The sequence below is a fragment of the Haliaeetus leucocephalus genome, unplaced genomic scaffold (assembly GCF_000737465.1).
Source record: "Haliaeetus leucocephalus isolate CR32 unplaced genomic scaffold, Haliaeetus_leucocephalus-4.0 Scaffold184, whole genome shotgun sequence".
Lineage (NCBI taxonomy): Eukaryota > Metazoa > Chordata > Aves > Accipitriformes > Accipitridae > Haliaeetus > Haliaeetus leucocephalus.
In genome coordinates, this window is record NW_010972620.1 from 157,479 (window position 1) to 301,657 (window position 144,179).

A 144,179-nucleotide genomic window follows, 5' to 3' on the forward strand; every position below is an offset into this window, starting at 1 on the left:
TCTGGAACTGTACATTCCTATCGCTTCCTCTGAAAGAATAACTTTGGCATAAGTAAATAGCAGCCTTCAAAGGGAGATTCCACTGCAGTGCCGTTCAAGCTGGCTTGCCACAGCTCTGGAAGTCCCCGAGCGCTCAGTGCCACTGAAGCATCTCACCATTTTTTTCCCTACAGATCCCCATGCAGCCGTGCTTCCAGTGAAGGGGGACGTGGGGAACCCTGGCCAGGGCTAGTTTCCCCCTGTGCCCACTTTTTTGGCACCCCTGGGCTGCAGGACCCTTTAGGAGTACAAGTTCCCTGCGGGGGCTCCCCAGCAGCACAGGTAGCAGGCTTACCAGCAAAAAAACCCCCTCATTATACAAGTGCTGAGGGTCCTTTTCCTCTCACATCACCTCCACAGCAGTTATAAGAAGCGATGGTATAGCCTTGTTAAACAAAAAAAGCCCCACCACGCTCCCAACTTTCAGGGCATTTTTAGAATCCTTTCCAGTGTACCTCATCCTTCATGTTTGCTTAAACAACTGTTTAAACAGTTTGTGTTTGCTTAAGCAACTAGATTTATATACTTCATCAGTAAATAAACCTGTAACTATATGCTTTCCTACAGTTGCTTCTACCCTGATTATTGCAAAATAAAACAAGTATGAAAAAATTACATGTATACAAAGAAAAATGGTGTCTTTAATGAAAAAGATCAGAAATTATAGATCTGGTTTGATGTATGCAAACAGACACACAGCCAGTCATGGCTGCTTAGCTCCAGGATTTAGGTTTAGAAGCGTCTCTCTAAGCAAAGTGATGTCCAAGCAAAAGTGTTAGGGTAGGTGATAAAATATGAATCCAGAAAGTCTGTGAGTTAGGTTTTACTGAGCTTTGGCTGGAGTTGCTGGATTAAGGAGCTCTGTCTCCTCTGGCTTAGACATTACATAGCAGAGCTCATAATTTTCATCTGTTCTGGAATGTAATTTTGCAATAAATACCGATTCTAACCACTAGGTGCAAAGGAATTTTTTTTAAATAAACTTTTATATTATCCACCTGTGCTCAGAGTAGGTAAGAGTTTGGAAGGAAGGTGCCCCCCTGCCCAGGAAGGAGGTACTGATAGGAGCTGGGCTGCACACAGACCTGGTACTGGCACTTCAAATCTTTCCATCTGAAAATAGGAGCCGGTAAGGTTTAAATCACAAACACACTGTAAAACGTACTTGAAGCGAGTCCATGTAAACGAAGGGATTGAAAAACAGCTATGTATCTCTGTCCTATTTCCCTTTCCAGGAAGGAACATCTCTTGGGTAATCTAAAAACAAAACAAAGTAGCAGAAAACTTTACTTAACCTCAAGCTAATTTCCTATCTGGACTAAATTTAGCTGTTGAGATTTTGTTTGGTGTATGTGCCTCCCAACGTACTGACTTTCAGAGGGATGTTTGCCATTTGCCTAGAGCAGCTGCTGTAGCACCCTAGTTAAAACTGGCTGATTTAATTTCACATCTTAGCATTAATTTTTAATGAGAAATATCACTTTATGTTTGGAGACGGCAGTGCTGGACTAGCAGAGGAGTGTGGCAGAGCTGATCACTGAATTTTGCTCACTGGAAAAGCCCAACCACCCACATAGTGAACAGCTGCTGTGAACTGACTTCCAGTGACCTCCGCCTCTCAAAGACCAGGCGAGAGAGAGCAAGAGGATAAAAACATTATCATAAAAGCTTCTCCATGCTTATTTTGAAACAGACAGTCATTAATTCAAGGAAGATCAAGTCAGGGACCAGCCCAAAACACTTAGATTATTTTTCCATGAGTCAAGAGTTATACTCAAAACAAAAAATTAGCCTACAAATATCAAGGCCACGCTGGTGCACTAAGCATTTCCCAGCACAGGTCACTGCTGCCAGCCTCCTGCTACAGAAAAAAAATGATCTGACAAATGGTTTGGAAAGTTTTTAAAACTTTATTCATTCCATCTGTCTCTGTCTTTCTACAACCTTTAATTTTAAGGCCAGAAATTATTTGTACTGCTGTCAGCTCAAGGTGTATACATTCTGGAAGGAGCATAAAAGAGTGACAAGTACCTTTAGAAACTCCCTAAAATTGAGAGCAAGTAGTTCTTCTCGATGTAAGGATTTGGGGAAGTTGGAGACCACAACACAGTGCTGCTTCTCATACCTAACTGAGAATCGCATCGTCTTCATGATGCGAGTCTTTTTAGGGTAAGAAGATACCAGGTTACCAAACTATCACTGAAACTATGACTGAGTAGTGTCTGCTGTTCACCTCAGTCCAGTGATAACTGGAGGAAGAAGAGGAAGGGAAGGAAAGAAATGATTTTTAAGCAAGTGAATTATGAAAAAAAAATCACAACCACTTGTCCAAGCAGAAAATAACGCCTCTATTAAAGTACTGCTTGAAGTTAATGTTAGAACAAACACTGCCTTTGATCCCATGCAAATAAAGTAATTGAGAAGGAATGACAAATGCCTGGACAGACTGGCTAGAAAAGGTGATTTCAGGCTACATTCCTGCATCATGTACCCCCTGCAAGACCCACCGGCCCCCCCGCCGCAGCCCCCTGCCCGGGCTCAGCCCTGCTGCACCTGGGGGTTGCTGCGGCTTGTTACAAAACCAGAATTTGAATGCTTGAAATGAAATTAAAAGCTTTCTGTGCTTATAAATCCAGTGGCACCAGCTGCAGCCGTCTTTTTCTGTTGTGCTAAAAGGAGCAGCACCTGGCACAGGCACACGCACCGGGATACTGGGCGTCCAGCTCTTGCCAGATCAGTCTTTTTTTCTTGGTTTTTTCCTTGTCTGTAGGCAGAAAAAAACCCCCAAACTAAAATTAAATTGCATAAACCACCCTTGTTAAATTGGACCTCTATTTGCTTCATGAACTGAAAGGTATATTTAAGATTTTGCTATTTATACTAATGAATTGTAGCAGCCTGGGATGTAAATGAAAAGAAAGCTGTACTACATGTAATGCCAGCAATTTAGCCTTCTGTAATCATTAACGCTCTTTCCTAAGTCCATAGTTGATTTACTTCGATTTTTTTGTTGGTGCAAGAATGTAGGGCCCTGTCTGATTTACAGACCCATATAGGCTGTGTTAGATGAATGAGACTGTGCCAGATGCAGGCCAGGACTGAAGATGATTTAAGATTGTTTCCACTCTTACAGCAGCAGCTTCTCTTTCTGTCTCTGGCATTAACAAATAAACACATTTACAGGCAGGGCAAGAAGAAGCAGCTGGTTACTAGTAGGAAACAAAGTGATAAATAATTAAAACAATTAGCTCTAGGAAGGAAAAAAGTAAAAAAATTGGTTTACTGTAATAATTATGTTTTTCATCTGGTGACACCCAAATCTGGCAGAGATCTGTAAAAGCTGATTTAGGACTGCTTTTCAGAGTTAAGTGCAGGTGGTATCAACGACTTCAAAAAAAGCTATGAATAATACATAACTGAACTTTTGTTGAGTAATTATTAATAGGCAACATGCGATTCAAGCTAAATAAGGCTCTCAGCTGGCAGAACGTGGCAGAGATCACAGTAATGCTGAAATTGTCAATCCACAGGGCTTAGACAGCACTAGGCAGAAAAGGAAATGTATTTTCCCTGCTATTTCCCCGAATAGTTGTGAGTGGAGCAAATCAACATCCGCAAAAGGCAAGAGAAAAAAGTCTCTGCTTCTGATGCAACTTCCCATATGTTTTCAATCAGAATTTTCCATATGCTGCCTTTTGCTGATGCACTTTAAAGCCATGTAAATGCTCTGATTGCAAAGAAAAAAAAAAATTATGTACTTATGGGTTGGCTGAACACTGCCACTGCCACAGCTTCTGAAGGACATAAAAGAGAAAGATTAATCATTTGCTTCTCCAAGTAGCTGTGCATTCGTGGGTCCTGGAAACACAGGTACTATTTTGCAAAGGGATCATCAGAAATGAGAAACGAGCTGTAACTCCATCATATCTCCTCCCCCACATTGTGAAAGGTCACGGTTGGCTGGGCCCCATTGTAGCTCAGCTCAGAAAGTGGTAAAGGATCTCAGAAGTTGTTTTTCCCACAAAAAAAAAAAAAAAGAAAAAAGAACAATTGTACGCCACTTCCATTTTCTGCAGAGGAAATGGTGATTTGTCTCAGCCATGCTATTGCCTGGGAATTCAGCAGCTTTTGGTAATAAAGGAGTTAAACAGCAAGTTCATCTTAACTCTGGAAGAAAACATCTTGTTTGAACTGCTTCTTTCCAGGGTAAATAAGCATTAATGCTTCATAGCACCTTTTCTCTTTGAGGTGCATGTTGTCTCTGGCTTGACTGGCTTTTATTGAATCCCACCTCAGGTCTCACACAAACAATGTGCCACACCTGAAAGATGCAGCCACACTGGAAGAGCTCAGCCAAAGAAGAACAAGTAAGAAATGCACTGAAATGCTCTGAAATTCAGTCTCCTGAGCAGATGTGAATTCCAGGGTGCAAATTAATTACGTTATGTGGGCTTGCTCATCCAGTGAGTCGTGGTGGAAACCCAGATGAGTATCCAGCAAATGGATTTTTCACTATGACCTTTTAAAATATTGCAACAGCAAGGGTGTCACTGGAAAAAGCCCCAGATCCTCTTTCTCTTTTGTTCTGAACCAGCCCCTGCAAGCCATACTGCTGAATTTCACTCCAGGTCTCGTGTCCAAATACAAATCCGTTCTGTCTCCTCACCATGAAATTCTATGTAACAGCTGTGCTTTTGATGAGCCTTTCCCATATTTACTCTTTTCAACCCAGAACGTGCACTCTCGTACCTCTGACAGTGGGTAATGGTACACGTGCAAAAGATGACCCAGTCCCTCTGGGTAGCATCACCTCTCCTCGTGTGGTTATCACAACTAGACGTAAGGGAAGTCATACACAAAGGCACATTAAAATATGAAAATGAGTTAAGAATACCCCAAAAGGGAACTTGTTCAGCTTTACATCAGCCTCACATAAATCAGCCCAATGAACGGCAGTTCTGTGATACTACTTTTTCTTTTTCCTACATGACAGCTGCCTATTTCCCTGCAGAGGACGGACCTGTTCCGAGCATGAATCAGGCTTGTTTAGGAAAAGAGGCTGGGTTGCCTCTAACACTTGGTCCCTTAATCAATTCCCCACATAGTCACCAGTTATTCATGGTTTAATTTCTGGAGACCTCTGATTTAGAGCTCCAGAGCTGTCAATAACTCGTTGTAACTGCGGTCAGCTAAAGTTGCATGTCCAATAAATGAAATGCTACATACATCTAAATTCTCTGAAAGAACCCCAAGCTGGAGGCAGCAGCTAAGCAGAGAAGGTGGACACTTCTGATGTTCATTTCCCTCTGCCCTTGTTCCCCCAAGGGGGGGAATTCAGAGGAGTTGAATCTTCACACCTCAAATTGGTATGAAAGTACATTATTAATAAACATCTGCAGTGTTCACTGGGCAAGACCAAGATGAGAACCATCATAAACCTGATGGTGACATTAAGTATCATGATTTCAAGAAAGTGTTTAAACAGCATATTGCAAGATGCAACAGGCAACGAGAAGACAGAACGTGCAGACACCTCATTTTTGGAATGCTTTTCCACTCTGCAACAGGGATGTGGTGACAAAAATGGTTCTTTAATTATTTATTATAAGGCTTTATTATAAGGCTTATGCAAAAGGGCCCTGAATTGAGATTGCACAGGAAGTTTTAATCATGTCATTTCACTGGTTTTGCGGACCTGACTTGGCCAGTCCAGTAGCATTCTTCCCTGTAATGTGCATCCGGTCCTTACAGAGCATTTGCTTGTAGCCAACTGTTGGCTTTACAAAGAAAACTGTGTGAAAAGTCTGTATTTTTCATGGCATTAACAATGAACAAAACCCCAGCTCGCAGTAGCAATATATATTCTATTCTACACATTGTTTGTGTTCTGAGAAGGAAGAGGAACGGGGCCGGGCTCCTTCAGAAATGAGACAGAAATGCCATTGAGATCTCGTTTCCTCCGCAGGAGCTTGCAAGAGCCTCAGTTGCTGCAGTCCTACGTTGGGTTTGAGTAGTGTCATGGTTTGTAAGATCTGCTACATCTTCCCCAAATCACTCATTCGAGATGAAAAAGACTAAAAATGGGCCTGCTTTGAATTAGTGAAAGAGCCCTAACACCTCGAGCGGATTGAGCTGAGGACAGTCCCTTCGAACGGGGAGCAGAGATCCCCTCACCTCTACTCCCGATGAAGAGTGGGAGGGAAGCCTCAGGACAGCTCTTGCAGCTAGAACAGCCTCAACGGGTCCGGTAATTAAGAGATCATCCCTGACGTGTCCACTGATGGTCAACAGGGCCCTGGTCTCCTCACCACAAGCAGCACAGCATATGCCCAGTTGGACGTCAAATCCTTCTGAAGTAATTGTTTAAAGTAGTCGCAGCCAAGCAGAAATAGGAAAATGTTAGATGCTGTTTGTGTGCTGGTTGTACACACTGACATTCAGACTCCAAAAATGGTGGGATGGCTTAAAATGTTGTTATTGTTTGTAAATTATAGTTTAGGGGCTCTGCTTGTTTAACTCTGGCTTACTGCGATGTGAGATATTTTAGGGTGGTACATGCTGATTTAGCTGCTTCCAGGGTGTGGGGCTTTTAAACTCATTCTTCCTCCCAACTAAAAATCATGAGACTTGTGAAAACATTGCAGCTTGGCAACACTGTGCATATATTGGGTGGCTTTTGTGGGAGAAGAGGTCACTGATAGCTTCTACTTTCCTCTATCTGCTTGCATGGAGCATAGAAAGGCAATCTCATTTCCACACAATCGTATCTCAACATGGTTGCAAGAATATTAGTTAAATCAGAAATAATAGCTGCACTGTAAAAACCCATCTTCAAATCCAGAAGCCATCCTGGGAGAACAAAACGGATAATGTTCACTTCAACCAAGAGAAATCATTCTGAACAATATTTTGGTTTATATATTTTTTTAAATATATTGTGGCCTTTTCTGGGAAATTAATTTCCTCCTCCCCTCTTCCTCCTGCTCCCCTCCCACCTGAAGTGATGGCCACCATAAAAGAGACTTCTTGATCCCAGATGTGTTCCATTTCCTGCAGTAAAAATTAAAATCATTGCCTTTTTCATGAGTATCTGCCAAGGATAGAGACGCAGTACTTAAGAACTTTCTGCAACTGCTTTAGTTTGAAATGAATAAATCAGTAGGATTTGATGAGCTAGCCAGCATTTTCTAATTTGTTTCTACTGGCAAAAGTGCCGCAGTGAGTTTTACATCCAAACAAATTTGGTGGCAGCATCTGCTTTATAATGACCTAAATGTCTAAATCTAATTTTAGAAAGTGACTTGCAAAGGGTTCAAGCAAGGCTTTCAGAGCTTGGTCCGGATTTTATTTTCACTCCTTGAAGTGAAGAGCTGATTCATGGCATTCACGTAGTCGCGGTTGATTTACAGACCCATGGTGGGGTCCTAAGCCAAGCAGAGCTGTGACCCATACACAACCTCCACGTGTCCAGAGAAGGACATCGGTGCTCTTTGTGATGAAGATGGAGGAGGGTCAACCCTTCCGAGACACAAATGGTTTGACATACTGAGATGCGAGCCTGTAGGGAAGAGAAGATACGTTTCAATACCACAGCTGGCAGTGTTGAAGAAAAATGGGCAAACCTTGGTGTTTAGCAAACCTTCAGCAGTTGTATGATTCAAGAAATCCTGTCTCCGGGCGGTCTGTGATTGCCTTTGATCCCAGGAGTGACCTTTCCAGGTAGATTGCAAATATCCCTACTACAGGCAGCAGTGGTTAGGTTCCACCTTCTTGGCTTCCAGGAAAATTTTGGTGGCTTGGGCTGGGCTGGGCTGCCTTCGGGGTCTGCCCGTTGGGCTGGAGCTCAGGCAAATAGCAATGCTGGAATTGTCTGGCAACTGGAAACGGTTATAATCCACCTGGAGTTAATACTAAATACCCTTAAAAATCCTGCTAATGAGAAGGCCTCTGTCTGTTCCTCCAATTCTTAACCTTTTTGCTGGGGCCCTTCTAACTGTCCCCGATGGAATTGGCTTCTGGCGCTCTGCCTCTGGCTATTACATCGCATTTCGGTCTCTGGGTTTTGGTCTGATTTGCTCTTTTATCATCTGGAATTCTGTTTTATTCCAAATTTGGGGTTCTGAGCTTAGATGGGCTTTAGTGCCCAGGACCGATCTGTTTATATATATCTGTACGATTTTTTACATCCGGGCTATATAGGTGTTTAAAAAGTGCCTTATTATGTTGTATCATACACTCAGAAAAGAATATAAATGCATAAGCAATACCATGTTTCTGAGCCATATGAGAAAATATACTCTTGAATGGTATTTTAAATAACTAAGATACCATTCTGCAATAAAATTAATCACATGAATAATCCTCATAAAATGTAAAATCAGCATCAAATGTTATAAGGGATTATTACTGTATATGATGTAAAGAAACCATTAAAGAGTATATTTAGTGTCTTGAGTCACATGTAGCTTTGGCCTTGTGTTTTAGGGATTTTATTGTATGATTTTCTTTTCTTTTAAAGCTAGTGGTAAAAACACATCTCAGGTCAAAATAGTAAATAATGAATCACCCACAAATTCAGCTCATTTCCTATCTCTCACTGAAAAAAATGTTGATTCCAGGCATGGGAGCAGAACTTTGAGCCAAACAGTAATTTCTTTATGGTGTGTATGACTCATAGGAAAGAATGCCTCATGGGGATAGCAGGAGAAAAAACTAAATAAAAAAAAAAAAGGTAAGTAAATTCACTTTAAAGAAACAGGCAATCAAGTAAAGAGCAAAAGGTCAGAAGAGGCCCTCAACCGTTTTTGCGTTGTTCCTGTGGTCTTCACCGTGTCCTCTGGCTCCTCTGCCCCGAAATGCCGGAGCTTTTCCCGAGGAGCTCCCCAGGCAGCAGCAGCGGAGGGTATCGGAGGGGCCAGCACCCCAGAGAGGAAAGGTGTGTGGCTCCGTGGGACAGCCTGAGCCCATCAGCTGGTTAAAGAAGCCAAAATCAGAATTGTGGATTACAAGAGACTGGGAACAGATGTTTTCTTTCCAATGCAAGCCCATAGGTTGCCCCTGGCATGAAATCCCACGAGCTGATGCTGCGAGTTACGCGGCAGTGATCTGTGGTGGGAGGTACGGCGCAGAGTCAGCAGAAACCCTCTGTTCTTTTGGGTTTTTCATGTCCAATACCTTTTTAGTAACTTTACTTAAGTGTCTTTTTTGCATTACCCTTTCCTTATTTACAAATGTGAATAAAAGCAGTTTATCTCCTCCATAAGTTGCTTTGGGATCTCTCAGTGGGCCTTTAATTATTACAAATATTACTTGCCCTCTCTGGGAAGTGTCTCCTCCCTCAGGCAGATTCATTCAGCAGGATAAATCGATATTCATCAAGCATATTTCATGAACGCTGATTGTGAAACGAAACAGAATTTCAACTCAGCTTTCAGCAGTAATATCTCATCTGATTTCCATTTCTTTTTTTTTCCAAAGTGCTAATGGATGATTAATTTCAACAAGCATTGCTATGTATATTTACATAATTATTTATGAGTAATTAAAACATCTTGCCTCCTGTTCCAGAGTCAGTATCATGTGGCCAGGAATACAAAATGAGGCAACGATGCAACATTAAAATGTAGGGTAGCTTATTCCTGTAGGGTAACTACGTGCTTCTTTAATGTCACATATTTAAAGCCGTGCTCAGGACCAATTAATTTCAGTCTGTGAAGACTAAGAAAATTATTTGTATTATCTCAGTACAGATCATTACTGTCTCCCACGCATTTTAGGAGCTTTCAGAAAAATGCAATTCAGGTTCCAGCAAGATATAATTTGGGGCCTGAGGGTAATTTCCTGTTCAGCACCTTTCCTTCACAGGGATGCTACAGCAAATGGACTATACATTTATATACTATGATTGCCATAAGAAATAAAATGGATTGCTCTGGTTCTCCCTGAACACTTAAAAGGTGACATAAAAATGTGCACTTTGGAACACTTATTTAAGCATTAATTCTTGATGATGGAGGAAAATGCATTACAAAATTAAAATTTGTATTTCAAAAAAAGCTTGAATTGGAATGGAATTAATTTCTTTCCACTCAAATTCACTTCCTTACCTGCTAAAATACAGTAGAACTGTGTCACGAGCTGGAATTATCTCAACAGTTGCATTTATCCCTAGGAAGATCCACCAGAGAGTTGTTTTCCATAGGTGAAATTCACGGAGTGTAAATAACCTGCAGGAAGAAAAGATTTGTTAATAACAGATTGGCATTAATTATTTATTCCCTATTACCATGCCAGGGAGAGATCAGCCCTAAGCCACCGTTTCCAACCATGCTACATTTGGAAGCGCTAGGAGGGCACTCATGGGTTGCACTTCTACAGATATTTGGGAAATCATAAGACTGTATATCCAGAGTGACTTTTGCTCTGGAAGATGTAATACAGATGAAAGGACTGATCTCTCACCGCATGCCTGCTGGTGAGGGTTCCAGGGTAAGGGCTAAACCACCTAAAATTCATTTGCTGTTGGACACAAAGCTCTCCAGCCCCACGTAGCTTCTCGCAGACCCCGGGTGAGAGCCAAGTACTTTCCTGGTTTTGGGTTGTCTTGTTTTTAGTTTGCTTCAGGGGTGAAAATGCCTGCTAGAAGACACTGAAAAAGCAAGGATAACAAACCTTTCATTTCAGAAAGCACAGCAGCAGTGTCACTCGTACCACCCCCTTGGTGCCCATGGCAGCACTGGCAACTCATCGACCACTCTCCTGCATTAGAGCTCATAGAGGGATAAAATACTTGAGTCTTGAGTCCAGAAGCTTATTCCATCAAATGTCCTTATCAAAATGATAAATATAATGGATTTCTACCATGCCTTCGTAACTACTAGAGACACACCGGCCTTCCTCACTTATTGTGTTTTCCTTCAACATAAGAAATAATTTCTATTTTATATAGTGGCCACCTGATTAATAGGGAGAAAAAAAGTGGCAGATGATTTACGTGTTAGGGCATGAGGATTTCAGATCAACCAGGGAGCACCGACAGCCTGGAGGAAGAGTGCAGGCTACGGGTGATGCTTTTTGGCATCACAGGGATACAGAGAACTGCAGAAAAGAGGTTCTGAAACAAGCTCAGGCTGCAGGAGATGAAATGCTAGGAGCCCTGTAGTCCATATGCAGCTCTAACTCGAGAGGCAGAGACCAGGGAAATCATCTGAGCCTGAGCAAGCAGATTTTCTGGGCAAGCAGTTTGAAGCCAGAAGACAGAAAGTATCCCTGGCTGGCCATAGAGAAACCAAGCCTTGCCAGAGAAAACGTACGTGTCAAGAACACTGCTCGAAAGGTGAGTGCGTGTGTGGAGGAATCCAGTGGCCACGGGTGTTTGTGATGACAGCTGGTGTAAAGGAAAAAGTACTGATTTTCCAGTGGAAAAGGCGACGTCAGGATGAGTTACATCAGAAGTCAGAAAAGCACACTTTGTAGTGGAGGAGCCTAACAGGAACAGCCATGTATTTCTGGTTTTGCTTAACACTTGACATTAAAATCAGAAAATTTGGTTCGGGAGGGAAAAGACAATTACTATAACTGGTAACCAACACCTTAAAAGTCGGAAAGAAATGGTACCATCTGCAAAGGAAGGATCAGGTGGTGCACAGCAAGTTACAGATAGCAATACAGATGTTGGGTCCTTCCGAATTAAACATCTGTACTGTATTTGCCTGCGATCACAGTAACCCATGCTTGATGCCTCCAGTGAACGCAGGACTGCAGGAGACCCACACCCCTAATTACAGCAAAGAAACGCAGCGGCTGGTAAATGACAAACGTGAATGAGTAAAGGAGCTAACTTTGCTTTAGCATCAGTCTTTGGGTATCACCGAGAGATCAGCGAGGATGCTGTATTACATTTTTAGATAAAGTTTTACAGCCTACTCTTCATTTCAAGTTAATTAACATTAATGAGAATATTAGATGGATTAGGGGGTAGCTCCCATTTTCCAGAGCGTTGGCTATGTTTATCTATCAAGACTATTCTCATTTTACCGACTTTCAGATCCTCTTTAGATATTAAAACCAGGAACCTGGAGGGAAAAAGCTCTTGATCACATTTATCCTAAGTCAGTGTTTGTGATGAGTAGGTTATGGCACTCTCTAATCATTGTTAACTTTCATTAAATTTGAGTTTCTTATTAGAACAGAATTAACCAGATGGGATTTTGTTAGAGAGAAACTACACTTAATATTAAAAAATTACACTGCAGCTGAAGGTGGAAGAGCTTAGACTGTCAATATTTTGAACCTTCTCTCAAAACTACAGACTGTTTCATTTTAAAAGGGCAGCAACAACAAATCTTCCAGAAAATTTGCTTTCATGTTTTCATGCCCATCGTCATTTCTTTGCTGTTTGTTTGTTTTAAAATGCTCCACTCCACTGGTGGCCATGGTATGCTATGTTACAACACAACGTTTCCAGACATGGAAGAATGTTTATAAATCTGTGGGGAAAGATTTAGCTATCTTTTAAAAATAAGCTATTTATGTATCTGGGTGTAAAAGACTGATGTTCAGTTCAGAGCCTCGTCCCATCAGCCTTCCGACTGCTCTGGGTCACTGTGGTCATGTTTACTGGGTAGAGCTGGAACTATTTTTTTTATGGTTGCCCTTGTAGCTGGAAGACATGACCATGAACTTCAGAGCCTTCGTAACAAGTAAATTCTTAACGATGCCAATATCACGTAAAAGAGTTACAGGAGTTTGAAATAGATCTGGATAAAATAGCTAAACAGAAAGAGGTTTTTAATTTTTATTTTTTTTTTTTTAGGTAAGATATTACAATCAGTGCAGTGTAAGAGTTCTTACTTTGAGCACAATCTCACCTGTCTTACATACCGATGGGGTTTTTTGGCCGTTCAACAGTGTATTTGCCTGATTCTACTTTATTGCACTGGCATAAAGACAAAGTAAGTCATTCTGTGTAAGCAAAAAACTAGAGCATAACTGGTGCAGACACCAGCCTGGTGTCTCTGCAGAAGGCAGACATTCTCAGAAGGAGCAGGACAAAGCTCACAAGGCAGTACTCACCCCACGGGGAAGGGCTGGTGTACGTTCACAGCACTGCTCCAGTGCTCCCCAGCTGCATCCCCGGAGAAATGCCATCCTTTCTGTCCCAGGGGCAGGGAGTGGGAGTGGGAATGAATGTCTAGCAGATCTAGTATTTGGACACAAGGAGATCTGGCAAGGGACATGTAACAAAAACAAACCTGTAGGCACCTGGTTTGGGAAACAGGTTGTCTTCTGATTTAATTTTTGCGAGAGTGCTTGCAAGGTTGCCCAAATTGGTCGATTTGTGATGTAGCATATTATTATCATCCTCCTAAAAAAAAACACGGGCACCTACAAATGTATTTTAGGATTTTTGTGTAGAAATGCAACTCGAGTGGGGAATCAGCTCCCGAATTCAGCCTGGGTCCTTGACATTTGTACAGCGCTGAGCACATCCAGGCTTGGCTGGGCCTGGCTCGTTTCATGCTCGCGATGGCTACGGTCATCGTAGGGGTGAGATGTGTGTCCAGCAGATGATGGCTTTTGCAGGACGCAGTAGAAACGGCCAGAAGCGTTACTTTTGAGGACAGTAAAATACTATCACACCTAAAGAAGGGGGGGACCTGCGAGCCAGTCTGACCCGAGGGATGGAGCACGCAAGGCACTAAGGTTGGGGGCAGGATCCCTAGTGGGCTCTGGCAGGCGAGCTGAGCAACGAATATCCCTTCCAGCCGCTTTTTTGAGGTCGATTTCGTGGTTGAATGCGGCGGGGGGAGCCGAGGGAGATCATTTGTACAGCCCGGGTACCATCTGGTGGCGGGTACGGGCAGAGCCCAACCCCGGGCGGTCAACAGAGGGTTAACCCGTAAGGTTTTTTCTCTTTTTAACGTCGAGTTGATTTCATCACGTCATTCGTTCTCATAAAATTCCGAGTCCACAGCAAAGGAAGTCATTGACTGAAAAGACCTCAACCCCAGATAGACGTAAACTGATGGGTGAATTATTCAGCACCTTAAATTTGGGTGGATCCCACGTTTAACAGAGTTCAAGCCCCATTTTTGTCAAGTAACGAACGTAACACAAAGACGCGTACGGCGATGTTATATGCAAGTCAATGCATGTGAAAGGATTTCCCTAAGAGCTTCGAGGTGTTTAACAGCAGTTTGGAGGTCCCCGAGCTGGTCCTCAGTTTTGTCACCTTGAGACCTCCCGCCCCAAGGAGTTTTCCCAGACCTCAGCGGTGTCTCTCTCTCTCTTACCTGGCCAGCAGCGACAGATGTAGCTGAGCAAACTCCACCCTTCACGATGGGCTGACACCTGCGATACAGAGGGAAAAAAGATTTCTAAAGCATATAAAAAGAAATGTTTCTATTTTGTAATCAAAAGTCAAGAGATGTGAGTTAAAAAGGTAATTTTAATAGTTGGAATGGGGTGAGGACTCTGGTTACTAACAGCTGTTTGCCAGTAAAACACTCTCTGGCATTTTCTTTGAGGAAACCTCAAAAGATCTTTTCACATTAACCGTCTCCAGAATGGGTGTTAAGTTTCCTATTATTGTAAGCAAAGCATGGGAAGTTTGATACCCTGCGTGGGAGCCAGATGCCAGGCCCAGCACGGGCAGCAGCTGAGGAACAGTTGAGAAGTGACCAAGCACTGTTGCCAGTTGGAAGAAAGAAGGAATTCCTGAGAAAAAGGAGTTTTCAGAAGGAATCTGAAGATGAGTTGGGGTGACAGGAGCATGAATAAGTGATGGCTCTGTTGTTTTAGTATATGGAAGAAAAAGAAAAGGGGGAAAAAATGTTTTAGTGATTCTGAAGAGACCAGACTGACCAGAGGTGACAAAAGAGGAGCTGAGGAGAGGCAAGAGATGCAGCAAGAGAACAGAATGGCTGCTAATGCCCTCCATAATTCTAGGGAAAATGGAGAAAGAGGGAAGAAAGGGTGTTTGAGAATGTCTGAGCTGGAAGTAAGGTGCTTGTCTGAAGGGTTTCCAAATCCTCAGATGAAAGGTGCTTTAACTGTTGTATAACCTTGTTTCTAAAAAATAATATTACATTCCCAGGATCAAATACATGACCCTTTGTAAAAAAATCTGTCTGATGTTGATATCATCAGAATTTACTTCCTCAATTTTATTTTCATCAGTATGAAAAGGTAACACATATACTCCAGTTCTTCAGCCTGTTGGGTGGTATCTGTGGGCATCTATGTTTGTACACATATTTTTTGCATTTATATACGTTCCTTCAGGACTGACTTCTTTTTCCTTGACTTGAGCATGAAAGTTCCTCTATTACTCCTCCTGTTTGGAGAACATCAGGCAGCTGTGAAGTAATTTAATGAACTGAAAAGAAGTGATTGCTGATGATCCTAATCAGTCAGTTCTCTATTGCTGTTTGATATCTTGCTCCATCAAAGGAACAAATCATGAATGCGCAAATTAAGTGCGATTTAAGGACACTTAAATATTAACAGAATGGGACTGCAGATGAAATTGTAGTGGCTTTGATTCTTAACTTTCGAAATTCCTGTCAATCATTGTCATTGCTGTTATTATTTTGGATGTGCAAAAATGAGGTTTCGAAACCAGACAGCTGAATAAATCAAATAAGGCAAATACAGATATATGACAGAGAGACATTAATAATTGTCTGTAAAAGAAGTTTATCTGCTTCCTGCTTGCCAAGAGGTTTTTCTACTCTGATAATTCAAGAAAAATACTAAAAGTTTAAATGTTTATGCGTTAATTCTAGCTTAAATGCCAAAACAAAAGGGCTTGTTTCATGCCTGTGATCCATATTTGTTTTCTTGTGCTGCAGCCAGGCAATAGAGACAATAATTTTCTGCTGTTCTCTCACTCTGGAGATGCTGTGGGTGAGGCTCTCCTGCCGAGACACACAGAAAATAAACCCCTGAAAAGGAAAGGAAAGTAAAATCTGGGCTGCGGGTCAAAATGCCGTTCAGTCATCAAGGTCACTACTGCAAGTAAACAGGAGTACGGAGGTGCTAGCACAATTCAAGTGGCAGCAGCCTAGTGTGCATCTTAGGGATAGCAATCTCTAAAAAGTATCATGTGCGTGATGGTGGCCAAAGTTGCAGCCTCCTGGCTGCGTTGCAGTTGGAAGAACCGCGTCGACTCAAATATTATATAAATACCGTTCATACGCACTTGGATTTTGCATGGTTGTGTTGAAGAGCTCCCAGGAAGAAGGATGTGATTGGCACCTTGTTCCTCGACAGTAGTGCTGTAAAACGGCCTAACTGTTCTTCAGCCCAGCAAGAAATTTTGCAGATACTCTAATGATAAGCTATGCAAAAATAGGCTTATTCCCAAACTAATTCAGGCATTACAATAAGCTGAAAGTCTGAAGCTTTATCTGAATCTGATCACTGGATTCAGAGTGCACGGGAGTGTTTCCACTGATACCTTCACACTATAGATCAGGTCATCTCCTTCCTTGTAATGAGATAATTACTGTAGATCGAGAGAGTATGACAACATGCAGATTTTCCTTGTGCTGCTGCTGCTTTTTTTTTTTTTTTTAATTCAAAAATTTTTTAATTTGAAAGATCCCCAGCTTTCAGAAACAAGACGTTGCATCCCTACTATTCGGGGCATGAGATGCTGAGAGGAACACACCCCGTGGCTTTTCCTGCCTGGGATATAGCTTTGTAGCCTGCTTTCATTCCTGGGCTAGCTTTACCAACGTAACAAAGCTATACTGTATCATCACATATATGGAATGCTATGCTTCAGCTATCTTGAGGGAACAGCTTGGCTGCAGAATCGGAGGTATTGCTAGGGAATCGGTCCAGCAAAAGTGTTTCACGGATGCTGAGCAGCAAATGAATGGCTAGCACAGCTCCCGCTGCCTGCCAGCCCCGTCACAGTGATGGGTAAGTGAAAACTGGTTATTGCTGCCATAAATGTCCCTCTGTGGCATTTTTGTGTGTGTGCGTGTGCTGTTCCCTTGCCGTCAGTGAGATCATTTGACTTTTTCATGGGCTAACACATTGCTTTGTGTATACTGCTATTTTAAAAAGCAATTAAAAAGCTGAGTGATACTGCACAGCACACTCCTGTCAGTCTCTGCTAATCAAGGTGGTTACCTTCAGCTAACTGTAGCATTTTTGATTCCACTGAGATATGCAATTCTAGTTCAAGTAAGCGTATTTGAACTATATTTTACAGTAAAAAAATACTACAAAGCAAATAGCTTTTCCTGAGAACTACCTCAATTCACCAGAGCTAGCATGGCTGAAAGCAGTTTTCATTTTCTCCTGTCTTGAAGCCCTGATCATGATCTGTAAGGACTACAGCTTTTGCACCACCCCTCTCCTTCCCAGCCCTATTTCTCCTGGTTTTTATCACCGCCCAGTGTTGAGGATTAGCAAATCAAACACGCAGCTAACACCTCTGGAGGGTTTTTAATATATTCTGTGTCCTGTAGGTGTGAGGAGCAGGGCTGCTCCCATTTCTCTTGAAGATAATACAGTAGGGTGGGCAACAGTGGGTCTTTGACATGACTTGCAGCCAATATTCCAGGAAAAGATGCATCACGACCCGCTACAGCCAAACCTCCACCAAACCCGCGCTTGAACGGGCCTTCCCAGACCACGGTGAACTTTGTTAGACAAAACACATGGTGATTCCTCCATATGGACATCTGTGTTCATAGTGCAAATAAAATAGCATAGGAAAGCCTATGGAAGTATGGGTTTTATGGGTGGTCCTCCTCTCCCTGTCTTGTCTAGGGCCAGCCGTTAGGTCACTTGGTCTGTAGGGTCCCATGGTCCCCATCCACCCCCGTCGCTGCCCCAAGAAGCTGAGACTGAGATCAACCTTTCAGGAACACGTCTACAAGCAATGCAAAAAGCTCTGACAGTTTCTGGATTTGAATAAATAGATCTGGTAAGGATCCCGCAGGAAGCCCAACACTTCAAGAACACTTATAAGGAAAAAGGAGAAACTTGCCTTAAAGTGCTGCTACTTGGGTCAGGGAAAATAAAGTGCAATTTCCAAGGAACATCTCTCAGGTCACTGACTTGGACTTCTTCTGTGTGGGGGCAAAAAGAGTTCCTTTGTCTTCTGTGATCTTCTGTGTGGGGGCAAAAAGAGTTCCTTTGGATGGGGTTTCTGAGTATATAACCTTAGAGAAGAAAAAACAAGGAGGAAAACTTAAATATTAAGAGTTTTCAGATCTGCAGAAGGACTTATGTGCCTGTTTCTTTTTCCAGTTTTCTTAGCTGGCCTCAGTAAAGACTCCCCTCAAACCTTCCCTCACCTCTGCCTTTAGTCCATCACCGCTGCAAGAACATTTCCCAAAGCAAAACATATTTGTACCTTTTTTTTCTATTGTAAATTTCTACTGGTTTTATGCAATTTTTCTATTTTTACACAAATAGCAAACCCATAAACAAGCCCCTGATTTGGCACTGCAGCCTCTTTAGACTTTTCATGCAGAACTAGCAGAGTCTAATCTGATTTAAAATGCATCCAAATTCCCAGCAGCAACCGGCAGGAGAGCGGGACAAAGCTGACATCCAGACGGCCAGCCCTGAGAGGGGACCTGGAGCTGAGACAGGGCTGAGATACCTGAGGGCTGGTGTCTGTCTGCAGGCACCGCGCTTCAACCAGGGCAAAATTCCAATGGCAGCAACATCGCTAAACCTTGTCCTAATTTCAGCCATCGGCTCCAATCCCATTTCCTTTGCCTGACTGGGGTTTGTGGCCACCTTGACCTTCGTTTCCCAGTTATCAAAATAACATGAATGAAAATGCTTCTGTAGTTGCTGGGCAAATCTAGAGCAAAATTGTTTAAGAAAAAAAAAAAAAAGAAAAAAAAAAGAAGAAAAGAGAGGGAGAACTATTTTAAGAACTAAGTGCTGCAGCTGACTCTGTATTTCTGGAGACCAAAGCAGCCCGCAGGCCATCTGTCTCCTGGAGAACTGGTCTCCGAGACTGGGCACAGAAAGATCCTCAAGCACACATGACTGACTTAGGAATCAGCTCCAAGTCGGGGAGGACTGTTTTATTTGCTGGCTTGGGACACCCCATCCATGGGCTAGTAATCCTCTCTTCATCCTCCTGAAGAGAGCAAGCTGAAAGAGAGGTCACCAGGATTTGCCCCAAATAGCTCGGGTTCGCAGCGCGGTCCGGAGCCAAAGTTTGGATAAGCATAAAAAGCTTTGGATAAGCCACATTAAAGTAAAGGTCGGATGAGATCACTAGACTGCTGATCATTCATGAGCAAAGTATTATTTTCGGTTTCCACATGGGATCCTGATATTTGAGCAGGCAGAAAATGGCTTTTTCAAGGACTGCTTCTCTCTAACGTTAACAGGAGGCATCAAATCAAAGTTTTCTTTTTCTTCCCCTACCTGTCATCATCCTCAGAAGAGTCTCATCGAGGCCAGCTGCGAAAGCCTTATTGGCTTGCACAGTTCCTAAAATATCACAGCTGAAATTGCCAGCACTTGGTGAAACCCACTTGACTGCAACACCGCCTGCATTTCAAGATGACTGCACCCTGAACACGCACAGCTTTTTTTCATGCACACATCCGCCTCGGGGCCAGGGTTTTGACCCCGCGGCTGTGCTGGGATTCAGAAGGAAGATCTACTAAATCTAGAAAAAATCGACAGAGCAGAGCTGTGTCGGGAAGATGCTTCAGCAGAAGATCCTCCCCATCCTAAACCTTGGGGAGAGCTAAATGAACCAACGCAGGGACAAACCATTTGTTTTCTTCTGCGGCACAAACCTCACCAAATGCAAAACAGCCTGATAGGGCTTTCCACGAGCTGCTCCTACGCTTGATTACAGGAATGCTAATAACCCCGCTGCCAATGCCCCACGGGCACAGCCCTGCTCGGATGACTTCCCAATGAACATTTTTCCTGGCTCAGTTAACTGCCCCACTCATGGATTTGCTTCATCCTGGTGACTGACTTGCTCTTTCCAGAGTCATATTCATTGAAACTGAATATTTAACAAAACCAGACATGTTTATCCAATATGAGGAATCATAGCTGGCTGGAAGAGTATGGAAACTGAAGTGATGGAGACTGCCAAATACTCATAAGCACTGTTAACGGTACAGTGCAAAAGCAATGTCCAAAAAGGCAGCTCCCAAAAGTAAAGCTTAACCCTCAGAAGGACTAAAGGAAGGGAGAGGTGAAGACAGGGCTTGTCACTAACTGCTCTTACCTGCCCACGTACAGCTGGAGTGGCAGCTTTCGCAGATGCAGTGAAACACAGAGGTGAGACCGAAAAAAGCACCGAGGCCGTTTGATACTGCAAAGGTGCTTATTTCTCTTCTGTGACAGCAGATTGCTTTAAAAGTGTGTCTTAACCCCCCGCTCTGCAGCCCCAGCAAGGCTCGATGCTCACAGCTGACTGTGATTTAAATGGATCCTGCTTTAAACACAGCTTCTGGGTTTCTGGCACGCCTGCCGGTGGGGCAGCAGTTTTGATCCGGAGCTGGCTTGTACAGGCCTTAGCCATTAAGTCTTCATCCACTCAGCATAAAATAAAATAGAGTGAAACTTATCATACCAATAAAGACTGACATTAGTAATCATCGTAGAGTTGGGAGATGCAATTTAGAGATTATTATGCTATTAGAAATTTAATTCTATTGACACACATATATGAGAACTTGAAATTAATAAACACACAATTTTGGATGTCTTCTTTTCATTCGATAAAAATCCTCCAAAATCTGCAAAGGGGGATAAGAACAAGTTGTTAAAGGGAGACAAAGAACATCCTCAAGATCACAAAAGCTCTGTGAAGGTTGGGAGAGCAGAGGAACAAAACCATGCATCAAAAATTTGTCTTTGAGCAAAAGCAGGCTCTGACCTGGCTGAAGAGGTGCCAACCTGTCCGTCTGAGCTCCAGGCCATTTCTGCAGACAGTGACCTTTCTGCACTGAAAATCAGAAACTGAGGGTGACCGGCATTGCTTAAAATAAGATGACAGACGTCTCAAATGAAGGCGGTAGCAATCAGTGACTGCATTTGAATTCCAGACTTTATTTTTTGGCCAAGTCTCTGCCGGTGTTCAAACACCTCCCCCCTTGAGCGTTTAAAGCAAAAAATGAAAAACATTTTGGTGAGGATGAAGGGCAGGAAGTCTTCAGAAAAGGGAAACGACTTCGAGTGAGAAATTCCCCTTCACCTTTCAAACAGTATCTCATATTTACAAGCCTTTTCAGCTAGCAGCTAAAAGGGTAGTTTTTGAAAGAAATATTGCCTGCTGGGCTAAATTGCCTGCTAGAAAAGGCGTAAGCAATTTTAGTAGTGGTATATTCCTTCACAGACTACTGGTGCTAAGTGTGGAGCAGAAGAGGGTTGGGTAGCTACAAAATGCTCAGCCCCATCCTCCCACTCTCCTTTCTCTGCTTTAGTTTTGTTCCAGAAAAGTGCACTACCTGTCTCCATGGGAAACCTGTCCCTATGGCAACATACAGGGCAACATATAGGACTGTCTTGATGCAGACATGCTAGTACTTTGACAGCCCCTTCTTTTTGTGGCACTTCTTATGGTAACATCCTGAGATCGTCAGAGAGATGATGTGAGATCGCCTGTGTCCACACATTTGGATGATTTTCTGCCGAGAACTTGGTTTTGCAGCCCTTCACTTTTCCAGCTCTTGAACTCTCCGCCTTTATATCACCACTGCAATTTTGTCTGAAATGTGTTGCAAAATCTATGTATTTGCCTCTATCAGCAAAAATCTGTAACCTCAAAAGAGATGTTTTTTGACAAGACCTACTTTCCATAAAGCCACGCTGCCAAGTATCACATGCTGCTTCTGTGGTTCTTTCTGAACTGAATCCCACATTGGCTCTTCCCTTGTTTTGTTCAGTTGCTAACAAAGTTTACTTGTACCTACGCCACCACCGTGATGAATTTCTAGCTACACTCTTTATATACACTGTTACTTGGATTAACACCGTTATAATTTTTTTCCACTCTGTTGTGAGTAAATATGCTACATCTAAGCACATCATAAATTTACCAATTAAAAATATCCCGTGCACTGCTGGCTTTGGATGATAAGAGGGAATGTATGTGTATGCAGGGTGATAACCTTGAGCTCCATGAATTGCAGTCAGGACTTCTGATTTCAAAAGCATAAAGCTCCTCCCCAAGGGCAGTCACCAGCCACAGCCAAGAGCTCTGGGCTACGTCCTAAACATCTACAGGGTCCAGACAGGTTGAGACCCTTTGGAGTGATGCTCACAGTGAAACCTGTCACAGTGGTGCTTTCGTTGCACACAAAGACATGATAGCACAAAGTATGAGGGTGTTCTTTGTTTTAATCAGAGCCACATGACTAACATTTCACATAAAAAAAGGTTAAAAAAGAAACTGGTCTGTGACACCCAGATGTACTTAAAACTTCTTTCATTACATAGCACAGCCAGTATTGAGGTAATCTTCTCTGATCTAGATTTTAAAGCTCACGAGCCCCCAGAGTTGCTTATTCCTCACCAAGAAGAAAGGCAGCTTGGAACCTTGCTCTCACTGTGGGAAAATTCAGGCATGGATGAATATTGACACAAATCAAGTCATCCATTTGCATGTATGCTCTTTGAGAAAGTGCAGGGGCACTTTGCTCCGATGTGCCCTCCTGGTAGGTCAACAAAAAAGAAGTCCTATCATTTTTTAGTTGCCGCAGAAGGTATTTCATTATCAGTTTCTGCTCCTTTTGTCCCAACTGTCTGTCACCATTAAGGAAGACAGAAAGAGTACGCTACTGCGCCAGGAATGCTTAGACTTCAGAACAACCAAACTAAAGACAATTACTTTCTGTTTTACAGATGATTGGGCGTAGCTCTGCACAGTCACAGCAATTTTCTGTGTTTTTAACGGGGTTTAAAAAAGATTCCTTCTAGTTTGTTCCAATTTTTCTGTGCTTGTCTTCCCGTTAATGTTTATGCCCAGAACCATTGTGAAACCCCCATAAATACGGTTTATCATTTCTAGACGTATACATGCATGCACACTTCAGGTTCATAGTTAGGCAGGAAAAATGTCAGACCTGTAAAAAGCAAAACACAGCCCGTTACGTGCTGGGTGGCAGAATCAAACGGAGGCGGTGGGAGGCTGTGAGCCGCCTGAAGATCTGAGTCCTGGCTGTAGTCAGGAGCGACAGATGGTGTTTGTCAAGAGGATAGAGCCTTACCTTCTTATTTTATCATGGAAATATCACAGTAGAGAAAACTATCAACATTCCCTATTTTATCTAACAGATTTAAGAAATATATCCCACAGAAAAAAAGCCAGAATTCCTGCTGGAAAAGAGACCACCAGATGCAACTGGAAATCCCAGTTAAAAGATGCAGTTTTGTTTATCAAGAGACGTTGTTAGCCATTGCATGTATTTTATTTTCTCATTAAGGAAATGCACTGAGCATATACAGAGATTACATTCAATACTGATTTATCCTTACAGAACAATCAGAAAATAAAGATACAATCAATGCACATTTCCTGTGGCAGAACAGATTGAAGGAACTGATTCAAGCTGAGAATGAAATGAAAAATACTTAAACCAACTTAAGTGATTTTTACACAGATGAGATATTTAAGTCTAAATTAACATTCTCAGCCAAGACCTGTTGCATTGTTGCAATCTTTATATCCAACAGCTTTATCAGACTTGTGCCTAGCAACTAAGCATAGACCAGAACTGCCTTGTCCGAGAGCCCATTCGAACAAAACCCCAGCAGAACAGTCCCAGTCTGAAGCCGCAATCTACATGAGATATGAAAGGATCCATATGGAGGAAAGAGTACAATAAGACAAGGAGACAGTTTGGTCCATGTGACAGGCAACAGCTACAAGGCAGGCTTGGGTTATACTCTACGTGGAGATTTCACTGGTTTCACCTGAAGAAGCTCTCTAGAGTTTGCAACCTTAATAAAATTTTTGTGAATGTGCAGAATTCTATGACGCACTGCCTGGAACTGATTTTTCAAAGAATTATACTGAAAAAAAGTCACAACACAAAGCTAGTGGAAAAACTACTTTGCCACATATTTTGTGAGTTCCATAAACTTGACGACCAAATCTCTTTCCAAATGGGGAACTAAAACTAGAACTCAAAAGATGACCTCTACTTCAATTACACCAGCTGAACCTTAAGCCAGTCCTATGCATGTTGTGTGCCAGAAATTAGATCAGATCATCACAGTTGGACATTAAAATCTACAAATATCACTCATCTGCTTGTCTGTCCCTCTCAGTTTTGAATCAAAGGAGGTACCACCCTGCTCTCCAATATTATAGACCTAAGACCCTGCTTAGTGCTATCACATCGTGCGTTATGTCACTTCTCGTCTTGCCTAGTTTCACAATATAACCATGGTTCGAAGGACCCTCTGCCTACTAGCTAGTGATGCACAATGCCTTCCATGATGGGGCCCATTCTGGATCATTTAAGACTGCAACAAATGGGATTATTAAAAATGTTGATTTAGTTCCTTACATCTCTAAAGATCTCCAAGTCATTTCGTTCACTTTGCAAAATGAAAAGGATACATAAACCACCACCAATCAACTCAATCACATCATCGAAGAGGGAGACACATACTGTTACTCTCTAAGAATAAAGTTTAGGACAGTGAAGAATTAATTACGTAGTTGAAACCGCATGAAGAATTTGGATAAACAAAAATGTTATTACTCGAGTCATAATTTGCCTACAAGACAGGAATGAACCACTTGTTCTCAAAACCAGCAGTAAAGATAGAACGAGCTTATCTTTGGAGGGAGCCTCCTAGTTCAAAACAACTTCCAAGCTCTTTTTTTTCTTCTTTTTCTCAAAGGATCAGAAAAGAGAAGACTGGAAGGGTGGTTTTTTTCAGGAAATATACATAATACAGCATACCTCCATGGATTGTTCTCTTAATGACCTTCTTTTAGCAGTTTGCATTAATACTAAATCATCTTTATTTCAAGTTTTCTGGCTTTGTCCAGTTTGCAAATGTTCTCTGAAAGACTAATTTGCTTGCTAGAATTTTCAATCACTTTGTGCTTGAAAATGTTAGCTTGCTTTTGAATGTCTGCCAACAGTAAACAGCATTTGGAAGATATTGGTCCTTTACCCTACTACAAGGCTATCTGCAGCTCTATGTACTATCCTCTAAAATGTAGGAAAATGTTACGTATTTGCACGATCAACCCCTTACGATAAACAAGAAGAGGGCAGCGTTTCTTACATATAGGTCAAGACATATTTAGCAGATGGAACAATTTTTACCTGAACATCTGTCAGGCCTGCCTACTGCTTTTTGCCTACCGAGGAATATGGTACATGGAGTAACGTGATTAGGAAATACAATGATCCCTTTCTAAGAAGGCGGACTTGTTGCTTCAGGATACTCTTTTTTCCCCCCCTCATGTCAGCTTCAACAATGGGTGCCACAGCAACGTGAAGACGAGGAGAGAGAAGTAGCTCGTGGAGGTGGTGACTCTTGAAGCCAGGCTTTTTACATTGCAGTTGTTTGAGTAGCAGCAGTGAACGCTCACGCCAGGCGCCCTGGACCCGTCCCTCCTTGCCCGCTCGCAGAAGGACCTGAACGAACAGGACTTCATAACGCCACCTACGACAGAGCCACGTTGAGCCCAAACGGACCTGCAGGTTCGCGGTCACCCGCTCCTGTCTGCAGCATCCCCTCAGCATGAACCTGACCGTCCAATATTGAGCAACAACCCTAGGTTTGGCCATTCCGTACAAGTAAATGAATACAATTGCATCAGATTACAGCCCACTAACATGCTCCCACTTAAATTAAATAATTGTAATTCATCTTAGATGCAACTGATGCAGCTTAAGTATCTCGGAATGTGCTCAAGTGCAGTGCCTCATTAGCTTCTTTTCCTTCCTAATTTCCAGGTAAGTCATTTCACTTAAATTTAGTTTAAGTAGGATTTAAGTAAGAAGTAGGCAATACTTAAAATGCTTTTTTACAGTTTTCACATAGTATGGATACAGCTCATTATGGCATACTGACAAATCATACTCACTGGGATTTTGTATCGGATTGCTGCTAAACCAATAAAATAAGGAATTGAGATTTATTAATAGGGTTTATTTTGAGAGGAAACACCTACCTTTGTTTTTCTCCTTAGCTTACTAAATATTCTTCTCTTTCCAACACTGATTATTTCTGTTATGGAAAATTTAATGAGTCTGAAGTGTTTATGACTACTTACTTGCTTGTCCTCTAATGACCGCACACGCATCTGAATGCCCTGGACATTGCTGAGTTCCTTGTCTGTTACAGTCTTCATCACTAGAACCTACACAGGTGTAACACTGTAGAGCTTCGCCTGGCATTAAAGAAAAAAAGACCACTTATAACAGTAGTGTTTAGAGTTTACAAAAAATATTTTACAGTATCAGCTACACAGTCTTTATAATTATGTTTGAAGCACATGCAAAAAACTGCAAAAAGGTTTAAAAAACCCCTAAGGATTCTGCAAATCCTATAAATTTTTCTTTTTTAGAAGTGGTCCAGATACCGATTTTAAAGATTAAAAAAATCAGCCACGTATTATTTAGTTGTTACAATTTGCACTTAAAATAATCCAAGAACATCTGATGTTCTGTAACTGCATCCACACCTTCTTGCAACATTTTCAGAGTAAGGTCCACTGGAACAAGTTGGAGCATCATGGTTTTTCCCCCCTCCGTCATGATCTTTGGTCCACAGTACCAGGAAAAAGGACATTGTAAACACAGAAAATCTTACTATGATCCGTATTTCATCTTCTCCTAAAGTATCAATTCAGCTGGAAGGCACAACAGTATATCTTAAAGAGTTTTGCTTTTGTTTAAACGTTACAAATGTAACTCAATCCTCTTTCTTTTCCTTGGTTCAAACGACATGGTATTTTCAAGGGCAAGCATGAATTTGGAATATATTTAAAATACAATACTTCAAACTGCAGAGCAGAAGGCACACTTGCTGTCCACAGGGACACGTGCATTGAAATTTGTTAGCATACATATTTATGTTTACATTACATGGCAGAGGTGAAATTCTGTGCTGCTAACCACATACACAAAATAATCTGAAAACAAACCAACCCAGGAGAGAAGCCCAGAACATCAAAGAGGCTCAGCCATGCTTGAAATAGGAAATGAAAAAGAAGTTAAAAAAGGAAAGAAAAGGGAGTTGACTTACTTTTGAGTACAAAAAGGGAGCTGACAAGAACCAGGCTGACGACTGTCCACATCATGGAGATACAAGAGATGTACCATTAGTCAAAGAAAGCAGTTTGTTTGCTATTAAAGCCTTAATGCTTATCTTACATACCTAATCCTCTGCAGAGGATAACTTACAGGATAAAGAGGTGTGCGAAAACGCTACTTATCTAGCTTATTCTGGTTGTACTTCTAATCACACGTATTTCATCTCCACAAACCTTGTAGGCAAATTCTTCCAGTAGCAGAAAAAAGAAAATGTATTCACCTTTCAGTGATAGATATGCTTAAAAACCACCATCCCATCATCACATGTCACAGCCTCCAACTCATGCAAACAGTCTCATTACATTTGCCTATGGGATTTGCTGGATCAGGGTCAGAGTATTAAACATTTTGAAGGGTTAAGCCTATGCTTGAGACCTGAGTGGTCCAAATCTAGCATATATATATATTTATAGAGAGCAAGATATAGACAGAGGTACGTGCACATAAGTAGTATGTTCTTGTGAGCCACGAAGTACTCCAAGCAGTGACCCATGAAGTGCTTTCTGTGAAGGAATTCATTAACGAGAGCTGCTATATCTCGCGCTCCACATGAAGTAAGCAAGTGAAGTACATAAAATAGAGCCATACTTATCTTCAACTTTCAACGAAAAAATTTATTTACAATAGAGAATTTCATTTAAGTGACATGCATTTTCATTTTTTTTTCATTTTTGATTTTATTTTACAAATCAGCAAATGCAGATAAAGTTTACACTCCTTAAGGCAAGAGTCCCCATGCAAGTAATACATGTTTATATTAAATCCAAAAGACATCCAACATGGGAACTCATGTACAAAGGGAAGGCTAGGATCAGCAATTTGTAATTTCTTAGAGAACTTGACAATCTCCCTGATACAGGAACTTTGAGATCAACTTGCTATGAATTATACTATGAAAATGCAAACAATAGCAAGAAATTCTGATAGTCATCTTAGTACTGCATACAATTAAATCAACTTTATTTAGAAAGAAAATACAGTAGTGCATACGAAAAAGTGAAAATATAACCCGTCCACATAAATGTATGGACATCAGTGTGCCAATGGTCATATTGCACTCAATATCGAAGTCCAGAAATTTGGTTAAAAGTTAGCTTTTCCCCATTTTGGCAATCAGTTCATCACAAATCTTTGTTAATTCTTCTATCTCCTTATTCTGGAAAATAAAAGGCAATATTAAGTATTATGAAAAATATTGTTGCATTATGATGAGTGGGTTTTTTTTAAATTATCCAACCTTTGGGAGAAGTGTGGGACAATTAAGCTTTCTCCGATACTGAGAACAGAATATCTATACATATAAAGAGAGATATATAGGTATATATATACATACATAGTACAGCTACATACAGTGCATTCTAACAATATGCTTACTTATTTCACATACAGATCCTCCAGCTTCAATAAATACAATTTAGCACTAAAGCAGACAGCTTTATAGCAGTCGTTCCTAGCACACAATAATAATACATAGTGTAAATTTGTTTCTAGGCTGCACTTTTATAGCATTATTTTCAACCTGTTTTCCAGGGGCTCTAAGCAAGGACGAGCTGTACTATACTGAAAGCAAGCTCCTTTGCTGAGCTAGGGAACTCAAGATATAAATAGGGAATTCCTACAGTCACTTTTGCCCTAAGCTGTACAGATCTGCATCTGATCATTTTGTCTATGTTAACAGTGGAGGCACGTAAGCTAGCCTTGGAATTACAGCTAAAACTAAAAATGGAAACAAAAACCGAAAGAAGAACTAAAACAAGAAGATCTGAAACCCAAGAAACAAAGCAAACCAAGGGCCCTTCTAAGTACACAGGTGCACACTGAGCTTTGACCAAGCCCAAATCAGCCCCAAGCGCTGGCCCATGGCCGAGATCAAAGCCTGGCAGATGGGTCTGTTTGCCTGAACTGGCCAGTGCTCGCAGCTGATTTTGTTATAAGGTTTGGGCAGTGCTGCTCCCCCCAGGGCCGGGGAGCTGCCCAGCCAGCTGGACGTGCGGAGCAAGACAGGTCCTTGGGCAGATCTTGGCTGCAATCTGAGGTCCAGAGGAGAGCTGGATGCAGCCACTCTGGGGAAGTTTCACTTAACTTTGGTCATCCCGTTGACTTCTGCATTAAAGAGCTGAATTGCTATTTACCTTTTGTTCCAGTGTTCTTTCCAATGCGTCCACTTTCAGCTGCTCTTTACGAAGGCTGGCCTGATATGCTGCTTGCTCTTGCTGAGCCTTGCCTCTCACTTGTGCAATTTCAGCATTGGCTCTAGAAAAACACAGATTTTTGTCACGTCAGGTTCTCTACAGGAAAGGACAGTGGGTACCAAAGGATGGACTGCATCTTAACAGACGGGTGGTGAGGCCAGGGCTGCTTTCTGCATGTCTTTGAAAGTATTCTGAGACTTGTCCCTAGAGACTTTTCATGACTCCCTCTCTTGCTCAGCAGAGGCTGCAAAGTCTTTTCTTAATGTCTGTGTCATTCCCTTCACGCTTCTCTCAGATATCTGTGCCGGGTTCACAAATATCACTTAGGTAGCAGTGTTTTATGACCGTTTCTAAACTTGATCTCCAGCTCTAACAGACTAGACTCACAGCTGGGACAACAGATGGAAAGCAAATCCAAGTCTTACTTCACTTTAGGCACTGAACAATCCTAGCGACATTTTGGAAACATCTCTTGGGTCTAGGGGACTGTAATATGAGTCCTGAATGTAATCCCTAGAAATGCTTAATTTGTCATTACACGTAAACATAGAAAAAAAAAAATTCAAAAAAATCAACCAGCGCTGCCTCTCTTAAGCCACAATCCGATGTTCACTCCTTAATGGTGGCTTAAGGAGTTACTATCCGTGCACATCTGGCACAATCTTTTGTGCAACTATTCCTCGTCACCCTCAGCACAAGTTGGGCTGATCCAGCTTAGATAACCGGCGTTACTAGGGAGAGACCGCCTGACTGATTCTGCACTGAAACAGTCGAGCAGCACTTACATGTTCTGTTCTGCTGATTGACGCAGGGGCAATAATACAGCACAGGGGCAATAGCAAATCTCTGGGGGCAGGAATACTGGCTGCAGGTGCAAATATCTGAGCATAGACCTCCACAGCTGCATAAACCTAGCTAATGGCTTCTTTCTGGTTCTTCCCTGGAAAATATGTTATAGAAACATGAAGACATTTGATAGAGACAGAAATTTAAGGTGTTGCATATGGAAGAAACACCAACACGTTACAGAAGTTCTCATTAGAGCATTTCATTCCACCCTCCATCACAGAGCAGCCTGTGCTCTGCATATTGAAGGAGCAGGTTTGGGATGCAAGGTCCAGCCACAGGAATCCTCCTGCAGTATGAACTCCTGAAAAGAGATGTGTACAATCAGTTACCTGTCCAGTTTTTCCTCGGCATGAATTTTGAGTGCTTGATACCTCTGCTCTTCCTTCTTCACTCGTGATAAATATTCCTGCGCACATTTCTTTAACACTTCTTCATTCTTAAATGAGAAGATTACATTAAATTTAATCCGAGAGGTTGAAGTGTAGGACAGGCACCTATTTGCAGGAGTCACATTCAGATATAGCAAAGGCTGCAGTCTAACACTGGCACCCCCTCACAGAGGCCATCTGAAGCAATATTACATGATGCAAAAAGCTTTACAATTCTTCTGTTTGCATTTGATACAAGGCTGCAATCCTTCATCTGAGGATTACATTATGTCATGCACTTCAGACATAACCTGTAACCTTAGGAATTCATGTCCTAGCTTTTAACAGAATGCTCAATCCAGAAGCCAGCCCTGACATGTGCTCAAGTCCCACGGTTATGTGACATCTATTCAAATCACAGTGCCACACATGGGAGCGAGTTACTCTTGTGCAAAATCTTCATCTTTTTAAAGCTATTCCAAAACAAAAGCATAAATAAATGAGGATTCACGTTTCCCCCCCCCCCCCCCCCCCCACGCCCCCCCAGCACACTTCACTCTAATGTAGTACATCAGATTTGACTGGAAATGATGTGCCTTCTGTTAAGTAGCACTGGTATACATGACAGCCTGCTCAGCTTTGCTCTTTAAAGGAGGAGACTTTAACACGACTCACCTTCCGAAACCCCTCCAATACTTCTTTCATTTTTTCATATCTCCTGAAAAGATCTGCCAGTGATTTCTCCACTGAGTTCAGATCTGCCAAAGCTTGTTCCTTCTCCACTATCAGTTGCTGAACAGTGTGGTGGGAGACAGATTTCTCTCTCTGTTCATCCTCTGTTAGAAAGAAGAGAGGGGGAGGAAAAAAAGTGATTTTCAGAAGGGTAATAGTAGTGAACACTGATTTCACGATCATCTATAGTTTCTACTATACGGTGCTCTACATTGTGTATTAGTAAGTTTGCAGGATCCAGAAAACTCATTCTTACATAAAGACACAATCCTGTTTTGGAAAAAGGTTGCTAAATACAGTGATATTTAAATATTTTGATGTTGGGGAAAAATGTGAACATATCTCTGTACTGATGATTTATTTCACTCTGAACTCAGCTGTTCCCATGAAAAAGGCAGGTGTTGGATTTCCCTTGTTTTCCTGAAGATGCACTAGCTGAAGGAAAGGACATTTATGCATATTACTAGCACTGGCAATAAATTATTTGCCACTGATGATATGTGCTTGTCATCTCCTGGCATCTCTTCTAATCCTGTACAAACAAGGCACTTTGTTTAATGGAAATCAACTCAAATTCTTCCCTTGGAAATAAAGTGTTTTGCAAACTCTCATTCTTAGGATTACTGTAGCAAGTGCCAGAAAGGAAATCAAACATTAAACTGACTTTCTAAGTTCTGGCCTGCAGAAAACATCTTCCAAGATTCTCCTGTGTATAGTTCAATTTGAGGCAGGGATGGCAGGAAGAACATAACAGGAATCCAAGTCCACACGAAGAGAACTTTTCAAAGGAATTGACCTAGTAATAAATTGGAATACCCATATAACACTGGAAGAAAAGGTCTGCCATTGTCTTCCAAAATGCTTCCTCGTTGTTTGCTTCATATCCTAAAATATGATTTTTGTGTCCATGTTTTAAGGGCTACTTCGAATGATACTGAAATGAAACCAACCTGCAAAATACAGTGGTTTTATATGACCATTCTCCTATGTCTATGATGGAAACTAAAATAAGGTAAGAAGTGCTTGCACGTAAAAAGCGCAGGCCATTTCAGAATCTACAACTTTTCATTCAGGCCTTTATATTTTGAAATACAAAGAACTAAACAAGAGTTTGTTTTTTTTTTTATTTGAATAGAAGTCTTCATCTGAATTAAGTATTTCATAGTGCTGGTCAGCGCTGAAATGTCAAAGTTGATACTGTCAATTCCCAAGCTGAGATTAATCTCTTCCTTTTGCATATTTCGATCCTTTCATATTCTTTTTTGCTAGCCTAACTAAGCCCAGAGCAGCAAGGATGCCATGCCGTGTGTCAGCTCATGTTGGCTATGTTCCGTGCTCCTCTGCATGCCCCCTGACAGCACTTTGCTGGGGCAGAGCCTGATCTGAGGTTATTTTGCTCTATATGATGCAGAAGACGGAACGAACCAGAGAAGCTCTCAGGACCTGCACCAAGTTTGCAGCACTGGAAGCTGCAACACCTTTATTTTACTGATGAACAAACACCTTTGACATGGCAGAACTGAAAAACCCAGAGCCCTGTAATGCCACATCAGTTTGATAACATTTAACATTTCATAAAAAGTAAATATTCTTTTCTATTTTGCCTTCTTAAAGATACTCTGTGGTCATCTGCAATGTCAAAAGAACGTATTCTCAAGTAAAATGAGAAAACCATTTGTCATCTTTCGTTTATTTTTCTACATCTGAGAAGTTGTCACCTGGTGTTCCAGCACAAGGTTTATTTAATCACGCTGGAGATTACACACTGTCTAGCTTAATTCCAAAACACTTACTGGCAGGATCCTGTTCTTTGGCAAAACCTCTGTCGTCGTAACTCCGTGCAGGGGAAAGGATCCGTTTGCATGATCACGTAATGTACTTAAATGTATTTAATGTCAGAACTCTACTTTTTCTGAGACTGCTGTCTGCGGTATTTTAGCAACTTCCTTCTTATTTGTTTCTAGGGCAATCTAGAAAGTTAGTAATTCGTGACTCACTCCCTCGCAGCTACCGAGCTCTTCCCGTACCTCCCAGTGCATCGCTGTGCCCTCCTCTCTCCTCAGCTGGACCTCAAACCCTCATTCCCAGCCCCACTTCGACCTGCACACGGGAATTAGGGGCAAGGATATCCGATGCTCCTCTCCTCCTCTCCCTTCCACTACATGCTAGAGGTGTCCACGGACCAGGGAGCGAGCTGAGGCCTCGTTCGACTCCAAGGGGAAAACAGGAATTTATAGTGCGGAAGGGAGTGACATATAACTTGAAAAGAGGGAAAGCTTCCAGTGAGCTTTAGGAAAGGGGCATCCAATAATCTCAGAGAACAGTTAAGATACATTTAAAACCAAAGCGGCTAAATAAGCAGAAACTGGAATCTGGCTGGAGGGGGCCTGGAAGAGCTACGTGATATTTTCTAAAACTATGAATTAGCTTTAATGAAAAAGCCGCTTAGTGGCACTGTGCTGCTAATAGTCTGCCAGTCAAATCTTAGTTAAGCAGTTACAGATACTTATTTCTAAAGATATTTATGAGGTTATGCGATTAAAATGTTTTAATTAAATGGCTTCCATGTCTGCAACACACACTGTCCACAGCTCACCAACAATAACAACAGTATGCTCAGGACTAACACTATCCAAATTGACAGAATCAGAGCACCACCACAGCAGATCCGCTTTCAGGCTCAGCTCAGTATTACTTACATTACTTAATGGGAATGCAGCAAACGGAGAACAAAAGCAAAAGAAACTAAAAATGCAAAATGCTGGTGTGAAAGTTGGTGAAAAGCTTTACTTACCAGGCTTGCCTGATTTGTTTTTGCAAGCAAATAGCAAGAAGCAACAAAAACGGAAGCAAAATAGAAAATCAGGAATTGTTAGGAAAGCAGAAAGTAAGTAATGCAACAACCTGTAATGCACAAAGCATAACATCTGTTTTTCAGAATGAGAATTTAATTATGCATTTAAACGTACAAGTATAAGGATACATTTTTAACAGAAAAAAACCCCAACATTACAAATCCAACAATAAAAAGGAAATCCACGACAGGGATTTGGGAAGGGAACTGTGGATGGCTGTGATCAAGGGGTGTGTGTAGGGTGGGGTGCAGGGAACATCGGGGTTACGCAGGCTCCGCTCCATACGGCTGTCAGTGCCACGCAGTTGTGAGCTGCAAAACTTGGGCAACAGTCAGCAAAGCAGTAGCAGAAGCAGCAGGCTAGCCTGGAAAGCCTGTTCTTTTTTCTCCCCCCTCCTCAGTATATAAACAAGAATGTGTTAGGGGCTGAGGCAAGTGTAAGAAAAAAGGAAAAAAGGTTAAAGCGCCAGGAAAAAATATGCAAAGAGACGCTAACAGGGATCTATACACTGACAGCTTGCAAGCTCTAGCTGTACGGAGTGTGGCATGAAACTAATTGCATAAGCTAAGTCGGGTAATATTGGGTTCCATTCGTATATGACAGCAAATACTAGACCTGCCACAGCCCTTGCAATCAAAGGCAATTACTGTTTGCAATGCATGTTTTCAGTGCCTTTACAGGCAAACATGCACAATCACATATTGTTAATATGGAATATTTTCAATACTCATTATACATACACATGACAACCTACAAAAAGCTGAGCAGGACCTATCAACCACACTGAATATTCATTAAAGGGATTTGTGAAATTGGTTCACTTGCAATGCCCTCCTAACAGGGCTGTATAAATAGCTCAGAAGGGTTAAATCATAAATAGAAACAGCACAGGCATTTCTTTTGTTAAAATGCATATTTTGCTTTAGCAGCAAGGCATTGTTGTGATAGTAGTTCGGCGAAGTATATGCAAATAGCACACAGACAATAATTTTCCTCCACAACGTGGCATTTGGATGAGTGAATTCCTTTATAAAAAGGGACAGTAATTTATGACAAATGACAGGAGAAAGTGTGGCAATTAGATAAAAAATTTACATTAAATGCAGGGAAAGGAAGCCTCGCATTTAATGTATTACCGTGCTGTAGAATTTGCATACTGCTCTTAATTAAAGCATGCTTTCTGTGTCACTGTTGTTGTTTCAGTTCCTTTGCAAATGGACAGCAAATTACATTACTTATAGCCATAGCTCTTAAAAATTTGCCATAGATCATTTGAAAGACTCCGACTGATACTCTGAATTTGAAGTTTAAAGATCTTTCTACTTTCTCAGTCCTCAGTGGCCCGATGCTTTACTTATCCTTGACTTTTTTGCAACAAGAGGGAATGGCAATTGTAGAATTTACTATGTACGCCATGGCTGTGCCTTTGCCTTAGGATCCCTATTCCATACCTTCTTGTTGCACCGTGGTCTCACAATTTGAATTTTCTTTTTTGTAATTCTGTTTCTCGAAAATATAATTTGAATTTGTTATCAAAAAGAAACTTCTTTTGCTAACTATATGCATATGCTTGGGAAGACAGGTCCTCTGTTTGTACATATGAATGGTCAGGTTCAGGGACAAAGCCATACCAGACTACGTTTAGTGTAAACCAAAATGAATTCAGTTCTTCGCATAATCTGGTCACTTATTTTCACACTTGCACAATGAGCGTGACAAACGTTACGTCAGAAGGCAGGCAAATTTGCTCAGCTGTACACACAAAAGGCAACGGAGGCATAACACCATAGAGGATGAAGCCAGGCATGTTATTATTATATGTTATTCATTATTATATATTATATTACCATATTATATAGATTATTATAATGACATTATTTATTTATAGGCCCATTTTTCCCTTCACTTGAAAGAAGGCTGGGGTGTCTCCCAATGGCTGAGAAATGCAGGAAGGCAGCAAAAGCACCAGACATTGAACTATTTCCGCCCGGTCTCTTTGGGCAAAAATAAGCAAATTCACTAAAAACGTATGTAAACACAACTCAAGCACTAATTAAAAGAAAACAATTTAAAAGAAACCAAAAATATGGGGGGTCACACAATACAGGCTGTATATGAGGACTGCCGTTTTAAAAGGGGCAAAACAATATGATATGTTGAGAGCTGTAATAAAAATCCTTACTGGTTAAAAACCTGTTAGAAAGATGCAGGTATGCCTGTTGTGTTCCTGGCACACTATACTCTCTGTGACAGTTCTCTCAGGGGGAGTAAGAAGTAAAGTTAATTTCTTTTTATTTTTTCAATAAACACGGTGCGAACAGGCTGGATTCATAACACTCCCTGCTCACAGATAACATTAGCTAGGCTAGTCTTTCTCCTGCATCTCACAGCCCAGATTTAATTCCAAGGCCACTCCTAATGGCTTTTAACAATATTTCACAGTTCTCTGCTGCTTTACTCGAGCTTGTCCAGACAAGCTTGGTCCTGCTTTCTCATCAGCCACTGCTTCTTTTTCTGGTCTTCCCAGCAATTTTGGCCATAGAGGACCCACAACCCCACTCAGCTGTTCGCCTTTCTGGGAGACAGCTCGAGCTGAAGCAGTACAGGGCAGTACAAGCCACTGGTGCTTTCTATAGCCAGACTAAGAAAAAGAGCTTTGGAAATCTTATGAGGAGCTTTAAAATCACATCCCAGGGGCCAGACCTCCCGCACTAAGGAAGCACATGAGTCCTGCAACCTTTGGTTTTGAAACGCTACTGCACGTAGCGTTTTTCATTTGTGGGGCATGCTGTTAACAAAGGCGTTTTCTAATTACTATGAGGCAAAACACGTCATAATTTAGACCTTAAAGGAGACCCCTAAGTCAGTAAATAACTGGGGAGGTGGATTGGCCACTTATAATCTCTCAGCTGGGATTGGAGTTAATCTAGGTTTTGGTCTGACCAAAGCAGTTAGCACAGATAATCCCTGTTGTTGTAAAGAGCTAAGTTTGATATCTCCCATGTGAAACAGTTGGGAGTGGATGACTAAAGGGTTTTTAGGTCATTGAAAGTCTGTCCTGGAGATATCCATGAGTTCTGGGCAAAGCATTTGAACATGTTTCCTATGGGACAGTTAGCTTTGATGCAGAAGAAAAAGCCCTGACCTTTCTGTATTACCTGGACTGCCTCGGGGGCTGCTTTCTGTAAAATGAAGCCCTAGCTTTTCATCACAACCTGGCAGCACACACTGGTGTCCTCAGATGCATTCACAATTCCCAGCAGCATCAGCAGATGTAGCTAGCATCAAAATTAAGCCCACAGACTTCAACCATGTTTCTAGGCTCTTTTCAGAAAATCAGAGCGGAGGATAGCATCTTTTAGAGTAGAAACACCTACCTATCATCTGAGCAATCGTCTTCTCATATTCTGAAACTATTTTCCTATAAGAGGGAAAAAAAAGAAAAGCTTTTGGCAAACATCATAATTGCTAATGCTTACTTAGCAAATAATGCTACTCAATAACTGAACTATAGTATTTTAAGATACAAAACCCCTTCACACTTTTATATGCTCCTTATTACCTGAGTAACAAATAAAACTGGCGGTTTAAACATTGCACCTGATTTTTAATTCCCCATGTAAATCAATACAGGTGGAGGAGTGAAAAGGGATTGCTTTGAAACAAATTCTGTTATTTGAAACATGCCCGAAGTACATTACTGATCATTATTTAAATATAAACATTATCACATTGGTCTAATTCAAGAGCTACAAGAGTCTGATTTTTCCATTACTTTCTGCCCTCTTCTCCATGTACGTGTTTGCTTACTTTTAATGTAAACGTTAAGTAAGTTATAACTGGTAGCAAGTAAACCTAACAGGAGTATAGTTGGCCCTCATCCAAAATATATCTAATCTTCCACTCTCCAAATGTGACTAAATGATCCATTAGCATTTAAGAGAACAAGACCAAAATATTCAATTATGTAGCACAAAATCCATCGTGTCCTATTTCCCAAATCTGTTTTTGAAACAGAGGTGGCAAAATGTTACTTCTAAGACTATTTTATTTCATATACTCACGGTAGGCTTTGAATTTCCTTCTTGAAAAAAGGTTAGCCAAAATAAGCAGATTAAATGTGATTTAGAAAGATGATCTATCCCTTCCCAGAGCCAAATAAAGCTAATAAAATGAGACTAGTTTGATCTGCACTTTGATTCATGAGCCACGTAGGACTGTCTACGAAAACCAAAATTACCCCACATTTCATCTGAAGTGGATATTCAAAATAGCTCACTGGTATTTGAATACATCTCTTTCGAAGTCTTAGCTCACTTTCACTTGCTCCATTTAGAGAAGTCTGCTGCAGTTGGTGAGGTTACAGAAAGGATGTGGGAAAATCCTGAGACAAAAGTCAGTAAGGAAAGGAGAAACTTGCGGAGCTTTCAAAAAACTAATGCAGTACTGCCTGTCTCAAATCTGAATCACAAACAGAGCTCAGGAACCCCTGAGAAGGCCACTTGACCCAAAGGTCAGTGGCGTCTCACTTGCCCTGGTCCTGCAGAGCACTCAGCAGAGCAGGGGCTTTACAGCTGCGTACCCCACTGACCTCACTCAGGTAGGAACAATTTTCGGTACCGGGGCCAGAGCCTGTTTCTGCACAGCTCGCTGTGCCTCCAGCCGCTGCCTCCGCTGGGATCTGCTTGGATGCTGCCTTCCCTGCTGTCAGTCCTGTTGTTTTAATTGCCTTTTTGTTTTTCTTTTTTTTTTTTTTTTTAAACTATGAATGACACTTTTGAGAGCAAAGATAGCTGCAAGAATTTTCCCCTAAAAGGAACGGATTGGTTTCATGTCCAAAGAAGATTACCTCAAAAGCCTGCTGTAAGCAGTAAGGATTTTAAAGCCATGTCATATCCTTTAGGCACCTTTAGAAAGTTTTATCATCCTAGAAAATGGAGCCAAGGACTCAGGGCAACGAATATGACATTAAACACTGTTACAACACTACAGCACTTCCCAACCTAGGCTGCGCCGTGGAAGTTGGCAGCAAAGTGAAATAACATTATCTGTTTCTTATTTTTACCAGCTTAGACTAGTTGAAGTAGGTACCACATTCTCTGCATTATCCAGCTGTATGAATCATGTGGCAGCTGTTCAACAGAAATGGATATTGCAATGACACATTGGTTTTAATAATACTCAATTTGGAAAGCAAGGTAGTCAAGTGAAGTCTTGTTCCAGATTCATGTCAAAGGCCTCTTTCAGTCAAGCAGCCTAAATAATGGTCATTATGGCTTGGGAACTAAAGGATGCTGGCCACATCATTCCTCTCTGTGATGGTACATCTTCAACTCTAGCTTGACATTCTGCATAGGTATTTTTGGCATTTTAGAATGAATCCATATTCAGTCTATTTATTGACTTCCTGCAGTTTCCTAAGTCATAAAACCACCAAAATCCAGGGCTACAAAGGATCTCAGAGGTCATCTGCTTGACTGCCCTTACTGAGGCATAATCAATGAGACCCCCAAATAACCATATTTAAATATGTCTTGCCTGCCTCTGGTTGTACCCTTGAGTACAGAGCCCAAGGTATAGCCACCTTAGTTTAGGTCTTTGATCGTTATCACATTATTACAACTTCTCATCTTGGCTACTGTCCTCTGGAGTGGAATTTCCTCCAGTCTGACATTTTTCTGGAAACTTAGCTGAACTCAGGATATTCCAGGTAGAGTATGCAGGACTTGGCTAAAGGAGCATTGCTTCTCTTTCTGTGGGAAGTGATGGTTTTGTGCTTGCAACTGTAGTTAATCCCTTCACTCCTTTCTTATCATTAGGTCATATCTAATTGCTGCATCTCTAATTTACCACACATGAACTGTTTCAACATTTAATCCTCCAAGAGAAATCTTTCTTTGTGCACACATGCATGTTTTATCATTTTGTGACAATATTAGTCAGATTTTTTTTTCAGCCATGTGTTCTAGGGATGTGCCTGTGGGAAATTTGGCTTAGATAAAGTGGGTTTTTTTCAAATCAAATTTTATTGAGGGTGTAGACACACAAGCAAATTACTGTGAGGAAGATGAAGGTACAGATCTACAGTGTGCCAGCTGCTCGGTGTGACCCCCTGCTCTCCTTTCATTAAGGAATAAGCAACCTCTGCCAGTGCCTGTTTGCAGCCAGCAGGCACGTGCACCCAGGCAATGTCTGGAAAACAGACCAAGTACCGCACTTGAGCATGTACTGAACGCTGAGACATTCCTTACACAATTCCTCATTTGGTTTATTCCTTGTTTTGCTTCCTCAATTTGACTGCTTGCAGCAGCTCCTTTCCATTTTGCCTCATTATGCATTTGAGGGCTATGCCAGGGTTTTGTTTCCTTTCCCAAGGAGAGCGCAAGAGAGGTGAGAGAACTCACCTGGGCACTGGGAGATGGTTTTTTGAAAGAAATAAAGCGGTTGCCCTTGCCTTTTGCAGATGCTTCTCTTAAGATGCTTTGGCTCAAAGCCCTGTGCTGCCGCTATTCAAATCTGCCATGTGCGACTCCTGGCACCCATGCTAGCATTTGCCAAGGTCTGCGCCGCAGTTCCCTTTTACCCTTCCTCCCCAAGCACAGTTTTCCTGCATATAAGCAGGAATTGCATATGCAGGCCATCACTTGATACAGCTCATTGGCTTTAGCTTTAAACTACTGAGACATTTAATTCTGGGAAGAAGCTGGTGGTAGAACAGAAGTGATTTTGAAGAAAATTCAGTCTCAGAAGTGATTGCAGAAATTATTACTTCAAAGAAGAATGCTAAAATAATCTGACAATTTCCTTTTATTTATGAGTTAAGGAGGGGTGTGGTTTTTCTGTTTGTTTGAAGGTAGAAAATAATACGCTTTAAAGACTCCCTGAAATATTTTTATACATTCTCTTTTGCAATTGATGACTTTTCCAGATTCAGATCGGTGAGCAGGTCAAGCTCATTGGTATGTTGTTCTTATGGTATTACCACTGTAAAAAAAGAAAGGCTGAAACTGTCAACTGACTAAATGGGAAGCAATAGTGATTCTTCGAGCAATAGCGCTCACCTCATCCACTACAGTGATTTTGCTGTCACCATTGCAAGTGGTAGGACCTTGGCTAGGAAGGAAGGTGAAACCAGTTATGTTCCAGTACACAGATATTTGATGTAATAGAGGCAGGTTTGCGAGGAGAAATAGAATAGAACAAACTCAAAAGCTCAGGGTCCTTCTATCAGCTCTCAAAGGGAGCAGCAAAATCCAAGATAACAATTGCTTAACTAAAATCAAGCCTAGTGTGTGCAGCAATTAAAAAATGAGCTCAGTTCAAAGGAAAGGGTGTAGAATCTCCTTGAAAGTCAACACTCAAAGGCCAGAGTGGTTCCTCTGCAAGAAATATTTTTCTACTGGCAACTGGGTTTTTGTTTTCTATTGTTAAAGAAACTTTTTACAATAATGTCCTGGAGGGAGCCTGTACTACTCATACCTGTCTGCAAACCTTCACATTCTTTATTCTGTTGGCAAAACTATTTGTGGAGAGTGAATTTTAAATTAGCAGGTATATACGTCTGCCAGCTCTGCAGGCAGCCTCATCCAGTCAGGCAACAGAAACATTACTATGCAATCCATGTGAGAATTCACAGCACAAACTGGAGGAAATTCTTCCCTTACATTGACCTAAATTAAGACCTCTCTTATCTCAGTATTTTGAGGATGTAAATGAGATTAACAACCGAGAAGTTGTCAATGATTAGCCTGAACAGGGGTGCCCACCAGGTAGAGCAAAGACAAAGTATCAGCTTAGGATCAATCCAAAGCCTGCAGTTAAAAATAACAAAACAAATTCAGCTACCTAGAACAGTTGTACAATCAGGGTACTCTGTGTACTGTCCACAGGCTGAAATGAGACTCTCTGTCAGTGTGATTAGCGACAAGTTGATAACCCACCTCATTTCCATCACTTCCCTTCTGCTTTCTTCATATTTCTCTTTCCACTCAGATACTTCTCTTTCCTTGGCCACAATCTGAAACAAAGAAAGCAAAGGAAAAATACAACAGTAAAACCAAGTGATCTATTAAAGAGGAAATTAAATAACTGTACGATATTTGATTTAATATCAAATTCTAATTAACAAAGGTATAGTTTTCAAGTGCATAATAGGTTCAAATATAAGCATCCCTAGTGATTTTTTTCTTTTTCAGACTGCAAGGTGCAATTAAAAAAGTTCAGATGTGAAATCATACTCAAGTTTTGAAAAACTAACTTAGGAAAGCAGATGCAATGTTCTTGTTTCATGATTCATTCCTGATTACAACATGGACACTTCTCAAGAAATACTATATTACACTACAGTATGTCTGATTTGGCCTGGTGCCAAACCTGAAATACTTCTGTACGTGGGTTTGGAACATGGTCCCCTGGTTTGTCCTCTAAGGGGGTTCTACTGCTTCTGCATGCATATTTAGGGCTGACTGTCCATGAAATTTTACACCCAAAGGATTGTGCTCCTTTCGTTCACACAATCTATCATAAAGTTTGGGATACTCTAACACTAGATTGTATCCATTTTTTAATTGTTATTGTAAGCCAGACTAATCTCGTATGTAGCTTTGTAAAATCCGTAATTTTATTCCTATTTCTAGCATCTTACAATTTTTATATAATTATATAGCAATGTTGAGATGCACAAAGTACACTTGAGGTTAAAAATAAAGATTTATTTTCATATAATGTCTGCTTTTCACTTATGTCAAAAAAAGTAAGACTTGCAGTGTAGCACCTTTTGCTTTGGTAGCCTCTAGTGTGGCTTTAGCACGGCTGAGGATGGTTTCAAGAAAAAAACAAGTGTTCATAATATGAATCATTTGGGAGAAAACAGGAAAGAAGCAAACCACAAGGGGCACATATTTCCTTTTCCAAATTCTGAAGAAAATTACCTCTGCTCTGGCAAGTCGTAGTGCAGAGTCTAAGTCTTGCTGGGGGTAGAGAAGACCCGTGGTGCCTTCTGCATCTGAGGTGCCGATCCGGGAGTACAGTGCACTTTTAGAGATGGAAACATCTGCTGGGATAGCAGGTTCTCTCTGTGTGTTTGTTTTTTTAAATACAAAGAAATGAACCATTAAATATGTGTTTAGCTGATATGTTTTCTGGGTGTAGTGCTAGGCACCAGGGTCCTGAGCTAGGACTAGAATCCTGTGCACTACTAAATTGTAACAGTAATAACACTGACAAGGAACTTTGAATTTAGCAATCATAAAATACACATTTAAGATCCACAGTAAACACCAAGACAGCCCTTACAGAGAGAAAATAAAGACAGCACTTTGCCACCAATATTTTAAGGTCCTATATTAGAAAATTTACTACTTTCTGATGAAGACATTTCATCAAAATATCCACAAGAAATGCATGTCAGCAGAGGAAATTAGAATGAGAGGCAGAGAGCTTGTTAAGCTGAATTCTGCTTCCATAAAAACAGATCAAGAAACCAGAAGCAAGAGGACAGCTCACTTTCTTAGGTCTGACCTGCCAATATACTGTATCTATCATAAATGGTATTACATAAAAAGTGTAAATATCCAGGTGATATTGCTGCCCCACTGGTATTTAGCATGCGATTAGTAAGTCAAATGAGGTTTTATTTGCAGCTGCCCGTGTCGCCTCTGTCAGCAGCCCAGATTAATGCAGGAAGACAACAGCATGTGAAGCGAGGAAGAGAGCAAAAGAGAGGTATGTGACACTGAGATGCACGAGATGCCTTGCAAACAACTCTAGATACCAACAATCCAAGTTACAGCACATTAAAACCAAGGAGATTATAGAAGACAGTTAGGAAAATACTAAACAAAGAACCCCCCCCCATTTTTAGACACCATCCGTAGCAATGCCCTGAGAGCAGACCCCTCTGCAGCAGACACCCCACCACAGCTGTGTGTCCCTGTGTCCCCTACCCACGCTGTGCATCTCGCCACCCACCAGTTAACACGCACGTGCTGACCGCCTGGCTGGGTACTGCCTCTGGCAGTCTGGGAAACAAAATGTTCTTTCTCTCAGCTGCTGGTGGGTCACATAATCATTTTGGGGGTGGATGTGACCTTATCGCTGTTGCTGGGGTTTAATGTTCAACTCCTCTGTTAAATATACATGAAGCTGGCCAAAGGAATCAGGATTACTGGGGACGGGGAGGAGAGGGGCAGACGGCACAGATACCACAGCCATCACCAAAACACTGCTTCCTTACAACACTGGACTAAAACAGGCTGGAGAATCAAAATGTCACAAAAAATTAAAATAAACTTTTTTTTAAAAGAGGAAGCCCTCATGGAAACCAAACAGGGAAGCAAGTTAATGGTAAGAGGCATCTCTATGAGCTCTGTTAACGTTTCCAGGCTCCAGAGCAGAGAAAGGGGATTCCCTCCACCCGTGCAGTGCTGGGACGCCCACGACTACACTGCACAGGCGCAGGCTACAGTGTCCTCGGGATAATTCTGCGAGACGGAGCCAGAGCACCTTCACTTCACAGGCTGATGACCTGCTCTGGTCCCTGCATCGCCAAGAGGGGTCCTGGGGCAGCCCCACCTCAGGGAGCACCCGATGGGAAGATGGGCTTAGTGAGCCCTGGCCAGGGACATGATCTTGCACTTATTACTTATTTTCCTTTCTCTTTCTCTTTATATGAAATCCTTCCACCAAAAGAAGTTTCATAGGAAAGATCTTGTATCTGAGTATGGCTGAATTTCCTTGAATTTCTGTGACCTAACAAGATACCTCACATAGTACAGAACATTCACACTGACTTCACCAGGCAGGACACAAATGCCCAGAAATCCCTCTCACTGTGTATGCGTACACATGTCACTTGCTACGCCAGTGTCAAAACTGCATTTTAAAATATGGAATGATTTTTTTTTTTTTTTTTTAAGCAGATTCAGTAGCAGAATTTTTCAGTGGGCTCTCATAACAATTAAAATTGTCCCTTGTGACGATGCTACATGTAGCCACAGAGAGGGCTGGACCATGGCCCACAGTTTGTGTGGGCAGGGAGAGAAGTCAGGTTGATCAATGCCTTTTTCCATCCACTGATGGAAATGGGTATTCACATACAGCTTTTCTGGTACAGCACTTCCTTGCTGCTGAAAAGGGGATAACATTTTTACAGTTTACTTGTTACCTTTGCGCATAAAGCAATATATTCTGTTCCTTCAAGTTCACTAATGCAGTACCTTAGTCTTTAGGCTTTATCTGCAATAATTAAGAGTAGCAATCAAGATTTTTTTAATGAGTCTTTTTAGATAAAAGAGAGGAAAAGATTTTATTATTGTAAAAGAAGGTTGGATCTTTTTAGTTGCTTGGGTGGGGTTTTTTTAATAAAATAGCAGAGACACATTCTATTGCTTGAGGCCCAGGAATGTGAAAGGAGTAGATAATGTTTGAATCAAGGTTCAGTCCTCCTGTACACAACGTGCACACAAATAGACCTCCTTAATTTCAACACCATATGCTCTTGTTTCAACAGTTACAGGAAATTTTGTAGATGCTATTCCATAAACCATTCACTTGCTCACAGTTCTTCTCGCACAGCCTACAATAATAGAAAGGATCCAAACCCACTGTTAATTTTGTTGCAATCCCTTCTGAGTTCTCACATCAGACCTTACTGAAGAAGCTATATTGAAAATTACATACAATGCTCACTTGAGATAAACACAGGACTAGATGTTCTGGATATCACATCTGTAGAAAACATGAAGAAACTACACCGGCTACATTAAAAGACTAGGCAAGAAAATTTAATTAGAGCAAGAATAAGCTAACCAGTACTTACAAAACACTATACTGCATCTTTATATAAGAGAGTCTCACTGATTTGCTTTGTATTTTTTTGTCCAGTTTTAAACACAGGAGTCGATTGACTATTACTTCTAGCATCTATGGAGCAGGCCATCCCTTCCCTTTTTTGCTACATTTAACCATGAACACACAAAATAATGATCAATTCCAATTGGGAGGTGCAACCTCAAACCTGGACTTTCCTACCTGAGCAAAAAGGATCACAAGATCTATCAAAATTACATAGCCTGTATTCTTGAAAATATCTCCCAATATACAACAACTACACACGAGAAAATACATCTGGGACACAAGCTCAGACATCTGTGTAAATGCATAAACACAAAAACACATGGTGCTGTCCACGGATCTGAGTAAAAGTAAAAAAGTCAATAAATAAGACTTAGTATCCCAACTTCAAAAAACCATTATTTTAGTTCCTTCTCAAACACAAGGCAAGAATAACTGAGAGATAAAAAAAAGCCATTAGATCATCAAAGCTGTCCTCAAAAGAAAGGCCATCCTGGAGATCAATCTGTTGAACTGTAGGTATCATATTTCAAAAGTCTCCTGCAGCTTAATATGCTGGATCTCATAAAAAGATTGCTGGAAAATATTAATTGCGGCAAAAGAAACACGAATCTCCCCAAGCTCACATAAAAACGTGTCAAAGTAACTGCCAGGATGATGAAAATTTTTAAAGAAAAAAGAACACTTAAAGCATTTAATACATACTTATGCATATTTTTTATATAGTGCTCAACGCCTCACTAATATAGTTACGTTTTCTCTAGTTTTCTCTTGTGTTTGAGTAAATTGTACAAAAGACTAGTAATAATGACATGCAAAACAATATTTCCAAAGATGACTGTAAAAACTCTTGGAATTTAACCATTGAGCAGAAATGCTTGCGGTAGTGGTCCGACCAGTATTGTCCTAACTCTGGGAACACCTCATGTGAGTCACAACCGGGGTCTTTGGCAGGAGCAACTGGTAGAAGTCCTCATGGTTTTACTTCAAAAGCTCCAAACTGATGCACAATTCAGTAACTGTTATTTGCTGCCTCCAAATATTCCTATCCTGAGAAAATAATATAACCTGACCAACAGGATGACGGTATTACCCAAAATAACTCTGTCAATGCTTTAAGTTCAACACCTAATTGCTGAGAAGGTAAGCAGTTAATTGGGGTAATAATAAGCGTAGGGATTTGTAAGTCACTGAACCTCTCACAGAAAGATTTGAGTTTGCAGGGGAATTACTACTAAATGTAGGTCACTGCAATCTTAGTGTAAATATTTGAGAGCTCAATGCACTTCCTCTTCTCCTCCCAGCATCTTTCACAGAAACCAGATATCTGACCAGAAAGGGAATAAATGCACATTGATTAACCAGCTGCAGTTATCTCCCTTCAAGAAGGTCGAAGTGAAAGAAAATAGAGAAAGGCACTGGAATGGAAATGAAAACTAGTTTTTATCATACTGTTTAGAGGAATATGTATTTAGCCCTGCCGAAAATTAGCTTGCTCTTTACAAGCGCTCAAATACTGCTTGGGTGTGTATCAAATGATCTACTCTTTTAACTAATTGATGTGCATGCAGACAGGTCAATGGAAGCAAAACAAGAGCTATTTGTGCTTGCAAATATACTGAAAAGCAAGTAAAATCCAAGCATAAGTTCTCTGCCTGTAAAGTTTTACTAGAAAAAATGGTGTCCCTGTTTGAAGGAAATATTCCTCCTTCGCTACCATGAGAGCCCCCCAAAGCCATGATGCACTAATCCCATTTGTGTCGATGCTTTTCCTTTCAGTTTCTCTCCTTTCCCCGGATTTTATTTCAACACCCAACTCTACATTGCTTCAGCATCCATAGGGCGGTGGACACGAACGCTATCGGCTTTCTATTTAAGTTGCACCTATAAAAAATGGCCACAGGACATCCTAACGGAGACTGTTCAATAGAGAAGTGTTAATTCATCTCAATGCTGGAAGATAGAAGTCTTTGTCAACGTAAAAGCAGATGACTAGTCCTGCTGTTGTTGAAGTCTGTGACAAGAAGTTTCGGAGTAGCCAAATAACTTCCCTCTGTCTGAAAACAACTGCACATCCTTATTGTCAGGCCTAGTACTAGCAGAAAATACTTGCATTTAATCTTTATTTTAGGTGACTTAACTTTCCATAACAAGTGCTTGTGTCTTTAGCATCCTATTCTTGTTACCCATCCTGTAATGGTTTAGCAAGTGTTAAATGTAATTATACAACATTAAGAAAAGAACTGAGACCAGCCAACCAGAAGGGAATTCTGCTCGTTAGCATCCGAATTCAAGTCACTGCAGTCATCTGGTGGATCCTATTATACTTAATCCAGGCCATCAGTCACTGTAGGTCACAAGGGTTGTCATCATAGGCTAATTTAACATTAGCAACCTCCCACTGAAATAGTAAAGTTATGCAAGGACAAAAGTCCTTCCCAGCCTAACATGACACCCACAGTATTCAGCTAAAAGCATTCCTATGACTGGACCAACATGGGGCTTTGTGAGCGTCAGAATGCTACCGATTCTCTGTCAGAGGGTGGAGTATTGCTTATTTTTCTCCCCTCATCTCTGCTTATAGTTTTTGCTATCTTTGTTATACAGATTAATGGCATTTTCTAAAAAATCACATGAAATCCATTCCCTGTTTCTAAGTTCTAAGGAGTTCATAAACTTGTTCTAGATAAAAGAAAATGCTGTTTAAAAGCATCTTTAAAATATAACTCAACATAATCAAATATGTACTATAACATTTTTGCAGCTCAGAATCTTCCCTGGGTAACACTCAAGAATTCACAAAAATATGAACCTATTCTCTTCTGTCTGAAATAGTACAATTTGTGAGTTTCTGAATTGCAGGCCGGTAAGAAAAATGCAGATGTCTAACAGAAGTTTTTTGTATAACCCATGCAAGAGCATCTAGGTATTGTTATGTGTTTCATCTTGAGTGTTTCCTGGTGCTGGAGAGCCTGACTGCTGTATGGTACAGCAAAGTGCTGGGAGGACAAGGAGGCAGAGAGAGAATAAGGAGGTAGAGAGGATCTCAAGAGGATCCCACCTCACCCTCTTCTGACACCCGCCACTCAGGGCAACAGAGCCAGGGGACACAGTCACACACAGGCTAGTACTCATACAGGAAAATGGTATTTATCTTTTCCTCCTTTGTTCTTTCCATTCCTAATTAGAAGGTTAAGCTTGGTTTCTAATGAAGACAATGGCACATTTTTCTTGATTAAATAAAAGATTATAGCTACATACTTTAAAACAACCATAAATCTGCAAGGAATTAGTTTATTTCGGTAAGTATATGTGCACCATGGAAACAGCTGGCTCATGGGCTATTTAAGGTAAGCAAAATAAATCAAATATAATAATTGTTTTTTCATAAAAGTACAGTTAATGTGAAAAAAAATCTTTAGTTTTATGAACTAGCTATTTTATGACTGATCTTTAAAGCACCAAGAAATTCTGCCCTATAACCAGCCCAAATGTTGTTATGATGCAATGAACTCAAGATTATACTGGATAGGGCAAAAAACTTGCCCCGACTTATTAATGGACAGTATAAGAAGAGGAAGGTCACTGGAGAAAAACATGTCAGAAGCACATTCTCATTTGGAATAAAATATCTCACTGCAGCAGGACACTGCCATCCCTTCAGCATCCCATTCAGCTGATACCACCTCCCAAGAAAGCCACTAACATTTCTGGCTTGATTTTTTTGTTAAAAGTACCATGAAGGCCATCATAAACTGGCTGTGCAACTGGCTAACCACCAAACTCAGCACATCAGAGCAAGCTTTTCCATCCCGTTCCAAACACAGTGAGGACGATGTGCATCCCTAGAGCAGTGCAAAGCATCACTCTGAGGCAGAACTACCCAGTGCAACCTGGAAGTAGTAATAAAAAGCACGGTTCAGATCTTCATGAATAAAGACACATTGTGTTGGGAGGCCTTTTTATCTTGGGAGCTCTATCGTCCTTCCAAACCTGCTGTAGTCACTTTCTTCAGATGCCTGAGGGCAAGGTTGATTGAATTTCTCACTTCTAAACTCTGAGGGTCAAGGTGTCTATTTCTAGCTGAAAATGCCAACAAAAGGCAAAATGTCCCTACAGTCAAAATCTATAGCAGCTTTACAAGAAGTAGGTTTGGTACTGTTTTGCCATCAAACATTTTAGGACAAACCTTGCTTAGCTAAATGACAAATGGCCACCTGGATTGCAGAATCTGTCTCCTGTGAAAGGTATGTGCCTGCTTCTTGCCTTCAAATTCGCCTTTTGTTAATTTGGATGTAGCGGTACTCTGTGAGTGGAGCCGGTGACAGCATTTCTGTGTGCAGTACTGCTTTCAGCATGCTCTTTGATGTCACACTGAGGTGCGCACAGCTTAGCACTGCACTCTGAGAGCCTTAGTTACCTTGTTAAAGAAAAAGCAGCACTCGGTTGCTTAGTCTGTGCACACTCACACACACATGGCAGGCACAAAACAGATACCTTGGAGCAGAAAGAAGACAGGGTAATCTGCCTGGCTAACTTCAGTGCTTCTATCCTCATTGCAGCAAACTCTAACTCCTCCTGTCAAGTGTTTGGTTGTGAGCAATCCACAGAAAAAAATGTATTAAGAACATAGCAAAAATGTTTAACACATTCAAAAACGGAATGTTATATTTTAATGTATAATTCTGACAATTCCTGGGTGACAAACGCATCCCATATTCCTTTCATGACTAGAACATCGATACAAAACTCCAGTTTTTGGTTAGTTTTGAGGTAGCTGTATAGGCAATTTTTATTAGGGGGTAAGTATGAACAATTCTTTGGGTAAAATAAGAGTTTTCCAAAGCTGAAGCTGTTTTTCACAGACTCCTTTCATTTTCATTTTATATGAATTTATGCCAGCTGCTGCTCTCAATTCAACCTTTGTCGTTTTAAACTTTTACTATAAATATTATAGAAAATATGCCTGACATACAGAAATGGTCTACAGATCAATTTGCTTTTCCTAGAAGAAGCCATGCCAAATTCTGCATTAGATAGATTACCAGAAAAATTTTCATTGCAGCAGAATTAGGGCCTAAATCTCTGAAAATGAATCTATGCATAAAGACCTACTAAGCCAGGTGTCAAGACAACTCTCCACACATCAAGTCCTGTGTTCAAGCTTAAAAGATTTGCTTTATAAAGACTTCTGCAAAACATATACATCAGTGATATAAGATAGCTGGAAGTGTTGATGAAATTTAAGTTAATGTATTTCATGAATTAAACTAAAATATCTCTGTTCCTTAAGTTCCCGAAAGGCCAAAGTTACTTTGGGAAGAATCAAATCATTATTTTGCTTCTTTCCCACCTCCCATCCAAGCCACCTCCCACCCCTTTCAGATGAGGCAAACCATTCCTCTACCTGTGTATAAACAAATTTAAAGAAAAGTGACATTTATATTTCTGCTACAAACCTGAAGTTTCTGAGCAAATACTGGGGGGTTCTTTTCTGCTAAGTCAGGATCTAGATATTCAGGCTGATCACATATTGAGGTTTTCTTAGATATCCTATTGAGAAGAGCATCAGCAGAGACAAAGGAGTCTTCAGGAGATGTCTGAAGGGTAAGGAGGATATAGAATAAGCAACAGAGATTTTGCCCAAGTAGTTCAGGCCAAAAGCAACATAAGTGTCTGCAAATCTTTGATTCCTAGTAATTGCATGCCCCGCTGCTGATTACTTTTGAATACACGATTCATAGGTGTGACAGACAAACACCAAGAACAATTCTTCCTAATTCAAAAGCTGAGTAAATTTTCAAAGACTAACATGAAGTAAGTAATATTAGGACCTCTAAAGCAATGGCTTTGAAACCATAGACCACAGCCCACTCTCAGTACTTCTGCAATAGTTTTCAAACAGTTACCATAGGTTTTGTTCATACAGCAGTTTATGTTCGGTTCAGGCATCTCTAAGGTAGTGCAAAAGCTTTGAAGACCACCAAAACTGAGGGGAACCTCAGCAAGACTCTTTGCAGTCTTTCCAAAGTCTGTTGTTCCTTACTGGGGATAAACTAAGTCATGTTCACAGTTATAACATCATCAGGATAAATGCACAGTATGAGCGTGGACAGAATTAGAACGACAAAACCAAGACCACTGGGATTTGAGTACCCAAGAGTCCCTGCAGTGAGAAAGTATTCAAGCTCATAAAAAATGTTTTGTGAGATGGTATCAACAGCATTGTTAATATAAATTAAGCATAGTATTAAAGTGAGCTGCTTCTTGTTTTGACTCCTCAGTAAATATATTGTCATATAGCTTAGCATGCCTATTGGTGTAGGCATTTGTGAAACAAGTTTGCCTGGAAATGCAGAGGCCTTGAGGGAACCTTCACGAATTTGAGAACCAATGCTCTGAAGTCTGTATGCAGTGCAAGCTGGAAGCAAGGAAGGGCTCATCACTAATTCAAATCCAACCCAGAGAAGCCACTAAAAAAAAGTGATTTAACTGGAAGCTGGAATGAGTTCTAATGATCAAAAAGTGAATTTTACATCATCAGTATCAGATGACAACAATACAGTTAACAGTTTATACGAAAATGTGAAAGGGCACCTGTTCTTTACCAACAAAATTTTGAAATTTCACAGTACATGCAACAGAACAAATCATGTCTATATTTATATGAAACCACTTATTTTATATATAAAATATTTCTTCAAATATTGGGTTAAAGCACAGGGTAAAAAGGCCTGTGTCAGAAAAAAAGCACTTAAAAGTATCAGCTTGGAATAAGGTATCACAAGAACATCTTAAGCTACATTAAGAATTCAGAAAATTCTTCTGAATTCCATCTGTTCCATGAACGTACCTACCTCCCTCATTTGAGTCCTACCACATGCTGCTACCAAGATCTTTAAGTATCAGGTTGAGTTTTACTCTACTTTGGAGATCCACCTTTGCTACCTCTTACATGACATGAGAAATCCCTGCAGGAAAATGATTCCCAAACTCTTATCATAAATTACTTACTATTTCAATAGCCTCTGGAGTTGTTCCTAGGGTCATGGGCTCTAGGTCTTTCTGCTTTGACTTGTCAGGTGACTGTACATGTGCCTCTTGGCTGGCAGCTAGGACTCGGGAAGCTGGATGTTGTATTTTCATTCCAGAGGATTGCTGGGCTTCAGGGTCTTCAAAACTTGACCTGGAAAAAGATTGTGTACATGCTTTCAGGGTGGAGCACAAGGCCCTTACAATTCTGCTTTTGGTAACAACTAAGCAAGTCCTCTTTATATCATTATATCCCATAACACTTTGCAATATCCTTTCAAAGCAATGCACCAGAGTCACCTAAATAAAGCCAGTTCCATCAGAAAAGTTATGCACATTCCTTAAATATTTCTCACTTGCCTTTTTACCCCTTTCTCATTGTGACCTACATCTCTCCCAACAAACAACCTTTACTAACAAGAATAGATGTCCTTAACAAGCAAAGTTTTTGGAAGTAAATACAACCCCCACATCCTGTTCTTATGAACCAGACTCCTTGTTCAGAAAATATATCTAGGAAAGGCCAAGTGAAAAGTTGCAATTAGGAGATTTCTAGATTGACATGAAAAAGACCTCAGTATCTGAGAAAAAACCTTTAAGTAGGAAGCCATTGTTTAGTGAAACAGTTGCCACTGTGACTATTTAGTAAGAATATGAGGGAGAAATATATGTCCTTATTCCTTCCCATTATAAAACTTCTGTATCTTTGCCCTCTATTCTCTATCATATGTGTATACAGATGGGAATCTATTTTTAAACAAACAACTCGGTAACACAGAGGCAGAGAGAGGAAGAATTGCCTGTGTACGTGCTATGATGGTAACCCACTTCCCTGACATACTTTTCCATTGCTGAATTTGCTTGCAGTGACATACCCTGAGCACGGTGTTGTGGAATCAGACAGTCTGATGGGAGGTGATTTGACTGGGCTCTCCTGCTGTGCATCAAACATTAGGTATAAAGATTGTTTCTTCAGGGTGCTATCATCCTGCTGGCAACAGGAAAAGAAAGACTCATTAAGCAACTCAACCGTTCTCTGTTAAAGCTAATTCAGGTCACTGAAGCCTTAAGTGACCAAATGACTTGACAGGAAACTAATAATACAGGACTGTAATATAGTCTATGCTAACTGATACTGAGATGATCCCTTTAAGGGAGAAACCATTAAAGAACAAAACCTAAACAGTTCACTCTTTGTCTCCCACTTTGGGGTTAATCAGATTTCTGGTCCTGTCAGGTAGGAGGCATCCCTTGACTGAAAGTGTTACTAAAATATTCACTGAAACTTCTCATCGATTTAAGCACCTGACATACCCGCTTGATTTTTCTAACCTCCCCTGTGGATATACCCCCATTGGATCTAGTCAAGCTATCAAATCCATGAATTAAACAGAAGTAAGGCAAAACAACTGATAACGTATAGTACTGCATTCCATATTTCACATTCATTCTGTATTCTCTCCTCATTCCCTCCATCTTAAAATTTTTACTCTCAGTTTCTTAAAATAGTTCAATAGCTGATGTAGACAGCTCTGTACTCTACACTGCTGGAAACAGTGATTTGCTTTTAATCTCCAGAAAGAACTACTATGATGCTAGCTTAAAAATAAAATAATAAAATGGAACAAGCTCTACAGGACATCGAACAACAAAGCACATGCAATTTACCCCAGTTATGCCAATTTAAAGGAACTGGTTTTGCAAATCTGCTGCAGGCACATTGTAATTAATTTAAAGGGTAGTGAGGCTGATGGCATTATCAGGATAGTATATTATGACAAGGGAATGCAAATGAATGGAAATGGAAGTGAGAACTTACAGGCACAGAGGAGCCTATTTTCTCCATATATTCTATTTCATATGAGTTGCCATATTCCAATTCTGCAACAGAAACAAAAAAGAGCCATTAAATACATGCCATGAAATGATTTTTGCAGAAGTAAAAGAGATCTCTTCTCATTTACAAGGGCCACTCCCATTCTGCTCAATACTTTTCTATGAGGTATTAAAAACAGACTACACAGAGAGAAAGCAGAAGGTGCACTGATTTTCAACAATGAACCTATGACACATTTCAGGCAAATTAATTTGCCTGAAAAATTTCAGCTTTATCAATTTGCTGAAGATTCTGCCCCAGGGGCCAGAATATTAAGAAAGTTTCAGAGTGCTTTCAGAGCACAGATAACTTTCCTCTATCATGTTATCTTATCAAAGAAAACACATTTTTCAATAATTGATAATGCTGATACCAGTTTCCTTTAATGTACACAAAAAGATTTTAAAAGCTGTTGAGAAATGAAGTAATCTCTATTTCTTAATGTTTATCACACAATTCTTAATTAAGAAGGACTACTGTGGTATCACTTAAGATAAAAAGATACATAAAATACTTGTATGCTCATTGAGCAAGGAGTGAGAGAACAGCCCAGCTTACTGGGCTGTTTTCACATTTTAGTTTCAGAGGAAAAGCCTAAGGCAGGAAGATTTACAAAGAACCCTAAATCTAAACTCTAATCAAAATGCAAATCTTCACTGGTTCTCTACTTCTAATCTCCTAATTACACTGGAAGGAATAACCAGCATTTCTTTCCAATCCATGGTCACCCAGTAGCTGATATAGAGGCAGACAGATAAAACACAGCAAAACGGAAAAGAGAAGATTCCTTCCTGCACCCAAAAAAGGCAAAGACTTTGTTCAATGACACCCTAATTTAAAAATTAAAAACATAATTAATTTGTCCTAATGCTGTATTTTACTCTGTTTCCATGAGTTAATTCAATAAACCACTTGTATAATTTAACTTCCGTTATAGTTAAGTTCTAATGAATGGCACACTAGCATTTACATTATGATAGAACTGTGTGCTAGAATTCTTACAGATTTAGGCAGCTTTTGAAAAGTAGGGCTTGTATCAGGAAGATGGTAACCATCATTAAAACGTCTGTTCTTTAAAAACAAACGAACCCTAAAGATAATCTCTTACCTGTTTTGTAAAGAAAAAAAGTTTCAAAGGGTGCAATGTGAGTTTACAATGCTCAAAATTTTTTTATAATAAAAAGCAACGTAGAGTACAAGCACTGTAATTCCACAAGTCTATGTACTATTTTGTCAAACAACCACTGAAGAGGAACAGCCACAAACTCTCAGTACCTGACATGTGGGAGATATTAATAGTAAAACGTCTACGTGAAAAGAATGCTATTATAGCAGGCTCCTCATGTTTAAATTCCTAGCACCATATGTTTTTAATGGTAATAGGGAGCCATGCAAGATGGACAGTCTCCTGGTATCAGATACAACCTTCTTTCTAGTGAAAGCAAAAATAAAACTGAAACGATGAGATCGAAACCACCTACTAGATGCAAAACTGCAGAAGAAAGCATGAAATACCAGACAACAGCACCCAGTGTTTAGTAACTGCCTTTCTGTATTTCATTTATCTACATATAGCCCAATGAGGTGCATCAGGAATGTTCATGGGGCAGCTGTATGACCCCAGAGAGCGATCCATGAGCGAGCGTGCAAGCATGCTCATGGGCAGGAGACGTACCGGCACTGTCCTCTGCTGGCACAGCCAGCAGTGATCTTCCATCTGCCTGCAGGGCTGGCAGCGGCTTTGCAATTGCAATCCAAACTGACTTTTGGGACAACACGTATTTAACTTTACTGAATTAAAAAAGGCAGGACACAGATGGAAATACTTCAGCTAGAAACAAAAGGAGTAACGTGGCTCACTAAACGCAGTTTGTTTCATCTCATTGTTCTCAGAAGTTTCCAGCATAATTAGACTCTATCTCCTCCCCTAGGTATCTCCTCTAAGACATCATCTCCCCTCCAAAATCTTAGGCTCCGGCTATCTCTATACATTCAAAATTACAAATGCCCAGGATATCCCATGAAGTAAGATATTTATCTTTTATAAATACATACAACAGACTTACTAAGTGATGTCCTCCAACTCGTCCTACAAATAGCTGCAAGATTACATCAGAATTTTCTGTTAATAATTACTGCTTATTTCTGGTCTGTGCAACACGAAAATGGCAGCAGTTATAAGCAGCGCATGCAACAGATGAGAGCTGGATGTATTGGCTGACTCAGTAGTTGGGCTCTATCTGTACAAAAGCCGTGTTGGGTTACAGGATAACACTCATACTAGTATCTGGGAGGGATAAAAATATTCGCACTGAGAAAGAGCCCTGGAATTACTCAAAAATTTCTCAACGCCACAGGAGCAAGACTGTCAAGGGAAAAAAATTATTATTTTTAAGAGATCTGAAAAGCGGAAGCATTGTTGATTATAATTAGCATGTAATCTGAAACTCCGACTATACCATGCAGCACACATGAGACAAGACAATTAGCATTTAATTAGGAGCTTTGCTCACTTTCTTCTACCCACTTTGATAGCTAAAACAATTGCCTTAGAGTATCTCTCACTATTCTTTTGTTCCATTTCCTTCCATATAATTTCCATCTTCCCAGATTTGAGGGGCTTATTTTCTAAAAAGTATTTCTTTAAGTTATTTTTTTTTTTAATACAAATGAAGTGAAGCCTATGTCTAAAATTTGTAATTTTATAATAAAGCCAGTGGATTTATCCAGACTGAAGTACTTACCTGTACAGGAGACTCAACAGATTTCCAAAAAGCCCAGGCCACGCAAACATATAAGCACATGTATATGAACATGTGCAGTGCCATAAAAAAACACTGTGATTACTTGTCCTTTTAATGTCAAACACATTTGACCTAAAAGCTTGGCAGTTCTTAATTAAGCAAAAACTCCTCAGACCCAGTCTAAAACGGCATAAAGTAGCTTTAATGGTAGATTGGGACACGGTTTGAAAGGTTAGGGGAAAAAAAATAAATTCTGATCAAAAAGAAAAAGTTTAAGCCAAGTTAAACTCATACATTCTTCCCACCCACAAAGCTGAAAATCTGCCTTTGGAGCAGATGTTGCAAAGCAGTATTCCCTCTGGTAACCCCAAGGAAGGCCACACAGATTTTCTAAATTCTGTCTCTTCCACATTTCACAGACCTGGAATAACAGTTCTCTTAACAGAAACTTCCAGATTTAGCTCACGACTGCTTATAGGAAGGTACAATAGGAAAAATCTTAATAAGCTGATCTCAAAGGAAATTTTATCTGGCACGTGAATGATAACTATCTTACACAGGGGGTATCCTGGACATTTTTATGCATAAAGATACCCAGATCCTAGGAACCTGGAGTACAGACAGTATGTTAAGGGTCTTAACGCAATACACAAACTTTGAGCAGAATTTTAACCTGGGATCTTCTCCCATTCAGGACAGAGAAACAGGCTCAGGCAAAACCAGGAGTTCAGTGACTCTGGATCCAAGAGCACTAAGCGAGAGCAGTATCAGACCCCCGTCTCCCGTGAAGGCACAGAGAGAACAGGTAGCACGCACAGAAGAACAGAGCATATCTACAGTTAATCATACAAAGGAAGCAAAAACTTTTCTCTGAAGTCGCCTCTTTCATTTTCCTTTAAGCTTCCTCTCTACTCTTTCTTGAAAACTCAAGGTTGGACTATTAGGGTCTTACATTCAGCTCCCCACAATTGCCAAGCTCCCCAGACTGGTCCAAAGAGCATCATTTTTTAGGGTTCCCAAATAATACAGTTTGCATTCAGCAAAGTACATGCCAACATCCTCGAACAAACCAAAACCCCTTTCTCAATAAACACAACATTAGCTGGGTGCAGACAGTACTTTATAAAGCATACCCTCTGTAGGAGAGCTGAACTTAGTCTCATTAACAAATGTAGACAGATCAGACGGTTGTGGGTAATCCTGCTTATCCGTGTTCAGGTCCACAGTCATGCAGGTCCATTTCTGACTGGTCACTGAAGATGCCAGTTTCTCCTCATCTGTTGCATGAACCACCGTGGATATGACAGGAGGTGTTTCTGGAGTAGGCAGTGGAGTGGGATCCTGCAGAAAACAAGTGCCAATTAATTCTATTATCTTTCATTAACATGGTGAATAGTTAACTGGCTGAATTCCTTTGCATGACCACACTCATCTTTTTAATTCCGTATTCTTTGCTGCAGCTCTGTATAAAATACTTAATGAAAAATATTAAAGTACTTCATTTAGAATTCTACTAGCAGCAAGTTTTCCCAGTACAACTAAACTCTTTGATGATAAACACTTGCATTGCAAAGCTGCCTTGATAACAAGGAAGAAAGAAAATCCAGAGCCACTTATACCCGTTAGGCACTTGACATAAGTGGCACACATCACCCATGACTGAAGTCTTTGACTACCCAAACCTACTTTTTAGGCTTCTCTCATAGGAGCAAATGTTCGTAGGTCTGCGAGGTCACGAACCCTTTCTTCACTTCTACACTGTCAAGCAGCACAAATAAAAGGGTGGGATGGATAACAGAAAGACAAACAGCAGCATGGAAGGAGCTGTGCCACATCAAAGCAGTTAGGCCTTTGTAGGCAGAACAGCTTTTGTTAACTTCTCTTCCAAGAAAACCACCTGCTGGCAGTTTACAACAAGGAATAAAACCATTCAAGCACATGTTCCTGGTAGATCAGCCCACTTGTTTTATTTCTATTTCCCTTCCAGCCCACCAATTTGATGCATTTAGTTTCTTACTTTCTAATCTAAAAATGCCAGGGAGGATAGTTACGTCTAGTTTTTCAGACAACTGATTGAAGATATTTTCATATCGTCACTCCGTTGCAACACAGGACCTTCCAAAGTACATTTACTAATAGTCTAACTGGAATTCCCAGAGCAAATGCTAGATCTAATATACATTGTATACATGCTTCTAGAGACCAAAAGGTTAATACCTTATGATTATAGCCCAATGTGCTAACTGGACACCAATATGCTTATATTCTTTACAAAAACCTCTTCTATTATTAAAAGTACAATTCTACAATTAAATAAATCAAATTTTCCTTTTTTGCCCCTACAAGAACACAAATTACATACATCAAAATAAGGCAGTACTTTACCTGAGAAGGAGGATCAGATAGCGGGGATCTTTTTGGTGATTTTTTCACCCTAAATGTATCACTGAAAATAAAGTTAAAACAGTTAATGGTAATACCAGAAAGAATCAGGTAATTTCACACCTAGCAAGAGACAGCCACAGACAATGCAACCTGTAAGCCCTTCTGCTTTAAAATCCCATCCATTAGGCAGCAGCACCACAGAGAAACATGCCATAGGTACATATTCTGGTCATGCACTTGGAACAGGCCTTGATTCCCCAAAAGCTGAGACAAGCAGGATTGCCATATTTTTCATGCTAACTACTGACACATTTACAGAACAGAGTTGCTGCTCGATTGGAATTCAAATCTCTGCTCCACCACAGACATCCTCAGTGGCCTTAAGCAAATCATTTAGCTTCTGTCTGCTTCAGTTTCCAAAATTAGGTCTAAATCACATCTTTACCTGAGAATTAAAACTGTGATAAGCTTGGGCAGTAAGTTCCAATGACCCCACAAATAATTAAGAAAAAAATTGGTATGCTTTGGATGCACTACATAAAAACAGCTAAGGCAGACGCTGTCCCCAAGATGCCAGAACAAAGCTCTATCATTACAAATGTGCACAACAGACCCTCTTTAAAAGAAATACAACAACAAATATGGCAATTCTGCTTCCAGTTCCCCTGACAGCTCACAGTGCAGACTGGGAGCATGGACATTGAAGCCCTTCAAAATCCCATGGGTTTCAATCAGGCAAAAGGAATGAAGAACATACATTATGTCTTTGTGTATAATTATGAATGTTGCCTTTATGTTTGTTCACAATTGGTTAAAAATATTTTCTAACCAGGAAAAAACCAATTATCTACCTGTTCCCTCGAAGCATATTGCCAGAGTTATTCAAACAGAGTCATATTACTAACTAGAAGAGGGAAAAAAATTCACAGCAAACTCACTGATAAAGACTTAATGTTTGAACTGAGATGCAGTAGCAAAAATTACTGCTCACCAGCTCATCCCTGATCAATGACAGCAAGATCAACATTAGAAATTATAATGCTGGGTTTCAATTGGTAGAGGGTAAATCAATACCACATCTAGAGGGGAAAATAAATCGGACAGCTGAATATTGGTGTGTTCAATGCTACTGATTATCTAGTTATGATGCTAGAAGTAATTAGGATAACTTATCCTTTAAGAAGGAGAAACACTTTATGCAGTATTTACGAAAGACTGTACAATGTTGTTGTACAACAGAAGAAATACAACTTTCGTATTTTAGCTCAAAGATACAAAATCCATACAGTTTTTAAAAGAGGATCTTCTCTGATAGGCAAACAGATAATGAGGCAATAGATTCCTCAAACTCATTCACAGCCAGGCATCTTACTTAAAATAGCTTTCATATGTGCCAGTGAAGTGAAATAGTTAACATAAAAGCTTCATGCTGAATAACTGATCATGCTGCAAAATAAATTAAGTAAAATTAAAAAGCCCATAAATCAAAGAGGAAACTTGAATTGTTAGCTTAGAATTACTTACAACAGAGAACATACAGACATCACATCTTCTACCATCCTAAGACAAATAAGACAAAGAAAAGAGAGACAGACAGAAGGAACTGACAAAAAAGATAAACCTACAAATACTCTGTTAATGTTAATGTGTTAAGGCAATCAGATCATGCATATTTTCTACCTGTATATCTCAACCCCTAGTTTTTGTTGTGAAATACATGAGGAGAAAAAAAAATTCATCAAGTCCTTCAATGTTTTCAAATTCAATAGTATACTTTTGACACGCTTTCATCTTACAAAACACATTTTTCAAAGCTGATGCCTTCAAGTTAAGTTCCTTTCAACATACTAACCATCCTTGCCTTCCCTGATGGTAGCCACCTGCTTTCTTTTCAAAACACAGTATTTGTTATTATATGGGATGTAAAACTGTTCTTCAATAGCAGCTAAGGTTAAGGAAAGAGCACAGTTATGCAAGGTTTTTTCATATCTGCTGATTTGTTACAACTGTACAGAAAAAGCTATTTGACCATTTCAAATCATTTACCTAAGTCAGGAAAGAAAATTACATTTCTTTAAATCTCATATTTTTGGCTGTCACTCAAGTCTAACTTTGTGTTCTGACAGAACAAGCTGATTGCCCCAAAACCAGAAGCAAACCTTGCCAAACAATTAAGGCTAGGAAAAGTTTTCATCTACTTATAAGCTTGCCAGCTTCTGCTTGGCTCTTCTCACGTGGAATGCTCTTGAAAGCTAGCGCCTTGCATTTCTAAACACAGCCTCCGATCATCCAACAGTTTTGACAGCCATGTCTATACAAGCCACCTATCTTTACTCATCCCTAAAAGGAGGCACTCGAGAGGCATCAGCTCCTTTTTGTTCAGGATCATCTGAGCAATATGATCTATCTCAAAATGGCTCAGCACTTAGGTATATGACCAGAGAGCAATTTGCGTTGAACTGGCATCTCTTCTAAAAATCTCATCTTTTCACATGGAGGTCAACGCTTCGACTGCTACAGGTTTCATTCAACAATAAAACTGTTTTTATTGATTTAACACAGGTAAGACCTAACATATGGCACAGATTCAAAGTAGCACAAGCTTAGCAATGGCTTAAGCTCCTGCCTGGCTTCTTCACCTCCCATAGGTCTAACCTAGAAATCGCTGTCTTTCCATATGAGGAACAAATTTTCAAACTGGTCCATAGAGTTTTATTTCTGCACCCCTCAATAATGCTAATAAAAACTCCTGGCTTTGCAAAATTGTCCTTTAATTAGGTTGGAGAAGCCCTGGTATATTACAGTATCATTTCCTAATTCAAACACCTTCCTTTTTGCCTCTTGGAGCTGAAGCATTTTCCACTGGCTTCTCTCTCCTGTCCCACCATGGGAGCATTGCCAAGGAGGGTCGGTCCTACACCCCATCTCCCTGCCTGGTCAGGGGTTCTCCTGCACTGGACCCCACGGAGGAGCCATGCCCAGTGCCCTTTCCATGGAGAAGAGAGACCAGAGACAGGCAGAGAAAAATAAAGCCACTGCTCCCCCTGGCATCACCCAACAAGCCTTAGACTAATTTTCTTCTAGAAAGTATTATGGCTACAGGCTGCACTGTGTTTTAATACGCAGATTGTCATCTTTGTTAGAAACCACTTGCAAGTGCAGACACATAACACAACGCAGTGAAAGCAGTCCCAAGCAAGGGCTGGGAATTCCTGCAAACCTCCTGACTGAAGAACCTGTAAGCCCTGCTCTAGGCTAGTTTCACTTCTTCCACAATGATAAAGACCAGCAGTGAACTCTGTGACTCTAGGACAGGGCCTTCCTGCAATAGAATTTCCCAAGGATGAATGTAGTTTAGCAAACTCTTTGTAAACTCACATTGCCCTAAATTAACACCTTTGGAATTAATTCTAATATTCACAGCAGACAGGTGGACCCAAGAGGTTTATACTGGACGTCTGTTAACCCCACTCCAGCTACTGGAAGACACAAGGAGACTCTGTCTGGCTGCAAATATCAGATTTAAGGATCTGGCGATATTAAAATTCCCTCTTCTTCCTCTGCACTTCCCCAGTAAGATTCAAATTGTTCCTCTCTTATACTCAGACTTTTAAGTCTTCTTGGTTTGGACCAAACCAGTTTGGACTACAGGCTTGGAAAATGTGCCAGCTTAGCATGCCTCTTAATTCCCAATAAATTTGAGGCATAACTCAAAAAGAAGCAACATCAGAAAAAGCAGGCTCCTCCCTCAAAAAACAATTCAACTATACAGTGGTCTATACCTTCCATAAGTCAGAAATGCCCCTAAAAAGAAAAAAATGGCACAAGCTTCCTCAAATCTGGCAAGGGATATGAATTAGAAGCCTAGAGGGCAGCAGGCTGCTCAGAAAAAACTGAATAATCTCCATCTCACTCTATACAGGAGGTAATTTTTTTGTACTGTTTTACATTAACCATGTTATCTTCAAATTACCAGGCTTTTTAAATTTTTCAGTCACCTTTTTGTTAGCTAGCTGAAACATTTAAACCATAAAGGGACAAGCACTGAGGTATTTTCTTACAGATACAAACAGGATATCAATTTCAGATAAATGGGACATAAACTTACTGATTACCAACTCAAAATATCCATTTCTGAACAGATAAGGTAACATGCACACCAGCAAGTTAACCATGGAATCAATGCAACTAGCCATTGAGGTTTTTAACCAAATATTTAAATACAACAAGCTAGAAAATTTATCCTGCAATTTGTCAACGGTGTATAAAAGCTGGATATTTCCCTAATGTGTAGCAGCCTAGGAGATTTAAACCCTTCCGCAGAGTTGTAAGCTCTTTCACAGAAAGGATATTTTTCACATTTTTTAGTCTTGTATTTAAAAAAATATATTTCCATACTGCACTCTTCTGTTTCAGGTTACTTTCCTTTCAATTCCATAAGTCACTGGATAAAACCATCTTCCTGCTGTGTGCAATAGCAGATTTGTCATTGCCTTACTATTTCACATCCCACTCTCAAAAACTATGATTCATAAAATAGTTTTTACTGGCGTGAATACTTTGATCATCTTAATCAGTATCAAATTCCCAAGGTGAGGTCACAGAAAGGTTTGGCACAAAATTGATAAAATTTGGACTTAATCATATTCAAAGATACACTGAGTCCCAAGATTTCAAAAATCCAATTGCCAGACCAGTGGCCTAATCTGGCTTGATCTGGTTCTCCCCTTCGCTCTGGAAACTTCAAGCTACTAAGGAAAGAGGTTGAAGGAGAGCACGGACAGACCCCCAGCATGAGTCCAGTTGTGTGGCTACCAACACTCAACGTCGTCTTCTTTTCTCTATTCAAATATAAACCCGGTGTAAGTCTGCTAAGGTGTAGGAATGTGCTGCTTCTAATCTAGAAACATCTGTGCCCTTTAACTTACGTTTTTAGTGGCGTCTTCTTCTTTTTTGCAGGCTTATTCAAGCTGTCTCCTTCAGCTCCGTTTGTTTCATTGGCACTGGCTGGTATCTCAAAGGAAGCGGGAGATTTTGAGGGCGAGCTGGCTATCTTAGAAGAAGACTTGAAAGGGTCAATAGAGTCCTCACACATGTCTGGCTCAAAACTGTACGTTTGTTGAGGCAGTTTGGGCGATTCTTGCATTTTTGTACTAGATGAGAACGGGTTAAAATTGGGATCATCCCACTTGTCAATATCAAAAGTGTAAGAGCCTTTTGTGATAGGGATTTCATTTGGATCAGTGGGTGACTTGGTCGGTGTGGTTGGAGCATTGTCAAGCTTTTCCACTGACTTTTTAGTCTTTGGCCTCCGTAGTGGCATTTTAGCACCAGGCTTTTTACCTGCTTTTTTGGGAGGAGGAATACTCTCCTGCTGGTCTTCACTCACCCCTTTTTCTTCAGAATAATCAAACTCCAGCCTCACTGCAATGCCTTTGACCGGAGGGTCTTCTTGTCCTCCAGTGTCAGGCGGAGTCACCTCCACAGCCTCTGGTGCCGTTGTAAGAGGTAGTGTTTTCTTACTGGCAGGGGGAGAGTTTTGTACTTTGCTGCCTCCAGTGCTAAATGCACTAATCCCTTCAAAACTGTCTGGATCCAAAGGGTAGGATCCTTCAGGCACAGGTGGGGCCTCCTGTTTCTCAGCAGAGATTTTAGAAGGTTCAGTACATTCAGGCTTTACTGAGTCAGCCTTCGCTTCAGATACTGTTTTATCCTCACCTGGGGCACAAGCTGCTTGGCCAAGGTCAGACGGTTCTTGTGGTGTTTCCTTCACCAGTGGAGCATCCAGAGATTTTTTTGCTGACTGCTTCTTTTTTAAAGAAGCTGGTCTGGATTTCTTTGTTCTCTTAAGGGTACTAGAAGCACTACTTGAACCAGTACCGTACACATCTGCAGCAGGCGCTAATGTCTCACTGTTGCCAAGATAAGATGCTCCATCAAAATCACTAGCTTGCAAGCTAAGAGATCGGGACAATGTAGATTTGGAAACTGGGACTGAATCAGTAGATTTTCTTCGAACATTTGCTTTGGGGTCACGATTCTTTGACTCTGGAGAGCTCGGTCCTAAGGCATGGAGAGAATCAACCAACTCAATGTTATCAAAGTCCAAGTTGTAAGTTCCACTGCTGGCTATTGGCTTGTCCTCATCGAAGACGGTGGAAAAAGAATGGGAAGGTGGGCGGAAAGGGCTTTCTTCAACTGATTCACTGTGTGACACATCAGTTACAGGTACAGCTTCTGAACATAATCCTGTGGGAACAAACAGAAAACTCAGTGACTTTTAAACACATTTCTGAAACTAGAGCTTAATAGGTTTTACTATAATCTAATATTACTACAAGTAAAAGAGTAAAGGGTTAAAATCATACAAATGGACTAAGCAATGATTAAAGGACATACAAACCAAAGTGACATTTCCAATATATGAACTAGATTAAGGGAAAAAATAGTTCTGTTCTCCCCAGAAAAGGATTCAAGGCAAGTTTCATGAAAACACAAAATATGTATTTGCAATAGCCTCTAGAGCATCTCTTCTAAACTAATTATGACTTAGTTAGAGATGGATATTACCCTAACACGCTAAATATGCCAAATACCAGAAAAAACTGAACATCAAGCACTTTATTACTCCCATTTTCTACTATTACAAAGAGTTCACGCAATTGTGTCGGAGCTCTTATGCGATAAATTCCCTGTAAACTGACTGGTGCTTCAGCAGTTACATGTTGATCTTAAGTTTTGTTTCCCATGTGCTATTTTTACCAATTTTCCCAGAGGAACATGGCTTCATTTCCACAACTCATCAATGCTGCTCCTCTATCTGCCCCAAGCAGTCAACACACTCTACTTTGACCTCATAATTCTAAGTTTATAATGCGACGTGAATCACTGAGAACTTCATACGAAATAAATTATGGTAAAAGTAAAAAAATTAGTCAATTAAAGAACCATACAAATATTCTCAATTGAAAATCTTCCTTAAAAAAGACCACTAGAAGCTCCCTACAGATTATTTAAAACAGATTTCTCCTAGTTCTAACTCATCAATGAAAAGAAAATTTTATAGAAAGAATTATATGCTAAAACTGTTCATCTGAGCAGCTTCTCATTGTAATTGAAGATTTGCTTATTGAATGGAATCCTAAAATGATTTATAGAAGTCTCTTGACTTGGGACATAACAACTATATTGGACAAGGCAGAAAAAGATATGGTGCATATCAAAAAAATAGAAAATATATAGGTTGGAAAGGATTAAGATGATGGCTCTTGCTGCCTTCCAGCTCATTAAAGTTGATTACTAAAATGTTTTACAAATCCTGAATATGGTTTGCTCCTGCTGTCATTGTACTGCCACCTATCAAAACGTAACACAGTCACCTCTGCCTACATATGCATGTTCGAGTCAGGGTATCGGAGACCTGGGATATCTCCCTCCAGCTCACAGTTCAAGCTGGGGTAAGCCAGCTGCTCTGAGCTCTCACTGATACGTACTGGAGCAAAACGCCCCAGTGTCTCCTATTGAAGCAATGCAGCGTTCTTCACATTGTCATTTTTTTTAATTATGCAATTATAAAGAAAAACAGTCAAACAAAAATTAATGCTTTGCTCATCTTTAAATGATTTCAGAGAAATTTCTACATGTCTTTTTCATTCCAATCCTGACATGTTTTGCAAAATAATTCCCATTTTGCCCAGCTACATTCATTAACGTTGTTCATAAAAGCAACACAGAAAATCAATAATTACTTTTAGTCAGAAGTTATGAATGGATTAAGAACAGAAAAAAACATTTTTCCTTTGTTTCAGAGCAAATTATATGTCTGCATAGAGATTACAAGAATTATTATTTATGGATGTAGAGGACAGAAAGGATTTATGGAAATTGGACACATTTCCCAAAGCAGTACCTTAGAGTGGTACCACGTATTTCCAGAGATTGTCAAAGGAATGACAGCTACACAGTTTTTCTTTTAAGACTGTGGAAGTTTACTAAGTTACATCAATTAAAATAATATTTTAATATGTTTTTCTGCTAAATGAATGGTAATAACATGGCGGTACTTCAGGACAGTTTATTTTTCTCCTTAATCTCCACTGGGCTGGGCCTGGTTTCAGCCTGGCTGAGAGGTCATTAATTAGACTTGATTTGCCAGCTGAGCTGGTGCTCGCTTTGCACACACATCACTTCCTGACACTGATGGGACTTCTGTTTGGGGGACTCAAAGAGTGCCATAAAACTCCAGCATTAGACTCATCTGTACATTTTACTCTGAAACGGGAAGGGAAGATGCTTAACGGGAATACATTACAATAAACACTCACGTAGATCTAATATGTCAGCAGAGTACAAATGTAGGTCAGCACAAAATAAAAGGGGGATCTGAACAAGAAATCTTCTGCAATTATGCGTTGTTTTCATTCCAGTGTGCGCCAAAGGCCTCTACAGGATTGAGGCCCCTTGTTCAAAGTCAGTACAAACATGCATTTAAAAAAAAGAAAAGAAAAGAAACCCAATGCCCTGCAGGACTTGGACTGTAAATGACAGGCGTGGTAGAGCTGAGGTTAGGGAGCATCACAGCAGCAAAGAGAGTGTACAAGGCTTTCCAGCTACTCAAAGCAAAACAGCATTCAAATTTGGTGTGCTCCACATAGTGCAGAGCTTTAATCTTCTTTAATTGCTTATTTCACAACCTCCTCCTAATCAAACCCTTTACTTAAGAGTACAGATTTCTGCAGAGTGTCGGTCGACTCACTACTATGACTATTTTTATTGTTTCTTTATGAAACAGTACGTGAAACTGTCTCAGAAAACATGGCTTTTGGTAGAAGTGAAATGCTGCTGTCAGACTCTTCTGGCATAACAACAGAATTGGCTCAGTATTAGTAACAGCAGAAACACTGGATAAGAAGATATGAAAGGTACTCACTATTGCAAAACAGCACGGCTTTATTACTACAGAGAGATATGAAGACCATGCTTTCCTGACATTAACAGCATATCCAGAGAGCAGTGCCATTTCTCCTTTTACACCGCAGAATTAAGCAAATCAGTATTACTAATCACAGTGTTTTATTAAAATGCAATTTGATCACAAAGGAACATACTACAATATAAGCTAGGAAAATTAAGGCAGGACTTGCCCTATAGAGAGGCCAGCACAAGGTTTTAAATAAGGTTTATGCCTTTCATTGGCGCTGACAGTCACCCACAAATTATACTGGTAAGAGCTGCACACAGGTAGATACTAAGTTTTACAAAGCATTCCAAGAACACCAGTGATAGCAGGGAAACTTACGTTGCCATAAAAAACCAGCCAAACCCCGAAAGAAACCTCCCATTTTATTCATCAAAAAAGAAGGTCCACGTTCTGCTCCTTCCACAAGGGAATTTCTCCGATTTCAGAAAAGTTTTGCATGGATCAGGTATGAAAAGCAAAACCAATCCCAAACTCCAAACCAACAAAACCCCCCAGACTTCTTGTATCTAGGTGATGAGACCTCTAAATGAGAGCTGCATGACATGTTTAATGCTTGGCATTTTCACCTGTCACCTATTATAGCAGAAGCAAAAGTTGCTAGAAAGGTATTCTAAGACTGTTTGCATTAATAAACAAAATAAATTTCTGTTAGTATCAACAAAAAGGAGCTAAAAAAAATCAAAAAACACTTCTGTGAACTACAGAAATTATTTTTTTGTACATTACAAAATACCAAGATTTTGATGGCACTTCAGATGCTAGTAAAGCTTCAATGTCCCACAGGAACAGTGAGGTAGACACATATCATGCTTAACTCAGCCTTTTTAAAATAAAGATCCATAAATGACCTGAACAGTAACAAATCCCATGCATGTGGTCTGAACTGTCCACTGATGAGGCTATCAAATTTTAATTAAATTGCTACCACTGATTTATATTGAATATGAAAGGATAAGAGGCATTCATAGCTTTAGATCAGGATGGCTGTTAGGATTTACATCTTTTTACAGCCTTAGGAAAGCAATGCAGAAACTCAGTGGCAGTAGTTGCACAAAGAGCTACAGAAGTAGCCAAGGCAAGGGCAGACTTGTTTCATTTTGATGAAGTATCACCCATCTCTTCCTCACCCGCGGAGCTAGCCGTGCCTTCCCCGCTCCGAGCGCTGCGGTACCGGTGGGGCAGGATGCTGCAGCCCAGGGCATGCCCTACCACAGCACAGGTAGCGTGCTCTCTGGGGACGTGTTCACAAAAAGAAACCTTTCCAAAAACTCTGGAATTCAGGTTTGTTTTGAAGATATTTTAAAGAAGAAAATGAAATATCTGCACCAGCTATGAGCTTATTGAATCTAAATCTGAACTATTTCTTTATAAATCATGAAAATATATTAAGGATTTAGAACATATAAAGTACTTCTAGGTATTTTTAAATATTTTTCCCTTTAAATTACAACAAATTCTTCTAGAGGGGGAGCTGCACTGTGCAGTAGGACAGCTGAGCACTTTGTTGTTGTATCTCTAAAATAGGAGGAAAGCCAACAGGCTGAAAATGTAGGCCTTAACACTGCCGAGCTGGAAACAAAATGGAACACTATTTTGAAAGGCTTAGAAACAAAACTTAATCAGTTCTAATAAAGCAAATATGGAAGAAATTACATTCTAGTTGTGTTTTTTAGACAAAACCAAACTAAGAGAAACACTGGGAAAATGCATACAGCATGCACCCACATACTCCATTATAATAACATAACTCAGAAGACAAGTACACTTCATCTATAGCATATAGGAATTGGAATTCCTAATACCAGAAATTTTTAAACACAGTTTATTTCAAGTTTCTGCTTGTTATGAGAAGCCTTTGAAGTTATGAAATCAATTAGTAATGCTATTTTAAAAATTACTGTAAAAATACTTTTACCATTTATACTGACAGAAAACTTTGGATATAAATTTTACTTCAAATTTTTCTGTTAGTCTTCAAGAGGAAAAGCACTGAAGAAGAATGTTTTCCATCCCCAAAATTCGGTTTGTTTTTGTCTGGGTCATCATCTCTCTACTAGAAAGCCTGACCTCAATTTCCCTGGCACAAGAAGGACCTGAATATAGGTCTCCCATATCCTGATTGGCGGGCTGTAATGCATAGAGGGGACTCCAGCTCTCACCTCTCCCCTGTGTATATAATCTGAATTCAGTAATTAATTGGGGAAGGCAGCAGGGGGGCAGAAGAAACGTCCCTGCCCAGGCAGGAATTCCTGGCCAAAAACAGGGGTATTTGGGAGAAAGGGTTTGGGGTACTTTCTGGTGCTCAGATGGGTGGAACAAAGGACAAGAGGACACTGCTATGAGAAGCTGATGAGACAGGCAACAATAATTTAAAATACTACCAAAATAAAAAAAGGAAAAAGCACCCTAGAAGTCATTTGCCTCAAGAGTATAACCCACATTCCCCACAACAAACAAAGTATTTACAGAGAAATGGAAGGGCTCATTAGTGACACTTTCTGGGGTTCAGATGTAGTTTCTGTATATGCTCTGTTACTCCTCTTCTCCTCCAGACTTGCCTGCAGACTGACTCCCATCTTCTGCTCTGCTGCTGATGGACTGGAGCCATGCAGCAGGTTTTACCCCACCAGGAGCTGGCATAAACCCAGGGTAAGTCTAGCTATATTTCACTTTCATCATATTTATTAAGCTAGTGTTGAAGTCAACCTAATTAAAAACTCTCCTCTTGGCTTTCCAGCAGTGGGGTCCAGCTGTTGCGCTAATGATATCATGCAGCACAACTGCAACTGTCTGCATAAGTAATTATTGTCAGATATAGATGAAATAATCCTTTAAACACTTACTATGCTTCCTCCTTCCATCCAAACACACGCTCTGTTACCAACCTCAAGTAGAAGACAAAGCCATGCAGCTGGTGAACCAGAAACCCAGCTGGACATCGCTGTCTCTTCCTCTGTGTGTGCCAGGCTCTCTGGTTGCCCGTATTCCTTACTCTTCATTTATTGAAACCTATTTATTTAGCCGTATGGTACCAATGAGAAACTCTGCTTCAACTGCCCATAACCCCTGAGGAAGGGACTCATTCTCTTTATGTGCAGCCACATGCATAACCTATGAGGTAAGAAAACTACAAGATAACTGGTACTCAGGTAGTTTATAAAGTACAAAATATTTAACTGTTCGCATTTCTGAAGAAGCAAGCAAACACCTAAGCTATGGTCTTAGTATTATTAATTTCTTCTAAAGATTTCCAACACAAATGAATGCTTTGTGTTGCCCTCCTACATTTGGATTTTTTCCGCATTACACATCTTCTTTCCCTCACATAAATTACCCCGTTGTATAACTTCATTTTGCATAATTTTGGAATGCTGAACATAGCTCTGTTAGTTTGTGGTAACTTGCCTCCCATGGACAAATCTTACTTGCAAATGAAACGTTTTCCTCTCTGCCATCCAGTGGCCTTCAATATAGTTCACACTGGCTGTGAATAGACATGTTCAGTTTCCTACCTTTCTTCAGAAATATCTGAAAGAAAGGAGGGGGAGATCTGGGCTGTAAGGAGAAAAGAATCACATGTGCCAGGGAAGCACATGTGTAATCAAGGGTTCGAAGATAATCTACTGCAGTAATTAAAAACACACTCCAAACCTGTTTAGCATATGCGTTCTTTTGTTCTCTCAGCACTTATTTTGTAATCGTTAGATTGCAAAAGATTAGAAAAAGGAAAGAAGATGGAGAATGAGTAATGTTGGTTGTTACAATGAAGGGGGAACTTTAACAGCAGAAAGGAAAAAGTGCTAGGATGTCTTAGTATTTCATTTTTATTTTATGGAATCAGTTTGTTTAACATCTTTCTAGCTTCTTATAAACTTGTTTCATAAATCATGATCTTAAAGAGCACTCCTTAGTGCATAACTCCCAGAAATGCTTTAGGTGGCTCAAGACATTTGCAATAATTGTCACTTTCCTGAAGGTTTAAATTAAAGCTGGACAGCCTTTATAATACACACACCAGCCCTGGACATTGCTTTGCCCACTGCTAAACACAGACACTTCTAGAGTGGAAACAGAAGCTTTAAAACACTGCCTAGCAATGCTATACCTCTTTCCAAATAAAAATACAAGTGAGCTTTAGTCTGCTGAGAGTAAAATTACCTTTATACAATTTAGCCAGGTGATCAAGACGACTTGACTTTTGGATGGGAAAAAGACAGCATAATGGGGAATTCAATCTTAAACTGTTGAGCTGTCATTTGACAGCCCAAACAAAGCTATTTTGGGCTAATAGAGTGCTTTCTACTCCCTCATATTCCATTACTCAATCTGGAGAACAAAGAACACTTTTTGGGCATAAAGAATTTCTTTTTTTTTTTAAACACGATATTTCCTTTTTAAAGGTTATTTTCCCAGTGTGTACCAATTTTTATATATGTATATTATACATACATTCACACATACTCCCATGTTCCTCCTATAAAGCTAATATATTTCTATTGTTCTAATAGACTTTTTATTCACCTTCTGTTTCAGGTGACAATACATTTGAAAATAACATTTTGTTAATTGTCACAGTTAACAGTGCTCACCCAGGTACCTGCATCTGTATCTCATACCTCCTTTTTCTACTCATCTGACACTGTAAAGATCCTACAGAATGAAGTTTGATTCAAAAGGAAGAAAGGTTTTTCTAGAAAGCTCCTCTTTTCGTTAACGTTTGTCAAACGTTATGGACAGATTCTCCAATATTTTATGCCAGGAGGCGACAGGGTTTTTCCTCCCAGCATGGATAATGCCCAACATACACTAACTAATCTTCCAGAAGACATTTTATTAGCATCAATTCCTTGCCTGCGCTTACCCAAACACTTCCCTGCAGCTTCATCTTCCTCAGTAACCTGTCCTGCTCATTACATGCTCGTTACCTGTGTCTTCCAAGGGCAGCTGGGGTTTTATTTCTTGTTCTGCTATGTCTGCTACAACTGCTGCTGCCGCTGCTGCTTCAGGGGGTGGCTGTGGAGGTGAAGGTGGTGCCTTTACCGGTGTAGTGGACTCCGGGGTCTCAAATGCTTCTTCAGAGTCAGAGCTCCTGGTGAAAAATCAAATGAGAGACCAGTGAGCAGAGTGAAGATTCATGTTTCTAGGTCATACTTGGAAATGCAGGGCTTTCTGAGCTGATGGCATAGACCTCAGCTATCAGGCTACCTCTGCATCTCCCAAAGGATATTTTACATTGCAGTATGGTTTCCAGAGCAGAATATCATGCCTATGGTCTGCTCCCTATATAAGTATTTATGTCACTTAAGACCTCTTTGTGTTACAAAAGTGAACACACGCTTGGAAATAAATCCATCCTGCAAAGCCTGCTTTCCAGTGTGAAGGTGGCTCAACCACACAGACAACAACACTGACGCCCCTGCTGTGCATCGTGCTCCCACAGAAATACTACATTCTATTTTTAGCAGAATTTTACCATAGCCCTTTTCAAACAGTAAGTGCATGGCTTTGTTACACAAGGTAAGACAACCTGTAAAACACACGGAGTCCTGGTATTATCAATAATCCTCTTCTAGCACCATGTGCTCGCACAGACAGAAAAACCCAGCAAGAAAACAGCAGCACCCAAAATGGAGCCAATCAAATGAAACACAAGCTTCAAAGGCTGCAGCTGTACAAAATGATGGGTAACCTAAACATTAAGTGAAGATCTAAACCACACGAAGACACACAATTTGCTCTTAACAGCAGTACAGCCTTAGGAAACTGTCCTTCTAGATCTGAAAACTATGGATCTTATTTGTTCTTAAACCAAACTGAGACCAAATTTTAGCTTTTAAACATTTCTTCTTGAAGCCTTTTTTTGGGAGCAAGGAACGCAGTAACAATGGTGTCATATTCAATATGCAGTGAACATATGTTCAATATACATTCAACAAGCATTTCTGTTGGTCAGATGCAGATTTTTACTGCTGGTCTGTAAGAAAGTGAATTGAATATGACAATTTCCTAAAGGACAGGACTGATTTGTCTATTTCCAGCGATTCTGTGTGTGGCTGTAGTCTCCACAGCTCCTCATGGCTGCCACACCCCACACACCAGTGCAACGGGGACAAAATTTGCCATGAAATGGAAAGCCATTTCATCCCCCAGAAGCACTCTAGGAGCCGTACTGAATCGAGGACTCTTCTCATTTTGTTCAAGTTAAAAGATAACTCTGAGCTGCCAGATTCTGTTTGGTTTCTCAAAGCTCATGATTATTTTAAGCAGCTCGATGTCAGAAGTACAAGTACAGGATTTGCATTCGATTACATTTGCCTAAATCTATCACAGCATGAAGCCTTCGGCAAGCTGGGGAAGAAAAGGCCCTGGTGTCACCCCTGACAGCTTGAGGAGCACAGCGGACCCGATTCTTCCCAGCTGCCTCCGCAGAATCCCAGTGAGAGCTCCCACCTCCTCGCACGCCGTCAGGGCACGCACCACGGCCCAGCACCGACCCCTGTCTCATCACCTCTACTCTGCAAAGCAAAAAGATTTCTACTAGCTAATAGCTTTGGATGTTTGCCTCACTTGGAGATTATTTTTTTTTCTCCCCAAACTTATGTCACTGCCCGGGGAACTGCTCAAAAATAGAGTGCCTGGCTTTCAATTGTATCTATTGCTGCAGCTCCTCAAAATACCTTCTTTGTGTTATTGCTTAAACCATACTCATTCATCAGGACACAGAACAGTCGAATTGGAAGAGGTAGGCTGCAGCCTTTTAAATTATATCCCTTCAATGATGCACAACGTTTTAAGTTCAAAATATTTTAAGCTTAAGAGCAGCTGCAAACAAAGAGCTTCTGTAAATAAAGCTACACAACAGGTATTCAACAAAATAACACCTTCTCCTCCTTCCACAGAGCTGGTTCAGGAAACTTTTAAGATGAAGAATCAAAAAGAAACAGAGTTGTCTGATATTTTCCCAGTAGAGAAATGTTTCTTGTGTCATAAAAACAAACCTAGAAAGTTATCACCTAAACCAACAAAATGAAAGGTAATTCATAACTCTCACGCTTTCACATAATTCTTCATTGTGCTCTACTTAATCAATGTCTTACTCCATTTTGAACTCAAAGTGTTACTCTGTAATACTGAAACAATAATGTTTAGACCCGTTTTTCCCAAACTGTCTGTATACACATGTAACATATACGATAAATATATAGATATAGCAATATAAGTGAAACTGAAAAAAACCTCTATTTTCATGTCCTACTCATCTTTGTAACTGCTTTGTTAAACTGGCTTGTTGGAACTGTTCTGTGTCCTTTATTTAAATGATGGAAAGACTCTGCACATGTTTATCTATCCTTTTTAAATGAGCTACCTTTGTTTACTTGGTCTCTTCCTTGGATTAGGTGGGCATAAGCATTTGAAGTAAAGAGAAACATCTGTTCTTTTCTGTTCACTGTATGAGCTCCTCGCACTCTGGAGAACCTCCCAAGTCTGTGGACAGACATTTGTGGTGCCTGAGCTCCAGCACAAGGCTTTGTTTTGCTAATATTTAATAATTCCCCAAAGATTCTGATGCAATACTAATTTTCAGCTGCACGCCTCCATAAGCAGCAGTATAATCAATAAGAACCATCTTAACTGTAACCCAAATGCTGCTGAGTTTGTTATGAGAAGCAATCGTGCTGGCAAAACACGGTACTTAACAATGAAATACGAAGGGAAGCTCAATACCAGAAAATGTTCTTTGTCATAGCCTGGGATCTGGGAGAGAACATAAAGCCTGGAAGCACATACCAGGACTACGCTCCAAGGTCTACGCTACTTATAACCTGGAAAAATTAGATCCTGTGTTCAGTTTTCCTTAGTGAAAATATGGATGGTCTCTCTTGCATAGGATACTTCTTTTAAGACTACAGTCCTACGTTCAAACTGTAAGAAAAGATTTTCCCAGAGCAACAGGATTTCCTGTGAAAAGGAAATTACATATTTCAGCCAGTTCTATTCATAATGTCCTTTCTCTGAGAAATACAGGGAATACACAGAACAAAAAAAAAAATGCTGCTGTAAAGTTCGTGGTGTAAAACAGATTGCCAAATTGTGATATGCCATGAGAATTGGCACCAATTCAAAGCTGTACAGGGAGCAGCCACCACGGATCCAGCTGTGGGCAAGCTCTCATGAGAGGAAGAGCCCCTGTATCATCTAGAATATTATTCTGAAGCTCCAGCCAAGGATGAAGCAGGATGAGATGGGACACATGGGTTTTAGAGATGGAGAGCTCATTTGCTGGCCCACGCTCATAACGTTGTAGAGATGGGGTCTGCAAGTGCAGAGTGGGGCAGCAATGAAGTAAAAGCTACAGGAAGGAACATACATTCATGTATCCAGTTAGCCAGCTTGGGAAATTAGTGGGAGCTTGCCTTTATAACATATGTCATATTTTTCCATCTGTATCCTTTGTTTTTTGTACAAAACAGGCAAAAAAGGTATAGATTGTAGAAGCTACAAAATGATTAGGTGACAGTAACAGTACAAAATGACTAGAAACATTCTTTCAGTCCATCTCTTTCATCTCCCTTCTCAAAAGATAGCCAGTAAACAGTAAACATACAGATGGGATTGAGAAGCGGGGGAGAACCGAGAAATGCAAAAATCATACTAGACCAATACAAATCTGGCAACACTGCATCAACTTGTGAAGCAGGAGCACTCCCACTTTCATCTGGACACTTTGAGGTCTTGCCCAGCCTGTTACATCAATCTCTGGAGGAAATACTGAAGGGACTCACTAGGGTCGACTTCCCTTCTTCACCTTTGGCCTTGTGGAAATCCAGCCTTATAAGTTACATTACCTTATTTTGCAAGCCACGGATGCTTAACATTATAAGTCCTCCCTGATTCGAGAATGAAAAATTGCCTTTTTGTCCCTGTAGCTGGAAAGCACTCAGTAAGCAAGAACGAGATTTCTTCGTTCCACTGCTTCTCCTCGCTCTTTGCCCTCTTCAGGCATGACAGCCACTGAAGTGAGGTCATCCCAGTTGTCACTTGGAAACTTGATTCATTAAAAAGTAGTTTGCAACAGAGCTGTGGCCTTCAGCTGTACCAGGAACCCTGCCATCTGTCTCAAGTTCTTCTAATACTTACACTACAGCAGTACAGCCAATGCGAGTGTGCACTCTGGTTTTATTTCACAGGAATGAATGGGATGTCTGATGTATAAAAGAAACTTAAAAGCAGGGCTTTGACACGAGGACTGAGGTCAGCAGCATCACCTCCTATGGAGGGGCACAAGGGAGCAAATCTGGAACCAGTATGTGCCGAGGGAGCATCATGGGCTTTTGTAAAGTTACTTCACTTAAAGTCAAATCTATATAAAATTTTTATTTATTGTCTAGCTTGCTTCAGGAAAAAAAACCCATGTCTAACTACTTTATGGAGCACTGATCTATAGGTTTGCAATGTGGACAGTCTGGAGAAGCATACGTGTCTGATATTTTGAAGTTTTGAAGCCAGGAGCTAGGGTTGCATTATCAAGAAGCACTGCCTGTGCTGGGAGTGGGGAGAGGGGGATGGAGCCAAAGGAGCTGCTCTCCCACCAGCCGGGGTTGTGGAATCACAAGTAACAACATCAAGACCAGTGCAGGGGGATCTGCTCCATCAGAGCCAAAGTGAACAGCCTCCATCCACCTGTATTTAAATTTGTCTATTTTCTTCCAAACTTTGCACGTAGGAAAAAAGTATATTAAATTTGCCTTATTAGTGGAACATACCCCACATTAATCAAGGTCTCTCATGCCCAGCTAGCACTCCATAACCTCATCCTTCTTGCTGGTACTCAAAAACCTCTATCTACTAATTGTTTTGTTTCTATGTACCTTTGTTTTATTGACATCAGATCAGAGGCAACAATTTCCTTCTCATGGCGTATTTGGAAATATGACATATCAGGAGGAAAAAAGTCAGGTAATCTTACAACATGTACACAACAACAACAAAAACAAACTGTGCTCCATTACCACTCGAGTGCTTGGAGGGTAATGAAACAAAAGCAAGGACTCCAAAGCTTTACCGGAGAGCTGTTGTTTACAGATTGCCCCCTAATTGTGGTGTGTGGGACATTTGGAAACATACAGAGAAACTGAGGACTGTCTCAGAAGATGAGCAATTCCTACCTGATCAGTTTTAACTGGCAATAACTTCTAAAGTGTTTTCCTGAGATACAGCTGTACTCCCTGAAGGGGAGGAGACAGAAATGGCTATTTTGTCTTTTTTTTCCATCTCATCTTTCGATCCACATGTTCTTTACAACTGGCTGGAGCTGCAGTTCAAGGGGAATATGGCTGCCCAAGTACATCCATCACCTCTAGGCCACATAAAACCACACTAGACTTATCTGCAGATCTGTTTCCCTGGGCCTTAAGAATGAAATGACAAATAAGAGCGCACAAGGCACATGCATCTGTTACCAGAAGGACATCATGCAGCGCTCGTTTCCCGTACTGAGATTGCTGTGCACCAAAGGTACTAGCATAGCAGGGCTCTGAGACAAACAGGGAGTCCGAAGCTGTGCAATGGAAGGACACAAATAAGCAAACCCTGCAGTGCTGATACATAAGCACTACCTGTGGCAACACCTAAAGGCAACACACAGATTCCATCAGACCTGGCCCTCCAAAGCATCTGTAGCTGTTATATCATAAAGTTAAGGTATAAATTTGACATGAGTATTTACTGAACGATCTATCACACACTGTGAGAAGAATCTAAATCAGAAAAAAAAAAAAAAGGCAACTTCTTACAGTGTTCAATTTAGTACTGAAGATGAATTTTGGTTTTCATTCTTGTAAATCCCACTGAGAGATGAGCTGGAAATAAAAAGGAGAAATAAGTTCTGTAGTCTCACCTCCATCGATCATTTTCAGAGATGATCCACATAAAACCTGCATGAATAATTCAGGTCTGGTTTACTGATGAGATCAGAACCAAGAATGCAGGACTGGCTGTATACTTCTGAGGTCAATCTGTTCTGCACATTACTTAAGCAGGCACATACACTGCACTGGCAAGAGACACACAGGCTGACAGATTTGAAACGACACTCAGTAACTTTAAGCTTTAGAGTTTCTAAAGAGGCAAGGCACTCAGAGATGCACATTAATTTCAGTCACAGCTCTTTCACTGTAAACAGTCTTTTAAAACCTTTTCAGATTTCCTGGTGCCATTTTCAATGGTTAAACTGATTTTTCCATATAATTCTTAAAAAAACCAAAACCAAATAAACAACAACAAAAAGGTCAGCGAGGCAGAACGTTTCAGCAATACATCTCTCCAGGCGAAGATCAATCCTACTCTCAACATTGCCACTGAGCTGCTGCACATACGTGGTCTTGGTCAGTTCATTTCAGCATCTACCTCCTAGTCTGCCTTATCCACTCAGGCTGGGATCTCTTAATGCCAAGAACAGCTTCTTGCTGTGGATGTATGCAGAGTCCAGAGCGGGAAAAAAGACTGCTTGGCACACATTACATTTGAGGGTTTTTTCCTTCTGTTTATATGAAATTCAGTAACTGACAATCTCTTATAATTCATCTTGTGGTATCACTCATGTTGCAGTTACACCGCAGAGATACATACAATCTTTCCTCTTGTTTTTTCTTCAGACTCTTACAAATACAGCTCTGGATCATAATTCAAAATCACCAAGGGAGCCCAAATGGTAATTCCTTTCCTTGAGATCAAGTTACCAATTTAGGCCAGCAGCCATTAGCTGACCCAAGGGCCAAGGAATATTCTACAGCTACAACACAAGGACCAAGAATATTCTATAGCTACAACAAAAAGTCATTTTTTTTCATCCCAGCACTAGGTTAGGATAATATCAAAGATGTGTCAACTTTGTATGCTATCATTTTTGTACAGTATTTGCCTATTCAGTGATTTCCAGCTACCATGACATTCCACAATAACTAGCTTCGTTTAATATGATGATTGTTAGCTGTGTCTTTGTTCACGTACATGTTTTGAATATGAAGCGTCCCCACATATTTTAAATTTTAATATTAAATTTGTACAGCAACATATAGAAAACATGGATGCAGTGGTTGATTCATCTGGTTATTTTAGGTATTAAATATTTGGTGTCTGAATTAGGCTACCTATCAAACCTAGCACCCAAGGATCTGCTAAATGCATGGTATTAAAAACAACACAAATACAAACCGTGATAGGCATAAACCTCACAAATGATATTTCGCTTCTCTCTAATAAAATACACCATTGAAATGATAGAACTTCTCAAAAGAATTCAACAGTACAGATAGCTCTGAAAATGTTTTGCCCCGAGAAGAGCAAAACCAGTAACCTTAGCCTAGCCTGCCAAAGCTGAAGGGTGGGTGACTTTTCATGGACCACTGAAAGCCATCTGCCTTGCTGCCTCTCCCCCCATGGGGAATGTTCTCAGTGCTGGATCTGACGCTTGTATCATTGAGTCAGGAGCTGGGGGAGGTACAAACATGTCACTTACATGTCACCAGACTCCATTTACAAGACAGTTCCTTTAGGGACACATTTCTGACCATTAACTATTAATGGACTTCTCGCACTGTTGTAACGGTATTTAGTGACAACGTCATCTATCCTATGATTAAATAAATTCACAACAAAGCTATACTGTGAGGAGACAAACCGCAAAATGGGTCACAAGAAGAGGATGCCAAGAGGGAAAGTCAAATCACCAGCCTTGTCTTCAGCTCACATCCTGCTCCTACTGACATGATATCATTGTCCCACCAGAACATTACTACTGATTTGCACACACAAGATGAGAATCAAGCCTTGCAAATAAAGGAAAATAATGTTTGGTACCCCCAAGGTAGCCATACGAAAACTGGAGTGTATTGGACTCTGAGGGTCTGCTCCAATGAAATGCAAAATGCCTCAGACTACACGAGAAGTCAGTGGGAATTCACAGCGTTCCAGTGCCGAGTCTGTACTAAGCAAGTACATCACCTTACGGGGGAATACTTTTGCCTGCTATCCGATATGTATGGCGTATATACAGAATATGTACCATATGTGTACCAGAAAAGGCAATTAGGCCTTGTGCTACTCACCTGCATTGCAACATTGGTGCCACTATTTTACAGGTTTCTGACTTGCAAAGTCTGATCATCAAAACAAAGCCATAATTTCATCACAGGATTATTTCAGCTTAAACAATAATGCTGGCAAGTAATTTTAGTCTTACCTTATAACACTCATCATTGCTAGCCTATAGATCTTCTCTCTTTATTTTTACTTTAAAACTGGATATAGCTCAATGAAAAATAAGTACAATTCCAGCTTCTTTAATCACAGCAATTTAAAATAATTTTATAAAAGAAATCCCTGAACTGGGATGAAGTTAATTTCCTAGGTATCTTCATTCTTTACCCTGCTATCTTTCCAATACATTGAAACCCTAATAAAAACAATATTGTAGGACAGAAAACCAGACAGCAATTTTTTTAAAAAGGTTTTTGTGAAAGAACATATCCAATCAAAGTTGGAAGGTTTAAATAGGAATTATGTTTTGCATTCATGGGTTTCTGCAGCTAAAGTAATATTCTACAAATCATCTGCAGTTTCTTCCTCAGCAGAGGTATTCTGCTCAACATAAGAGAAGGATAAATGTCACGTGTTCACTTTATGGCCTGAGCTACAACACAGCAGAGAAGAATCCTTTGCAGTTCTCACTTAAGTATAAAGCTTTTATCAAATAAATCCCATTCCACTGAAACAACAAAGACCTACTTTAGTGCAACACAATTACACAAGAACTCATATTGACACTGATGGGTGCGGAAAGCAGGGCAGGCACTCCTCTCCAGAGAAGGATTTTAATATTATTTCGGCATAAATATTCCTACAAGACCCATGGAAAACATGGCTCCCCAGAAAAATAATCACTATTACATCGAAGGTGATACTTCCCAGCCCACAAGTGATGTGTCATGACAGGCACAACCTTTAATTTCAGGACACAAGGGAGGAGGATCATTCTGCATCATGCCCAGAAGCAGCCAGAGTCGTTCCCCTGCTTTGTGCAGCTTTCTGCCTCTTCCACACCACGAGCCCAAGGGTGTAATGTCCTCTGCTGCCCCAGCGCATCACAGACACTTCAGCTAAAGTGTTAATGATTTACACTAGTGTAAATTTGGTGTGAATGGGTAAATATGGCTCAGTTACACACTGCTGCTGATATAATGCTACTGAGCGAATTCACCGCTCTTCCAATAACATTCGACCTCCAACATCAAGTCTTTGGACAACTTAGTGTCTGAGCTGAGATACAAGAACCTGGATTTTCTTTTTTTACATAGGTGAGGTAACAGAAATAAAATGCGATGGCTTCCCTTTTCAGATCATTATGTGGGGCTTTAGCAATGGAAAATAATACCTTGTGTGTTATCCAAACCACACAGATCATTTTGGAAATGTGTCTTCTAGAATAGATTGCAAAAAGAAACTTACGAATCCCTTAAACATTGATCACTTGCTATAAAAAGGCCAATTTTTCCTCACAGGACGGTTATATTTAGAGAATAGGATTAGAACTGCAGTGGAGGGGAATTAAAAGGGCATAATCATCTTTAAAATAATGTTGATTTTTGGTTTTTAGCCTATTGTATTACAAGTAATCTTCCTCCCATAACTGACAGGGGAAGAAGGAATTATTTTTTCCTGCTTTTTCTGCTTGTTTATTCAGCGATTTTGAGAGCATTTTGTGCAGAAGCCAAATTCACACTCCCCCAACAAAAGCTATTTCCTGCTTTCACGCAGCAACCAGAAAGAAATGTCTCAAGCTGTGGGAAACCACATCTGAAGCAAAAAAGACTGAGGGGTATAACATGGCATACTTAAGCAGCACTTCAAACTACTTAAATCATTTTTCTAACTGATTAGCAAGAAGTTCCCCATATTGCTTTAAATCATGTTAAATTTTTCCTTTTAATTGATTTCCTGAGATCTAATAGGGTATGTTTTTCAACACTACTAATATAAATGAATAATGAAATGAACACCCATCCTTTCTGGCCAGCCTGCTTTCCCTTTTACTTGCTTCAGCCTGAATAATGAAAACATCTATGTTACAGAAACAGGACTCAGAATTGAAGATTTTTTTTAATCCTTACGCTCTTTTCAGGCAGATGCTTTATTCTCAGAGGAACAACAGGAAAATACCATTTAATTAAAGGCACTCATCTTCAGACATCACAACAGCAAATACACTAATGTGTCCCTAAATCACCAGAGGCTGCTAAATACTCAAACACGTAAATCTCTTAAGAGATGAGAAGAAACAGTAAAGATGCAGGATACCCCAATATCCAAGGTAGAAAATACTTACCACAAATACAGTTATAATCAGTCAATACATAATAATCCTAGTCAGTGTCGCACTTTGTTCACCCTAGTAGGTTAGGGATTGGTATTTGAATCAGTAGTTGATATTTAAGTATTTAATACCCATGGCAAATATCTTTCCTCTGCCTTTAGTACCAAGCTCTAAAGTTTTAATCCAGGAAACAACATCCTGTTAACCACCTCCTCAGAAAGCACCCATGTGCCTGTGCTCACTGCTATACAGCATCATGCAATGCCTTCAAGGGAAAACAATCAATAAATCATTGGGAGCCAGAGTCATAGGTTTGAAATTGCTTTGTTTATTGGAACTACCTTTTAAATGCAACAAGGCTTTCCAGAGACACACCTCCGCTCTGCCACACTGCTCAAAAGCAGGAGCCGGGGACAAAACAGCAACTGTGAAATGCAATGATGAATATATGACACCTGTAATCCCTGGGGGACCAGTTTATCTTGAGAGGTACAGAGAGTCGTGAAAATAGTGAGATGTGGAAACAAGACCGTGTTCCTGCAACGCTTACAGTCCTTCCTTTCAGAAAGGAGATAAGGACTACATGGAGGGTGGAGAAGGGGGGACGTGGGGAGTCCCTTTGCTAAAAGGGAAAGAGGGGAGAAAGAGTCCCTCTGCCAACCTGCTCCATATTCTTCCCGTTTTACCACTGCACGGCCTCCGTAAAGCTGCGCAGAGCTTCGCGCAGAGCTTCACTGACACTTATTCCTCTGCTTCAACGCATGAACCAGCTGCATGGATAGAAACACGGCCAGGAAGCAGTAGGAGCAAAGGACAAAAAACATCCCAACCTCTTAACAACAACAACAAAATCTCTCGTCGGGCTATAATAATTTCATCTTCTGACTCGGGGGTGGGTGTGATCCTTCTGCTGCCACTCCAGCCCGCTGTAGCTCTGGGAGATTTCTCGTTGACTTCAGCAGAGCTGCAGCTTTACCTCTCCCGTGGGCACACTGTGCTGCTCCAGCTCTCGACACAATGAAACCGTGCCTTTGGGTAGGTGCTGCGTGAACGTCCAGCTCAGGGAAATGCCGACTCAGCACAACAGCGTGCTGGAAAAAGCAATCCCTGATTTGCAGTGGCACCTCACCAGCTGGCACCCAGCTGGACTGCCCACAGCTCTGCTAGGTGAGGAACAACGGTGCCAAACCTTCCCTTCCCAGGCTCCCGCTTTGGAAGGGGACAGTCCTGCACTTGGGAAGTTAAACAAAGGGATTCAAATTCCTTGCTCATCCTCCCCCTCCTTTAGCAACCAAACCCTCTTCCCAGCACAACACTGGGACTCATTTCTAATGAGAGCAATGAACTGTTATTAACGAGACCAATAAATGCAGGTTTCTGTGCTGAAGGAAATCAAAACTCAAAAGCAGGAGTTTATGTGATTCTAACTACTACTAAGTTTCAGATACAATCTGGTCTATATTTAGCCCTAGAAACAAGCTTCTTTTGTTTAGGAAAACCTTATCTTGTAAATTTGAACATAATTCTAAGGATTCTGTTTAATCAAAATCAAATAAACTTGAAATGGAAAGCCCCAGATTTTCCCAAAGTTTACTTTTCATCCCAACAGAACGAATGGCCTCAGTTCTTCCTCCAGAAAGCAAGAGGCTTCCCAAGCACCCATTTATCTCCTCAATCAGTCCTCATAGCAGAGGGAGAGGAGCTGTAGCAAACAGTACCGTGGAGAAGCAACAAAATTAATAGAGCTCTACAATTACCTTGAGGTCTGTCTTGGAGATATCTACAGTTGCTTAAACCAAAATTCAGTTCAGATGCTATATGTTTAGACAGGCTACGTTGCAAACTCCACTTTGGTTTCTAGAGCTAAGGAGGAATCCTACTACCTTGTCTAGTTTCACCATCAATGAAGGCTCTCAGGCCAAAACGTGCCTTAAAAGAAACCTTTGAAACCTCAGACTGTGGTGGAAAAAGGAAACTAATTCAATTTTTTTCCCATTAAGCTGGCTCTCTGGTGCTAATGGGAGTACAAAACACGATATCCACAGTCTGCGACTAAATTCAGATGGTTGCTTCAGAGCATTTAAGGATCTGAAGGGAAATGACACCTTTTTTTCCTTAGAAGTTTTTCCACAGTAAAAATATATTTGTTTCTTACAGCAAACACGCCCACCTTCTCAAAGAAAATGCAAACTGCATTGGAATTCTAGCTATAATTAAAACTTTGCCTTTGCCACTGAAAAGCCTGCTTACCTGGACTAAATAAGAAGTTTGTTACATAGCTAAATCCTTAGCAAAGCATCAGAGATGGATAAGGAAATGGTATCTAAGATGTTAGCAAATACAAAAACTCTCTATAGGTGTAAGGTCTTAAAACAAAGGAAATGTGTTTATAATAGACAGAAACACTTTTGTATGTACTATAATCATGTTAGAGAAACATTAAAAGCACCCAGAGTATTACCTCTTGAAACACATAGGACTGAAGAGCATCTTTGATTTAAATTTAACAAGCAGTTACTTTGACTGCTGGGTCAAGCAAAGCAAAAAGCAAAAGCAGACAGGGAAGCAGTTCTGACTATAAGTGACAGCCACAATGCATGTGCAGGAACGCCTTTTCATTCATGTTTTTACTACCTCACATCAGTTTGTATTTTCCAATTTGCCCGTATGTCATAATACATAATAGATGACAGAAGCTCCATTATGCATGGCATAGGGCATACCATTCACTATAGAGAGCCTTATAATATACACTTATTTGCCAGATGTGTGGCATGCCTTGCTAATAGAAGGGTGAGTGATTCTGGGGTCTTTTTATTTTGTTTTCAAGTTTAAACGTGACCTGCCTACTTCTAGTGACAGATGTAGCAGTTGATGTAATAACCTCTCATATCAAAGGAAGCGCTGTCATTGACTTCAGAGATGAGATTCTTTGGACTCAAATAAGGGAGGCTGGAATAAAAGACAGGGGAGCTGGATAGAAGAATTTGCTCGTTACTTCTGGTCCATTTTCTCTTAAGTAAAACACCCCCACATCTTCCAGCACTTCACCCTATTTAGTAGACAAATCTAGTAGAGAGAGTATGCTCTAGTTATTGATGGGGATGCTTACTGATGACTGGCAGTAAGAGGAAGAAGAAAACAAATTTACGTAGAATGCTGACAATAGGCAGAACTATCTGTCAAGGGATTAACTCAGACTAAATACCAATTCAGTAACAGAAGCCTCCCCTCTTCCCAAGACCCAAATTCTTTTCAATACTATATATATATATATATATCTCCCACTCTTCCATGTATGTTTTCATTAAGATGATTTTCCTATGTATGAGCATATAAAGCTGGGCAAATATTTTACCAGACTAATTCTATTCAAACTTTTAAGAACCATATAGTGGATCCTTTTCAGTTTGGGAGATAGAAGAATAAAAATTGTGGCAGCAAGCAAGGGCTGCATTTTTGTACGTATGAACAGATAACTTTTACATATACATGCATATATATACACACGTACACACAGAACAGCTGCTCACATCTCTTATGCACAAGGCTGAGTCAATCCAGTTTAAATTTTTCTGAGTCTTCCCAGCAACCAACAAACAAATGAAAAGACGATGCAGCAAAAGAAATATTGAAAAACAACCCACAAGGGCACCAACATCTTGGCCTGCTACCAATGATCAGTAACATTCAATTTCTTTCTTGGAGCCTGATCCAGCTTCGACTGAAATCAGTGGGCATTTCACCACCAACTTCGGTGGGAGCTGGCTCAGTCTTCAGTCATTTTCCTCTTGGATTGGCAAGGGATGAAAATGTTAGAGACGCAGCATGTAGAGCTCCTGATGGGAGGAAATAACACATCATCAGCCCTTTGGCTGATCAAGAAATGGCAACTGCATGTAAATCCTGCCCAGTTACTGCAAGTACAGCAACCATAATGCTCCACAAAAGGAAGGTGTGGTTCATGCTTAGGAGAAAGGAACCCTTTCCATCGGAGAAAAAAAAGATTCAGAGATGACAACTGGCTAAGAGCTACCAACATTTAAAAACCTACCAACATTTCCAGTTTACTAATACTTAAAAAGTATTACCATGAGATAGAAATAGATTACTAATGAAAAGAAAACCACTAATATGTAGGTGATAGAACTTGGCAAGCTGAATTCCTTTCACATCCTCAGTAGGACAAAACTGGTGTCTCAGCGTAGCACAAACAGCGCATGCAAGGATACTGTCATAAGTGCACTAGATGTGTGTACACACCTGAACAAATTCATGCACACTTAACATCATCATACTGTCATTTGCTTTTATTTCAGCTGAGTCCATTCCTATTATGTGATTGAAACGTGCCCTTGATTTAGCTAAATCTGTGACCACCAGGGTGCCTGCTGCAATTTGCAAAGCACATGACAGTGCTTATAATGTCAATTGCGAGGTCTTAACCACACCACTTTTATCTGCAGTTAACTTTTATTGTCACAGGCTTCCCTTGGGCTTTCCCTTTTTTATCATTCAAAATTGACTTTTTTTTTTTCTTTAAATAAAAGGACAAATGTCTACTGCCAGTGACTGAGTCGCTAACAAGCCACAATGAACAACAGAATACCCCAGGCTGTCGGTATCAATAATGGCTTTATTACAAATACTTTTATCCTGGCTGAAACAAATTTACATTAAAATTGGGAATTTGGCATACACATACAAAAAGAGTGTATTTAATCATGGATACACTCTAAAACCTTAACCTAGACCCCTTTTCAGCATCAATTCTACTATCAATTTCTTTCTACGACTTTCCCTAGTGTTTAGCAAAAAAGTCCACCATGGGACACTTTGGAGGAACAACTAAAACAGCAGCTATTTAAGGAATTTGTCTCTGTACTTTTTTGATGCTAACATAAATCTATTCTAGTAATGATTTCTGATTTACACCCCTCTAATCTAATGAACTCAGAGCAGCCAAATCCAACCCTGCTTTCCCTTTGTTAAGAAGCTGTCTCCATTAAGCAGTCAGCCTCTGGTGATGGCTAAAACGATGACTTCAGGGATGCTATAACTGCATGGGCAGTTACCCAACTTGCCTGGGACACTGCCAGATGTTTTTGCCTCTGAACTATCACTGCCATTAAGGAATTTGCTTCTGTGTGCAAAGTTAAGTTAAATGTAACCTCATTAAAAAACTGTTGGTAAAAGTTATAGCGATAAGGGTATAAAGTCAAAACCTCAGACCAGAACTGATTACCATGACATCCTGTGAGGACATTCTTGTTTTCGGAAAACAGGCCCGTACTTTCTCAAGGATAAAGAAACATTTCCATTCTTATCTCATTTTAAGTATTTAGTTGGAGTGAAGAAAATGCCACACTCTTTTAGTGATTTATTTAGTGCAAGATTAGTAGTCTCTTTCACAAACACTTTCCAAGGACATCAACAGTTACTGAATGATGCCTGTGCTAAAAGTATACCTGTTGATTATGTCGGGCCTCAAAAGATCATATTGAAACCCCACAGGAATGACTAACTGCAAAAGATGAGTGTATTTATATATAAAAGGAGTCATCAAAAGAGATGACAATATAATTTACTCACGTGCCCCCAAAATATATACACATATACATACACACATCTTGATCAGTATGTTCTTCAACAGAATGCATTCTTAAAAGGCTGTGAAGATTGTAGATAAAAAACACTGAACCCTGCTTTAGCTACATCTCTTTTATTGCCCAGTCCAGGATCACTGCTAAAAATCAACACCAGTTTGTGCAGGCTAACATGTAATTTACAGCACTTAAAAGATAATGAGGCATCAGCTTATTCCACCATATCATTAAAATAGATGCTGTATATAGGAATGTCAGTACTATATAAGATGGAACTATATAGAAAAAAATCTTAATTGGTGAAGCTATACATCAAAGGAACAAAGGATGCAGAAATGCTGTTAGGCCTGTATCTTACAAATGTAACAAGACAGTATCAAGCAAAGCTATCTGCTGATATACTGGAATATGACAATAGGGACCATACACCTACTTGTAAGGCCTATTATAGAGGCAAAACTATCAGTTACTGCTCTATCATTCCCCAATGACTCTGAAGCACTTATCTCAAACATACAAATGATGTCTCAACTATAATCGGATCTGCCTTAATAAGCAGACATTACATTGAAAAAATTTTGAAAAGACCTCTATGAGGCTCATTTATAGACTAGCCTTAGTGAATAAATACCTAAAACTTACCAAAATACATGATCAGAAATGAACTCCGTGTTCAGACATGTTGGATAAATGTGATTTATGTAACTGAAGTGACAATAGGAGACAAGGCAATTCTTCCAAAATCCATTCAGAGGTAAGGTCCACGTTCTAGCATGCAAGCTGAGTAGTTTGGGGTGGAGGGTAGGGGGAAAAGACTGTTGGCTAAGTAAACTGATAAATCTTCAACCAATAAATGACAAAATCCTATTCACAAATGGGAAATGACTCTGCTATTTCTGCATGCACATACCTATTTGTGCACTTTCATATATGATTTAGCCATCTGAAAAAGTGATATCTTGTTCTGAGCTAGCACTAATTGTTTGCTTTTTCCTCCCTCCCCCCAATGAACCTTTCAGAGTTGGCCTTCAGTGAGAAGAGATCTAAGGACACCTTGCTTATGATTCATCAGAGGATATAATACCATGACAGGGACGGATGCTGACAAGGGTGATGTGACCTGAAAAACAGTATCTGTATAGAGAAAAGCAAAAAGAAGCTCTGAAAAAACAGTGAAATGCAGCTCCATGCTGTGCATTTTAAACAGAAAACACAGAGGTGGTAGGTTTGGGAGGGGGAAGGGGTTGGTTTTTTGTTCGCTGGAAATGGTCATTGTGTTTGATTGATTATGCATCCAAAACATAAAAAGACAAAACATATGGTACACTGCTATTGATCAACACAAGTGAATCGAGGTGGTCAGTCCAAGCGAGATGCCTTCATACTAGGAAAGCATTATAAAACATAACTCACGATATTCAGCAAAACCTTAACTATGTCTCCAGCTGAATGCAATTAGCATTAAACAAAGGCCTCAGACACAAAAGTCAGCCCCTTAACACACCGCTCAGGTTAAGTGCAGAAAGGCTGCAGGCCCAGCAGTACAGAGGAAAAAAGAGGAGAGCAAAGGGAATCCACACTTACATGGCCTCTGACGGTTCCCGGTTCAGGCTACCTGTCTGTGCCTGCTGCAGAGACTGCGACCCTCCCATCCTCAGCGTGCCCTTGGGTTGAAGCTAGATGAGAGCAAGGCCAGCTTCCTCCGTAATTCCACCAGCAAGGAGCCCCGAGAGCTCTGACTGTGTAGAGGCTGCAATACTGCAGTGCAGATGGAAACAGCTGCTTGCATCAGTGGCAGCACAAGCAGAAACACTTCAGCAGCAGCTTCTCTTCTCTGAACTGTTGCCAATTATTTTTTTTTTGTCCAGATGAACACTATTTATAAAATAAAATAAAATCCCAGCCACTGTGACAGGCTAATCATCTGCTAAACATCAGTGGTCCAAGCAGCTATGGTGCAAGCGCCTCTAACACAGGACTACTGGCTATTGAAACTGGCTTAAAAAAAAAAAAAAAAAAAAAAAAAAGAAGAAGAAGAAAAGCAGACCCTCCCTTTAAGCACACATTGTCAGCTACTGTGGCTCCCTAAGGACCTACAGGCAGGACCATTATATTGTGTTGACTCAGCTGATTTGAAATGCAAATGCATGTGTGCACTGGATGCCATGCATACATTTCCCTCTAATAACAGGCAAGTTGTGCATATCGGGATGATTGCAAAGAGGATTAATAAGCAGAACGGCTGCTTTTTTCCATTTAAACAATTGAGCTCATCCCTCTTGCAAAAAATGGAATCTTCCATGAGGAACGTAGGGAGAATATGAGCAGCCAAGGTAAACAAGCCAATGTGGGATCGGACCCTACCCGGCGCAGCTCCATCCAACAGATCGGTGCACTTAACCATTTTGCTTCTGTCTGCACAGACCCCCTTGCTGGACGACGAGGTGGAGAGCCGTGGGGATGCTCGTCATCTAATACTGATGTGATTAGTGGTGAAGATCTTTAAGCCCAATAGTACAAGCCCAAGCAAACAGCATTCCAAACCTTATGAATAAGCTTATCCTTTTGCCATTGTGGAAGTACCGGGGTACTGGGAATTCACGTGCATAACAAGCTGAAAGGGCTGGGCACCATCACTCTCCACATCACTGTCTTTAGCAAATAACAGATGCTCCACATACAAGTTAGGTTTCGCATCACTAAAGGAGCAAAAATAAGTATCAGTTGCACTACCATCTATACTAGGAATGAAACTCTAGGGACACAAATGGCTGGAAGCTATGTACCAATTCTGGATACGTGACAGGGCAGAGAGGTCAAAAGGATCAGATAAATTTAACAGAAATATTAAAACATACTAACTTCCAAGCACCTACCACAGCATGGCTTTCATGTATCAGTGCAGGCCTCACTAGGCTGACACCTTAAACAGCTCCTGCTTTTTTCTTCTCTGCTTGCAAAAATGGAAATCCAGTAGGGTTTGCATACTTTACAGAAACAAGGACTGCTGTATATATGTGCAAGGTTCTGTCTCTTTGGGTGCACCCACAATAAATTGTTCTTGGGATAAGAAGAAACAAAGATGCTTAGTGAACACAAAGCACATTTCATTTCCAGAGACTGCCTAAAATGAAATTGTTTTATGAACAGCATCAAAATAAATGTTCCTTTTTTTCTCTATATATTTTTTTAAACTAAGGGGAAGAGCTAGTGAGCCAGCACTTTGTTTAGCCACAAACTTCCAAGCAAGTTACAATTTTGGGGTTGTTTCGTTTCTGGTGAAAGCCAAACCCTCATTTCTAGTGTCTCATTGCTCAACACTTGTCTCAAGTCCCCCAGAGAAGCAGCAGCACTGCCTCCCTCAGGGACCAAGCTTCAGAATTTCTGGTGCCCAGCTGGATGCCTGAGCCACGCTTAACCCCCAAGCTCTGCATCAGAGCCCAGCTCTGATGCTCCCTTGTCAAGGTGGTGGCAGCTCACTATGCCTTCTCTGTATTTGCCAGCTCCCAGGGGAAGGCTTTCACTACTTGGGCAGCCTGACCTGCCTGAACAGCCATTTCCAGCCGTCACTGCACAAGAGATAAGGAACCAAACTCATCCCAGGTACCGTCACAACCCTACAACTCTCAGACCAAGAGTTGAAAATACAGGACACTGTCACTTGACAGGTTTGCACCTCTTCTGTGCTAGAGAATACAGGCTGCTTTTTAGCCCTTTCACAGCAGTGTTTACTTCACCAGACATTTACCAGGATAAGCATAAAACGCCATGAACTGGACAACTTTGTTGGTGCCAGCAAATCAGCAGAGCCAAATAAAAACACAAGTCAGTGTGCAAAATTTTAACATCATGTCAGGTATACACTTGTCAGGAGCATTCCCAAGTAAGTAAAAGACAAAATGTGAAGAAAGTGCATGAAAAGTCCCATTTACACTCTGGCAATAGATTTGAAATCGTTAATAACTCCAGTACTTCCATCCAATATGGGAAATGAATTACACGGCTGTATTCAGAGACCCTATTAGGTTGAGGTTACAGCTCAGCTTCAGTTTTGCATGTGGTATCTATACTGAACTACAGACGACTGGTCTTTTGAGTATCATAAGAGCTCCCTGCTGGATTTCATTTGTTACAGAGAAAAGGAAGACACTGAGAAAAAAAATTTCCTTAGAAAGGCAAACACCACGTTGAGAAAGTAAAGCCCTAGCAGGTACCTGGAGGCCAAGAGGAAGAACACAGGCACAGTTTGTCCTGCCAGTGGGGAAAACAGGAATACTGTCACATCTTCCTAACAAGTGTAAAGAATACACTTAAAAAGCCTGTGTCAACTCCCTAAAGTTTCATGTGTACATCTATTAAATAAACAAAGGCCCAATTAAAAAAGGCTTGGACTGAATCCTACTCTGAGGCAGCATGGTCCTTTCAGGAGCTGTATAGTGGAGAAAGTTTTTATCCCATTCCCCAACACTTCCATGCAACAGACATTTGAGTTCCACTAGAAATTGCAGGTCTTGGCTAACATGTTCACTGACAGTCTGCAGGATCAAGGGCTTCAACCTTTCAAGCCCCACTATGCCCCTGGTCTCTTTGCATGTACTGTCCGGGTTAGCAGGGTGCTCTGGTCTATCATGAGGGGTGTCACAGACAAGGTATTGCCTCCTTCTCCCCTCTGTCTCACTCCTTTTCATGTGCACAGCTCATGGCACGGCTCAGAGATTCACCACGAGGACAGCTCACTACCTCTATGCTGCTCCTGCTTATAAAGGGGACAGGATTTAACTCTTCTCTTTGAAAAATAACCTTCCAAGCAGCTTAATTACAGCAGTGTGAACTGGAGCACCAGTAAAAAAAGAACATGGGCTATAACACTAGTGAGACCTTGATGGATGCGCTACTGTCAGTTTAGTGTCAATACTTCATTGACTGGCCAGAAGAGCTGCTTGGAGCCTTAGAAGAAGGTTTCAGACCAAAAATGAAGGAACTCAGTCCATTACACCCAAAGGCACATGCACAAAGAGAAGTTACATGCTTGAAAGCAGTAGCAGCTCTGACCAAGTACTACATCAACAAGATACAATGAGAGAAACTAAAATTAGGAAAACAAAAGCAAATCAACCTTTACATGCAAATTCCTAATAGTGACTACAGTTACCTCATGGGGAGGGAACACATTTAATAATTTTAAAACACCAGACTGTGATGTCTTTCAAGAAAAGATGTGCTATAACTGAGCCTTGGACTTGAAAGTGTTTGCTGAGTAAGGTACACAAGCGTAACAAATAATAGACTGCAGTCTCTGATCAACACTGCCCAAGAAGCCAGACTGTAGATTTACTTCTGATTTGGCCATAAAATGTGTTACACTACAAAGCTGTCTGTGGACCATGCCTAGGTTGAGGTTTGGAGAAGATCTGTCATTTTGCTTGTTGCTACATTGACCTAAACCCACGTATTCTTTAAACTACTCTAGACACTCAGAGGATCATGTCACTCATTTCACTTCTTGCACTTCAGAGAGAGGGGACATGTAATTAAGCATCATGCAACTACAGCAGTAAGCTTGCAAAGCTAGCTCTGGCCTTTGATTTCTCTGTGGGGCAGAAGCACAGCGTCTGACAGACCTCGAGTCTGAACACAAACGTGGTGTGATCAGCAGCATTGGAAAGTTTTCCCTGCAGCCTGCCCTGAACGGTAAGAAAGACCTTGGATGAGAGGGAAGCTCTCCCTCTCCTGCCTGGCCCCAATCCATCGTCTGGGCCTGCCAAAAAGCATCAATTTAGTACTAAATTTAGTGCTGGCTTTTAAAAATATAAGAACCATGTTGACACTATAAGTACATTTTGCAAGAACTTCTCTGGAACCTGAAAAACACACAGACATAGCTCAAAAAGAGAAAAATAATTTTAAAAATCCCACTGTGTCTTCAGAGGACTTAAAGATGCCCTAGGCATTTCAGCCTAGGGATGAACAGCCATGTAACAACTTATTGTGATCCCACTGCTGGAAAGGACTATTTAACTATTCAGTACCATCCTTCAAAATTTATCATTTTCTCTTCCCGTCTGTTTCATCCATTTAAGCAAGAGCCATATTTTGGCCTACACTAAACTAATGTTTTATTGTATCTTGATGTCTATTGGTTAGTTGTTTAAAACGCTGTGCAGGCTCCTAAATATTTGGTCTTATTACATTTCATGTTTATATATAAATTCAGACTTGGGTCACTTGCACCCAATTTGAAATTTTTGGCTTCCATCACAAAACAGTGCTGTACAGGACAGTGATAAGGTTTATGATATACCGAAATTTATGTTCTGTTTCTTTGCTCTTGGCTTCATTGTCCATCGTGCTAGGCATTTACGCCAGTTATAAACATGACCACACATACACACATGGAAACATCAAAGAGCCTACTGAAAGAAAACCCTCCCTCATTCATCTGTCCCTCTTGGGAAAGAGTGGGTGAATATTAAGCTATACCTCCTAGCTGCAATGTATTACTGAGGTACTGTGCAGAAATGAGCACCATATAAAGCAAACCGCATAGACAGAGCAAACCCAAACATCCCAATAACAAAAAAGGTTTCTCTGGTATCCTGAAGGCTGCTGCCAAAGCTCGGAGGAACAGTACTGTCTACAAAAACCAAACAAGCAAAAAGATGGGAAAATATTAAAAAAGGAGATATTATTGTTTAAACATACCCCTCCCCCATTATTATTATTTTTTAAATTTAGATGATACTGCCTTTGCATCCCAAAGATTTGAATACAGAAGTTTTCACCGCAAGGACTCCCTTATTTGTAGGCTGCCTGGTATCAAAGGGCTCATGGCTAGGGCATCCACAACATCAGACTGCTAAGAAAGAGCAACATCTTTCCTAAAGAACTAAAAGGACCAAACTGCTCAAAAAAACCCAACACTGTTCTGTATAGACACAGTTGCAAGGCAAACCAGTGCCTCCGGGAGGCTGGCTGTACTTTTGAGAACACATTAGCACATAAAAGCATTGACACGGTTTGAAGTGCAGTGGTGACAGCCTTTTTAGGACACCCAAGGCTGAAGACTCCAGTACTCCAAAACCCTTCCAGGAGCACCAGCCCTCCTTGACCTTTGCTGATACGCCGTCAAAACACAGGCTCCATCTGCTAAGCCCTTCCCAGAAATACGGGTCTCACAGGACCAGTGTTGATCCTTGTGTTACAGAGAAGGTCAAGCAGACTGTTTTCAACCACGCGGGCACTCAATGTTTGGCATTCATCTTTCTGAAGGTTATACAGCAAGCAGTTTCACAGGCTTTTAAAGAATTCAAGCATTCTTTATTATAGGCTGCACAAAAATACATGGCTTTAGACATGTTACTCATATCCCTGTGCTAATTTACTTGCCATTCATTTTTTCAGTCCTGGGACATTTAGGATTTCCTTTTTTTTTCTTTACTTATTCTCCAAATCTCTCTTACTCCTGGAGACAGATTTTTGCTCCTTAGTCTTACCTCCCTCTCTAAAGTGACCAAGAGAGGATCTATCTTATAATTTCCCCTTGCCTTGAGGACAATCACTTAAAAGACCTCTTCCAGCAATGAGCTGCTGAGGCTGCCGGTTGAACACTACAAGGCATTTACTACCCTTCACTTTGTGCTTTACTTTATCCAGTTAACTCTACTCTTGCGTTATGCCCAGAGATGTACCAGCAGAAATCTTTGCAAGACCACAGTGATCTTGCATTTGTTTTTCCAGCCAGATCGTTCCATGATCCAGCTCGCTGCCTGTACTCCTGCGAGACAGGGGGAGTGGCAGTACTTAGCACTGGTACTGCCATCAAATCCTTCAGAAAGTCACACCTAAGCACAGAAAGCAACCCTAACCCCTTCAATCTCTCTCTCCCCACAGGTGGGATTCTAATGTTTTTTTTGCTTTAGGGAATAGCCACAGTATTGCATGTGAATAGACCACCATTTAAAATTAAAAATCTTTGTTATTTTGAAAGATGGTATCTCAAAGAGAAAACCTAAGCAAACGCCACCTCCAGGAGAGCCATGCAAATTGTCGAAGAGAGGAATGACCTCTTGCTGCTGCTATCAGGTAGCAACAGCAGTGGAAGAAAAACACATTTCTTTCTTTTTCTCTCTTAGGTTTATGGGGCAACTTTGTGCTACAAATGAAAGAGTAAATATGAAAAGTTACCTGAAATATGCAACAAATTTATCCCATTTTGGTTTACTGGCAAAAACCAGTAAAGTGTTAAAATAAATTGTAACACCTATGCTTTAGTAGTGCCTAATAAATAGGCATTTAGTGAAGTTCATGTCCACAGTGTAATTAAGATATGATTATAGTCTATAATTAGCAATTGAAAGGCACATTCATCACCATCCTTCAAAGATCCAGTTGTCCCTAATTTGATGCCACTCCAGTACAGATAAATCAGAAATTCAGCCCTAAAGTAAGAATGACAGACGTTCAGATTGAGACCACAATCTTGTTGGGTTTTGGGTTTTTTGGAGCTATTTCTTGGTTTTTTAATGGGCTTAGAGTGGGGTACTGATTCATGACTAGAGAGTGTAAATGAAATCTGAGCAGTAAAATAACTAGAGACTGTTAAATCAGTGGGATTTCAATATTGACTTCAAGAAAAATAAAAGAATTCATTCAATTGCCTCTGTACAATACCTTGCATAACACAGCCTTATCTATGTTTCCCTGATATAAAATAATACACCACAAAATAACATGAGGAGATACTAGGTGTAAAGCTTCAGAGGTTTAACATACTCTTACAGAGTAAATACCTTGATAAAGACATTGCCTGCTCCACCACTTATCTAAATTAACAGGGTGCAAGGGCTTTATTTGCATTGATACATTGTTAGTTCTTGAAAAAAAACCCCACTGTCTCAGAATTTTAAGCCTGAGCACACTTGCAGAATATTTCCATCTGACAAGTCAAAGAAAAAATGGAGTGACCAGTGATGATGCACCCAGAATGGATACTGCAACTCAAAGGAAGCAAACAGTAGAATGGGTCTGTAAAAAAAATAAAAATAAAATAGAAATAAAAATAAAAAAATAAAAATAAAAATAAATAACTGTGCCCGCCACTCCCATTGCTCACTTTGGTTGCAAAGGTCACTACTTAATCTGAATTGCAAGTGAGATTAATGGCATTAAGAGTTATGAATAACCAAGATGCCTGCTTAGTTATTGAAATTTCCCGTATTGGAAACCCACTGCAAAGATAACAAAAGGGGCCTCTGCACGGTGCTATTCAGGATGCCAGGGGGGCTACAGTCTTTCAGGGGTCGGCAGTGAATTACGATCAGTAACGTGAGAACTAAACACACCAGAAGATTCCGTGTACAAACGCATTTTATGAAATTAAGAAGCCACACAAACAGGGAGATTGGGTTTCCAAGAGCTGAGCACACCCTCAAGCGTGGAAGCCTCCATGGTGGCCGTGCAGAGATTTCATGGAAGGAACAAGGGGGTCTGTCTACAACGCAGATCTCCAGAGCAGACCTACATTTAAGGCTCAAGGGCAGCCAAACCCCTACAGAAAGCTCTTCATCCCACATCATTCTGTGCAGCCTCTGGCCTGTCATTTCCTCCTTTGCTTTCCCCTCCTGCTGAGGCACAGACACTTCAATTTTGTATTCCATTTGTATCATGCTACTACCGTATGAACAAGGCCTGAATTCACTGGATCACAAACAAAACTTTAAACCCCTGTTTTCCAGATTTCTGGCCCAGCCTTCAGAGTGGGACCACAAGCATAACCACACCAAAGGAGGCAGTTTGTTTTACTGCTGAATATGCCTCTGCAGACCACATCCATGAGCTAAATGCCCAAAGCTTTTTTGGCATTTCCATGCACTGGAGTTGCAAAAACATCATCATGGACCATGGGATCTTTTCTTGCTTCCATGCTTCTTTCTAAGCCTTTAAGCATCCTGAGGTGTAAAGATCCCCAAGACAACCGGAGCCAGGCTTGTTAGGAAAGGAGCTGCATAATGCCGGGAGGGGACTGACATTTTTAAGGGCTTTCATGCACCTGCCCTCAGCTGACAAGATCAGTGCAAATAACACTGTCCAGGGCCACCTTATTGCAGGAGATTTCAGGAGGCAGAATCCATAGGTCTCTTGCCCTCAGGGCCTATGTGAAGAATTAGATTATGAAAGTGCAGGATGAAGAAATCAGACAAGAACAGTATTCCCGTCTGGTGAAAGTCTTTGCTGCGACTGCCAAGGATGGGTGGTCAAATGATGACTGGGTAACTTCTTAAAGAAGTTCGCTTACAGCTTCAATTTGATTTCAAAAGAGTTAACAGAAAATTGGCTTGTAGTATTTTAGCTATTTTTCAGGGGTTTCTTTTTGCTTTTGTTTTTACAAGATATAGCATTTGGGGCAGAGTGCGGGCCATATTTAAGCATAACATTGATTATTGAGAAATACAAAATACACCTGACTCCACAGTTTTAACCCATGCATTACCTGCTCTAGGTGATTCCCTGCAAGTCCTCCACCCTCCTGGCAGTGCCAGGCTCCTCCGGTGCCCTTGGAGCTGTCATCGTGCTTGCCACAGTGCCAGGAAACTGCAACCCAAGCCAGGTGTATTATCTCTGCCTTGAAACTGTACTGCCAGTTTTGTAGGGTTGATGCAAGATGTTTAATGCCATTCTGAAATTCCTTGTGGATGGATTAATTAGTGTAATGATATATTCATTTTCACGCTGCTGAACCTACTCTAGCAGCAAGGAAATTACCATATATCGCCTAAGGGAACCTGTAAAATACACAGTAATAACAAGCAAACAGAGGGCTACCATCGCCCTTTTGTCCACTGCCACATACAGAATGAAGCTTTACAACACACACAAATAATTGCTCTCTTTGAGCATAAACATGCAGGCAGAACATACCCTAGAGAGTGCAAATTCTGAACAAAGATATGGTTAGAAAACCGGTGAAATTTCCCACTTCTGTCAGGCATCCATTAATGCTGTGACTTTTAAAAATGCAGTTACTGGAAGCTATTTGTTGAATTGCTGCTGTTTTATGGAAGCTGTCCTCTGCCAGCACACAACATGGGGGTCCCCAGGCACCCTACCCATCACACACAGGACTGTTGTGTCGTCCCCGTCCCCGTCCCCCGTCATGGGTTCACCGAGAATTCTGCAGGATCCAGTCCCTAGTCTGGGGACCCCACCATACCAGTCCCACAATCAGCTACAAGAAAATGCACTTAGTCTGCAACATTTTTGGCTTGAAACACAGCAGACATGCCAGGATTTGATGCCATTACTCAGTAATAGGCTGGAGAGATCCACACTGAGCAACACAAAGCATCCTCCTGCCTGGGGCTGAGCAGTTCTGAACGCATCACTCAGCGGACACAATCTCTTTTAAAAACCTGGAATGAAGGAAATGAATGAAGAGCAGGACTGTGGCTCATTCCTGTCCATTTCCTGCAGACTGGCTGATTACATGGAAGGTATCTATTTCTTCTGTTGTGCTTCAGAAGATGGTGAATGCTTTTGGGGATATCAGCCACAAAGCCTCAAGAAAATCCTTGGGTTTTAGTTTCCAAGACCTAAGCAGCTTCATTTCAATGCCTTCATTCTGTTGCTATTGTAAAAAACCCATCAATTCACTTGTGCAACAGACAATCCAGACACACATTAGAAGTATACTACTATCCAGTTCATATAACACATGTAAAAAACCCCAAATCACTCCCCCCCACCAAATAAGCTACCCCAGCCACCCAGAAAACCAAACCTCAAACCCACCGACTTTGGAAATAACGACGCTTTCAGACTGCATTTGTATCCCTCACTTGTATTTCCCATTTCTTCCTTGTTCAGTGCACTTGTACACTTAGAGTAATGACACATCCCTTTCAAAAGGGTTAAATTCACTCAAGGAAAAAAGCCTTGTGTTTTTGAACCCCATTTAATCCCTTCTTAATTTTGATTACATCATTAAAAGCAACTCAGTCTAGGATTATCACTATTGGTCATAAATGAAGGCAATACATTGATTTTTCTTTACTTAGTTTTACACTAAGCCTCTCCAAAGGTGGGCAAAAGGAGAAAACTTGTTTTCAACATGTGACCAAGCAAATAAATCCTAGAAGTCATAAAGCTTATCCTGTTTTTCTGTGTGACACCACTCAGTTATGCTTCCTCCCAGGGAAGTATTATGAAACCACCTTTTGGAAACCAACAACACAGAAAGCGGAGCTTTCTGCAAAGACTGTTGTGACTTTTTGCTTCTGACAGAAGATTTGTTGCTGTGCTTCCAATTGGTTCCAGGCTCATTTCAGGAAAATTAGGTAAGACGGAGATGTGTATTTAATTTCAGAGATTCAGAGATCAGCAGAAGTTCCCTATCCATGCAGAGTCTCTCAAAATGATCTGACTCCAGTCTGTTTTGTTTTTGAAAGAAAACTGAGCCCATATCTGACAACAAGGAGGATTCACCTCTCCAATCACATTAGCCACATTTATCATCACAGGTATAGCTTTCAAAGCAGGTAGTGAGGCTACAGGTGAGGACATGCACAAAGACAGCATTTGCTTTTTGCTCTACAGAACGGATTATACTCATCTCTCTTCCTTATAGGACAATCAAAGGGATGGATCAGCTCTTCAGAGCCTTTCCTATCTGTAGGGCTTCCATAAAGGACAAGTTACACTTACTAGCAATATTTCAGCACTTCTCCCACATTATGAAGTGTCTGTGATGCAGTTCATAACGTGACCATCATAATCACAAAGGAGATCAAAATGCCTCAAGGATCCATTTTGCAGAAAATTGTGCAGTGGCACAGCATTTGCAGAAGTTTAGCACCTTGCCATCCAGGCAATTGCCATAAATGTGACAAAGTGAAACATAACCCAATTTGCATGCTATTATTTTCCATGGCTGATTTGACTTGATACACATGAATCACATAAAAATGCAAGACAGTCCAAGAAGTATTTACATAAGGGGCTGCTTGTAACAGCAAAGAGCTATTTGGACAGTAACGTACTTCCTTTTCAAGAGGATGCAAGAATTATCTTTCGTCCCACAGATATCTCTAATTTTCACCTCTGTATACATCTTAATTTCCATTAAGATCTGTGAAAGTCTGTGTTCATGTTACAAAAAGAACAAACACACAAGTTCAGCTTTAGAGAAAGAAGGCTGTGGGTGATAAGACTGCTATTCTCAAGGCGTAACAAGGATGCTTGCCAGCGTACATTTTGTTACTGACATCCTAGGCTGGATTTTGATTCTGCATTAAGCAGTTCTACTAATAGTACTTAATTACACCATTGTTTACCCCATCCAAGAGATTCTTACGCACACATAGACATTTACATTATTAAACACACTACATCACTATCAAAACCAAACAGAAACTTGAGAGGCACAAGCCAATCTAAATATGTGAGCACAGCAGTTCCGCTTGTCTGCAGAGTTCTAAAATTATTACTCCTCTCTTTGATGCTGAATTCTAGTGAAAAGGAATAAAAAAATCACCATGTGTTTTGGTGGTTTCAATTTGGATTTGTAAACAATTGTCATCTGTGACTACACTAAAGCACTCACAGAATGAGAAATTCAGTCCAGGGTATCCATAAAGTTCAAACAATTTTGGACAATTCTCTGCAAAGAGCCAACATCTTGGGGTGAATACTTTCTAACTTACAACCTCACCTGACCACTTCTCTCCATTTTTAGAGAATGACCATGGTATCTACTCTTCATTCAGAAAATTCTCTCCGGATTACAGAACTTGCATACTGGTGCAAAACAGACTTTCGAGCATTTCTGTTCCGCACCAACTATACACAGGTTAAAAATCATGGGTCCAGTATCATGGAGGAACATTACACAGAACACTTGGCCTGTGTTACACCAAGCACATACAGTAGAGGCGAGGACACCATTTTCTGATCAAAATAATCAGAACTTTAGAAAACAGTCAGCCAACATGTTTCCTAGATATTATACTGCGGATGGGTTTCTGAATAGCAAAACACATTGTATTGGGTTTGCATGGTAGCAAGGGGGCTACAGGACTGGCTTCCCCTATGTCTGACAGAGCCAATGCCAGCCGGCTCCAAGACGGACCCGCTACTGGGCCAAGGCCGAGCCCATCAGCAATAGTGGTAGTGCCTCTGGGAGAACGCATTTAAAAAGGAGAAAAAGTTTCTGTGGCACAGAAAATGCAGACAGAGAGAGAAGTGAGAAGATGTGAAAGCCCCAGCCCTGCAGACCCCCAGGTCAGTGCAGAAGGAGGGGCAGGAGATGCTCCAAGCGCCGGAGCAGAGATTCGCCTGCAGCCCGTGGGGAAGACCACGGTGAGGCAGGCTGTCCCCCTGCAGCCCAGGGAGTTCCACAGGGGAGCAGATCTCCACCTGCAGCCCGGGGAGGACCCCACGCCGGAGCAGGGGGATGCCCAAAGGAGGCTGGGACCCTGTGGGAAGCCTGCGCTGGAGCAGGCTCCTGGCAGGATCTGTGGAGAGAGGAGCCCACGATGGAGCAGGTTTGCTGGCAGGACTTGTGACCCCACGGGGGACCCACACTGGAGCAGTCTGTGCCTGAAGGACTGCAGCCTGGGGGAGGGACCCACGCTGCAGCAGTTCGTGAAGAACTGCAGCCCATGGGAAGGACTCATGCTGGAGAAGTTGGTGGAGGACTGTCTCCCATGGGAGGGACCCCACGGTGGAGCAGGGGAAGAGTGAGGAGTCCTCCCCCCAAGGAGGAGGAAGGAGCGGCAGAGACAATGTGTGATGAACTGACCACAACCCCCATTTCCCATCCCCCTGCGCCGCTGGTGGGGGTAGGGAGAGAATTCAGGAGTAAAGCTGAACCCGGGAAGAAGGGAGGGTTGGGGGAAAGGTGTTTTAAGATTTGGTTTTATCTCTCATTATCTTACTCCGATCTGATTAGTAATAAATTAAACTAATTTCCCCAAGTCAAGTCTGTTTTGCCTGTGACAGTAATTGGTGAGTGATCTGTCCCTGTCCTTATCTTGACCCACAAGCCTTTCATTGCATTTTCTCTCCCCTGTCCAGCTGAGGAGGGCAGTGATAGAGCGGCTTTGGTGGGCACCAGGCATCCAGCCAGGGTCAACCCACCGCACATATCTATTGTTTACATTTTCATGCGTGATTCAGAGTATCCTCCTGCTGACAGCAGCATTTTTTAACATTTCTGAACAGAGCTTTAATGGAATAACTGTATTTCCTGTGGTGTCTCCTGTCTTGTATCGTACTTGTCACAAGCTGCCAATCTGTATTTGTGGGGTGGAGAACAGTATTCTCCAGGGAGTGCCCATTTAATATTCTCAGCTGTGCTGTGACCTTTTCCATTAATAGATGTCACAATAAGGGCATGCCTTTATTGCTGAGCCACAACAGCATACTGGTTAATCACCCACAAGACAGGCATCATCTGAAGCTCTGACATGAATATCCAAGCACATGCCTCATCTTGACTATATTTGAGATGGGAGGACTCAGTTTGGGGGTTTTGCAAGCAAAAATGCCCTAGGCCATCTATCTAACATTATGGCACCAATCAATGCAAGTCTGAAGGAGAGAAACACTTTGAAATCAAGATAATTCAACATTTCTTCAGCAAGAACAAAACCAAGCTGAACTACTTCTTTCAGTACTGACAACTACAATGTAAATCAGTAGTGTGGGGTGGGGAAGATGCTGGCAGCACCTGAAGAGGAATGAGTAAAACAGTCCTCTTGAATATGACCTCATCTTGCGCAGTTTCACCAACGCCCCCTCCCCCAAACAAACAAACAAAAAATAACCCAAACCAAAACAAACCCAAACTTGAACTTCAAGAAAGGAAAATATTTTGGGGAAAAAAAAAAAAATTATTAATTTAAAAATAGTAGGAAAGATCAGCATAGTAATAACCAGTGTAGTCCAAGCTCCCTCTTCTGGTCTTTTGGAGTAAATATTCTGGAGTAAGCAGGTCTTGATTACCATTTGGTTTCAAAATCCAACAACAAAATGTTCATATAACTTAGACAAAACGCCTGTTAAAGTTATTCAACCTCTTCCACACTAGTTATGTTTTCTTAAGCAAGGGATGTACAGACATGGAAATTTATTGTAATGTATGAAAAACATTGCACAATACCTCTTTTTTTCCCTTGTGAAACCTTCAGTTTCTTGAGCAGGCAGTTCTACACCATCACCAGGAGCCGCAGCCAAAGGTACATCCTCAGAAACAAGGTTATCAACTTCTTTGCAGCTATCAGGCTTGGAAGTGCTGCAAAACAATTATTAAAAATAAGATGACAAATTTCAGAAGTGCTCATGAAGCTTTAGTCAAGTCTCCTTAAAAGATGAACTTTGGCTGGATCTAAACTAAGGAGCTCTAAGGAGCACATCCTGCCCTTCCCAATTCCATCTCCCTCCCACCTCCCACAAATTACTTCTTCCTACAAACCCTATTTCACTTAATTTCTCAGATGACCACATAACCAGTAATACTGCAAAGTTTTGACAGGTCTTATAGACCATAACAATAACTGCCAGAGGAATTTAATTGTACATGAAATTAGCAAAATAAATAAATCACTAATGACTACTTTGCAGTTCTCACACAGCCCTTTCTCGTCAGTGTGCAATACAAACATTCAACTGACTTGTCTTTTAGAAAAAACTAAAATCCAGGACTAAAAAATTCACTTACTTTAAAAGCTCTCCCTATGCTGTAAAACTAAAAGCACAATAATCCCCGAACTCATGACATGAATGTTCAAGATTACAGGACTGTAATACTGCTGTATTTGTTAATTCCTACAAGTCCCTCTGCTCAGCAAAGCCCAAGACCCAAGCTCAGAAGCACGACAGTCATGTAATGATTTCCAGAGCACGTAAATACAGATTGGAAAGACCGAGTTTCTTCATAGCAAGGAAACGAACTGTGGGGCACTTCGAGGAGGCATGCCTGCTCCTGGTCCCTGCAGAAAAGGAGTTCTTGCACACAGACACTGACCAGAGTACAGGAGGAAACTGCCATCTGCCTAAATCCCTGGCATGCAGGGGAGGGTAGTCTTGCCATTCCCTCTCCTCAAGGCAGACTAGAGCAGAATGCACCATTACAGCTCCCTTAACTTTCTGTTTTCTTAAGCAAAACCCAAATTAGAAAAAAAGCTTTCAACAGCAGCACAAATAAAACACTTCTCTCCTGAGCGTTCTCATGATTTTTAAGAGTGTAAATCACCCGTGTATCCAAAAGATCACCCCACAAGAAGCTCACGCGCATTCTCCCTCACTTTAAGCACACTGGTAACCACACTACTCCCCCTGCTCTTGGCCACACTCATTAAACTAATGACAGGAAAGGAACTAAATAACCAGTGACTTCATGTCTCAAAAGCATCTTGTCACACCACACTGTCCTTTCTAGGGCACCTACAACATACCAGAGGGATACAGATGTCCAGGGGTAGCAGTCACACACAACAGCCTCCCCTCACGCCAGCTCCTGCTTCCAGAGATCCAAGACACAAGCGTTTTAAGGAAATGTTGGTGGAACCAGGTCTTGGCTGAGAAGTTTCTTTTAGATTTCCTGAACTAAATATAAACAGCTATCTTAGCCATTCCTTTTCAAATTTCCTCTGCCCTCCCCCCCAAGTAATTATACTGTAATTGTAGACAGTAGATTAAATTGTGTTACTGAATAAGAGTTGGTAAAGTTCAGGGACAGATTGTTCCTTTCTTTAGAAACATGTATACAGAGGACAAACATAAATCACATCCCTAACTTTAGCTACAATACATACACGCATGCGAACAGTTATTTCCCAAAGTGTTTATCCACTAACCTACCAAGATCATGAAAGCTCTTTCTGAGAGTGGTTTACCTTGATTAGCTCATATCCATGAAGTCACTTTGTGCCATATGGGATAGCTACTCATAATTTCTTAGAAGAAATTATATCTGCTTTATGCACTCCTTCCTTCCTTTTCCCCAGTTTGTCCAAACTGGTCTGACATTGACATAGACTTCCTAAATTTTCAGTCACATCAAGTTAAAATAAATAAATAAATAATAATTAAAAAGCAAGATGTTTCCTTTTTCATGCAAAGGACTTTTCCCTTTGCTAAAAATGTCTTTGTCCTAATATAGTAATAGCATCAAACATATACAAAGGCAATGTGACTATATAGGGTCACACGAAGACTAGAGAAAGTAAGATTTTAAAGCAAAAAGTAAACTGCTAAAAATAAGTGAATGCTGAACATCTGTTTGGAGAGTAAACAAAGAATTGCAAAACCCAAACAATTCACAAGAGGGCCCAGCCAAGCAAGAATACCTAACACACATAAAATTATAGACCTTGTGTTACGCACACATAAAACATTCCCAGTTAATTGCTTATAGTAGCACCTGTTCCCCTCTCACCGCCACCCTTCGCACAGGCCCCACTGCCCACCTACAGCCCTTCAGCTTCCCCCTTTAAGTCTTTCCACATAAAATGAAACAATTTTCAGAGATACACTTTGACTAATGTCATTCCTAACACTCTCTGCAAAGCAAAACTAGCTATCAGAATACTGGCATTTTTGGAAAAGCTCTGCTCCCTGGCCTTCACAAAGCACAGAGCTTATTTTTATGAGCTATAGTATCTCTTTGTGTTAAAATCCACAAATAATTTCCTTTCAACTTTCCAAGCTTCATCTAAACCATCAAGTACTGGATTCCCATGAAGACCACGCCTGCCAAGTATCAGCTGCCTTACTTGTACAAGTGGACTTGTGAAGGAACATGGCAAGAGATGCAGCTGGTACTTGCATTTTCTCTGACATCTTGCACCAACATGAGCTCCAGGAGGTATCCACCTGTGTGCCGTGGGTGGGCAGACTGTAGGACAGGCTACCACGGGCTGCCTCCGCTCCTTTTCCCCTCTGCTGTTGCTCTGACAAGGGGTCCACAGTACCAGGGAGTGTTGAGCAAGGCCATGAAAAGTAGGTTGCAAGACTAATCACACCAGGTCTGGGGCTAATATTGCCACATCATCATTTTGGCACCTTTCAGTATGGTTTGCAGATAGAATTGCAACAGCATAGAGCTGCTGGTTATTGCCCATCACTAGATGGGCATTACATGCAGATGGGTGCTGCCCACTGGTGGCATAATAAGGCCGCAAGGGACAAGGCAGAAGCAGAGCAGCTCAGAAATGGTACAGACTGCACGAATTGAGGCAGGGTAGCACAGCACAGCAACCCTGTCCAAAACACAGACTCTGTGTCCACTCTAAGCTCTCCAGCCAAAGTCTGCATCAACTCAGGTACAGGTATCAACTCATGCTATCAACTCAGGGTACTTGTATCAGCTCAGACATGAAGCGGCTACATTAAAACCTCTGCCTCTCCACAGCTCTTACTAAACCAAGATTTGCCATTAAACTTATTTTCCAACTAGTAATATTCTAATGGTTGTAGCAAGAATACTACCAAAAGGGCCAAGTTTTCTCAGTGCACAATAAACTATACATTGGCCAGTCTTTATCCTGCAGAGTCCAGGTGATTAGAAAACAAACATTTTTCCAGGTGCATCTCTGTTCAAGTAATTCTCAAAAGTCACTTTCTGATTGTCTGTATATATGGATAACCCTGAGTATTCCTGCCTGCTTGTGCTGCTAATAATGAGGAGCACACCCTGAGAGCATCACAGTTCCCCAGGCTGTGAACTGTGTGACCAGGAAAGGTCCATTGGCAGATAAAGCAACACAGCTTTTAGTGCATCCGACATCACCTATCGCAAATTCCCTTACGACAGCTTAATGTGCCCTCTGCATAACAGGAGCTGGCAAAGAGGCTGATGTAGGGGAACATGTTTTCCAACGCCTACTCAGCTTTAGCACAGCTTTCCTTCTCTAGTATTCGTGACAGAGCTGCAACAGCTCTGTTTGGTCTGGACTAAACACCATGCTGCAGCTTTGCAACCTCAGCTGGAGATTAAATGCAAGAGCAGAAGCTTTCCTTAGCATGTGGAAGGGACCAGACTGGGTTGCCCTGCCTGCTACCTATGGCCTGACGCTAAAGGCACCTCATGCAGTGAGTACTTTCCAAGCTGCCATTTTTAAATAGGCGCTTACAGGGTTTTTCTTCCCCACAAGACAAACAGCAAGTTGCAGTGAACAGATAGACACTGCTCAGAAATGTTTAACACCTCTAACCATGGAGCCCAGCTAAGCTGCGGTCTTGTACAGCCGCGGCACTTATCTGCCTTCTCTGCCTTTCTAATCCAAGCATTTCTCATATAAAACAGAAGTCCTGTTGCACAGCTCTGCACCTGCAGCATAGAGAGAAAGATGTGTCTAGCCAAAGTTTCTCCTACTGCAACGTGTACTGGCAAATCAGAGTGAACTTGGCCTTTCAGTTTCATTGCTAAACAAAAATGCTTGGCAGAACAGCCAGTGAACTTTTTTACCTAATTCTTTTCAGGGCACTCCTCTGTAGATACAGTAAAAAAAATCTACTTACTGAGCAGATGATACCATGTTGTCCCTGATCAATATGTTATCAGCAGGGGAGGAGAGAGGCAGACAGTCATCCTCAAGAAGCAAAACAAAGATACAGTTTCTTGACTGGACAGATGGAGGGACAACCTGATCTCTTATTATGCACTGCCATCTGGAAGACATTTAGCACAAACTGACCCCTACCTTATATACACCATTATTTTTCCCTGTCAAAGTGCACACCATCTGCATTATGTGACAGCCCTGATGGAGAAATACATGGAAACAAAAGGAACACATTAGTAAATAACTAAATATATTGGGGGAAAAACACTTTATAATTGTACTTTACTGCAGACAGACTGGAATAGCATCATGCCAACTAGTAGCCCTGGTAACATTTCAAAAGTATAGTGCTGAGGTATAATCAGTAGGCATCAACACAGTGACATCACTTGTGCGTGCATTAGAGAATTTTTTTGCAATCACATTGTAAAGCAGTGCTGCAGTATTTCTACATAAAATGTGAAAAAAGCAGTGGCTTTAATATGATCATCTTACTTATATAGGCAAGAATCTTCTCCACATCACAGAAGAGGAGGGATAAGGCAATGACTTGAAACAACAAACATCACTGAGACTCTTCCCTTGGATAAGAAAAGCCCAGTCCTGCTATTACTGATCCTCATTGTGAGCATAATCCCATGCATTTTAAGAGTACTGCCTTCATTTGCTGCTAACATTATGTTGTTACCAGTTTAGGTCTGACCAAACCACAGAGAAGTCAGCAGTGTTTATCAGTGCTGGAAGAAAGTTGCACCATGCCTGCTTTCAGACAGGAGCTACAGCAGGGGTCCAGCTGCATTGATATTAACCCCTCTTCTGGCAACCACCTGCACCTGTGGGTGGGCACATGTGGGAGCCACTGAGTTTCTACTGCCGGGACACCAGGGAACACTTCTGCAAGGCTCACAAAGAAGCTGGCAAGCATAACAGCCTGGACAGGAAAGACGGGTGCAAGGAGAACAGGTAGGCTTTTATGTCTAAAGCTGAACAAGGATGCAAAATAAAGGAGTAAGAAAAACAAACAGTACTGACAAGAGTTAACTGGTGCAGCTTTTTAAAAAAAATAAACAAAAAAATTAAAACCAACAAACACAGGAGAACTATCTGCAGCCAGATTCACTCTAGTTGACCACAGTATATTTCTCTCTCACTTTCCTCCGTTTCAGGAACTGAAAAACTACCTACTTCCACACTGAATATCCCTTTTTAGCAAGCAACTTTTTAGCACTGAACCCTTGCAAAAATCCTTGCACCTTCCTCCAGTTCAGGATATGGAAACAAGAGGCAGATCCTGTGGTTGCTGCGCAGTCTATGTGCCCTCAACCCTACTGGGCTCAGCCACCCTGTATGGGGTAACTACAGCTCAGCACCAGCACTCGCAGCCTACACAACTGGGGTGAAGCAAGGAATCCCGACACTAACTTTTGGACATTAACGGTAAAAACATTTTAAAGACAGAAGTTATGAAGAAGGTCAAAAGAAAAGGTATAATAAATACAATTAACTTGAATTTCCAGATCCAGATGAGAATGTGAACAATGTGAATTCATGAGGTTTACAAGAAGCAGTAAATTAAAACACTCTAAGACTGTTCTTCCTAAATGTTTCCTAAGGTGACATTTAATCATAGACAGCTTGTGTGCCTTTTTCCCTACAAACAGCAAACTATTACCCCAAGGGCAACAGAGTCTTCTATTTCAGACTGTAGTCCAGAGACCATGTATAAATCTTCCTGGCACTTCTGGTGTTAGTCTTTTCTTCATTCCTCTGCATTCAGAGTAGCTCACAGCTCTACCTCAATTACTGCTCACTCTTTTCTAACTGCCGTGCTACTATGGCCAACAATCCATTAGCAAGAAAAAACACAATCCACGAAAACCCATCAGTAACCGAATTACATTTGTTAAAAACAAAAGAAACACAACTCTTTGAGTAAAAACTTACAAGAACTGGAAGAAATCCACATCATTAGCTTCCCACTGTAAGCTTCTCTAGATGATCTTACCCCGATTGTAGGAAAAAGTGTTTCTAACACATTCACTCAGCCAGCATTAGCAACTAACCAGCTTGGGGACTGATGGAAGACCAGTACAGGCTAAACAGCAAAGTCACCCAGCTTTTAAGGTGGATTGAGCAAACCACACAAGCTCCTTTCTGCCTTTGATAGCATATTATTGCTACTTCAGACAACCAATTTAATGCGAGCTTAAATATATTGTGTATGTTTACACTCCACCGAATTCACAATGACTGAAGGGTAAACACACCCTACAAGGCTTCCTCTACCATTGGCAGTTAAGACAAATTCATGTGCCCGAAGATCCTGACAACTCAACTGCCACCAGCACAAATAAAGCAACAGTTTCTCTTCTGAGTGCAAGTAAAAGCACACAAAAAGCCCAGTGTCCAACAGAGATGTGATACTTTAATGCCTTTTAATCAGCACTATACTGTTAAGGAACTTCTCAAAATTAAAGAAAATGCCCAAAGGATCAGTTGCCTTGTACTAATCCAAAAAAAGTATAAACACCTAAAAAAATAAGACATATATTGCACCTTCACATGGCATGACCCTCCTATGTGCCAAAGTGATTCAGTCTCAGGGAAAGGTAAACGGCATCTTTCTTTGAAGGTTTTGATAGAGGGAGATTTCAATTCTGATACAGATTTCTACCGACAGATGCTCCCCTTACTACAGACAGACTCGGCAAACCCATCAGCAACTGGCCATACCAGACATATATCCATCCACGAAGAGTGATAGCAATTTCTAAGCTAGCGCTGACCTCCGTGGTCCTCCACCCCCCCCCACATCAGCAAGGACTTTGCAGCTGCTTTCCACCACTCCAGCTGCAACGGCTCTGTACAATACCTTGCTGCAGTCAGCTCAGCAGCATCCACGGGGTCAACATTTCCATAAGCCGCAGAAACAGCTAAGGGTTGCTCAGAAGGATCGAGGGGAGAAGCCAACTGTATATCATCACCTGGCCCAGGAGGGCTGTGGAGAGAAAAGACATGGAAAAAGGTCTGAGTTATTGCAAAACTATTGTCATTTGGCTGTCTGAAGGGCTGTACTTTAGCACACATATGCTAACTTGTGTGTTAGGGAACGCAGTGAAAGTTGGCGGTTTTAATACAATTTGCTTTTGTGCACAGCTCTACTGTTCCCACCGGCCTGCAGTCACTGGATATTGTCTGTGTTACAACTGCAGGAGCAATGAGATAATACAATCCAACAGCATATTAACCCCATTTTATGATTTTAAAAAGCAAACAAGAAAACGAACTACTGCTTAAACAAGAGAAATGGCAAGACTTCCTTGCTCAGAAACCACGTAACACACAGGGAGCTCCAGTCCGGCTTTCACCTGCCATGGAGCTGCACAGGCGCTCATCAGTGGGAGCACAGTCAGACAAAGGTGTCCCTGGCATTGCAGGGAGCACACGCAGGGAGACAGCCAGCTTTGTCCCATACCTGGCGAAAGCTGGGTGCTGCCGAGTACTAAGTGGCTAAAAGAAAACAATTTGGAAACACACCCTTGAATCAATAAGGAAAGAAGCCTCACTGAAGAAGTGGGTTTCGTTTGTTTTTAACAAAGACACCAAACCATAGGAACCCCCTGAAAACAATGTTTTTGTTGCTTACTTCGACCGGACTTTCCCATGTGGCCACCCAGAGACCAGGGCCCTGGAAGTGTCAGTTCTCCCCGGAACTCACTGAAATCCTTAGGTTTTTGTAAAACATAAAATGTGACCTTTAATTGGGGTTCCAATTGGACATCTGCAGATTCACCCAACTGGCTCGGTTTTGAGGTGCCGCCTTCCTGAACACCCTTCTGTTCATGTCGTTTCCAGTACTACCAAGTGAACACAACCCTGTACACAGATGGATGGTACCTTACGCAGACAGATTTGAGCAGAGGTGTATAAACTTAAAACTCTCACTCAGTCAGCTTTAACACTTGACAATTACTTCCTCACCTAACTGCAAATCCAATGGATCAGTATGATTCTCTACCATAGTCTAATTTTGGTTCAAAGAACATAACAAGGAGTTAAACTGCACTATAATAATGTCAATATTATTCTGGTAACTTCACATGTCTTATCTAAAAGATTCTGTAAAGTAACATGTTCATATGGGAATAATAATTTGTCAAGATTGTTTTCTTATTTTTTTATTTTATTTTTAATTAATTACACCTGTGATCCTTTATAAGCCAGTGTTTTTGCTTTTCATTTCCAGTGTTTTCACAGCATCATTCCGACTCGGTCCAGTTCATTTGTCCATGGCACCCCTGACAAGCCAAGTGACGTTCTCTCCTCTGTTACACCAACACTTAACAAGAGCAGGGTTAAGTCACTGCACCGAGTGCAGTTCTCAGATGACAGCCTAGAACATTTGATTATTTTTTAAACTTACAATATTACTTTTATCTAATTACAATACTAAGCAATTAACTGTCCACATGTTCTCTGGTTTAACCACACCTGAGGGCTCAGCCTGTTGTAGGAAGCTTTGAGCTAAGACATTTACTGGTTCTAAAGTCCTTTAGCTTATTAGCATAAAAGGACAGGTTTCCACTCACAGTTAAGAGTTGCATATACTTCCAGCACAAACCGGGGTGCCCCCTCTGCTTTGCCTTAAAACGAGTGTTTAGAAAGCAGATCTTGACAACAGGACATTGCAACTTCTTCGTTATATACACAAGGAGTCAAACACAGATGGGCAGATCTTGTTCTGGCTACTGACAGAGCACTAAGGGTCTTTCCTGTGAACACACAGAAAGTACAGCACAAGCCAAAACTGCAATTGAAGCTGTTGTACTGGTGTACCCCAAACTGGCGAGAAGCGCAGTGTTTGCCTGCCGCCATTCACATCTGCTGTACCACCAACTCCCAGGCTGTGATTTTCAGACAGTCTATGAACAACGTAACTTGAAACTCGGGCTTGGGGAGGTGACGGCAAAACTGCTCATTGCTAAGCCACCTTGCTCTGTGCGGCACAAACAACGAAGCTATCCCAAAGCTGCTCAAACTAGTTCCACAACTGACATTCCTGGGCATCACAACTGCCTTCGCCTTGCAGGCGCCAGCCACCAGGTCCCTGCTGTAAGTCCTCTGCAGCAACCAGCCTTTTAGGCCAATTTGTTTCAAGAATCGAGCTCTGTAGAAAGGCCATGAGCTTTTTCCATTCCATTGCCCGAGTTCTGGGTCAAGTCTGGAAGAGGATCTACTTAAAATGACTTCCAAATTCTACTTATGACAAGCATGACTGAAATACTTTTCAAAGGAAAATACCTCACAGTTTAACAAGCAGTTGCTTACTAACAGCTGCAGCGAGCACACTAAATTCAGCCCAAAGACCAAGGGGTTCAGTCTGTTATTAGTGTGTCACAAGTGAAAGATGTTGCTCATCAAGTGTCCTTAGGCTCTTGAGTTTCATAATTTCACTTTTAAGGCCTCTACTTATCCTTGAAAAGAGATATTCCAAGTCACTGTTAGAAGGCAGATACGCAAATAGCAAGTTTCAGACAAAGCTTGATCCATACTTGTCATTAAATGAATGAGAAATAACTGCATAAACCTATGTAATTTCTTCTGTTTAAACATAGGAGGTCTGACCTCTGGCTATGTAAGAAGCTTTCGAACCAAGGCAGGAAATGTATTTAAAATCTGTAAAAAAGCACAGCTTTAAACACACGGACACAGAGGCAAGCAGGGTCAGGTCCTCGGCGCCAACCTTGCGAACACAGCGGTGCTCTGGTGGGTCCGTTTGTTGCTCTCCTACTGACATCGGTGAGGTGCAAACTCTAAAACCCCCATTTCACACTAAAGTTTTAAAATGTTTTGACACTGGTGCTGGAGACAGAAGGCAGCTACGGGTCTTGGCATTTTCTCCCTGTCCATGTTTTTCCAATCAGGAGAGCTGGATGTGGCTCCCTTTGAACAGTCAACAACAGCTCCAAGTTTACTCCAAGGGAAACCAATATGCATTTCAAGCCCTGCTATCTCCCAGTCCCAAACATTTGGTTGCTTTTAATGAGATAACGGTAAGATTTATAGATCCTGCTCTTACTCCAGAAATCTCTGGAAAATGCCACCAACAACAAGGCAGGACTGAGCTCTCAGCACTCTCATCACCCGCTATTTCATTTTCTTCAAGGAACAAGATGTTGCTCACTGGGTACAGCAAGGCTGATAGACAAAAGCCTCTAGATTTCATACTTGGCTTTGTAATAACTTGGGCCAAACAGGCAACTTTTTGAGCCTCAGTTTACACATGCATAAGAAAAAATATTGAGAGAATTTGCTATTTCTAGTAAGTTCTTACACTGCAATTCTTTGCAAGGGAAAGAGATCTAGCAGCACCTACATCAGTTCAAATTCATTCATTGGAACACATTGTACCTCGCAAAATTTCATCCATTTTATTAATTCCTTCCTTCACAATATTCCTTTTTACCTTCTCATACTTTATTTTGTAGCTTATCATCTCATACATTAGCCACATTCATTGAAATAGACTTCAGGTATAGAAAATCCAACACTGACCTGCTATAGTAACTCTATGCACCTTTGGTATTTCTGTTCCACATATTTTCATGATTATTGGGACTCCTGTCAATATGATTTAGCAGAGTAGGAGGTAAGAAGCTATCAAGAAGCTATTTCTCAGATCAGAAATCAACATTACTGGTATCAGAAACTAAAACTAATCTTGCTCAGGAAACAACTCAGAAGTGCTTCGTAAGATACCACAGGATTAAAAACAAACAAACCCCTCTTTTTTCCCCCCCATACTATTTCTTGTGAGGTAATTTAAGACCAATTTATATATTAATAGAATTTTAGGAAAAATAGGAGATGCTAAGATTGAAACGGAAAGTCTGGTTTTATTTCCCAATGAACTAAGGAGACATCTATACAACCAAATTATGTCCCCACAGGGTGAATCCATATGCCAGCAACAGTTTTAAAAGCTCAGACACAGCAATAACTGGGGGTCACCAGTTACTTTTGCTGGTCACTATGCATAGATATAGCCAAGGTTTTACTTTTACCAGCTAGACATATACTTAGAGTCAAAAGTTCAAGTTTTGGTAAATATGCTGCCTTTTGTAAATGCAACAAAGAATTACTTATGCATTTAAATATGTGATTTTGGAAAAATCTCTCCAATTCCTTCCGTACTCTGAAGGGGAAACTATGCCTTAAGTGCCTCGCATCAGCACTTTGTATTTACACTGCAAGCCCTTCTGCATGCCTCAGCCAGGCTGAGTCCTACTGAGCTGGGCGCTGTACAAACATAGTAATGAAAGTATCCAAGAGATGAACTGGTATGTGTTAATTAAACAAATAAAATCACTGTCATACAGGGGACACTAGAGTTTGATGTACAGTACTGTGCATGGCAGCATTTCTTCTACACTTACGGAAAAAAGATATTGCTACCAACATACCAGAACTGGCTCCTGGGGGAATTATTCCAGTGTTTGAGATTTACATGCTCCTTCCTCTGAGCCAGACTCGAGCGATCAGCAGAACAGGTCTGGATGCTGGGTGACCATGTTCAGAGCGCCTAGGAAGAGCCAGCCCACCACAGCTTGGGCAGCACCTGAGTCACGCCTGTCCCCAAGGAAGGGAACTGTCATCATCCTGGCAGAGCAACAGGAACCAGCTGCATCTCCCAAAGGCTGCGGGCTGGCTGCAGTCCATGCGGGAACGCACGACTGCCCGGCTCCGGACACAAGGCTGTGCTTCCAGCAACAAGGGAGTCCCTTCTCTGACTGCAAGTTTCCATACTAAGACAGTAAGAAAGGAAAACAAATGCAGAAACTGCATTCTGGAGAAATGAAAGCATCTTTTAAAAGACTTCCTGAAGGCAATACCCCACCTATGAAAAGCAACCCTAGAAACCCAGGTGCAGAGCAGCTGGCAATCCCTGCAGGTAACTCCAAATTACCCGGCCAAGCAGGATGATAGTGCTATCGCTGTCAGGCAATCCACGCACGTGATGATGGAGAGTAATTCTCAGAAGCCATACTTTTCTGGCAGTGCTTGTGGAAATCCTGACAAGATAGATAAGTTAATCTTGGCAGGGGATGGTGTTTAGTCACACATTACCTGAGGGCCTGGACTTCCTCTCTCACTCAACCAACCCTTCTTGCTTAGAGGTCCCTTAATTTCTGTAACACGTGTATCCAGATTGATCATTGGTGTAATTAGTCATAACCATGAAATAGAAAAAAAAAATTTTTTTTTGCCCGACTATTCTACATTACTGTGGTCGCATTAAAACCTAAAAGTTACAGTGAGTTATTACATTAAACAAACAAATACAATTACTTTAGATTAAAAGACTTAAGGGGACCAAAACACGTGTTACAGTATTACTTCCTTCACAAGCTAAAAGACGGACAACAGAAAGCCACATAAAAGTGTTAGAAGTATAAATCGTGCCTGCACAGGATGAATAAGCATATTTGCTGTAATAAGTGTCAACCATTATAAAAAGCCCATAACGTCACCACCGTGCAGCTTTTAGAGCCTCTGAAGGGCTCTCAAGTCACGTCCTGATGTCCTTGCTGCAGAATTCAAAAGTTTCCAAACTCCAGCTAGTAAACCTGAACCAGAAGTTTCTCAGTGCGACCGACACCCCCCCCTCCCCTCCCGCCAAGCCTCCTCACCCGCTGACGCTCCGGCGGAGCAGAAACCCAACCACAAGCCATGGCAGAAGCCACAAAACCATCCAGTCTCTTCCTTGGAGGTACGGAGAGTTAATCCTCTCCCAGAGCTGGAGGCAGCGCTGGGTGAGCAGGAGCGTAAAAACTCGGTAGAAGTGTTACTTTTCGAAAAGTTGTTCAAAGGAAAAAAAAAAAGGAAGGGGGAAAAAGTGCAATAATCTTTTGAGAGAGAAAAGCAGCGGTAAACAACAGCTAACTTTTAATTTCTGATACAGGCTGTAACTGCACATTGCTTTTATTACTCCCTTGGCTAACTTTCCCCTCGCAAGTGTCTACTTACCAAGGCCAGAAAATAATCACCAGCTTTGCTATTCTCAGTCATCCTCGGTTCCAACACAACAACCCGCAACAGGCCCTCAGTTTAACACGAATTCCCTCTACTTCCACCATCCCGGGTCGGCAACAGCAAGCTCTTGCCCCACGCCAAACCCGACACCCCCCGGCTGCGGCAGCTTGGGAGAGAGCTGGAGCTTTACAAAAAAAAAAAAAAAAAAAAAAAAGGCCGATGAGTTAGAAGCCTGGAGCTGCTTCTCGGAGGCTCCTCCCATGAGGCTCCCTGAGGAAAGGCCGCAGCCACCGAGCCTGCCGCGCCCCGCGTCCTCCCCCGCCGGGGTCGGATGCCTCCGGGGCGGCTGCCGCCGCCCCGGAGGCATCCGACCCCGGCGGGGGAGGACGCGGGGCGCACCCCGCTGCCGGAGCGCTGGAAGCTAAACCGAGGTGGAGAGACACACACAGACATAGAGGACCCCGCACGCTGCCCCAAAGCCGTGTCTCCCACGTGGGTTTTGTTCTTTTTGTTGGTTTTTTTTTTTTTCTTCGGGTTTTACGGTGGAATTTCTTCCAGGACTTTTTGAGTCATGACAAGCCGATGGCTGCTCCGAGTTTCCATCTGCTGCGGGGGGGGGGAATGTGGACGGATTAAATTACGACGTATGTAACCCTTAAAGCGTACACAAATATCTCCTCACATTTTAAAAACCGCTGAAGCAGAGCCTTGCTTAATTGGTGGTGGCTGGCAACTTTTTCAACTTTCAGGATGCAGAAATGATGTTTGGCCCAACATTAAAGGTAATTTTTTTAAGGTTTCAGGATGCAGGAAAAGTTTGTAACAACTTCCACTGAAACTTTAGTTGTTTATAGCTGTAAATTTAAAACAAACCTTTTTATTGCTACTCTAATTCTTGTGTTAAGTTCCAGCTCCTAAAGTCACACAGGTTTTCTTATAGGTTTCCTTGCCTATAAGAAAATGGAGCGGTTTTAATTACTTGTGTGCCCTTATTAATCTCTTAAGTTTCCTATGGGTTTATTACAATACAAAAGAATGGCTTCACAGGTAATTAAGTCTTTGCATTGAGATACACCAAACTGCATATACAAGTTGCCAGCACCCTAGGAATTAATTGAGTGTCTACCCAGGGAGATCATTATCATGTGTATAACATATCATACAATAATTATAGACTAAATGTCTATAATATCTATCCCACGGTAAGACAGCTGGTAGATTCATTGCTTATCAAATGCCCAATGGAGATATTTCAGATAAAATGCTGGGGCTACAGTGCCTTAATTTAGCTGAGTTAGTTTCCCAGCTGACGCCATGTGCATTCTTCCCAAACTCTGGACATTTAACTGTGGTGCCAGCTACGCCTGCTTGGCTGACAAAAGTAACATTTCCTCTTCTTTGGAACTCAGTCCAGCTCTTGGCAGGACTGTGCATCTCCTTTTAATGTTAGGGTACAGTAATGATACCACTTGGACCTCTCAAAGCATCAGTTCAGAGCTAAGCCTCAGGTGGAAAAGGTATTCATCAGTTTTTAATTTTTATTTTTTTTTTTGACTCTTGAACTATTTCTCCTTCTACCCCGTGTTTGATTTTAAGAGCAAAAGAAGGAAACAGATTTTTGACCAGGTAAATTTGGTGTTACAGGAGACCTTTCTTTCACATCTAGTTTGAAAGCAGATGACAGGCATTTCCCCTAGATGTGCTCATTGCTGCTTTTAGCAATTCAGATACCTGTACAGGAAATAGAAGAATATACCAAATGCCCCCCAGAGACCAAATCAGATATTTAATGGGTGAAAATGCTGACAAACATGTAGACTACCAACATCACCTGTGCTGCAAGGTATGGCTCATCGAGGGGTAAACACCACGTACGGTACGATATGCTTTGGAGATTTCACTTGGTTGCAGGACTGGGAGCCAGTAGCATCCGCTCTGACAGCAAGAATTAAGGTCAAGCTGAGAGTTTCTAGGGAGAGCAGCTCTCTCATATCCTGCCTCCCAAGCAGCAGGAAACCAGGCATGGAAACAGTTACCGTGATTTCTGATACAGGTACAGGCATTCAGCCACCCTCTCATTGGGGCGGGGGGAACTAAACTTTTGTCATCTGGAAACCATTTCACAAATAGGTTCCGGAGGGATAACAGGCCGGGGGGGGGCTGGGGGGGGGGGGAGACCCCACAGAGAATAAGATTCATTAAAATAAATTTTTATTTTCTTTGCAAGCAGCATTTCAGTCTGGCGCAAAGCTGTGGACACAGACTAGCTACGTTCCCGCTAACAAAACCAAAGTTAGCATTTTTGGAATGAAATGGTCATTTTGCTCAAATAACATGCCTCACCCTGTTTATTCATTAGCCTTCTGCTGTACCAACCCCCTTTCACCTACTGCTAAACAATCTCAACACACCTTTGTCACAAAACCATTTTCACCTTCCTGCCAGTGCCCTCTACTACTTAAACATAGGAAAACTGATACGCAGTAACTCCAGGAACACGGTGCTAAGGTGTGCTTGATTATCTCATTTTCCTGTGAGAATTAATTAACCTGCGTTAAGAGAAGGCTTGGGGGTGGAGAGAGGAAACGAGCTGAAAAGCAACAGGAAAACAAGAGATAAGCAACCTCCCAGCAAGGCTGGGGAGACAATTACAGGACAGGGGCTGACTTTCAGGCTGTAGCCTGCAGTGACACGCTGTCTGGCTGAGGCTGGGAGCCCGCAGATCAAAGAGCCGCGAAAGCAAGTGTTGCAAAAGATTTCTCCGGAGGGTCGGAGCCGGATTGGAGCGGTGAGAGCCCTGATGAGAGGGACTCAGCGGCTGGAGACGTCCTGAGGGATGGCCTCGCTGGAGCCCGGGCCCTGCCCTGGCTCCCAGGGAACAGTTAGCCTCAAGGAAGGGCCAGAAAGCATCAGGATGGCTTATACTGGGGGGGGGGGGGATTTTGTTTGTTGTTGTTGTTTTTTAATGTAGATCCCAAACGTTTTAAAAGAACACCAGTATTTTGCATTTGGGTGAAGGACTTTTATCTTTGCTAGATCCCCACTTTTTCCTTTTCTACATACGTATGTGTCCATGAAAATAACGTTTATCAAGCTGCATGTGAGAAGTTAGGTTGCAGTCTTAGGGGTGGACAAAACCCTAAAAGAAATAATCGTCTTTTTAGTTTGGCAATGCTAAGTAGTTCATGATACAGGTACAATGAGGTTCCTGTAGTGATACTATAGTCACCCGACATTACATAGGTACGTGGTTATGGAAGGCAAGGCATATACATATATACTTCACCCTAGCTTCTACATCCCACACCGCTCCTAACTGTGGGACCGACACATGAATAATCTCCTCAGGCGTGCAACATTTTTACCCCACACTTAGGAAGATGGGAAACTGAATTACAGAAAAATTAAAGGTACTTAAGTTCAGTACCTCCAGAAGTGCTGGATTCCAGGACATCCTTTTAGGTTGCGTTTTCAGAAATCTGGACTATGACTTGAAAAATGTCATCAGAGACCCCATCCTTCAGCCTGTGCTCCATGGTCGTGCTTTAAGACCGTGGGTGGACACCTGGTAAAAGCTTCTAATGGGACACTGTACTGCTAGTGGTGACCCATTCTGCCCAGCTCCTGTGAATTTGATCTGAGGGTTTTTCCCATAAATGATGTCACTTTTGCCAAACCAAAGCGCTTGGGGGGAGCGTGGGGAATGAGTCAGCCCTCAAAAAAACTATGAAAAACCCATGAAATTGACTTGGAAAGAGTATTACATTAAATAAATGTAAAAACAAACCCAAAACCAAAACAAAAAAACACCCCACAGAACCACACAGTTGTCCTTTTAAATTTGCATTATGTTTTTTGAAAATACAGGATGAACTCAGATCAGATTGTCAGGTTTTTCTCCGTAAGCATGGAAACAAGGCTCGCTCTTCTCTAACTCTTTAAACTGAGGTTATCACTAGTCTATCAGCAAATACAAATATTACAATATTTGTGATAAACTTGCAAAAAAGCTGGCTAAACAGCAATGCCTATGTTTTGAACAATAGGGCTGCGTCATGTGACTGATCTTTAAAAAAATGCACATGTGTGATTTTAAATTGTTCTTTGTGAAAACCTAGTGCCCATTTTTAAGGCCATTTGCAATAAAGAAAACCATATAAATATACTTCAGTTTGTTTAAAATTAAAGAGGCATTGCTCTTTTGCATTTCCTAATCAGAGGTTCCTAGACATACACTCTGCAAAACCACAGACCCAATTAGCTGCAGAGCAGCCTGGCTGAGATTATCCAAGCTGCTTCTGCAACAAACACCTGAACTTTATATTTCCACTACGTTCCACATACAAATTGCCCACAACCATCATTTGTGGTGGCTGAAATTCAGGTTGTGCAATTCCTAGCAAATTTTAGTGGCCAGGCTTTGGGAGGGCTGTCTCTTTAAATTCCCAGACTTTTACCTTAACCATCTGCTTTGAAAAAAAGGAAAGTTTAATGTTAACCCATAACATTTTGGAGGATCAAAGTGATGGGAACCTGCCATTTTGCGAATTTCCAAATAAGTAAGATCAATTTTTAGAAAACTCTAGGCTAGACTCAAAGCCTCACAAATTCCAGTGAAAATTTCTCTAGCAAACCAAGTTTATTTGGAGTTTCTACCAGAAGAACAAGATTTGAAGAATGCTGCATGCAACAGAAGTTTCATGTACCATCACAGCATTCAAAAAAAGAAAAAAAGAGAAGATGTGGAAAATCTTGGAGACTTTTAAATATTCAGCAAAACTAACTCTACATTTTGACTCATTTAATGACATTGTTAAGAAGGGGTGATGGGAGTTTTAAGTGTCCATTTATTTCCATGACAGCTAAAATTTTTTCCTTAGTTGTTAGAAACTGAGCAATGCATACATACATGCTTTTTGCTTTCATTCCAGGAAACAAATCCAATCCTCTCTGTCTCCTGCAGAGTTATTCTTAGCTGGCTTTGATATTTCTATCAGCTAGGAGAGCATAACAATGTTATCATACTAACAAATTCCAAAGATTTTACATAAGCTCTTGAGTGCCTTAAAAAAAAAAAAAAAGCTTTATTGATTACACTGTGTTTCATTAGCCAAAGGAGCTAGGAAAAACAGGCTGAAAAAGAATAAAAAAGCAGTCTGATGAGTTTCAGTTTCATGAAGCAAGTGCTCCATGGTTTTCAGAGCATCATTTACAAAGAGAAACCAAGCTTTACAGGTTTGAGGTTGGAAAACACCAGGTAGTTCAGGCCAACAAATCATTTAAATCCTACTTGTCTACATACAGCCTATTTTCCTAATATGATTTATCAGTTGAAACAACTAGACACCCCCCTTATTTAAGCAAAGCAAGGATAGCTGGGTGCAGAGTGCTCATAGGATGGTCTGAGTGAAAAAGGATCACAGGACTGTACAGCATTCTCCCTGGCTGATCTGTTAGCGGCTCGGGGCCAAATTCTTTGCTGATATCACTCCACTGGCACAGAGATTTTGGCCCAACATTTACTGGCTTTAAGGGTAGGCTGCAGCTGTAGCCGCCTCTCACATAGCTGTCTTGAAAGGAACGTACCAAGAGGTAAAGAAAGTAAATTAGTGAAATCAAATTGGAAACAACCTTGCAGAGTCTTAGGACACTTTTGGACAGCTGGTTATTTTACTGAGGACCATGGATGAATGGGGCAGGTACTGAACAGGGAGAGTAGGGAAGAGGAAGGATTAAGCCTGGGTGAACAAAGAAGAGTTCATCAGGAAATGCTTAGTCTGGGAGGAGATCCCAAGCACTTTTCAGCAAGGAGAACAAGATTAACATAACATACTAGGGCTGCTTCTTGACAACAGCACAGAATGGTGGCACTCAGCATTTCACAGGGACCTTAGAATCCAAAACAATTAAGGCTTTGATTGGAGCAATTAACATTTCTACACTTATTGCAATTTGAGATTAAGAGCTTCTTATAGGCCAAAGAGACTCTACTGTAAGAATTAACTCGTCAAGGTGACTGTAGATGAACAGGCCCAAACAGATCCATATAACAATTTTTGACTTTTCAGAGTACCTAAATGTTAAGGAATAGCAATATCTAAATAAGCCCCACCTGCTATTAGCAATGCACATGTGGGCTTCCATATACCTGGACCAATATTGATAAGACAGGCTCCAAGGCCATCAACATAAAAGATAGCTGGAGGAAAAACAGAAACCAAAGGATGAGGCAAGTACTACAGAGTTCTGGCTCTTCAGACATGTCTCCAGAGGAGTCTCTGTTGAGCAGCACTAGTGCAATGCAAGCATGCCAAGATGCAGAAAAACTGGAAGGACGCCACAACCAAGTCATGGGGAATATGCCTGTATCTGTAATTGCTGTTCTCAGAGCTGCCCTCTGTGGGGTTCAAAGCTGGGGCTAATCCTACTTTGCATATCCTATTAGAAACAGGGACAGTGGAACTAGCTCCATGGTATCCAATGTTGCAAGAAGCCAGAAGACACAGGGTTGGAATAGAGAAAATACGGGGATCTGTAGGATATGCAAAAACAATTTTGAGAAAATAGGCAGCTTACTTGGAAGAAGTAAGGTTGACAAATACATATGGGGAAAGCTAATCAGAAAAAAAAGTAATCTGAAAGTAATTTCTATCTTAATGAAAAAAGATCACAAAAATTGATGCTAAACTGCCTGTCCAGATACAGTGTCCATGCTGGATTTCTTTAGCAAATGCCTGTATTTGATTGAATAAGTGTCATTTATTGAGAAACATAGAAGTATGTGTGAAAAAAAGCAGCTCATGTATCATCCATCCATGTCATTCTGTGTTACAGAATGTTTTCAGTGCAGCAAGAAGTACGAGCGATTTGGCAGGACCAGAGATTATTTACTTCAATACTTTTGTGTAGCAGAAGCATACGTAAATAAAATAAAAAAAATAACCAGCATGGTATCTCTTACCTAGTTTTCCATTGGTATGTGCTTGAGTACAACAGGGCATACTATCAAATCAGCATTTTATAAATACTTTACACTGACTTAGACATTGCCTAAGACAGTGGCCAGTTCAGTCAATGGCATCCATTACAGTAGATGGCAAAACTCCCTTTCACTTCTTAGAAAGCAATGTGAGATACCCATTGGATAAGAGTAAAGTTATCTTAATGTTACTCTTCCATGAGTAGAAAAATACCAAAATTAAATATCGCAGACTTCACACAAACAAAATTCCCACAGAACTCCCCATCCAGTTAATTTACTTAAGGACTGCTAGCTGAGCTGCTTGCATCTCCAAAAGCACAACTGTACTAACAGTTGCACCTACTAAGGATAACAATGACAGTAAGATGGGAGGGAAATAAAGAATTCAGATGCAAAGGGAGAAGGGCAGGTGAGACAGCCAGCCTGATTAATTTTGTGCATTTCATTTATGTGTAAATCACCTTCAGCTGTTTTTCCCTTTGTTTTGTGATCCTGAGTTGCTACACACCTGACTTAATTTTGGAGTTAAAAAACCCAGGGAAATAAAGCAAGCTGCATAATCACTGTTTTGATAAGTTTCCTTTTAACTCCAAACTCTTGTTTTCAGATGCTAACGACACAAAGCCTTAGTGCTCAAAACCCACTTGACTGATCTGAAAAGCAGTTCTACATTCCATACCTCATTCAGCAAGACTGTTAAAATAATTAATACTGTATGTGTTATGCAGACAAAAAAGACCAAGTCAGTATTATTTACTAAGGAGTGAACATTCTTTTCAGACTTCCTGAACTTGCCAATTTTTGATGGCAAGAGCAAAGCATGAAGCAAATCCAAAAGTATGTCTGGACCTATGCATAGGACCTAAAGAATATTTTTCAAGTAGCTTTGCTGATGCTAACTGCTGCAATGTACTTCCCATGTAAGAATATTGTTTAGATTTATAAGTGATGTAAGTCAATGCAACAGAACTCTCCGTTCTCTAAAAATTGATGGCAGTGATAAGAGAGTGCCTGCAATATGGTGCTATAGCTGGGAAAGGGCCCTCCCAGTGGAGTTTCTTGGAGTGTCAAAACTGTTAGGAAACACTTGTCCCCAATGCAGCGCAGTGCCACAGCCTCCTTGCCCTTTACAGCTAGCTTTATGTGCCACTCACACAGTGAGGAGCAGGTCAAGGTACAGCCAGCAAGGAAGGTTCAGGCATGACAGAGAAAGAACAAGCACCTGCATGAGTACAGCTTTGAAAGCACTGCATCTTGTCTATTGATTTGCATAGACAGGATGGAATAAGGATTGCTTCTGCAGCATAAGCTCCGGAAGTCAACTCAATCTGCAGTAGCACCAGAAGCTCTGGGAACGCCAAGCCTGCACAGTGCCCTCCTGCATTCAAGGCCTGTGAAGGCACTGGCTGTATTGCTTGGCATTGCAGCGAGCACAGCCCATGCTGCTCTGTGCAGCAAACCGGTTCTGCTGAGGGGTGCAGAGGAGAACCTCACCTTACTGCAAAATGAGTGTCATTGCTTGCACATGCTTGTGGCTCCTTGTGCTCTTCCCTCAGTAGCACACCCAGCTCCAAGCCAAGCCTGTGAGCATCTCTGCAACCCTGGAACACCCAAAGGCCTGTAACAAGCTGAGTGTTTTGCCAAACCAACAAATCAATGAATGATGCAATCTGTTCTCTGTACCTTACAGATGCACATCTGGGAATGACTTCACAGCCTCCACTTCAAAAAGCTCCCTTGGCACTTTTTCCAAGAGACAATGGCAGTTTGCATGTACCAGCCAGCCGAAGTACAGGAAGTTATCAAAGAACTCCACGCCACCTCTAAACATCCCTAAAATTTTGCCATCATTTCCAGTTTTGTTCCGTGCTCTGCTCAAAACCTGCCATAGCCCATGATGCAAACAGGAGCATTTCAGTGGCATAAAGTATAAGGACTCCCTGAACATACATGAACCTCCTTTCTCCCTCCATAAAAGAATGCAAATGAATGCCTGTAGACACTACAAAGGGAGAAAAAAACCCTCCTGATCTTCCTTTCCAAATAAAACAGCAAAATGGAGTCGCTGGGTGCCCAAGTAAGTGGAAGGACGACATTTTGATGTGCAGATGTGGCCATCACAAACACAGGTTTTCAGTCACAGATTTGGTAGAGAGATGGAAATGTCAAAACCATCAAAAAAAGGGTTATTTTTTACTCCTTTTCAGTGCTGACAGACAGGTTTGCCAAAATCCAACCTTTCCCTATTTCTGCTAATAGCACAGCCGTACTTCCACAAGAAAATGGGGCTAATGCTTCAGCCACCACCTCCTTTCCAAAAATAATTGTCCTTTTTACTGAAGATTTGAAGGGAAGATTTTGATGCTATACTACTGCCTTCAGACATAAAGGCTTTTCTTACTAGTTGACCACTGTCCCACTCCTAAAGGAGGTGGGGGCAGGAGTCACTGCACACAGTTCTTGGATCTACTGTTCATCACAAGTCCACCCTCCTACCAGTGCCATAGCCATGAAGGAAAGAAATTCCTTTGCTTCCTCTACAGGAGGAAATCCTAACAAGGATTTAAGAGTCAGATCACACAACTTTGGCCCCTTATCCACAGTTCAGTGGGGTTTCAACATAAGAGATCTTGTAAGACATGAAGCTATACAGAAGCAGTGGGGGGGGGAGGGAACAATGCTGAAATAATTCAGAACATGCCATTTCCTTCTCCTAAATATAATATGCTTCTTACTACTATGTATTTTGAGAGCTGAGGAGGATTCTTTCTCCCTGGAGTTCTTCCCATCAGGCCCAAATGCCCACAGTCAGCTCTTAAAAATGTGCGCCTTTTTTTGCATGGATATACTAGTTCATCCTCTGTAAGGGTTATAGGGCAATAAACAACTGGAAAACACTCTGCAGCAACAAGTGTTGTGACCAGAGTACACGGGGTATGGGCTACAGCTTAAAATTCAACTATACAAAACCAGTTTTAAACTCAGAGGAAAAAACTGTGTTGGACCTGCTGAAGACAGACCAACCAGCTCAGCTAATGCTTTCTACTTCTCTTTTGTATTATACATGCATATTCCTCTAAGAAACGAGCCTGATCAAAAGCAGAGACTCCTCTCTACCTCTGAGACTCCCCAGTGTTTAAGTCTGCAATACCGCAATCGCGTATGGCTCTGCACGCAGTATCTCCTGCATGCGTATGCACACTTGGTATGTGTGTGACACCACTTACAGCTGCAGTCCAAAAGTAGCAGCTGCCTGTTGATAACAAACCCTCACGCTGGAAAAACAGGTGATAATGAATTCTTAAAGCATATGCAAGTATTAAGCAACTACTCCACGAATTGCCAGCAGCTGTTTCAAGAACCCTGCCCTGCTTGCCACAGGTATTTATTTAAAGTATGATACCCACCCTGATATAAAACACATGTGTAGACATATGCATGTACTGCCCCATAGTCCCTCAAGGCTTCTGAACCAGGCCATGCCAGCAATTTGTTTGGTAATTTCAAAGCTACCCACTATGAAGCTTCCCATCATATAAAGGGAAACAAAAAGAAAGGAAAGGAGTTAGAGAGAAATAACAGGGTCTAATTGTCTTGTCATTTTATAGACAGATCCTTAAAGAGAAAGTCATATAGCTGTTCAGACTTCCAATACTTCTAATATTCTCCTAATGTACATTTTACTCACACAATTAGATCATATTCAGTCTCTGTCCCAGACTCACATACAACAGGAGGAACTCCCCCACATTTTCACAACAGAAATACTTCAGCTATTTTCACTTACAATATGGTTTTATCATTTTAACCTTTAAGGAATATGGCACTGAAACATTTCCCCTCCTTATTCAGCTAGTATCATCTAATTTTTTGGTAATACATATAAAGATTCCATTTATGCAGACTATTCATTGATGTTGTCTGAAATAGGTCAGCTTTTCACTGTACCCTTCTGCTCTGCTGTTGTCTCTTAGCAGTTACAGCTATAGCTGCCTCCTCCGGTATGGGAAGGAGAGGGACAGCCTGCAAGAAAGTTGCTGAGGTTACAGAGGAAGCAGTGACATGACTAGATAAAGGGAAAGCACCTGTTCTAAGATCATAATTCTTTTGAATTAACTGCACATTAAACTGAGAATTCAGACAGCAAAGTAGAAACTCACAAACAAAAAGTCTTAACTTTATTAAAGCAGTTACTGCTAGGTTTGGAAAATAAAAAAGCCAACAACTCTTGGGCTCCACAAATCCCAGCTAAGAAGAATTCACATCTGAAACAACTCCGTGTCATTAAAAACACTGAATAACACAGTGATCAAAGGCACTGTCAATGCAATTATATTATGCAGGAGGATAAGTGGGAGGCCTAGACAACTAACAGTGTGAGTAATTGGGTTATACTGTAGGCTTGTTTTTAAATACTGCAATCCACCATGTGAATGCTGTAGGTCTCATTTAACTGGGTCACCAAAACTTAGGCAAAAGCCTGCTAACTTAAGGCTAGGAAGTGCTATCTGTTTGCCTAACTTTAGGCTATGAGATGTGAACACTGGGAAGCGTAAACAAATCCACACAGGTAAGGGCAGGAATCTGGACCAGCAGATGGAACAGGTAAGAATTGTGCTCCTCAGCTTTTAGGACCCCTCTGTCCTTACAAATGATTTCAAATTTCTTTCACATAGTCTACATTTAGAAGCAACATAAATTTAATAGAAATTTAAGAACAGAGTAAGTGCCGTGCCCTCCCAAACCGCCCAGACAATGGGTATCCGCCTTGAAAATTGTATCCCTATCAAGCCCCAGGGTCCTGACAACCATTTCACATAGTAATTTAAAGTAAATACCTTTCAGTAGGTAATCCTGCTACAGCCATGTCTTGAAGTTCATTGAGGTCAAGGTTCTTAGGCTCAGTTAATGGAAGCGGTGATAGCTTTCTTTTGGCATCCTGAAGTGAGCTTTCATGTTCTGAATTCATCTTGCTCCGCTGATTTTCAGCAACAGTGAGATCTGTACATGCAGATTGCTCACCCTGCTCCATCACAGGAACGGTTGGAGAGTGATTTTTGTACGGGTCTGTCTCCTGCTCTTCAGTGCTTGTGTTTATAGCTAAGTCACCCTCACCAGTGACTAACATCCTTGCAGTACCTGTTTCGGGGATGTCTCCAGCTTTTTCGTTACCTGCCTTTGCTGTGCCTAACACTATGTCATTGTTCTCTTTTACATCTCCCTCAGTCATATTGCTAGATTCTAGTTTAGAGTCAGTTTGCAAGCAATCATCCTGGCTTACTTCGTTTTTTAAGTAAGCTATTAAACCATGCATGGTCACTTTCTTTTCCTGCTGTGCATCTTGTGAATTTTCCAATGTTTCCAAGCATTCCCTGTTTACTGGATCATCCTGTATCATCTGCATGTCATTCTGAGACTTAATGTCATGCATAAAACTGCTGCGAATGTGTGTCTCCTGATTTTCCCCAGGTAACACAGTAAAATTGTCTGTCAACTTCTCATGATTGTAAGATCCTCCTGGGACAAGTGTTGAAGCTGCCATGTCAGAGATGCTCTTGGCAATGTCTGGATCACTGTACTCACTTTTCTCCTGTTCATTTGGCTTAGGATCCTGGCACTGTTCAGTAGGAAGACTTACATCCTCTTCAGATGAAACTGGTTCTGCATTACAGTCTGTAATTAAGTTATTTCCCTCTGCGGTAGCAGCATCTTCTAAGTCCCTCTTCTGTGCATTGCCTATAGAGATAACAGCTACAGTGGGCTGTTGCTTACTGTCAGAATATGCAGGGAAGTTCTCAGCTGCTGCCCCATCAAATGAAACCGGTCCTTGCTTCTTTATCTCTAAGCTCATTAGCGATTCAGGATCAACGCCACTAGCACACACGCCTTCCTTTCTTTCCATCTCACTCCTCTCTGGATGCTCAGTGGTTTTGTCTGGCTTGTGCAGATTTTCCAGAGCGCATTCAGCAGGTGTAGTGCCATCCAACCTAGGGACCACTTCTGAACAGCTACTGGGCTGCCTATTTTTCTCAGTGTCCTGGTGACTTGCTGGTGGCAGCTCTGCCACTGTGCTTTCTTGTTGCAGAGATTTGCCCTTGGCAGCTTTGCAGGAAGCCTCAGTAGCTAAAGACCACTCTTGCCCCTCTGCTTCTGAGGTGCCCTTGGGAGCTCCTTTGCTCGTCTTACTTGATTCTGAAAAGTTCTCAGCACTGCACCGTTCTGCTGTATCCTTGGCCCCTGGACTCTGCTTGAAGCCTGCATGGTTTTCAGACAAAAGTTGGGGTAATTCAGCATGCAGTGTGCTGTGGACAGTTTTTTTAAATATCTGGCTGATATGCTCCCTGAAGTCTGGGAGGCTGGAGCCAATGTCCAGAGAGCTGCAAGTCAGAGCCTCATGCTCCCTTCCAGAGTTCTCTGCAGACTGCTCAGAAATACTGATCTCTGCCCTGGTTATGTTATTATTCTCTTTTGAAAGCTCTTCTATTTTTTCTGAATTCCCAGGTTTCTCTAAGATCTTACCGTACTTGTCATTTACGCAGATATTGGTTGCAATTTCCTCATTACAGCCTTCTTGTTTACCAACAGATGAAAGGCTCAGCAGCTTCCCTTCTAGAGTAGGGAGAGCTAAAACAGACTCTGCTGAACTGTCACTTTGCTGTTCTTTGAAGTTTACCTCACTTTTTGTTTCTTTGGATTTAATTGCAGATACCTCTTCCTTTGGCTTCTCAGAATTGAATTGTGATAAGTTTCCAGTACTCTGCCCCACATTTAAAGTCTCTGGCGGGGCTAAACTTCTGTCTCCATCACCCTGAAAACTTTGGTCTGGAACATCGTTTTCATTCACACGCATACTCCCCACAAAGCTGTTTTCTGAATTTGCTGTTTTACCTGTCCTTACCCTGGGTGAAGGACCTAAGTGCACAGGCACCTGAGAACCTGCAGCAATCTGCAAATTAGAGTTACCTTCTAAGGCATTTTGGCATGCTACAAATTCCAGCTCATTATTTAGTAATTCCCCCTCAGTACCATTGTTCATATTGTTTCCAGGTTGCTGGCTAGGATGGCTGAGTGCAGAGGTCCGTGTCGAGAGGGCTGTAAAATTTACTTGACAATAACCAGGCTCCTCTGGTGTCTTTTGAATGCAGCTGGATTTATGTGACTTATCAGTGGGAATTACTTCCCCGTGTGCCTGTAATGGTGAAGGAGATCCTTGTGCCTCTGGACTTTTATCACTTTTCATGTTGCTTGTTTCTGCGACAGAAGCACTGTTCTCACAACTTATCTCCATGTTTCCATCTTTCCGGATGATTTCCAAATCAGCAGTCAGACCTTCAATCTTTTCCAAATTTTTTGCCATTAATGGCATTTTCCCTTGAGTTTCTGGAGGAGATATTTGAGGATCATTTTTCTCAGAATTATCAGAAGTATGTGCTATTTCTGTATCACTTGGCAAAGCCTGTGATATGTTAGTGGCACTTGCTGAATTCTGTGTCCCTGGAAGGGCGTTTATAGCAGCAGCATGGCTTTCACCAGTATTATCCTTTATCCTGCATACGCTGCCTGGCTGTTCATTCTTGTCAGATTCTTTAGAAAATGTATCGCTATGACATGCTGCTTCATGCTGACTAGCTGAGATCAAAGAATTATTATCCTGCTCGGGCTTGTTTGAGTTTTGCTTACTGCGGCAGTTTTCTTCTGCCTTGAGATCAGTTTCGTTTTGCTCGTTGCAATCTTGCAAATTAAGCATGGTCACATCAGAAGTATTTTGCCCATATTTACTGCTGCACATATCCTCTGACACCACAGCACCGTTTTTATCCTTGTCCTTTTCTTTTGCTGTGTCAGAGTCGCATTGGATTGGTGCTGTACCTAGCACAGAACGGTCTTTATTAAGGTTGTTTGAAATGTTTAGAGGTATTTCTGGTATGCTGCTGTGATTATTTAGGTCCAATGGCCGTTCAGGTTTTAGAGCCCCTTCTTTGTGTTCCTGATCATTTGCTCTTGTGACAGTTGTCAGACTGCTTTGCTGCTTCTGTTGTTCAAGTCCTGTATTTGAAATCCAGTCACTGTCACCAGCAACAGACACTGACTTCTCCATTTGCTCTGCTTGCGGAAGAGCAGTTGGAACATCTGCATTTTCCTGCAATTCTCTGACACTGCCCTCCAGGGTCTCTGAAGAGCTGCACGTGTCACTCTCAGAGGGACAGTTGTTTTCACTGACGGGGCTGTCACCCCCTTCCTCCACATTAACTTGCTGAGGAGTGAGTCCTGAAGTACCGACTACAGCTTGGGAGCCTTCTGAACAAGCCAACTGCATATTTCTGTGACTTTCTGCAGCCACTTGCTCCAGCTGAGCTTGCATCAGCACAGCTGATTTGCAGTCACTTTCTAGCGCCAAATCTTTGTCCTCCTTCACCGCAGTTTGGCGTTTCTCCTGTTGAATACACTCATTTTCTCTACCGTTCACGGCACTGCTTTGCGCAGCTGCAGCTGCAGCTGCAGGTCCTTGTTCTGGATCGCTGTGAGGAACTTCAGTGATGTGACCGTTCTGTTCTTTGGTTTCCAAAACCTGCGAGGCCTCCTCAGTTTGTACAGCCATGCGATCCATAGTCCCTGCCAACTCATTTAAGCGCTGGAGCTTGAGTTCCGATTTGGACATTTTTGCACTTTCTTCTGACTTGCTATAGCTCTCAGGCTTTTCTTGACTCTCGGTTTTGCATTCAGATTCCAACACAGTTTCTCTAGCAAAAGCCTTTTCCCAGGACTCATCCTGCTTACTCTGCTTAATATTATTGTTCTCAGAATGGAGGAGCGGTGAACTGTGTGCACTGGCTAAACAAACCTTTTCAGTCCCATTACAGCCTGGCTGGCCCAAAGTTTTGTCTTTTGCCTCAGTGTTAAAGCAATCAAAACTCAGTGGGCATTCCTCCCTTGGAAACTGTGGTGAAGCCACGAGCTTATTCTCCAGGTCGTCTGTGGCAGCTGTTTTCTCTTCCCTCATTTGCTGTTCAGGTTTACAACCAAGAGACTGTGAATTGTCTTCGGGCAATTTAAAGTTACTGTCTAAATACAGAGGCTTTCCCCCAGCTTCTTCCCCTAGGTCACCCGCTGAAGTCTTTTCACAAAGACTGAATTCTTTAGGATTGCATCCCGAGTGGGTATTCCCCATGTCCTGGTGGTGGCTACTAACACAGTTCAACAGTTGTCTTTCTGCCCCACTTGACCCCTCAGGTAATTCACTGGTTTCTGTCACTTGTGCCTCCTCTGTTCTGATTTCATTTTTTTCTTCTGTTACACCCGCCACGGTTTCTTTTTGATTCAGCTCTGTGGATCTGCTCAGAGAAGTACTTAATGCATATTCTTCCTGTAATATTCTTTTATCTACAAGGGAATTTTCCTTGGTGGAATTGATAATGCTTTCTGTTTCAGAAAGTGTGGTGCTTTTTCCAGACACATCATCAGCTTTTATAATTTCATTGCTACTGGCTTCATCTTTTGGGCTTTCAGTTGTGACAGCTGATTTTTGTTCTTCCTTTTGCTTAAACGATAAAGGCACACTGACATGCTCGGCACTAACAAGCTCATCCTCCTTTTGAAGCTCTCTTTGAAAAACGGGTTCAGTTTTTTCAGAGGCTGTTTTCACTGCTTCACTCCTCATTGGATCTTGAGAGTCATTTCCAGGCACACATTCCCTCGAAGGCTCTTCAGGCTTTGGTACCAGGAAGAGACTTGGAGGGTTAGAAGGCAAATCTGACATTAAAGTACAGGCTTCTGATTGCTCCTCTTTGCTTCCAGATAGAGCTAGATTTGCCTCATCCCCTTTAGCTGTTGTTACAGCCCCCATCTGTAGATTACAAACTTCACTGATCTCAGTGAAGCCCTGAGCATCCACAATTGCTCCAAATTTTTCACTGTCTGAGCCTCCTGTTGCTGGATAATTTAGGATTAAGGTTTCCTTTTTCATTAGCAGACCCTCTCCACCATCTGTGTTCCGTCTACCTTGCTGCATTACAGTCTGCGGCTGACCTACTTCCAAAACTCCTCGCTCCTGCTTGGCCTCCTGAGCAGTAAAATAATCTGCTTCTTTACCCTGGGGAAACATGCTGACATGTGGTTCCCTCATGCCACCCAGCTGTTCACTCTGCCAGAGTGATCCTGATTCACTCAAACTCATTTGTGCTACTCCTTGCGTTTCTGTAATTGCTGCAGGAGGGCTGGGCTCCAGGCTTGGGTTTCTGGGATCATTCTCACTGTTTTTCATAGAAGCAGCAGCAATATTGTCACATTTTGGGCCTCTGTCCACAGATGTGGCATGTGCTATTCCCTCTTCTTTGTTATTCAATGGACCTGGTGATGGCACTGCTTCATTGTAATTTGAGGTTGGTAACTTGTCATTGCTTCTTGTAAGATCCGCTGTGACATGTTCCTTGGCACAGTCTGCAAAAGTCGTTGAGATAGGCAGACTTCTCTCTCTTGCTTCTGCAGCCTGCGTTAAGATATCAGAGCCTGTTTGTCCTCCATGTTCTTGGAAGATACTGTTCTGTCCTGTCACCTCTGAAGACACCATGCTTGAATTTGGATTGGATAAATCTTCAGCACTGTAGCTACTGATGCCTTCATTACTGATGCTGCCAACAATGGAAATGTTTATTTGTTTCATGTCAATAAAGAAGCAAAGAATATGAAGCAAACGAAGCAAAGAACAAAAACAATTTGTGCCATTGATATTTCAAAGCCATGCAGTACATGCATTGAGAAGCTGATAATCTGCTTTTAGGAGCTAAACCATCGGACACACATTACAGTGATATAAATGCTCATTAGTCTGGAAAATATGTCCCCAGTTTTACCTTACAGCCACCATGCTCATGGCATGCATTTTAACCATTCCAAAATCTGTCTCAAGTGTGGGGAGAGGGGACACACATCTAACAGACCAAGGGAGCAACATGGGAAAAAGTGGCAAAAATACTGAAAAAAACCATGAGTAGCTCAAGGAAAGGTTTTTAATTTCTGCTTCTATGAGACTACTTTGTGCATAGCTAAAGGCCATGCAATCCACAGTAACTGCTGTTGTATGGCTATACTTTTATTGAAGATTAAGAAGGGCCCATCTGTTGAATATTTTCTTCAACTAATCAGCGCAGTTGATTCTCACCAAAAGATCAAAGGTCTCGCCCTGCCGAAGGACATTGCCATACAATGACACACGCCCTATGAGGTCATTTTATTGCAGTGTTCAATTTCAGTGCATATAAGCTATAACCATTTGTATGATCTCTCTCCCCACCCAGCAAAGATAAGATAGAGTAAATGGAAGCAGAGACAATGTGGGTACACTAACTGCAGAGAAGGAAAGTTATTTTTAATATTTTTCACGTGCACTGTGTGGACCTCAGTTTCCGCACTTAGGTTCGTATGTGATGAAATAGGTTAACCTTATCCTCTCCTTCACCTCCCTGGGAAGCCTGGCCATATTTTCATTGCCTTAGGGAACATGGAGTGAAATATCAATTCAAAACTGAACATAGAATTGTACCTAGGAGCAAGGGGCGTCATTTACTTAACATCTCTCGCCCCTGCCCCCTCCCATCCAAAGCAAGATATACAGGCAAGACGTTGTCACATGCTCAGAGGTCAGTGTGACAGCATTGTGCTCTAGTTCCATAACTGCACAGAGAGAGGTCATTCATGGTGAGCCCATCACTGGAGTTTTGCCACAGCTTAGCAGTAACAGGCTACATTTCAGAAATTCAAAGTGCCCTACAGATTGGAGTTATAAAAGCTGCTTAAAACACCTTCTGTAAGGCCAAACATAGATTGGATTTTAAGTAATCTCCAGAAATCTGAGAAGCCTCTCTCCCCTTCTCTGCCCAAGTTTTACGCACAAAATACTTGACCGAAAAGTGAGTCAGTGACCAGCTCTCAGGTCCCTCCAGTTTAGGTCTGTGTTTAGCTGTCCCTTCACTAACCATTGAAGCAGCATCGAAGACCCATGCCCTTGTGCTGTGCTACAGTGCACAAAATGCAATTCCAGGTGGGGTCAAAACCCCTCCTTATACTGAGGACTGCCCAATGCAACAACTAATTTCTTTATGAGAGGGCTGCATGTAAAACTGAATATAAGTCCACCTTAGATCCTAAAAACTTTCTTCAGAGTCACTGCAGTGGAAAATTAACTAGTCATTAAAGACCTATTGGAATTTGCCTATATTAAGGGTAAGCCTCAAATCCAAGGTAAAATATCTGTAACATACAATTTAAGCCTCAAATCTAAGGTAAAATATCTGTAACATACAACTCATATATAGTTTATACACGTTTCAGCTATGCTTGGCATCAGTTTGAACATTCAATTTATAACACCAATACCTTTTATTTAAACTTCTAAAAATTGTTTTGCCCAAAGGAATTTTTCTTTTCCTAGCACACTGAAAACACCTATCCATATAAAACTTACTGACACTGGGAACAACAGAGACGGCAATGCAATATTTGGTATCTGCTGGATCACTGACAGCATGGGGCATGATGGGACATGAATAAACAACAAGAAGATGCCAGGAACCTTTCCCTAAGGAAGGAATAGACTTTACCATTTGACATTAATTTTGCACTCAGGGAAGAGCAGGAGCAGAAACTACAACACTGCATTGGGGAGGGGATGGAAAAATGGAAGTCGATTGCCATTCCAGCTTTTTGTTCATTTTGCAGGTTTATCTTCTTACTGATTAAATTGCTCATTAGCAGTTGTGTGCCCAGGGTTCTTCAACCTGGAAGCATGCTCCTGTCAGAGGTGTGGTGGTCAGGGGAAGAATAAACATGGGTGGAGGTTGGGGGGGAGAAGCCCTCTAACCTCTATGAAACTGAGCGTTGGAAAAAGTAGAAAACACCACCTACAGGTACTGTTTCTCCTTATCACTTATCTTTAACCTGATTCTTTACTTATTGTTAATCCCACCTGCCAAGTGAATTGTGGAAAGCATGGTAATAAATCTGGGATCGAAACATTGATACTGTTCATCATACAGACCATACATCATTACATATTTATATCATACTTCATTATATATTTGCATTTTACAGATTTCGGCTGACTGAAATTTCTCTAAGAAGACCTTTGCAGACATGACTTCTTTGTTACATTAGACTTCTATGTGCAGCTATCAAATATGAAACAGTTCCAAACATGTCTGAAGTGGTTAAATTTTCTTGAATACAATTGCTAAACCCATGAACTATCTACTGCCATGCTAGTAGCAACTTTGTAAACCTGTGACTTAGCAGGTTCAAGGGCAGATGACAGTCCCATGACCTATGTCCCTAGACGTAAAGCTATTCAGCATTACGAATCAACTAAAACAATTTTGCTGGTGTTTGATAATGCTGAAAACTTGTTCATTTTACTCAGGAGTAGATGAAGGAATTGGGACAACTTTGTAATTAATGTATGCTGAACAGAATCAAAATGACAATGCTGGCATATGCTGTGATAGCAACTTAAACTATCACTTTTAGAATGAAATAGTCCACATTCATCATCTGTGCTACTGCAGCTTGCTTCAATGTTTTATTCAAGACATAACATAGAATTGAACAGTTCGAGTTTTCAATCATAATAAGATACATCCAGACTGACCTCTTTGGATATCTCCATTTATGTTTCTCCTTCTGATGTAGGTAACAAGGAAAACTATATAGAGAACATATCCTACATATTCCTTTTCATTTTTTTGTAATCTTGCTTTTCTGTCTGCAAGACACTGCTGGGGTTAGGCAAACATCTGTGGGGAATGACTTAAGCACAGTTGATCCTGCAGGGCAGAAGGATGGACTAGATGACCTCTTAGGGTCACACCTAGTCCCATTATCTTCCACTCTTTTTAAGGGGAATACCACTACAGGGAAATGACACCACATGCTGAGGATAATTCCCCTGAGTAAAACCCAATCTACATGAAAATGTACTAGCAATCAATAATTACCTGCAGGGAGTATGTATTTTCAGACCACCCATTCAATGCGATCAACATAAAGCTATAACCCTAAAAGCTGTTTTGTTTTTTTAAATACAGGAAAACAAAATGTGTTCTCTTTTGTGGTTACTTGATCTCTTTTGTTTGTAATCTGAACTAGCTTGATATTATTAAGGGAAAGTTTCATTCGTATTTAAAACAAAACATGCAGATGACAAAGCATGAAAGAACATTAGAGTTCCTTATAGTTTGTGTAGAACTTAAGGCAGAAAGAATAATTTTGCTAGGAATAATTGCTGCATGTAATGGATATGTTAAAAAAAAAGAAAATGCAGTCATACAAAGACCTAGGTGCACATATAACTTGAAATATCCAAGTGCCCCACCGCACTCAAGAGTGATCAAAGGGAACTTTTCCCTTGTCTTAGAAGTTAAGCACACAATTAAGGATTTGCAAGTTCAAGGCCCTAACATACTGACCATCTGAATGCCATCCTTCCAGTTACAACGTCAAATAACAATGAGTTAAATCTTTGTACGTCTAAAATATTTGTTTTTCATAAATAATAACTGAGAAATTGCTTGTTTGGAAGCACATTGCAAATTTACCGATTAATTTTTAATACCTGTAGTTAACCTCTTCCACCTTTAGAATATATTGTGGCAAGTTTGAATTATCCTGAAACAATTTAAGAGTACTGCCCAGTTACTAAGATGTTTATTAGGACGGCACTGCCTGGTTTGTGTTTAGGGTTTGAAGCTATAAAGGATGTTAAGAAATCGATAACTTATGGTGCATCTCCCATAAATACTTCCAGATTAAGAGCCATACCCAATCTACCAGCCCACTTGAAGTCACACCTTTCATTACTCTGTTTTGCCATCCACAGCAAAGGCAAGGGGACAGAAGATAAAACCAGCAGCAGCTAGAGCTCTGACATTTACTGGGGGCGGGGGGAGGGATGGGGGGTAGAGATGCCCAAATATGTTAAGCCTACTTGATAAAAAAACAAGAAATGATGATCCAACAACAGAAAATCATAGATAATTCAAAATTTCCCTTTCTTATTCCTTTGCTTTTCTTCTAGAACATGCAGTAGTTGTTGAAAGGAAAGGCAGCCTTTCCAACCCAGTCACACTTGTGAGGGAAAAACATCAAGTGCTGAAGCCTATGAAACCCAGAGGTCACATACGGTTGCCATCCATACTGACATAACTTAGAGCTTGAGTGATTATATTCCCAGGAGCACAAGAGCCTGAAATCTGAGGATTAATTTAGAAAGCACTGAAAGGGACAAATGTACAGCCAGCTCTGCAACCATGGCACACGTATAGCTGCTTCTCAAATGTTTCTGTTCTGTTTCCCCTGACACATGAGAGATCAGCATCTACATTTTGAGTTTACGTATTTGGACACACTGTACTGGAGGACTTGAGTTAACTTAAAGAATCCTGCACTTTAATATGTCCCTAAGAGGTATTGGAAGTTAATTAGGAACATGGAAATAATTTCCACATTCCCTTTGAAAAAAAAAAGTCAGAGTTTTAGAGGCAGAGCAAGTCACTATTTGAACTCTTCAGTGTAAACAAAACACATGAGAAATCCATCATCACTAAAGGGCTGCTAACAGCAGCCAGCTTCCCCCACCCTCCCTGTATATCTAAGCTTTCAGGAAAAAGTGAAGAAGGAATAATGATCTTCATGATCCTCCTGGGAACTGTCCTCCCCTTCTCCCCCCACCCCCAATCACTTTTCACCTCCTTGTTCCATACACAGAATAAAATGCAGGGCCTGCAATATTTTAAGTATGACCAAACTAAATTATTCTAACATTAAAAGAATAAGCTGTACTACTGCTGCAACAGGCAAACACGGCCAGATCTTCAGTTCCAGATCCACAACCGGCGCCTGGTCTCCATCCGAGATATCCGGAGAGTCAGCAGGAAGCATGGCACTGAACAGACAGTCCCACAGGATGGGTGGCAGCTTCAGCTTGTCATTCTGCGGTGGCTCTGTGTGTCCCACAGGATCTGTGTGCAGCACTCCAGGTGGGAGAGCAGCCAAATTCATCCATGAAGAGTGCTTATTCCCCTGAACTACTTCTGGGTGTGTACCTTTTAAATTGCTCTATCTGTTTCTTCCTAAACCTGCTGGAAAAAAAGCCTCTATGGGGTAGAGCTGTCCAGCTAAGGATTCCCCAGGCATTTTCCTCTGTGTGTGCACCAGGAGAAAGGCATGGTTACATCTCACATAGACACCAATGCAAAGCCTGAGGCTTCCTAACTATTCTAGTTCTTTGACATTTTTATTTCACATGGCAAGTTTACAGATTAATTGCTGACAGTGTTACTTTTCAGCATACAGGACTAGTGAGAAACAGGTAAAAAAATTGGACTGAAACAGTATTTTAAGATAAGAATCACAGATGTTTTGAATTCTAAACCATAAGAATTTAAAAGTGACTGAAACAATTTCTGAGAATTTGTGGAGGATGGAAGAAAGCCACCCAGAAGACAGGAAAAAAGCAAACATGGTAGTTTTCCACACAGAGATACTCCATCTGAAGATGGCAGGTCATACACTCTTAAGACTGTAAGAGTTCACTTCAGGGTGGAAAAGAGGCGTTCAAAGTAGCATACGGGAGCGAGTTAAAAATAAACAGCCTGGAATCTGAAACTTCAAAGATTTTCCGTTTATTGTCTTCACTTCTATTTTGGCAGGATATAACTGAGAAGCCACCCAAAACACGCATGTGCCAGCAGTTTCAGGAGTAAGGCTAAATAAAAAGTAATTGCCTGAGCTCCTGCCCATCTAATAAGTTTCCTGAAACAAGAACCTTATGAATCCCTTCAAGCTGACTCATCCATGTAATGTTCATCTCACAAAAGTCATAATTTTGCATGCTGAAGTGTAAAGCTGTTTTAGCCAGCTAGGATATAAGTCTAAGTATTCTTGGTACTCACATTTTGAAAAGGAACCCCTAAAGAACTGCAGCTATGCGATTTTTGAGCAATGCATTTTAAAAAACGCAAATTGGTCACAGAACAGTATAAAATGACTATGTTAATATTATTTAAAAAAAAAAGCAAGACTGCACTTGCTTCAGCCAAACCACAAATATTCAAAACTCAAGATAAGAGACCCCACCCCGCAGTCTCCATTACTACCGCTGGCCCATTCTAACACCAGTTTGGACAGCTTAAGGTGCTGGGTGGGTGACAGGATAGCCTTGTGTTAATTAGCTGTACTCAGTCCATTGTTTCAAACCACATCACTGTGTAACTACTTGCTTCTTCAGTTAACACAGTCTTCCAAAAGGCCACATGCAAGAATTGCTGATGCTAATGTAAACCATCACACACCGCACCTCAGTTCCAGTGTTTGTTATTTTTCCATTCATGCTTAATACTTCTATACCTGCTTATATCTGGAGCCTGAAC

The 144,179-nt window shown here is 41.1% G+C and overlaps 2 protein-coding genes across 2 annotated transcripts; both read right to left on the reverse strand.

Moving 5' to 3' along the window:
- Positions 1-25,483: 25,483 nt before the first annotated feature.
- On the reverse strand, positions 25,484-27,331 carry LOC104830022 (CD59 glycoprotein-like). Its single transcript, XM_010564659.1, has 3 exons — positions 27,277-27,331; positions 26,303-26,419; positions 25,484-25,689 (listed from the first exon to the last, which is right to left on the reverse strand). Exons 1-3 carry the CDS (start codon positions 27,329-27,331, stop codon positions 25,484-25,486), a joined length of 378 nt encoding a protein of 125 aa, XP_010562961.1.
- Positions 27,332-28,017: 686 nt separating this feature from the next.
- TACC2 (transforming, acidic coiled-coil containing protein 2) lies at positions 28,018-113,740 on the reverse strand. Its single transcript, XM_010564660.1, has 16 exons — positions 113,620-113,740; positions 106,343-106,474; positions 74,136-74,299; positions 65,159-66,479; positions 60,231-60,291; positions 58,979-59,186; positions 55,045-55,106; positions 54,101-54,216; positions 53,208-53,379; positions 43,271-43,414; positions 42,281-42,357; positions 37,718-37,761; positions 31,429-31,589; positions 30,715-30,821; positions 29,477-29,597; positions 28,018-28,500 (listed from the first exon to the last, which is right to left on the reverse strand). The coding sequence occupies exons 4-16, from the start codon at positions 65,551-65,553 to the stop codon at positions 28,435-28,437; spliced, it is 1,734 nt and encodes a 577-aa protein (XP_010562962.1). The 5' UTR covers positions 65,554-66,479; positions 74,136-74,299; positions 106,343-106,474; positions 113,620-113,740; the 3' UTR covers positions 28,018-28,434.
- Positions 113,741-144,179: the final 30,439 nt, after the last annotated feature.

What these genes read in the sequence shown, in the direction of transcription:
- LOC104830022 (XM_010564659.1), bottom strand. Translation starts at nt 27,331, where the DNA reads ATGATGTGGACAGTCGTCAGCCTGGTTCTTGTCAGCTCCCTTTTTGTA. An exon ending in CTCCCTTTTTGTACTCAAAA is followed by an intron (nt 26,420 to 27,276) that starts GTAAGTCAACTC and finishes CTTTAATGCCAG; the next exon opens with GCGAAGCTCTACAGTGTTAC. An exon ending in GGTCATTAGAGGACAAGCAA is followed by an intron (nt 25,690 to 26,302) that starts GTAAGTAGTCAT and finishes GCTCTGTCGTAG; the next exon opens with GTGGCGTTATGAAGTCCTGT.
- TACC2 (XM_010564660.1), bottom strand. Translation starts at nt 65,553, where the DNA reads ATGCCACTACGGAGGCCAAAGACTAAAAAGTCAGTGGAAAAGCTTGAC. An exon ending in TATTGGAGGGGTTTCGGAAG is followed by an intron (nt 30,822 to 31,428) that starts GTGAGTCGTGTT and finishes TTCTCATTTAAG; the next exon opens with AATGAAGAAGTGTTAAAGAA. An exon ending in GCCGAGGAAAAACTGGACAG is followed by an intron (nt 29,598 to 30,714) that starts GTAACTGATTGT and finishes GTGTTTTTCTAG; the next exon opens with AGCCAATGCTGAAATTGCAC.